This window comes from Schistocerca cancellata, chromosome 3 (assembly GCF_023864275.1).
Source record: "Schistocerca cancellata isolate TAMUIC-IGC-003103 chromosome 3, iqSchCanc2.1, whole genome shotgun sequence".
Classification (NCBI taxonomy): Eukaryota; Metazoa; Arthropoda; class Insecta; order Orthoptera; family Acrididae; genus Schistocerca; species Schistocerca cancellata.
In genome coordinates this window covers 518,319,167-518,463,345 of record NC_064628.1, presented here as the reverse complement: position 1 = coordinate 518,463,345, position 144,179 = coordinate 518,319,167, and the positions used below count along the sequence as shown (strand labels likewise).

Here is a 144,179-nt window from a genome sequence, read left to right as displayed (position 1 = left end):
TTGCAATTATTTCTTTAAAATTTCCTCACATAACTTCTCAGTCATGTAAATGCAAAATGAGATGAATAATTGCTTCTTTCACTTCAATAATGAATGAAGAGAAAAATGCTGACTAACTCCTCCAAAGATCGCGGTGCAGTTTTCCACCAAACTTTGCATATAGGTTTTCTGGCCATTTACAAGGAGAATATTTTTTATAAATGCCCATCTCCTTGCTTAAAGAAAAAACTTTTTTTTCAATGCATGGAGCAAACACACGGCACACAAAATAAAATGTTAGGTCAGTGAATTAATGAGTTGTGTTTATAGGATAGGTCTGGTTACTGTTTCATTTATTGTCTTTTAGAACCAGAATGCCCAATATCAGTAAAACAATGAAAAATCCCGGATGGAATAATGACAATATTATGAAAAGGATAGATTGCTTACTCACCATATAGTGGAGATGCTGAGTCGCAGATAAGCACAACAAAAAGACTGTTAATCAAGTAAGCTTTTGGCCAAAAAGGCCTTGATTGGAATTTGACCAAAACACACGGGGGGGAGTGATTTTTTAATGAAGGGCTTTTTGGTTGAAATCTTACTTATCTGTTTGCCATGCCTATGTGCAACTAAGCATCTCCTCTATATGGTGAGTAGCAATCTATCCTCAAGGTCAAGGAAAATGTACCTGTAGCAGGTAGATCAAGAAACAGTTTAGCTACACTACTGGCCATTAAAATTGCTACACCAAGAAGAAATGCAGATGATAAACGGGTATTCATTGGACAAATATATTATACTAGAACTGACATGTGACTACATTTTCACGCAATGTGGGTGCATAGATCCTGAGAAATCAGTACCCATTTTCTGTATCCAGAAAGGCCCGTACAGGACCTGCAACATGTGGTCGTTCATTATCCTGCTGAAATGTAGGGTTTTGCAGGGATTGAATGAAGGGTAGAGCAACGGGTCGTAACACATCTGAAATGTAACGTCCACTGTTCAAAGTGCTGTCAATGCGAACAAGAGGTGACCGAGATGTGTAACCAATGGCACCCCATACCATCACGCCGGGTGATATGCCAGTATGGCGATGATGAATACACGCTTCCAATGTGTGTTCACTGTGATGTCGCCAAACACAGATGCGACCGTCCGCCGCTCGTGGTCTCGCGGTAGCGTTCTCGCTTCCCGAGCACGGGGTCCCGGGTTCGATTCCCGGCGGGGTCAGGGATTTTCACCTGCCTCGAGATGACTGGGTGTTTGTGTTGTCCTCATCATTTCATCATCATCCAGGAAAGTGTCGAAATTGGACTGAGCAAATATTGGGAAATTGTACGGGCGCTGATAACCACGCAGTTGAGCGCCCCACAAAACCAAACATCATCATCATCACAGATGCGACCATCATGAAGCTGTAAACAGAACCTGGATTCATCCAAAAAAATGACGTTTTGCCATTTGTGCACCCAGGTTCATCATTGAGTACACCATCGCAGGCACTCCTGTCTGTGATGCAGCGTCGAGGGTAACCGCAGCCATGGTCTCCGAGCTGATAGTCCATGCTGCTGCAAACGTCATCGAACTGTTCTTGCAGATGGTTGTTGTCTTGCAAACATCCCCATCTGTTGACTCAGGGATCGAGATGTGGCTGCACAATCCGTTACAGCCATGCGGACAATATGCCTGTCATCTCGACAGTTAAGTGATACGAGGCCATTGGGATCCAGCACAGCGTTCTGTATTACCCTCCTGAACCCACAGATTCCGTATTCTGCTAACAGTCATTGGATCTCGACCAACGAGAGCACCAATGTCATGATACGATAAACCACAATCGCGATAGGCTACAATCTGACCTTTATCAAAGTCGGAAATGTGATGGTACGCATTTCTCCCCCTTACACGAGGCATCACAGCAATGTTTCACCAGGCAACGCTGGTCAACTGCTGTTTGTGTGTGAGAAATCGGTTGGAAACTTTCCTCATGTCAGCAAGTTGTAGGTGTCGCCACCGGCGCCAACCTTGCTCTGTAAAGCTAATCACTTGCATATCGCAGCATCTTCTTCCTGTCAGTTAAATTTTGTGTCTGTAGCACACCATCTTCATGGTGTAGCAATTTTAATGGCCAGTAGTGTACTTCGTGATGTTAAGTTGTACCATCATTTCCCACAAGAATCAGCAGACTTAGTTTAGAGGACTTAAACCACTTTGTATTTAATGGAACTCTTTACTTCCAGATCTCAACAATAATCTGAAAAGAATTTAGCATGCTATTTGTGGGAACTCCAACAGATTAGTCTGCAACCCAATACTTGAGCACCATATTAGAAAGTAATCAGACCTGGACAGGAATCAGCATAGACTGAGCAAGTTGTTTCTTAACATGTATTGGTGTTCACTCCCTTTGTTGTTTCCATTTTTATTGTCTTTGTATGAATTATTTGATGATGAAGGCTGAGGAATAGCTTTTACCATCTGTTTTTAAAAGTACACAACAGTGTTTCACGAGTATGTACTCGCTCCCCCTCCCCAACTGATTCCAATGTACATTCCCTGAATTTCTTAGCCATATTGGCTGAGATCTGCGAGTTCTAGTTGTAGATCTGTGAACCTTGTTGACTGCTCGCCCTAGTTCACACATAAGCTAAGAAAGCAGCAATGAAATTTTTATTGCAAACCTCTATGTGAAGTACATTAGTGCATGGTGATATGTCCTTATTTACAACAGTTTAATTGGATTTTCAGTATGAGGAGTGCTTATTTCTGTATCACCCACAATGAAATTGGTGTAGCTGTCAAACAGAATAGCATAAGTGAAGTTTTAAATAGAAAACACCCAATATTATGTCATCTGTTCACTCCCAATTTTCATTACTGTCTTCTGAGCAGTTCAGAACAGATTCCCCCTCCCCCATTCCTATTGTGAAATCCTTCTATTTTCAGTACTTTTTCCCTAAACATTTTTCAATTGTTTTCAGCTTTTATATTATCTTTTCTAAATCCTGCTGTACTTCCTGAACCCAAGCTGTTGTTGACTTATGATCCCACAAATTTTATATCTCTTTGGTTAATCTGCTGTTGTGCATTCGAAACAGATCTCCAAAAAATATCAGTCTTCTTTTTCTCTTCTTTCTGGGATGTTTTCTACACTTTGATAAATTTCATCATTACTTTGTTATCTTGACCCTTTCATAATTTTTAATGGGCCTAATATTTTCATAATGATTCATGTTTCTAGTACTTCTAATTTATCTAAATTATACTTTAATGCAAGACAGTTTTTGATAGGCCTAATATTCTCATAATTATTCATATTTCTAATTTATCTAAATTATACTTTAATACTAGATGTTCACTGGCATATAGACATTCTGGCTCCACTACAATTGCAATGCTTTTTTTTTAATATTTTTAATGGGCTTTTTTTGTTGTAAATTTTTTTTGTTATACCATTTGCCCTTCCCATTTTATGTATTTTCTCCTCTTCAGCAAAGTTTTCAAAACCATTTTCTTGGGCAATTTTTTAACCTTTATACTTTGACCAATATCTGTTTTCAGAAATTATGATGCATGTTGGAAAGTGATCCATTTTGAACTGTGGTTTAGGAAACTACAGCTGTGTGCAACAATAAAGGCTATATTAAAGCAATTGCTTGTGTCAGTCACTTTTTATTTACTTTCACAATGTATTTCAAAGGCTTACATTCTCATCTTCAGGTGGAGTACTTCTGTTCGCAGGATGTTGCCAATTGTCTGTTTTTAGTTTCCATTTCACTATAAATAAGGTGTAATCAGCAGTTGTAATGTAATATGGCACCTGGATAACAAACTTTAAACAATAATAAAGCTATTTACAAAATGTTCCTGAAGAAAGAACCCTGAGGTTCATCACAAATATATATTTTCATCTTTATCTTTAGATGTCGTACACACATGAACCATTAACATAAACAGTCAAGAGATTTTACAGATGTAGAAATAGACAATGCCTCAAAATTCAAAGAGCTCTCATTACTAGCTTACACTGCAGGTCAAATATACAGCTAACAAATGTGTAAGGGTTTAAACCTCTACAGCCTTTTTGCTTACAAATATTACTATTGAAAACATGAAAATAAAAAACTTATAAACCTAATTTTCAGCATATTTATTTGTCATGTTTCAGATTGGTTATTTGGGAACTGTTTTATGATTTAGGTCACTGCACTGTCTACTATGCTTGAGAAGCTTCTAAAGAAGATCACTAGACTCTCTCAGCTTTGTCATTGGATTCTGTCTGTGTTTTCAGCTGTGAATAAAAATCTAGAATTTTTCATAGAGATTCAGTTTGTGGCCTGTTTTTGATGAGTGAAGAATTATTAGATTATTATGTATGTTGTCAGAAGCAGGTCCAGTGTCATTGATGTGAGATTTCTTGGGGGTGTTGTAGCTAAATGACTTATTTGTTCTTTGTATCTAGTTTGGAAGCTTTCTCTGGTCTTACCCAAATACTGCACTGGGCATTCATTGGACTTAATCCTGTAAACGCCTGAGTTAGAGACTTTTTTTGTGTGTGTATTATGTAATTTATTGCTGGTGGAGAAATAAATCTTATATGGTCTCAGTACATTAGCAATTTTCTGTGAAATGGCACCGAAATAGAGAAGGTCACAAGTAAAACTTCACAAGGAGGACTGTCAAGTTGACCTATTGTTAACTCTATAAGCAGCCTGGATTCGCTTCATTGACTTGCTTGAAATGGCACTAAATTACAACTGTTTCACTTTCAGTCATAAAGTATTTGAAACACCACATGATCTACCAATGGGCTCGGCATGTTTGGAACCATAGTGAACATCTTCCAAAAACATGTTAAATCAAAAATTATTTAATAGCAGCATACCATGTCTACAAGATATTAAGTTTTACAAAAGATATGTAAATGACATTACAAATAACAGAGAAAGGGGGTGGAACAAGAAGTTCACTTATTCAAGCATTCAATAGCATGCACAAGAAAATTCAGTTCGCATGTGAAAATGTAAGTTAGAATTCAATAACTGTTTTGGACCTCACCATCACCAGAAGAAAAAATGACATGCCCTTAGCATTTACAGAAAACTACATGTCTACAGATCAAAGCTTCATCATACTACCCTCATATACACAAATTAGCATCATATAGGTCCATGTTACACATGACACATAAAATGACATTAAGCAACGAATAGTTAAATGAATAGCACTTGCAGATGATTTCTAATCTGTACTCATAGACAAAATGTCTAAGAAAGTTAGGTTAAGAATAAATAGAAACAAAAATAAGAATAATAATCAGGCTGAAACTCGGACAGTATGCTTCTCCTACCTTGATGTCATTTCACAGAAAACTGTTAACATATTGAAATCATACAATGTAAGAGTTGCTTACTCATTCAGTAATAAATCATATAATAGACTGCCACACAATATAAAACCCAACAAAGGCAAATTCTCCAACTTAGGCATTTACAAGATAAAGTGCAACAAATGCCCGTACAATATTTGGGTTACACTCGACAAAACTTCTGAACTAGATTTGAGGAACATACAAATGTGTTTACATACACCACCCGCAATAAATCTGCCACAACTACTCACACTGATGACACAGGACATGCTTTTGACAACACAGATAATAATTTAAATGTAATGTAATTCACTAATCCATCTGAAGATGAGGGTGTAAGCCCTCTAAATGCATTGTGGGAGTAAATGAAAAGTGACTGACATATGTTATTGGTATAATTTCTTAAATTTTTAACATTTGTAAAAAATTTGGTTTTGTCGGCATAAATTCTTAAGCCTGTCCTACTAGCTACTTTTTCTAAATGATTAATTTGCCACATTTTCAGAAAGTATAGCACAGTCATCTACACATGTGAGACAGTTTATTCAAATATTTTTTGTTTCCTCTTCCAGGCCTTACTAGTGAAATATTATACTCATTCAGTTCAAATTCTCATTGTTTTTTTCTAGACAAAATTAAAAAGAATTGGGGACAGGCTGTCACCTTGCTGTACGCTTGTGCTTATTTTGAAGTGCTGAGATATTTCTCCCATAAACTTCATTTCAGATACTGTGTCTGTAAGTGTTCCATGAATTAAATTTGCCAATTTAGACACTACACTAAATTCTCAGTTCATTTTATGTTAGGCCTTTTCGAAATTGGCAGATTTGACTACAATATTTTAAGAATTCACTAATCTGTGGCAAATGATGGATTTCAGAATAAATATTTGTTCAGAACATGACGTGCTTTTCCTAAAACCACTTTGTGAGTCACCTAAATTACTGCTCAGTGTTGTTTGTACCCTGTTTAGTAAAATCTTGGAAAATATTTCATGTGCAAATTGGGTGTCACAGTCTTTACTCAAACCTGCAGGATCATCACTGTGAGTTTGAAACTAGCGTCCATTGAAAAACATTACTGCTTGCTTGGCCAGTATTACCCATTCAAACAGCATGTGAGAAATGGCTGGAAAGCAGTTAAGTCTTATGTAATTGCTAGGATCTAATAACTATTTGGATAACACCCTCTGCATAAAACACTCATACTCAGGTAAAGTTTCCTTTTTTACATCTGGTGCACTGAATAAACAGCCAACAACAGCGTGTTCAAACCTATGGATGTATGGATGAACCTAAACCCTCCCTCCTTCCCCCAGTGCATACAACTGGGATGGACAATGTGGGCGCACTGAATTGTTTGAGAAGTGATGAAGGAAAATCTAAATACCACCTCGAGAGAAACGACCATCCGAAAGACCAATTGGACGATTGTTACTTAAGGAACTGTGAATTCTCCCTTACACATTTAGGTGTGTCTCCTAAGAGTCATGTGGACATTTCGTCTGGTATTTTGGCATATAACTGCAGTTTTGTTTTTTCAGTGAGTAACTGGAGCCACACCAAATAATTCATGCTTATCCCATTCATTGTGACACCTAATGTTAATGGCAAATGTATTGTCTGTTTCTTGTTAACAAACAAAATGTAGTTAAGATGGAATTCTGTTTGTCCCTTTGGTAGAATAATCCCAGATTAATCAAGCGATATTTGGTTAAATGATATTTTTTAACAGGAACAGCAAAAAATGAAGAATAACCAGTAAAACAGCAATGCACTGTTGAATGGCAGTGTGAGAGTTTCATAAAACTTATCCTATAATTCCTAGTTCTCCTCCAATTTGCACACGTGAGAACTCTTTTCTTATGCAGAAGAGTAACTCTAAGAAAGACAAAAGTGCATTACAAACAGTACTGCAAAATGCTCCAGACTCATTAAAAAGGCAGAAACCATGGAAGTGCGCAAAACTCTTAACAGCAAAATAAAGGCAATTTCAAGTATTGTTAAGCTTGAGACTAACTCAATAATGCAAATGATATTCAGTTTCATGTCAGTGGCTGCAAAACAGAAGATGATTGACTCACATCATTGGCCCAAAATCATTCCTAACAAAAACATTTCATCAAAAGCAGATCAGTTAGATATATTGATACACATGTTGCATACTTCACCATCAGACTTCTGTTTGCTAACTCAACTGCTAAAATATCACAAAAATCATTAGGGCCCTACAAAACAGTAAATCATATGTCTACAATTGTGTTCCAACCAAAGTACTGAAATCTTGAGTTGACTAGATAGTGCCCTTGAGTTATCTTTGTATTAGTCGTTGAGTCAAGACTGCAATATGCTGCAGTAATACCATTAATTAGAGTGAATACTAAGTAGAATCAAACAATGGAAAATCCAGGATGGAATGTAACAATATTATGAAAAGGAAAGTTGCTACTCGTCATATAGCAGAGATGCTGAGTCGCAGACAGGCACAACAAAAAAACTGTCGGAAAGTGACCTTTCAGTCAACACAGCCTTTGTCGAAAACAACCTCACCTCCCCCCCCCCCCCCCCCCCCCCCCCTCACAGACACACAGGCATGAACACAAATGCAACTCAAACACACATGACCACAGTTTCTGGCAGTTGAAGCCGGACTGCGAGTAGCAGTGCATGATGGGAGAGGCAACTGGTTGGTGGGGGTAAGGAGGAGGCTGGGGCAGTCAGGGGGAGGGATAGCAGGATAGAGATAAGGGACAGTAAGTGCTACTTGTAGGAGAGTCGGAAGGTTAAACAGTGGCTGGGGGAGGAGGTGGGGCTCGCAGTAAAGGAGAGAAGTAAAAAGACTGAGGATGCATGGAATAGAGAGCTGTGTAGTGCTGGAATGAGAACAGGGAGAGGGCTAGATGGTAAGGACAATGATTAACTTGGGTTGAGGGCAGGAGGGTTATGGGGACATAGGGTATATTGCAGGAAGAGTTCCCACCTGCGCAGTTCAGAAAAGCTGGTGTTGGTAGGAAGAATGAAGATGGCCCAGGCTGTGAAGTAGTCTCTGAAATGAAGAACATCGTGTTGGGCCGGCATGCTCAGCAACTCTGTGGTCCACCTCTTTCTTGGCCACAGTTTATTGGTGGCCATTCATGAAAAGAGACAGCTTGTTGGTTGCCATGTCCACATGGAATGCACCACAGTGGTTGCTGCTTAGTTTGTAGATCACATGACTGGTTTCACAGGTAACCCCGCCTTTGATAGGATACATTATGTTTGTGACTGGACTGGAGTAGGTTGTAGTGGGAGGATGTATGGAACCTGTCTTGCATCAAGATATATTACAGGGATATGAGCCATGGGGCAAGGAGTTGGGAGCAGGGTTTGTGTAAAGATACGCCAGCATATTGTGTATGTTCGGTGGACGGTGGAATACCACTGAGGGAAGGGTGGAACTGATAGTGCATAGGACATTTCTCCATTCCATACCGAGAAGCCCCTTCCATACAGCCTAACCACCCATGGCCATTGCATCTTATATGTACCGAGGGTCTCACTGAGGCCTTCACAGAGTGTAATTACCCTCTCAATCTTGAACGACAACAGATCTCCAGTGCCTTATCTTTCCAGTCATGCAGCATCTCCCAGAGTCTCACTATCTGGCCACAGAGGAGCATTCCTATCATGACTTAGTACCACCCAGGATCGGAGCAACTGAATTACATTCTCTGCCATGGTTTTGACTAACTCTTATGATGCCCTGAAATGAGAAATGTCCTACCCGCTACACTTCCCACCCCTCCCATAATGGTATTTCGCCGCCCACCAAACATACACAATATCCTCATCCATCCTTACACAAACCCAGCTCCCAACTCCTTGCCTTGTTGCTCATATCCCTGTAATAGGCCTAGATGCAAGACCTTTCCCATACTTCCTCCCACCACAACCTACTCCAGTCTGGTTGCAAACATCACCTATCCCATAAACGGCAGGGCTACATGTGAAACCAGTTATGTGATCTACAAGCTAAGCTGCAACCACTGTACTGCATTCTACATGGGAATGACAACCATTGAGCTGTCTGTCCACATGAATGCCCACGGACGAACAGTGGCCAAGGAACAGCTGGACCACCCTGTTGCTGAGCACGCCGCCCAACATGACATTCTTTATTTTGATGGCTGCTTCACTGCCTGTGCCATCTGGATCCTTCCCACCAACACCAGCTTTTCTGAATCAAAGTCTTGGTCCGGCACACAGTTTTAATCTGCCAGGAAGTTTCATATCAGTGCACACTCCGCTGCAGAGTGAAAATCTCATTCTGGAAACATCCCCCAGGCTGTGGCTAAGCCATGTCTCCGCAATATCCTTTCTTTCAGGAGTGCTAGTTCTGCAAGGTTCACAGGAGAGCTTCTGTTAAGTTTGGAAGGTAGGAGATGAGGTACTGGCAGAAATGAAGCTGTGAGGACGGTCATGAGTTGTGCTTGGGTAGCTCAGTTGGTAGAACACTTGCCCGCGAAAGGCAAAGGTCCCGAGTTCGAGTCTCGGTCTAGCACACAGTTTTAATCTGCCAGGAAGTTTCATATCAGCACACACTCTGCTGCAGAGTGAAAATCTCATTCTGGAGAGTGTGCTCCGTTTCACAACTTGCTGACAGCTTAAAAACTATGTGGCAAACCAGGACACACACTCAGAATCGTGCAATATTTTGGTTGTAACATTGTCAGAAAATTGAAAGAGAACATTACACCATACTGACTGTCATGGGATGGGTCGAAACATCCATTTATTTTGTTTCCATTACTGCACAGTTGGAGCTATAAAGCAATTTTCAAATGTCTTCATAAGTACAACCCACCAAACTGACATACTTAGATTAGAGCCCAAGATCTCATCAAATCCCACAATTCTGCAAACACAGGAAGTTGCCTACATTACTGGAATTCACTATTAAAGTTATTCTATCAACATATTTAGAACAGTAACAGTCTTGTGTGCGACTTGGGGCTGACTGAGCTGTCCAGACATGGCTCTAGGTTTAATGCTGCTAGTATTTATTTCTTACTTTCCAAATGTCACATAATCTGTCCTGCATACTTCAAGTAAACAGTACTCATGAAAGAAAGGGTAAAGTGGCGAACTGGCTTATCCAGGTTTGTTTCCACACTAAATCTTTCACTCTGTCATGGATGTCCTTTCGTCCATGAGTGCTAAACTTACAGGGTATGCATAGGATCTTCTGGAAGTTTGGAAAGTAGGAGAGAGATACAGGTAGAACTGAAGATACATGGCAGGGTCGCGATTCATGCCTGGAGAGCTCAGTTAATATGAGCATTACCTATAAAAGATGAGTTTGTGGAAATGAGTCAAGAGCAGGTAAATAGCATTACTAAGTATGGGACCCCATTGTGCTCAGTAGTTGGTTCGATGCTGGTGTTGATACCTATGAAATGATTTTGTAAGACATTGCTTGTTCATAGTATGGCATAATGATAAGGCCAAAAAAATACCCATACGAGATACAGGCAGGAGAATAATGGAACAAGCTTGCAACTGGTTCACAGACAACAATTTAATTTATGAGCTTACAAAAATTCATATTGCAAAGGCGCAGCAGGTTACTGAGGCCCTCAGATAAAATGTACTCATCCTCAATAAATTTCCCTTTCAATAACAAAATGTCATGTTATTCAGTTCCAAACAAATAAAAATGAATTGCAGGTATCAGACATATAGCTCAATGATCACATATTAAATGAAGGTTGGTGTGGGGAATTTCTACGTATCCAGATATATAACGCTCAATTAGTTGGCATCAAGAAGTTGATAAATTAACAAACAAGCTCAATATGTATGGTTTGCTCTTAAAAAACACTCTCACTGCATTTATCTGCATACAAAGAGGAAAGTAGTTCAGTGTTACTGTTTCATTGATGATGAGGTCATTAGAGATGGAACACAAGCTCTCAACTGGAATGAAAGGTAGGAAGTTGGCCATGTCCTTTCAAAGGAAACATCCCAGCATTTGCCTAGTGTGATGTGGAAACATAAATACGGATGGTTGGTGGGGATTCGAATTGCCATAGTCCCAAATATCAGACTAGTGCCCCAGCAATGTGACTGCTACTATATATATCACATTTTTGCTGTACTAAACATAGCACACTTTCACTCAATACTGCTCTAAGGGTAATCTTTTGGAGCAGTGCAGCTAATGTCAACAAAATATTACTACTAAAATGGCAAGCAGTAAGTTTTAGTACCTTGGAGTTTTTATTCAAATGTAAATATATTTACTCATAAGGGTGAATGAACGGTGAAATTCACTCAGTGAAGGGTTTCATGATCGGATGCCATGGTTGCTATGAAATTCACTACTATAATACAGCATGTTTCGCGTACAACACCTGGAGGATGCCCACAGCTTAAATGGCAGGTATATTGGCTTTTGCACACTGTATCTGCCGCAAGACGGCTTTGTATGCTTCCCCTGAGCCGTGATGCAATCTGACCAAATTAAGCTTATCTTTATTTATAGCAATTGCTGAACACGATGTCCCTATATGGAAAGAGCAGCTGACACCTACAGAACACATTACCAAACAGTCAACAAATTTTGGCTGCCAAAATTTGGGAAATGAATAGCTGAACCCTTATTCTAACTCTTCAAGTGTATGATAATTGTTTGTGTATAGCTTATCTTTTAACATGCCCCAAATTGCAATGTGTGGTCCTGCAGTCTCCTGCATGAAATAACTGTAGGTCTTTTTGTTCGACACTAGTTCTCTAAAACAAGGGTCCAGCATACTGTTCACGTATGCGTCAGAAGTTATTGTTTCGTGGAAAGAGACTGGTCCAATAATTTGTCTTGCACTAACTGCACACCAAACTTCTGTCTTCACATCATGCAGAGGCTGTTGGTGTAACTGATGATGATTTTTTGAACTCCAGTGTCGTTCATTCTGTGATGTACAGAATGGCAGCCAGTCAAGGAATATTTTAGGGAGTCCGCTAAAAAAAAAAAAAAAAAAATTCCAAACGGCCAGTGGAATCTTTACAAATTTTCTCCCAGAGTAATTCACGCCATGTCTACGTGACACAAGTTGCTTGTCTTTCAAAACCAAGGCAGTTTCTCCAGTTAAAGCTGCTGACAGGAGACAACCTGAGACCTCTGCTGAAACTGCTAGTGAATTCACGCCATTGATTTTATCCAATAGGGTGCACAGTATACCAATTACATGTGTGGACACTGGAGGGTTCTGTGGAGCAGAACACAGTTGCTTCTCTCTCTTGTAATCCTGACCTCGAGCAGAGGTTTCCATAAGTGGTAGTTCCTCGATTGGTTAACTCAATGCACGAAGCTACGAGATGGCTTCTGGCTATTAATCCCCAGAGGGCAGTGAAGTTTTGTTGATGATGAAAGAGAATTGATTTGTTTTACCCCTGTAAATTGATTTGTGAGCAGGCACGAGGTCCTGTGTGTGTTGTTTGAAGTGATGCTAAGTGGTCTGTTTTATGCCATCACCCCGAGGTCAGAGAAAAACCGTTAGCCATGATTTACTTTACCATGCAGCGAGTTTCCAGTTGAGACAATGTTTTTAGTTGTCTAAATTGCAAATTATGTTCCCAGTGAACACTTACTATAACCAGAGACTGCATGACGCAAACACGCGGACTGGCACAGCTGTCGCCTTGCGATAAGCCAGTCATGCCCCAAATGTTACCACTTCTCTCCCTATTCTTCGTCTTGCCTGTATAATTAAATATAATTTTAATTTGATTTATAAGCCATTTATTGTATACGTTTTGAGTGACCATGTATGGACTGTATTAAGCGTTTAAAGGTACCTCTCCCAACTACTGTATAAGCATTTGTTACTTGATGATATTAAGCTGTTTGTATTATTCAGCTTTGTTGCAGAATTTTTGTGTTGTACTGTATTTCACTTTTAGATCTCCCTTATTGACAATGATTTTGTTTTGCCTTTCGAAAGAACGCATCAAGTCTACCCTACTAAAGTTTTTCTACAACGCTACTTTTTACCAGCCTATGTCGTTGAACGTTTTGTTTTGTTGTCAAACCTAGCATTGTCCATTCTACTTGCCTTTTCTTGTTCTTGTGATACTTTGAATTCTCATCTAACTTTTGCAACTAATACTACACTGTTCCACTGCTTTGCAGATGAGCCAATTCTACTGTTGTTTTAGAAGCATTTATTTCCTGTTTTCTTTCAAGCTGCCTAAGATTAAAACTGATTGTGAGTTTCTCACTGTCATGCCCACTGACCACACTATAATTCCGAATGGAGTTTGGAAGCAAGCGACCTCCAGCTGATGGAATGTGAAGCGGAAACACACCACAATAACGAAGTGCGCCGTTAAAGGGGTGTCTTCCCATGCACCGCCATTTAGTTTGGTGGCGCTTTGCACTTCCGAGCCTCCTCCAAAGTATAGTACCACCATACCACCCTCCGTAAACCCTTAAAATGCCCACTACAATATGCATTTTCATGGAAATTCTTTCTAAATGAAGCACCCGAGTTATCTACTCAACAGAGAAGAATTGAATGCGTCCCTGAAGTTGAGAAGTGCGCTACCCTCTCACTTTAGAGCGGGAAGCGAGATAGAGAGTTTACCCAGACAAACACAAGTTTCGTTATTATTCATCCTACTTCTTACGAAGTAATTTATTAATGAAGTGAAGATGTTATGAGCGAGCATGGAAATCGACACTGTTACCATGGGGGTACAGTGCCCCACCGTGCATTTAGGAAATGAGAGGCACCCATTTGTTTATTCAAACAAACACACCCATGATGTTACAAGATGGAAGCTCCCACTGAATAAGCACCAGTTTGTTGATGATTAGCACCCATGACATGACGTTCACCGCTCAAGCGCAGTAACGCACTACCTTCTTGAGAATTTAGTTAGCAAGAGACTTCCACCCAAACAAATAAAAGTTTTCATTGTACAATGTTGCAGTAGTTCACGCCCCTTTTTCCATAGCTCACCCTGTTACTTCAGCGTTTTATGAATTTTGTGTTTGCTGTAAATTGTCACAGAGATGCACTCTGTAGTCTAATATCTGTTTAACAATTTATGCAAGTATTGTACTAATTATCTTAACCGAGCATTCTTAAATGTTGTTTGCTGTGCCAAGTGCTGGAAGTAACACTGCCACTTCCCCTTCACCTCTCCTGCTCTTCCTCATCCCTTGCATTTACCTCCCCATTCTTTCCCCTCTCGCAAGAAGTGCGTTATTCCACAGATAATACCCCCTCCATCACCCACTAGAGAGAAGCACCATTAAAGTTTGTCGACGTCACACTTCCCTGCTGGACAAGCCACATGCTCTTCTCCCATCAGTCAAAACTTTGTTTACAAGCACTGCGTGCTCTTCTGTCCCACAGAACCACATTCTAGCTGTGAATCTTTTCGTATTTGTGAACTGATTATAAACTCACTACATTCTTTCCCTTCTTTTATATGAAGTTTTATGAATAGGATGAGAATATTATTGGCTGTTCTGTCACTGTGGACACACATTTTAAATATCTTTTGTTGAGTTTTGCTTGCGTGTTCTCCATGCCTGTAACTTTGTTTCACAAGCTTATTTTATGTCATATGACAGTCCCCTGATTTCATCCTCAATTTCAGTGTTTTGTCAGTATATGTTGTAGCCCGTGGAACTTTATATAACCATTACCTGTAACTAATACACGGAGGATCTACTAAGATTTTATATTTGTTATCATTCTTCTTTAAATGTACTTAACCCAGTTGTAGCCCAAGCTAGTTGTTAATGTTCTGCAGTAAGTCAATTTATTCTATTTTTTACCCAAATATTTTGATTACCATAGAATTAAATATTTTGTTATAATAGTAGATTTTTTCTCTCAAACTAACAGAAACCATGATAGTTCATTCTTATTTTGTGAAGCTCATTTGTCTTAAGACTTGATTATATGGACAGTGATGATTTCGATCATTACAGAAGACATGTATTTCTGCACAAAATATGAACAGTTAATATTTTACTATTTTCATAACTCATGAAAATTGATAAACTTGACTATATGCAAGTCCCCTCCCAGTTACAGAAAATGAAAACAATTGCAACACGTCCCTCCCATAGTATTAAGGCCTTTACTATGGCAAACCGTCTTTCCGGGGAGTGATCGACGCCCTTTTGTAAACAACGTTTGTCACCACTTCTCTTGAAGGGGGAAGAAATGTACAGGATGGCAGCCAGTCAAGGAATATTTTAGGGAATTAGTTTAAAAAAAAATATTTCAAAGGCCCAGAGGAATCTTTACAAGTTTTCTCCCAGAGTAATTCACGCCGTGTCTACGTGACACAAGTCACTTGTCTTTCAAAACCGAGGCAGTTCTGTTCAGTTAAAGCTGCTGACAGGAGACGCCCTGAGGTCTCTGCTGAAACTGCTAGCGAATTCACACCATTGATTTTATCCAATAGCATGCGCAGGATACCGATCACATGTGTGGACGCTGGAGTGTTCTGCAGAGTGGAACACAGTTGCTTTTCCCTCTTGTGATCTAGACCTTGAGCAGAACAGACGTCTTTTTGGAAGGCAGAGCCTCTGGTTCTGCTTTTCACGACGGGCCACAAACGTAAGTTAATATGAACCGCTTCCCATTCCGTTGCCCATTTCAATTAATTGTTTGACCTCCTAGACTGGCCTAGACCTGGTAACTTCCGACCCGAGGCACACCCCTTGTACATCATACATTGAAACACATCCTCATTATTGTACCTAATTTCCTGTTTTGATATTTAATGGCAACCCTGGATGCCCGCTCTCTAACCCTGACTGCTCAACCTCCTGCACCCTGTCATCACGAGGCACATGTAACAACCGCCTCCCCCCTTTCCCAAACGCTGTATACATTTACAATTGGTGTCAGAAGTGCCCGTATACTCTACATTTGGTACCAGAAGATGGATAAACTTAACAGTGAGTTTATGAACCCTGAGACAAATGCAGCCATATTGTTCTCCATCATGCACAGACTAACAGCCGATTGCAATACTGATGTCGAGCAACAGTATCTGAGTTAGTCAGCTGGTAAACTACTGTTATTTTCTATGGCTCCAACTTGAGTTTGTGCACAGCTCCATAAGCAGATGATACTAACACCAGTCTGAAGTGCTAAATGGCACAATAATTTTCTCAGACTCCTAACTCATGTAATTTATTTTCAGTTAGAGTACTGGGTTCTCTATACCTTCATTTGTCTAACATGGATGCAGTCCCTTGAAATTTCTTGAATATTCTCTGTACTGTTGAACCACTGAGGGAGTGCACACTATGAAATTTTCGTATGAATGCAAGCCAACATTGCACGTATGATTTTGTTTTCACATAGTTAAACACAAGAAACACTCGTTGATCCTTTGTGGTGGTGGTCGACAACGAGGTCATTAGAGACGGAGCGCAAGCTCGGGTTAGGGAAGGATTGGGAAGGAAATCGGCTGTGCCCTTTCAAAGGAACCATCCCGGCATTTGCCTGAAACGATTTAGGGAAATCACGGCTGGAGACGGGATTGAACCGCCGTCCTCCCGAATGCGAGTCCAGTGTGCTAACCACTGCGCCACCTCGCTCGGTGATCCTTTGTGTATACTGTAGCAAATGGCAACTTGACAAAAAGCTCAATAGGAAACACCCATACACTCAATTGCACAGAATAGGAGGCACACGCATCATGTTACTGTCTGAGGACTGGGCCCAGCGACATACGGAAATCTGTCGTGTGAACTGAGGGTTTCTCCAGGTGTTGTAAGTGAAATATCTTGTAATATAAATCAAGATAAATTCCATATAGACTTTGCACACCAGCCCAGGAATCAGAATGGAGTTTTATATTCTAGTACAAAATTCTTAACCAAGTTGCTGGCAAACATCAGGCAGGAAAATGGAAATCCACAGATATATATTTTTTTTTTAAAAAAAAAGAGTACTTTATTAGTCATTACTCCCTTAGTTAGAATGTTTGGAGCTGGATATGTAAATCCCAATTAACGAGCTCCTTGCAGGCCACAATGGCCCAAGGGATGTCTAACAGTAACCGTGTCATCCTCTGCCTTGGGGTATGTGAATGCGGTATTGAGGGGTATGTAGTCAGCACACAGCTCTCACAGCCGTTTTGCAGACTTTCCAGACTGTGGAGCCACTACTAACCGGTCAAGTAGCTCCTCAGTTGGCTTCACAAGGCTGAGTGCACCATGTACCAGTCCTCTTACCAAGGAAAAATCCTTGACAGTATCGGGAATCGAACCTGGCTCCTCCATATGGCAGCCATCTACACTGCCCACTCAGCTAAGGAGACGGACAAATCCTGGTTAACACTGATACTCATATTAAATGTATATAGCATGACCCAAGAGAAATGGTTGACATTTAGGGATTTGAGAGGAATGATCATTCAAAGCAAAAAAGTCTAATAAATGCAGACTCTAAAATGCATACCTTAAGAGCTATGAGCACTTGTTCCATAGAAGAGATGTTTTTCACAGCAGCGAAGATGAAAAAGTGCTCATATTTCTTAAGGTATGCAATTGATAGCCCATCTACATCTAGACCTACATTTATATTCTGCAAATCACCATGAGGTGCATGGTGAAAGTTATTTCCCATTGTACCAGTTACTGGAGTTTCTTCCCATTCTGTTCATGTATGGAGTGTGGGAAGAATGATTGACTGAATGCCTCTCTCTGTATGTGCAGTAATTATTCTAATCTTATCCTCACGATCTGTATGTGAGCGATACGCAGGGGTTTTTTAGTATTTTCCTAGAGTCATCATTTAAAGCCGGTTCTTGAAACTCTGTTAATAGACTTTCTTGGGATAGTTTATGTCTCTCTTCAAATATTTTCCAGTTCAGTTCCTTCAGTATCTCTGTGGCATTCTTCCACAGATCAAACAAACCTGTGGCCATTCGTGCTGCCCGTCTCCATATATCTTCAGTATTCCCTGTTATTCCTGTTTGGTATGGGTCCCACATGCTTGAGCAATATTCTAGAACTGGTTGCATGAGTGATTTGTAAGCTATCTCCTTTTGTAGACTGATTGCACTTCCCCAGTATTCTGCCAGTACACCTAAGTCTACCACCTGCTTTACCCACAACTGAGCCTATGTGATCATTCTATTTCTTATACCTAAAAAGTATTATACCCAGGTATTTGTACGAGTTGGTCATTTCCTGCGACAACTCATTGTTATTATAGTCATAGGATACTATGTTCTTTTTTTGTGAAGTGCACAGTTTTACAGTTCTGAACATTTAAAGAAAGTTGCCAATCTTTCCACAACTCTGAAATCTTATCAAGATCTGACTGAATATTTATGCAGCTTCTTTCAAACAGTACTTCCTCATAGATAACTGAATCATTTGCAGAAAGTCTGAGGTTACTTTTACTATTGTCTGTAGTCATTAATATACAGCATGAACAACAAGGGCCCAACACACTTCCTGTGGGCACACTGAAGTTACCCCAACATCTGACGATGACTCTATCCTTGATAATATGCTGTGTTCTCCCTACCAAAAAGTCCTCAATTTGATACATTTGATACCCCTTATGATACTAAATGTAGGTGGTGTATTGAGTCCAAGAAATACTGCACCTACCTGATTGCTTTGATGAAAGTTTTCAGTATGTCATGTGAGAAAAGTGCGAGTTGGAATGTAACAATACTATAAAAAAGGATAGCTGCTACTCACCATATGGCAGAGATGCTGAGTCACAAGCAGGCACAAGAAAAGGACTGTCAGAAAGTGAGCTTTCGGTAAACAAAGCCTTCTTCAGAAATAGCCAACTTACACACACACACACACACACACACGCACACACACACACGTGACCACAGTCTGCTGAGGTGAGGCTGCGAGCAGCAGTGCACAATTGCATGATGGGAGAAGCAAGTGGATGGTGGGAGTAAGGAGGAGGTTGGGAGGTTGGGGTGGGAAGGGTGAGGTCAAAGGGCTGCTTGTGGGAGCATACAGTAACAAGGTGGAGAGAGGGTAGGGCAACTAGGTGCAATCGGGAGCTGTGATGGGGAGAGGGGGGGGGGGGGGGTTGAGGAGAGAAATAAAAAGACAGTGGGTGCATTAGTGGAATAGAGGGCTGTGTAGTGCTGGAATGTGAACAGGGAATGGGCTAGATGGCTAGGACAATGGCTAACGAAGGTTGAGGCCAGGAGCATTACAGAAACGTAGTATATATTGCAGGGAGTGTTCCTACCTGCACAGTTTAGAAAAGCTGGTGTTGATGGGAAGGATCAAGATGGCACAGGCTGTGAAGCAGCCATTGAAATGAAGAACATTGTCTTGGGCAGCATGCTCAGCAACGAGGTGGTCCGGCTGTTTCTTGGCCACAGTTTGACGGTGGCCGTTCATGTGGAGAGACAGCTAGTTGGTCGTCACGTCCATGTTGAATGTAGCATTGTGGCTGCACCTTAGCTTGTAGACCACTTGACTGGTTTCACAGATAGTCCTTCCTTTAATGAGATGGGTGATGCTTGTAACTGGACTGGAGTAGGCAGTGTGGTAGGAAGTATGGGACAGGTCTTGCATCTACGTCTATTACAGGGATATCAGCCATGAGGCAATGGTTTGGAGGCAGGAATATGTAGGGATGGATGAGGGTTCAGTGTAGGTTTGGTGGGCAGCTGAATACCACTGTGGGAGGGTGGGAAGGACAGAGGGTAGGACATTCCTCATTTCATGCCGCAACACAAGGTAGTCAAAACCCTGGCAGAGAATGTGATACAGTTGCTCCAATGCTGGATGCTACTGAGTCACGAGGGGAATGCTCCTCTGTGTCTGGATGGTGGGACTTTGGGAGATGGTATGTGACTGGAGAGATAAGGCACTGAAGGTCTGTTTTTGCTCATTGTTGGGAGGGTAATTATGGTCTATGGTGAAGTCCTCAGTGAGAGTATCGATATATTTTGAGAGAGACCACTCTTTGCTACAGATGTGACTGCCATGATTGGCTAGACTGCGTAAAAGGGACTTCTTGGTATGGACTGGGTGGCAGTTGTCAAAGTGGAGATATTGCTGGTGGTTAGTAGGGTTGATATGGACAGAAGCACTGATGTAGCCATCATTGAGGTGGAGGCCAAAATCAAGGAAGGTGGCTCATTAGGTTGAGGAGGGCCAGGTGAAGCAAATGGGGGAGATGATGTTGAGGTTCTAGAGGAATGTGGATAGGGTGTCTTCACCCTCGATCCAGATTTCAAAGATGTTATCAATGAATTTGAACCAGATGATGGGTTTGAGATTCTGTGTCTTTAGGATGGATTCCTCCAGATGATCCACAAATAGGTTGGCATAGGATGGCACCATGCGGATGCCCATAGCTGTGCGCCAGATTTGTTTTTAGGTAAACCTTCAAAGAAGTAGTAATTGTGGGTGAGGATACAGTTGGTCATGGCAATTAGGAAGGAGGTTGAAGGCTCTGAAACCATTCGCCATTGGGAAAGGAAGTGTTCAATAGCGGTAAGGCCAGGGGCATTAGAGGTGTTAGTGTAAAGGGACGTGGGAATTCTCCCTGCAATATAGCCTACATTTCCATAACCCTCCTGGCCTCAACCTTCATTAGACACTGTCCTACACATACAGCCCTTTCCCTGTTCCCATTCCAGCACTACACAGCCCTCTATTCCACCAACTCACACACAGTCTTTTCATTTTTGTACTTTTCCGCTATCCCCCTCCCCCCCTCCCACCCCCACTTTGCCCTCCATCTAACCTCCTGACTACACCTGCCTTACCCTCACTCCACCTCATCCCTGCTAACAAGCAGCCAGCACTTTACCATTCTCCACCCTCATCCTGCTATCCGTTTCTCTTTCCACCCCAGCCTCGTCCTTACCCCCACCACATGGCTGCTTCTCCTATCATGCATTGCTGCTTGCAGCTTGGCCTCAGCAGCCAGAGACTGTCTGTGAGTTGTGTATGTGTGTGTGTGTGTGTGTGTGTGTGTGTGTGTGTGTGTATTTCTGATGAAGGGCTTGTTGGCTGGAAGCTCACTTTTTGACAGTCTTTTTGTTGTGCCTGTCTACGACTCAGCATCTTCGCTGTATTGTGAGTAGCAACTATCCTTTTCATAAGATTGTTACATCGTGGATTTTGCATTGTTTGATTTTGCCTGGCAGCTTTTCTTCCATTCTGTAAACCAGTGCAGTTTTCCATTATTATTATTTTCCTATGCATTACTATACTCAGCATCTGCACTTCTTTCCTGTATTTCTCTTGTCACCTTACCAACCGCATGGCATGCTCTACTTACAAGCCACACTGTACCAACCATCTCGGCTGCACACAACAGATAGTTACAAGACTGCACTTATTGTGGATGCAGCATCTCATGTCCCATGTTACTCCCACTGATATCATTACTCCTAAACCTTCAAATTGATTACTCTCCCTATGTCACTCATGTATTTTTGTGTGTTATTTCCTGTACCTTCCTGTGGATCACAAACTTGTATCTCATCCTACCAACTGCTCCTCACCCCCATCCTTTCTCCTCTCTATTCCAGTTTGCACCTACCGCTTCACCAAATCTAGTCACATCTGCCATCCCCCTTCGTCACACTTATCCACACACAGACCTGCAACCCACATTACAATCTTTTTATTTATTTTTTCTTTGATCTCATTGGTCTTCACACGAATTTCAGTTGGTTTTTGCCTTTCACTGTTGGCTTATGCCCTCAGATTTCATCTTGTCTCCCCTTACTTCATCTGGTTCATCCTTTCCCATGTGTTTGTGAGTATTTTTGTGAACTTTTCCTGATGTATTTCTATGTTATACACATATTTTTATGCATTTTTATCCTCCACCATGGACCCTTACTCATTACATCTACGTCGATTCAGAAAAGTTTCCTTAGCCCTAGCCAGAATCCAGTCCCACATACTGTTCCTGCATCATGGCTTGGCTCATGGAATCCCCACCCCCAAATGACCTTACCATCAAATTACCCATCTCTGGCTGCTACCCTTCCTTCTACAATGATCTCCATCTGTTCCAATTCCACCAATCCTTAACTCTCACCTACATAGTCCTGCAAAATCATATCAATCAGGCACAAACCTCCTTGCAATACCTCCTTCTCCATCTGTACAATTCTCCTGCTATGCAATGCCAAATTCCTGGATCCCATATCACACAGTGAAACTCTTGCCCTGCAGAAACTAGAGCAACATGCACACCGCCACCTCAAAAAATTCTCCACCCTGTTCATTTCCCTCTCGCACCTTGGACTACCACTTTTCACCACCTCTACAACCACCTCCAAACCTTCTCCACATCCCTTCATAGCTGTCAAACTCTGCATCACAGACCTATCCCACCCTCAAAAACTCCCTCCCACTACTGTACAAAATCCAGAACCTAAACAGACCTGGAACGCAGTCATGAATCTTTCCTCAAAAAGCCTTAGTTCTGAAGAAATATCAGACCTTTCTGCAGGGCCTCACCTTTTGCCCCACTCCCAAATTTAATCATTCAGGACTTGTTAAAGACCTCCTTTCCTTCTCCCGGTCCCTACAGTGGAAACACTTTTTCGCCACCAACCCTACCAATCAGATTCAATAAAGACCAATGATGATCCTTGTCTGACTAAATTCACTCCTCAATCCAACAGCAATCCACACCCACTACCCCCAAATCATCCCCAGTAAACTCTCCAGAATTTCATAACTTTGAACCTTGCCTCACCATTATTCCCTGAATCCCTCAACTCACAACCACAGAAAGAACCAGAAGCCTCCACCTAAAAACAGATGCTAACCTTATAATCCTACCTGCTGACAAAGGCTCCACCACAGTGGTTTTGAACCAAGAGGATTATCTGATGGAAGGACTCTGCCAGCTGTCAGATTAATTGACCTACAAATCCTGCCACAATGATCCCATTCCATAAATCTAGCAGGACCTCCAGTCTCTCCTCAGATTGTTAGGCCCATCCCAGAAACTCTTGCCAGAGTCCATCTCTCTCCTCACCCCTAACACTCCCTAAAATCCATAAAACCAACCACTCAGAACGCCCTGCTGTGGCTGGTTACTGTGCCTCCATTGAGAAAATCTCTGTTCTCGTAGACCAACACCTTCAGCCTTATACCCACAACCTATCCTCCTATACAGAGATTTCCTCCACTGACTCTCCACAGTTCCTGTTTCTCTACCACATGGTACCCAGCTCGTCACTGTTGATGCCACCTCCCTTTACACTAACATCCCTAATGCCCAAGACCTTACTGCTATTGAACACTATCTTTCCTAATACCCGATGGATTACAAATATACAACCTCCTTCCTAGTCACCATGACCCACTATATGCTCACCCACAATTACTTCCCCCTCGAAGGCATTACTTACAAACAAATCTGGGGTATGGCTATGGGCATCCAAATGGCACCACCCTGTGCCAACCTATTCATGGGCCATCTAAAGGGATCCTTCCTAAAGAACCAGAATTCCAAATCCCTCACGTGGTTCAGATTCATTGGTAACATCTTCATGATCTGGATCAAGGGCGAAGACCTCAACACCTCCCACTTCGCTCCATCTGGTCCTACCCAACTCAACAAGCCACTTTCCTTTATGGTGACCTCCACCTCAAAGATGGCTGCAGTACCTCCACTTCAATGGCTGCCACCCATTCCATACCAAGAGGTCCCATCCATACAGCCTAACATGGCCATCACATCTGTAGTGACAAGCAGTCCTTCTCGAAATATACTGAAGGTCTCACTGAGGCCTTCAAACACTGTAATTACCCTCCCAAACTTGTACAAAGACAGATCTCTCGTCACCCACCACCTCCCAAAGTCCCACTTTCTGGCCACAGAGGAGCATTCCCCTCATAACTCGGTACCTCTCAGGGCTGTAGCAACTGAATTAAATTCTCTGCCAGTTTTTTAACTACCTGTCGTTGTGTCTTGAAATGAGAAATTTCCTGCCCACTATCCTCCCCACCCCTCCCACAGTGGTATTCTGCTGTCCATCAAACGTACGCAATATACTCATCCATCCCTACACAACCCCTGCTGCCAACACCTTGCCTCATGGCTCATACCCCTGTAACAGACCTAGGTGCAAGACCTGTCCCATACATCCTCCAACCACCACTTACTTCAGTCCGGGCACAACCACCACCTATCGCATCAAAGGCAGGGCTACCTGTGAAACCAATCATGTGATCTACAAGGGTACAACCACTGTGCTGCTTCCTACATAGGAATGACAACCAACAAGCTGTCTGTCCTCAAGAGTGGCCACCGGCAAGCTGTGGCCAAGAAACAGCTGTACCTCTCTATTGCCGAGCATGCTGCCCAACACGAAATGAAATGAATTTTATTCGACCCTGTAGGATTACTTGGTGTACACTGAATGTACATGTAATACAAGACATGTCAAAAATACAAGAACCTTCATTATCACATATTTCCTAACTATTCTAACATCGTTGATTATAGTTAACAATATTTACAAATTTAATGTCAGCAGTACTTATCAACACTGTAAAATTTCTTTTCCACTAGATAGTCTTTTAGATTCTTTGAAAACATACTGTCATGTACGTTGTCACACACTTTTTTAGGCAATCTTCTTAGTGATTTGATACCCAGGTAATGGGGTCCTTGTTTCAAGCATTGTCGGTCGGTGGAGTATGCTTCATATGTCATTCTACCTCTGTGTGGTTATGGGTGTATATACTAGCATTTGTAATCCACTCTGCACTATCTTTTGTGACATACAGTATAGTTTTATATATGTAGAAGGATGCAAGGTCTTTTGAAGCAGTTATTGCATGTTTCAGAAATCTTTCTTCTTAACGTGATTCTGACTGCATTTTTTTGTAATGTGAACACCCTTTTTATTTCTTGAATGTTTGAGTTTCTCCATACTACCCCTCTATGCTGCAGGTATGGTTTGAAGAGTCCATGGTATACTGTGCATAGAAGCTGTTTGTGTGCATACTGTGCTAGCTGCCTCTTTATAAATATGATGGAGCTGAGTTTCTTACAGACAGAATTAATATGTTGTTCCCATTTCAGCTTGTTATCCACAGTAATAACTAAGATTCTAGTGGATTCTGCTTCTTCTAGTCTCATTTTATCCACCTCTAAACCCATTTGCACAGCCTTCTCTTTATTTTTGACCACTTTCTTAGGTTTATAACAAGTCCATTTTCCAGGAGCCATTGAGCTGTGGTGTTTGTAGATACGTATGCTCTTCTCTCAAGCTGTGCCACAGTTTCGCCATTGTTCAGTACTGTCAAGTCATCTGCATATAAATTTTCTTCTCGTTCTCTTCAAAACGTAAGTCATTAACAAACAAAATAAACAGCAATGGTCAAATTACTGATTCCTGTGGCACTCCATATTTGGTGGTTTGGTTTCTGACTGATCTGCATCCCCTATTGATACACACTACTCCCGGCCACATAGGTATGATTTTATCCACTTCCCTGCTTGCCCTCGAATACCATAGTTTTCCAATTTTCTTAGCAGTGTTTCATGGTCAATAGTGTCGAATGCTTTGACGAGATCCAGAAACATTGCAGATACAAGTTTTTCATCTAAGGACTGTATAATGTATTCTGTCAGACTGGCAAATGCTGATTCTGTACATCTAATCTTTCAGAAACTGTGCATTGATGGTATGAGACTTGTATTTGTCCAGATAATCAACTAGTCTATTATACATAAGCATTTCCAGGATTTTTGAGAAGCCTAGTAGCAGCGAAACTGGCCTGTAGTTGTTGGGGTCGTCCTTATCCCCTTTCTTGTATTCTGGTACCACCCTTCATATCTTCAGTTTTTCTGGAAAAATTCCATCGCTGAGAGAGCTGTTTGATATGTCCAGCAATGGTGAAATTATTTGCTCATTTACTTGCTTTATTACATGATACAATATTTCATCATCACCAGCTGATTTCTTGGACTACAGTTTCTGTTTAGTTTTTCTCAGTTTGTCTTCTGTGACTAGTTTCAAGATCATGGATCTGCTTGATTTTTGTGATGACTTAATACCCATCTTTTGTGGACTATTTCTTTCCAGTTTTAAGTTCTCTACCACATTTATATAGTTGTCATTGAGTATGTTAGCTATTTCTCTACCATCTGTAACCACTGTGTTGTTTATTTTCATTGGCCTGGTATCTGTTTCTTTGTTTGATTCAGCTTTTTTCTGTCTTGCACCATTAATTGCATTTTAAGCAGCCTTTTTCTTCTTGGGGTCGTATTAATTGCTCTGCATTAATTGCTCTGGATTTTGCATTAATTGCTCTGGATTTTGCCTTTTGTATTATTTTTCTGTATTTCTTTTGTAGCATTTTATAATTTTCAGCTTCACCCCTACATCTCACATCCTGCAGTTTCCTTCACAGTTCTATTATTTCACTGGTAATCCACTTTATATGATCATGAATCGTTTCTTGTCTCTTTACTTTGGGGAATGTTACATTAAAATGATATTTAATTGCTGTAATGAATCATATTTTTCACTTACATTCTGCATCTGTAGGGTTTCATTCCAAGTTTCCCTGCTTAATATAGTTCTAAAGATGTTAATATTTTGTTTACTGTTTTTCTTTTTCAGATAGTATGTCCTTACTTCTGCAGAAGCACATCAGCTGACCATGATGATCAGATATTTCTGTTTGGACTACATGTAACTCATAGTTAGACCTACTATTTGTAATGATGATGTCAATATCTGTCTGACACTGGGAAGTCACTCTTGTTTGTGCAGATGATGTTGCCTCCATACTGCATTGTATTAAAAATTCTTCAAAATCTTGTCTTGGTTTTGATTCTTTTCCCATGTCAGGATTGAATTCTACACATATAACAATGTTTTTCTTCATATTCATTCTTAGTGTTGTTGTGGTCTTCAGTCCTGAGACTGGTTTGATGCAACTCTCCATGCTACTCTATCCTGTGCAAGCTGCTTCATCCTCGAGTAATTACTGCAACCTACATCCTTCTGAATCTGCGTAGTGTATTCATCTCTTGGTTTCCTTTATGATTTTTACCCTCCACACTTCCCTCACTTGATGCCTCAGAATGTGTCATACCAACTGATCCCTTCTTTTAGTCAAGTTGTGCCACAAACTCATCTTCTCCCAAATTCTAATCAGTACCTCCTGATTACATACGTGACCTACTCCTCTAATCTTCAGCATTCTTCTGTAGCACCACATTTTGAAAACTTCTATTCTCTTCTTGTCTAAACTATTTATTGTCCATGTTTCACTTCCATACATGGCTACACTCCATACAAATACTTTTGGAAATAACATCCTGACACTTAAATCTATACTCAATGTTAACAAATTTCTCTTCTTTAGAAACACTTTCTTTGCCATATCCAGTCTACATTTTATATCCTTTCTACTTCAACCATCATCAGTGATTTTGCTCCCCAAATAGCAAAAATCATTGGCTACTTCAAGTGTCTCATTTCCTAATCTAATCCCCTCAGCAACACCTGATTTAATTAGACTACATTCCATTACCCTCATTTTGCTGTTGTTGATGTTCATCTTATATCCTTCTTTCAAGACCCTGTCCATTATGTTCAACTGCTCTTCCATGTCCTTTGTTGTCTGAGACAGAATTACAATGTCATCGGCAAACCTCAAAGTTTTTATTTCTTCTCCATGGATTTTAATTCCTACTCCAAATTTTTCTGTTGTTTCCTTTACTGCCTGCTCAATATACAGATTGAATAACATCAGGGATAGGCTACAAGCCTGTCTTACTCCCTTCTTAACCACAGCTTCCCTTTCATGCCCCTCAACTCTTATAACTGCAGTCTGGTTTCTGTACAAATTATAAATAGCCTTTCACTCCCTGTATTTTACCCCCTGCCACCTTGAGAATTTGAAAGAGAGTATTCCAGTCAACATTGTCAAAAGCTTTCTGTAAGGCTACAAATGCTAGGACATAGGTTTGCCTTTCCTTAATCTGTCTTCTAAGGTAAGTCGTAGGATCAGTATCGCCTCAAGTGTTCCAACATTTCTACGGAATCCAAACTGATCTTCCCTGAGGTCAGCTTCTACCAGTATTTCCATTCTTCTGTAAAGGATTCGTGTTAGTATTTTGCAGCCATGACTTATTAAACTGACAGTTTGGGAATTTTCACACCTGTTGACATCTGCTTGTTTTGGGGTTGGGATAATTATATTCTTCTTGAAGTCTGAGAGTATTTCTTCTGTTTCTCACATCTTGCTCATCAGATGGTAGAGTTTTGGCATGGCTGGTTCTTCCAAGGCTATCAGTAGTCCTAATGGAATGTTGTCTACTCCAGGCCCCTTTTTTCGACTTAGGTCTTTCAGTGCTCTGTCAAATTAGTCATGCAGTATCGTATCTCCCACTTCATCTTAATCCATGTCCTCTTCAATTTCCATAATATTGCCTTCAAGTACATAGCCTTTGTATAGACTCTCCATATACTCCCTCCACCTTTCTGCTTTCCCCTCTTTGCTTAGGATTGGTTTTCCATCTGAGCTCTTGATATTCATACAGGTGGTTCTCTTTTCTCCAAAGGTCTCTCTAATTTTCCTGTAGGCAGTATCTATCTTACCCATATTGATATATGCCTCTACAGCCTTACAGTTGTGCTCTAGCCATTCTTGCTTAGCCATTTTGCACTTCCTGTCGATCTCATTTTTGAGATGTTTGTATTCCTTTTTGCCTACTTCATTTACTGCATTTTTATATTTTCTCCTTTCATCAATTGAATTCTATCTCTCTTCTGTTACCCAAGGGTTTCCACTAGCCCTCATCTTTTTATCTACTTGATCCTCTGCTGCCTTCCCTATTTCATCCCTCAAAGCTACCCATTCTTCTTCAACTGTATTTCTTTCCCCTGTACTTATCAGTTGTTCCCTAATGCTCTCTCTGAAACTCTCAACAACCTCCAGTTCTTTGTTTGTTCTGGTCCCATCTCCTTAAATTCATACCTTTTTGCAGTTTCTTCAGTTTTAATTTACAGTTCAGAACCAATAAATTGTGGTATGAGTCCACATCTACCCCTGGAAATGTTTTACAATTTAAAACCTGGTTCCCATATCTCTGTCTTACCATTATATAATCTATCTGAAATCTTCCAGTATCTCCAGGCCTCTTTCACATATACAGCCTTCTTTCACGATTCTTAAACCAAATGTTAGCTATGACTAAGTTATGCTCTGTGCAAAATTCTAACAGGCAGCATCCTCTTTTATTCCTTACCCCTAGTCCATATTCATCTACTACTTTTCCTTCTCTTCTTTTCCTACTATTGAATTCCAGTCCCCCATGACTATTAATTTTTCATCTCCCTTAACTATATGAATAATTTCTTTTATTGCATCATACATTTCTTCAATCTATCCATCATCTGCAGAGCTAGTTGGCATATGAACTTGTACTACTGTAGTAGGGGTGGGCTTTGTGTCTATCTTTGCTACAATAATGCATTCACTATGCTGTTTGTAGTAGCTTACCCGTTCTCCTATTTTTTTATTCATTATTAAACCTACTCCTGCATCACCCCTACTTCATTTTGTTTCTATAACCCTGTATTCACGTGACTAGAAGTATTGTTCCTCCTGCCCTATAACTACACTAATTCCCACTATATCTAACTTTAACCTATCCATTTCCCTTTTTAAATTTTTTAACCTACCTGCCCGATTAAGGGATCTGACATTCCACACTTCGATCTGTAGGATATGTTTTCTTTCTCTTGATAACGATTTCCTCGTGAGTAGTCCCTGCCCAGAGATCCGAATGGAGGACGGTTTTAACTCCAGAATATTTTACCCAAGAGGACGCATCATTACTTAACCATACAGTAAAGCTGCGTGCCCTCGGGGAAAATTACAGCTGTAGTTTCCCCTTGCTTTCAGCTGTTCGCAGTACCAGCACAGCAAGGCCATTTTGGTTAATGTTACAAGACCAGATCAGTCAATCATCCAGACTGTTGCCCTTGCAACTACTGAAAAGGCTGTTGCTGCTCTTCAGATACCACATGTTTGTCTGGCCTCTCAACAGATACCCGTGTGTTGTAGTTGCATCTATGGTATGGCTATCTGTATTGCTAAGGCACGTAAGCTTCCCCACCAATGGCAAGATCCATATGGTTCATGAGTACGTTTGCCAGTTTTTCAGACAGATGCTAATCTTGCCACTTGGTCATATGTACACACAAAACAATCTAAAGTCATCAGTCACTACACCAGTAATTCCAAAGTCTTTTTCTCTAGCTATAGGTAATCTCACACCTGCTGGTCTCAGCAGCCAGAGACTGAGATCGTGTGTGTGTGTGTGTGTGTGTGTGTGTGTGTGTGTGTGTTTGGTCTATTTCTGATTAAAGTCTTGTTGGCTGAAAGTTCACTTTCTACCAGTCTTTTTGTTGTGCCTGTGTGTGACTCAGCAACTCCCCTATATGGTATGTAGCAACTATCCTTTTCATAATATTGTTACATTAATTCTGGATTTTCCATCGTTTGAAAAGTCCGCGTTGGGTTTCACATGATCGATGTTTTCGGAACCCATGCTGGTTGGCATTGAAGAGATCATTCTGTTCAAGATACCTCACTATGTTTGAGCTCAGAATATATTCAAAGATTCTACAACAAATTGATGTCAAGGATATTGGACAGTAGTTTTGTGGATCACTTCTACTACCCTTCTTGTAGACAGGTGTGACCTGTGCTTTTTCCAAGAACTGGGAATGATTTTTCGTTCGAGGGATCTATGATAGATTAAAATTAGAAGCGCAGCTAACTCAGCTGCAAATTCCGTAAAGAATCTGATAGGGATTCCATTGGGCCCTGGAGCTTTGTTCAGTTTTAACAATTTGAGTTGTTTCTCAACACCAGTGCTACTAATACTTATTTCATTTGTGTTTTCAGAGGCATGAGGATTACATTGGGGCAATTCCCCTGGGATTTCCTTTGTAAAGGAACATTTCAAAAAGGCATTAAGAATTCCAGCTTTTGCTTTTGCTACCCTCAATCTCAGTTTCTGCCTCATTAAAGGGACTGGACACAAACTCTGGTGCCACTAACAGCCTTTACATACCACCAGAATTTCTTCGGATTTTGTGAAAGATCATTTGACATTAGCCTGCTACGGTATTCACTGAAGGCGTCAAGCATTGCTCTCTTGACAGCCAAATGCGTTTCATTCAGAATCTCTCTATCTATAGCCCTACGCTTTGTTTTACACCTATTGTGCAGCAATCTCTGTTTCTTTAGAAGTTTCCTGACAGTGACTGTATACCATGGAGGTTTTCTCGCATTATGAACTGTTCTAGAGTATGATTGGGGAACTTACGTTCAAAGGACAGGTTGTTATGACCTGGCACCTGGGAATGAGCATATCGGAAATGCCAGAGCTGGCTGGTTGTTCACATGCTGCTGCTGCTGCTGCTGCTGTTGTGAGCACCTATACATCAGCAGATAAGAATTTATATCACGTAAGATGCTGTTTGCATTCATAAAAGTTCGATGTATTCACAGTCTAACTGGAATTTATTGCCACAGAGTGGGTCCTTGGCCACTAGTACACAATTATTATTGCCGTTATAACTAACAACATTTAAGTCTCTATAGAAAATCAATTTAAAACTGTCACTACAATATTTCACTAAGATGGCAGCTAACGTAAGGCAATTACTTGTCGATTCTGCTTCAGGCTGTTTTTTACTCGTAATAAATAATGTATATTAAATCTTTTCTCACCTTCACTATATGCATTAACATTTGAAAATATTTCTCAATGTTACAAGATACATTAATATTCACCATTTACCAATAGACTGTGCTGTAGATCAATAGCGCTAATAGCTGCGCTCTTTGGTAGCTGAGCAGAAAACTTAACATGTACACTATGTGATCCAAAGTATCTGGATACCTGGCTGAAAATGACTTACTAGTTTGTGGCGCCCTCCATCGGTAATGCTGGAATTCAGTACGGTGTTGGCCTACCCTTAACCTTGATGACAGCTTCCACCCTCGCAGGCAGGTGCTGGAAGGTTTCTTGGGGAATGGCATACCATTCTTCATGGAGTGCAGCTCTCAGAAGAGGTATCGATGTCGGTCGGTGAGGTCTGGCATGAAGATGGCGTTCCAAAACATCCCAAAGGTGTTCTGTAGGATTCAGGTCAGGACTCTGTGCAGGCCAGTCCATTACATGGATGTTATTGTCATGTAACCACTCCACCACAGGCTGTGCATTATGAACTGGTGCTCAGTCTTGTTGAAAGATGCAATCGCCATCCCAAAATTGCTCTTCAACAGTGGGAAGCAAGAAAGTGCTTAAAACATCAATGTAGGCCTGTGCTGTGATAGTGCCATGCAATACAACAAGGGGTGCAAGCCCCCTCCATGAAAATCATGACCACACCATAACACCACCACCTCCAAATTTTACTGTTGGCACTACACACACTAACAGATGACGTTCACCGGGCATTCGCCATACCCACACCCTGCCATCGGATTGCCACATTGTGTACCGTGATCCATCACTCCACACAACGTTTTTCCACTGTTTAATTGTCCAATGTTTACTCTCCTTACACCAAGTGAGGCGTCGTTTGGCATTTACCAGTGTGATGTGTGGCTTATGAGCAGCCACTCAACCATGAAATCCGTTAGCTCCCACCTAACTGTCATAGTACTTTCAGCGGATCCTGATGCAGTTTGGAATTCCTGTGTGATGGTCTGGATAGATGTCTGCCTATTACACATTACGACACTCTTCAACTGTCGGCGGCCTGTCAGTCAACAGAAGGTCAGCCTGTATGCTTTTGTGTTGTATATGTCCCTTCACCTTTCCACTTCACTATCACATAGGAAACAGTGGACCTGGGGATGTTTAGGAGTGTGGAAATTCGCATACAAACATATGACACAAGTGACACCCAATCACCTGACCACATTCGAAGTCCGTGAGTTCCGCGGCATGCCCCATTCTGCTCTCTCACGATGTCTGACTACTGAGGTCGCTGATAAGGAGTACCTGGCAGTAGGTGGCAGCACAATGCACCTATTATGAAAAACATATAATTTGGGGGTGTCCAGATGCTCTTGATCACATAGTGTACATAAACAAGAATTACAATGAAATAAAACTCCAAACAAAGAAGATGCATTTCATAACATATAAACTCTAGTTTCAAATATCGGTTAGCAACCTAACAATATTTTAGTACACTTTTTTACAGACATCTGTGTTATGAGGCATCAGTCACATCCTAGGAGTACAGTAGTTCGAACAACAAGAAGGATTTTTCTGCAAAATCATAGATAACAAAAGATTAACATTTTCATTATCTTTTTACACGGGTATTGTCTGAGATACAATTTTTTACAAAATATTAAATTATGTCATTGACAATAATTATTTATTATTTTATTAATGAAGAAGTCCTTTTTGTTAGTATTACGAGAATAGGATCAAAGTTCAGTCACAATGCACTTATAATGCTGTTGTGAATATTATTTTGAATAAAATATAGGCGCAGATATTACAATATCGATGCTTCATCATAGAATGCAGTGGTTGAAGGCCTCGCCAGTCTATAAAGCAGGATATGCGGTGATCTGTGGCAGATCTGATGACAAAGTACAATGCTGGTGCAGGCACAAGTGCTTCGGAGCACACCATTCAGCGCATGTTATTTAATGTGGGGCTCTATGACATTTAGACTCCTAATAGTTGACATGTGGACTCCTAAGAGTTTCCATGTTGATAACAACAACATTATGAATTACAATTGCAATGGGCACAGGATCATCAACATGCATCGACTGTGGATCTATATAAATGTGTTTTCTGGTCAGATGAATCTTGTTTCTTATTTCCCCGGGTTGATAGTCGTATGCAGGAATGCTATTATCTAGGTGAACGACTGCTCAAGACATGCATTCAGCAATGGATGCAGGCTGCAGGGGCAGTACGGGGATGTTCGCCAGGGCTTCCAGGGATCTGTGGTGGTAACTGAAGGCACCATGACAGCTGTGTACTTTGTGAACATTACTACGGACCACCTGCCATTCAGGCTTGATGTCTTCCTCAACAGCAGCAGCATCTTCCAGCACAATAACTGACTGTGATACAAGGCCGTGAGTGTGCTACCGTGGTTTCAGAAGCATATAGTGAACTACGTCGATGTATCAACCACCAAATTTGCCTGATTTGAATCCAACAGAACACACTTGGGATGCTATCAGACACCAGCTTCAAGCTCACTAGCTGCCAATCTGTAATTTACTAGAATTGTGTGACCTTTGCATAGACATTTGGTGCAACACCATGCAGAATCATTACTGTATTCTATTCCAGTGCTGGACCAACACACTATTAATATTTTGGCTCATCAGTGTAAACAGCGTAGTGATGCTAGCCAGCGCAAGTGGCCACTGGAGCGATTGCACTGCTTGCAGTTATCAGCTAGTGCAGTATTTCATCATTGTTGCCACTCTTGGTATGGCCATTTGGTCAGCAATCAGCACTATTGATGCAATTCAGGATGTTTCTGCAGTCCTGAAACAGGGGAGCAGCTGACAAATCTGTCATACTATGTGATCACTTGTCGTATGGACCAGGAGTTGAACTAAGACCCTTCTACCCACTGATTCGCTTAGCATCTACCATCACCAGGCACCACCAGCCAGATGTTGGGATAGGGTTCACTCCCCAGACACTATCACTTCTATCACCAATTGGTTCTGGGGCAGATCATCACCCCACACTGTTTGTGACACAGCCATGCCAGTTTACAACACCAGCAACTGAAACAGCTTTGCCACTAGCCAGGAGTGTTTACCACACAATGTCGCTCCACTTCTGGGCCACGCTGTGTTGTATCAACTGCAGACAAGGATACGATGACATAATGCCGCTGAGGACTGAGGACCATTAGTTCGACACCCACTCCTGCCTGCTAAATGTGGACACTTGGCCTCTGTTGCAGGCTGAACCTAAGAAATAAATCAACTGTTTCCAACCTGAGCATAGTGAATTTATCCCTTGCTTACCATTACTGTAACCCCGCCCTGTAATATTTGATGTCACAAGAGCTAGTGGAGGTTACATTTGATATCATGTATCGACAACATCAAGAGTGCAAAGCAACAACCGCAGATCCATCGCCACACCGCCACCAGTTGTAGCAGTTCAACGACAGTGTTCAGCTGAAGTGTGCAATTAAGTGCTGATTAGAAAATTTGTATGGGCTCATAGGATTATTATTATTTTTTTCTCTCTCTCTCTTCCCTCTCTTCAATTGGTGGTACTCCAAAGATTATGTTTTCTTTGGCTGCTGGTAATAATAGATTCTGAGCAAGAATGCATCAAATACTGACGATAAGAAGGTAACTAAGCAGGAGGTGATCCAGCATGTACTCAATCATGTTGCTCAAATGTAAGCAGACATTTTAGAATTAAATAAGGGACTAAGAAGATTACGGGAGGTGAGAAGGAAACAATGTCCTTCTAGTGTGTCTGCACACATATTAGATCCTATCAATCCTTTTCGGAATAAGTCAGGGAAAGACATTTTTGCATTTGCGGATAACCTAAATATGGCTGCAAAGGTAGGACGTTGGAAGGATGAGAAATTGTTGAATATGGCTCAATTATGGTTATGTGTCAAGAAAACTTGTGGGATGTTTGCTCCTTCCAAGATTTGTAGGAATGGTTACAGGAGCACAATTAGAGAAAAAAATAGATCTACACATGATCAAGAACAGCTAAATAGTACCTCTCAGAGATTCGAGTCTATAGAATATTTTGTAGGCAGGATTATGAAACTAAATATCAATACCTAAGAGATTAGGGACAATGACAGCACTAATTAAACCATTCTACATAAAGCAGAACAAAAGGTGCTAGAAGCAGCTGTGTGCTTGTTGCATGTAGAAGTTTCCTGTAAAATATGAGCAGAATTTCCAAAATCATAAAACAAGTTGTGACTGCTGTAATGGCTCTGGTAGAAATAGAAGCAATGACCAGACCTAAAGAGAGGATGATGTTATTTAATTCAGAAGTTACATGCTATCAGTGTATGTAGTCAGCAACTGCAGGAAACCACAAAGCCAGAATCGTAACAGGCTGGACATTCGAGCAAGAATGCCAGCAGAGGTTTTCACATGCACAGAGTAAATGGACATACGGGTGAATCCACATTCTAGCATCAAACAGAAGTGGGAAAATTGTAGCCACTGTGTGGCATTCCCAGTATATGTATGCACAGGAAACTTGTGTGGAATCAGTGTATGACTGGCTTTCTAGGAAGAAGACCATGTAAGTTTTTGCTAAATACAGGTTTCTGCGGCACATAGTAAAGACATCTGTAACAAGTCAAGACGTACTTGGAGTAAGAAATTTGGACCCACCTCATTGCTGACTGAGTGATGTAGAAGGGAATATTGTGAACTTTCTCGTTTTGGCATTAGTGAACTTCCAAGTGGGATGGAGAGAGTCCCAGGCACGCGTGAAAGTACTTAAAGTTGACAGCATCTGTGATTTCATACTTTGACTGGATTATCCGAGTAATCACCATGCTAAAAGCGATCTGGAGCAACACTTAGTCAGGCTGGACGGTAAACCGTTCTGTTTACGTACTACTGCCGAGAATACTGAACTGGGTGTGTTCTAGGACAGAGGAAGCCACTTTAACTGCATGCATGGTCCCTTAGAATCAACTCATGAGTTAAATTCCTACAAAGTAAATGAAAACTAGAGTAAGTAGACATTTGAATGGATTTGCCAGTCAATACTTTGTGTGTAGTGGAACCTTTAACAGAGAATGAGGAAATGAGCAAAGCACAAAGTTTTGTATTGTATGTGCAATAGGTTGACAGAAGCCGGGTAGTGACCATCAGAATGGATGGTTTTGGTTCAGTAGAGGCAGAGATATCACGAAAAGCACTGGTAGCTAACCCAGATGTATTGCAGGAAAAGATTTGGATAGTGGTTTACTTATAGAGTACTCTCAGCCAGGACATTTATAGCGAAGTGTTAGGGAGGCATTTGCACCCAAGAGAAGCACAACTGGTTGTAAGGTATATCGGTTTTGTTGTCACTATCAATGTTTAAATCAGCACACAATCACAAATGTGTACCAAATGCTAAATATTAGGAAACTGGACAACCTGGGGGAATGCTGATATTTTATGACTATGGATTCGTGAAATGGGTAACATCACTTAGAATTAGAAATGGAGGATCAACTCAATAGCTTATTTACAATTCCTTATGCTCATTACCGGTACCAATGAATGCCATACAGATTGAAGAATGCTCCCATGACATTCCAATGCCTGTTAGACGCAGTGCTATGAAGCCTGAAACCAAGATAGTGTATGATATACTTCTGAGATATTGTAGTGTTTCCCAGGACATCCAAGAGGACATAGTATGGCTATAGGATATGTTCAGTCAACTGCTTGCAACACAGGTAATGCTGAGTCTGGAGAAATGCCATTTCGTCATAAAGGAAGTTTGCTATTTAGACTATGTTATTGTCCAGGATGGTGTGTGAACAGACCCCGGCTCATACAAACTATGCGGAACTTTTCTACTCTTGATATAAAAAAGGAGCCGCAGCACTTCTTAGGTTTGGCTAACTATTACTGAAAATTCATGCCAAAATATGCATCAATGAGGCCTTTCACACATCTTCTGAAGAATGGGTAATGTTTTAGTCGACACCACATTGCGAAGCAGCTTTTGTGTGATTCAAGGACATATTTACCACTGTTCTCATTTTTGCTTTTTGGATTAATAGATGCAATTCATATTGTCTTGTGATGCTAACAACCACGTCTTACAGTGAGTTTTAAGTCAAGAAGTTGACAGTGCAGAGCACCTGATACCCTATGTTTCCAGGCAACTGAACAATGTGGAGAATTACTCCTTTACAGAAAAAAAAAAAGAAATGCTAAGCCTTAAAATGGCTCATGACACAGAAAAATCTCACTGACCCCATGGGAATTATGTCTTATGAATTTCATTTTGAAGTTACACACTGCCCTGGCAGAACTAAAGGTAACACCAATGGCCTCAGTCAGAAACTGTGCACAACAGACCATGTTTGTTTTTCTGCAGATGAACAGCACAGGGCACTAATCCAGACTGTTAGCGGTTCACAATGCATATGCAGCTCTGTACTGACGAAGGAATACTGTATGAAATGACCAAGAGTGGACAATGTAAGTTTACACAATGAGGTACTGAGGCATGGTGCACAATTCTATGTTTGGAGGTCATGGAGACAATAAATTACAGAATAATGTGTTGCACAGAGCCGGGACAAGCATCTGGTAAGTGGAGCAATATGTGAAGAACTGTGTATGACACACACAAAGAGCAGATCTCAGTTATCAAGGGGTTCCACTGCAGAGATTACCGGAGGTCAGCCTACCATTTCAGTTGATTGGTATGGCTATTCCTGGACATTTCACACAAACAGCAGTGGGAAATCAGTACTTTTTACCATCACTCATTACTTGTCATACTAGACATTGATAACTGCTACATCAAATCAGCAAGCAGAGACAGTGGCTCAGGCAATGGTTAACCATTGGATCTTTAAGTCTGGCATAGCAGAAACCATATTAACAGATCATGGAACTAATTTTGTCTGAACTGATGAGCAAGTATGTCAGCTCCTCCAAATTCAGGAAGTACGGACAAGCACAATGCATCTGCAAGCAAATAGAAGAACAGATAGGGTATACAAGGCCATACATAAGATGTTGATCTACTAGCTGAATAGTCACCGTAGCCATTCGGATGCTACACAAGTGCTTGAGAGTACAGAAATGTCACCCTGTGATGGTGTCTGTGGGTGGAAAATGTCAATTGTCTCAACTGCCTGTAGTTTTGTGAAAAGGTTAACTGATGTGTGGCATCAAGTATGGAAGGCAAATACTTAAGTCCTAGAACAGCAAGAAAGCGCATGAAAATGGAAAACCAAGCTGCACACTGGACAAAATGAGCGATGCTATCTAGTCCTTTTCATACCAGTAAAGCAAAGAAATTCATTAAGTTGTATCAATGGCCGTATCAGGTGACTGAGGTAACATTTCTGGTCAATGTCAAGTCATAGCTCCTGACACGGAGGAGATTAAAGTAAAGTTAAGACCCAGCACCAATATACCTACACACGAGCCTCGATGTCTGTTGAAGTCACAAGGTAACCATTGTAGATGTGGGGAAGACACTGACTGTTGGCTATTGCATGAACCACAACCATGAACAACACCTATTTGCTGCTTTACCTACCCAGCCTTCCTTTCAAGGTACTGCCCAGTGAAAATCTAACAGCAAACACCACCTTGGGCTCAACATTTCTCACTTTCTAGGACTACATGATAGCAACTTAGAATAATCGAATCTCAATGGAACAGCTTCTTGGACATGTAAGACAATATTGCAAAGTGTACCAGCATTGACTGCTTACATTTGGAGCTTTCTACTTCTGCCACTTTGTTTGTCTCGATCCTGATATGTACTGTCTACTGCTATCACAAGAGTAGTAATCCAACCCTGTCCTCATCTTTCTTTGACCTACATGTCTATAGTAACAACGTTAGCCCTGGAAGAAAATGAAAGGACTATCAGTGAATATTCAATAATTTGATCAATGTTATAGTATATAATTCATCAGTACTTGCAAGCTGATGTGACTTGCTTACCTGTACATACTACAATGTGAAGCACTCAGTGTAAATAGGGAGTTAAAGACTTGATAAATAGTGAAAGTGTGTCCAGTATGAACTACGTGTGAAGAAAACAGTCATCATCCAGACAGTTCCAGATTCAACTGCAGCTTGGAATTTGGGCACCTCAATTCTTCAAAAAGGGAAGGAGGCTGGTAGGAGCAAGCAACCACTGCCATCACCACACTTCTTGCAGTAATCAGCTGGCGTAGCATTTCACCATCGCAGCCATCCTTGGTACAATGGAACAACAATTTAGACGGGAGTACAATCAAAATCCAGGATCCTTACGCAGTGTCACAACATGGGAACTATGCAACACCTGGGGCATGTAAATTTCAAAAAGCCTGACACTGGTTCCTATAAAAACTGGCCATTTGATTGGCAAGAAGCCTAAAATCAGCAACATACAAGAAGCAGATTACTGCTGTGCGTCCCAGAGAAGCATCACTTTACTGCTATCTGCTGGTCCAACCATCATTGTCCATCTTCCTACACTCTGATCACACCATAGCCATGCTGATCTGCAGCACAAGTAACTAATACAGCTCCACTGTGGCCACAAATGTATATCATGCAATGTCACTCTGTTCCCAGACTGTGGTGGTCACAAGCCTGTCTGCCGGATGTCTTCATTGGATCTCCATTATACTCTGAACCTAAGAAATAAATCAAACATTTCCAATCTGAGTGAACTTTGATTTGTTCCTGTTCCCACAAGAGAACCGGCAAGACTGGAGTGAAGGGGTCATATTGACTGCCCTGAGGAATCTACTCCTGACCACCTCACCCTCCTATGGGGTCTATGTCACACAGGTTGACACCTTTACAATAGTAATGAACGTAATACAGTATTGTTACAAAAATTAAAACTCTTTATTGATACACAAAATAGAACATAATACAAAATATCTATAACAAATTTGACAACCACACAGACGTTGCAGCCCTATGGATAATTGAATGTCTTCTGGCAAGGACATCAATATTTCTTGAGTAACCGCCTCCAATAACAGTGGCACATGGTATTCCCTTTTTTATAACTGTATCCATTACGTAGAAGTCTCTTTCATATAATCCTGTTGAAGTGAAATAGGCAAGAAATGTATCAAAATAGTCACTTGTTTTTAACAAATGAAATGTAAAGACAGTTATGTAATATAATCTCTCTCTCTCTCTCTCTCTCTCTCTCTCTCTCTCTCTCTCACACACATACACACACACACACACACACACACATTTTGGCAGGTGGACTAGGGTGCAGTTGGGTTTGTTTCAGGTGGGATGGGTAGAGGGAGAGAGATGTGGGAGGCAGAAAGAGAGGTTCACGATGAATAACAAGCAGCTTGGAAAGAGGCAGTGGATTTGCTTGTTAGGAATGTGGAAGCCAGGGGTATAACTTGCAAAGGGTACGGTGGCCGATGTGCAGTGACCAGTTTTCATCCAAAGGGCTGGGAGAGTTCATTCATTTATTCGGATGGAAAGGCCGATAAGTGTTTTCTACCTTTCAGCCAGACAGCGATGACAGAATCGAGGTGCGCCCTGCAATCTTTCTCAAACAGTTTTAAGGAACTACTTTGTAGAAAAACTTCATTTTTGCTTTACTTACAGCTCTACATGTCAGGTTCATGATGATGTGCCCATAATTTCATTAATGGCCATAGTTATTGTGATATTTATGTGAAAATAAGACTACGCAAAGTATGGAAAAGTGTGCAATGAAAAATAGAAGTCACTATGATTCTGCATATGAAATTTTAGCTAACATATTGAATTTTTCTTTATACTGATGACTGATAGATACCTCTATCAGTCATCAGTCTCATGAAAACTGATGTGATGTAGCACACTCATTTGCCATCACACCGTACCAGCAACAAAACCAGAGTGAAATATCCACAACATTCTTCATATTTCATAAATAGTTTCAGATATCGAAATGAGATTTTGGCAAATTATAGCACGAAAAGAGGAGAGTATTTTACCATATCGTTATTATGTAAAACTTCATTACCTACCGTGATATTCCAATAACTACAGACGTTTTTGGTGAAATAATGTAATTTTTAAGGGCCATCAATAGCTGGTGAAACGACAAATGCTATGGGTTTTAGAACAACATACATGAAGACTTTACTCATTTTTTTGTATCGAGGGTGTGCTTTCTCATAAGCTACTGACTGACTTTTCCTCAGTATTTCACTTAATAAAATCAATAAATCCCTGTTTCAGAATTCCCTCGCAATTGTGTCTGCACAACATGTCCATGATGTGAGACAGTGTAAACCCCTCTTTTTTTGGCAATAGAAGCAAATTTTGACATTACAACCAGAGAAATGAAAGTTACAAATGGCTAACAAGCCAGACAAAAATAAATCACTACACTTTCAGCAAAATTATTTTTAGATACTAATGAAAGCAGAGGTGACAGTAGATCTTTTTGGATGGTCACCAAGCAAGTGTGGGTGTGGCGAGGCCCCACTAAATATTTACAAAAAATGTGAGAGTAGGCTTCAATTTACAATGGCACTTCCCCTCCAGTGCTTGGCATTTCCCCTACAGCACTCTGAGTGACCCCCAACCACTGCCGCTCTCCCCATGCTTTCCCAGCCAACAGCGTGTATAGTGGCCACGGCATTTTGCACACACTATAGCAGGGGCCTGGGCTAGGCTTGTGATACATGGGTACCAGAACTGGTGAGGTGTGGCACACAACGGAAGGTGACATTGAGGTGCGGATTGTGAGTGGGTGACAGGATGAAGGAAGGGGAAACTGTCAGGTGTGGGGACAGTGGGTTAGCAAAGACTGAGACCAGGAGAGTTACAGGAGCAAAGGATATATTGCAGGTGTAACTCCCATCTACTTAATTCATGTAGGTGGTGATAGAGGGATGGATCCAGATAGCCTGGGTTGTGAAACAGTCATTGAATTCTAGCATGTTGTGCTCAGCTGCATGTTGTGCCACTGGATGATCAACTTTGTTCTTGGTCACAGTCTGGTGGTGGCAATTCATTCTGATAGACAGCTGGTCAGTTATCATACCAACATAAAAAGCTGTGCAATTATTGCAGCAAAGTTGGTAGATGACATGGCTGCTATCACAGGTGACCCTGGCTCTGATGGGACAGGATAAGCCTGCAGCAGGACTGGAGTATGAAGTGCTGGGTGGGTGAATTGTATGGGTCTTGCGTCTGGATCTTTTACATGGATATGACACCTATGGCAAGGGGTTCGGAGTAGGAGAGGCATAGGGATGGACCAGGATGCTATGTAGGTTGGTTGGAAGACAGAATACCACTTTAGGAGAGGTGGGAAGAATCCTGGGTAGGATTTCCATTTCTGGGGATGATGACATATGATCAAAGCCTTGGTGAAGGATATACACTCCTGGAAATGGAAAAAAAGAACACACTGACACCGGTGTGTCAGACCCACCATACTTGCTCCGGACACTGCGAGAGTGCTGTACAAGCAATGATCACACGCACGGCACAGCGGACACACCAGGAACCGAGGTGTTGGCCGTCGAATGGCGCTAGCTGCGCAGCATTTGTGCACCGCCGCCGTCAGTGTCAGCCAGTTTGCCGTGGCATACGGAGCTCCATCGCAGTCTTTAACACTGGTAGCATGCCGCGACAGCGTGGACGTGAACCGTATGTGCAGTTGACGGACTTTGAGCGAGGGCGTATAGTGGGCATGCGGGAGGCCGGGTGGACGTACCGCCGAATTGCTCAACACGTGGGGCGTGAGGTCTCCACAGTACATCGATATTGTCGCCAGTGGTCGGCGGAAGGCGCACGTGCCCGTCGACCTGGGACCGGACCGCAGCAACGCACGGATGCACGCCAAGACCGTAGGATCCTACGCAGTGCCGTAGGGGACCGCACCGCCACTTCCCAGCAAATTAGGGACACTGTTGCTCCTGGGGTATCGGCGAGGACCATTCGCAACCGTCTCCATGAAGCTGGGCTACGGTCCTGCACACCGTTAGGCCGTCTACCGCTCACGCCCCAACATCGTGCAGCCCGCCTCCAGTGGTGTCGCGACAGGCGTGAATGGAGGGACGAATGGAGACGTGTTGTCTTCAGCGATGAGAGTCGCTTCTGCCTTGGTGCCAATGATGGTCGTATGCGTGTTTGGCGCCGTGCAGGTGAGCGCCACAATCAGGACTGCATACGACCGAGGCACACAGGGCCAACACCCGGCATCATGGTGTGGGGAGCGATCTCCTACACTGGCCGTACACCACTGGTGATCGTCGAGGGAACACTGAATAGTGCACGGTACAGCCAAACCGTCATCGAACCCATCGTTCTACCATTCCTAGACCGGCAAGGGAACTTGCTGTTCCAACAGGACAATGCACGTCCGCATGTACCCCGTGCCACCCAACGTGCTCTAGAAGGTGTAAGTCAACTACCCTGGCCAGCAAGATCTCTGGATCTGTCCCCCATTGAGCATGTTTGGGACTGGATGAAGCGTCGTCTCACGCGGTCTGCACGTCCAGCACGAACGCTGGTCCAACTGAGGCGCCAGGTGGAAATGGCATGGCAAGCCGTTCCACAGGACTACATCCAGCATCTCTACGATCGTCTCCATGGGAGAATAGCAGCCTGCATTGCTGCGAAAGGTGGATATACACTGTACTAGTGCCGACATTGTGCATGCTCTGTTGCCTGTGTCTATGTGCCTGTGGTTCTGTCAGTGTGATCATGTGATGTATCTGACCCCAGGAATGTGTCAATAAAGTTTCCCCTTCCTGGGACAATGAATTCACGGTGTTCTTATTTCAATTTCCAGGAGTGTAGTTTAGCTGTTCCAACACTTCTGCAGTCACTGAACGCTTTTCATGTTGGTATGACAACCAACCAGCTACCCATCAGAATGAATGCTCACCGTCAAACTGTCGCTGAGAACTAAGTTGAGTATCCAGTTGCACAACATGCAGCTGAGCACAACATGCTCGAGTTCAATGGCTGCTTCACAACCTGAGCCATCTGGATCCTTCCCTCCAGCATCAGCGTTTCTGAACTATGGGTGTTATCTTTACCAAACGTCCTTCACTCTCAAGACCCTACATTCCCACATCCTCAACTCATCAGTTTCCCCTGCTCTGTCCCTTCACTACCTCCCATCCACACATCGACATCGCCTTCATTGTGCGTCGCACCTCATTGGCTCTAGTACCTGTGTATCACATGCCTTGCACATGCACCTGCCACCCCTCCCTCCCACATTCATAGCCAGCAAACCTGCTGCCTCCCTCCGAGTTGAAAGGTACCATCACCAACCCCTATTCCAGCCTCCAGATTCTCCCTCTATCACTTAATGACTATTTGAACCTGATACTGGATGCTTACCATCTGAAACTGGTCACCAATGAATTGTAATGTGGAAGTGAAACTGTATACTATGACTAAATTCTTTCATAAATTCTATGTCTCAAAGGGCAACAGCTACAGAGTTGGAGGAGTAGATATAACTAGTAATGTTTTTTCCCCTTCTAGCTGTCTTGCTTTGCAATTACTATCCGGAAAAGTGATTTATTTCATAATAAAACTCCATACAATGGTGAGATTTCTTCATTATTATGTATCTGCTTAATATATATGTTTTAGGCTCTAATTTTGTCTGCGTCTCTTTTTCTGTCTTTTCAAGTGAAAGCTTCACCTTTTTATGGTATAACAACTTTCACTGAATGTATTAAATAACACTTTAAGTGTACATTCTTATATTGTGAATAATGTCCTCACTGCAATATTGACCACTAGTTACCCCCACTTTGTTGTGTAGATGCATATAAATAAAAATTTTGTTTGAGATCTATCACAGACATAAACAGCACAGTTATTTACATTCAATGCAAAATACTGATTAAAAAAACACTATATTTCTAATGGTGGCATTAGAGAAAGACAAAGTATTACTTATAAATTCTGATTGTCATTGTGTGATGACAGTAGGCATCTGAAAACATTGATCTATGTATTATAAAACTATATTTTCCAATTGTGACTGTGTCCTACTTAATTTATGAAGGATCAGTGAGAACTTGCATTCGAAACTGTGTGTAATGTATGCAACTGGGAAAAAATTATATACAACCTTATACTTGGACTATAAATAATTCTTTTTGGAAAATATGTTTCCAAGTGGTTTGCCAGAATGACTAAGTTTTCTGAACAATAATTCACATGTAAAATTGTTGACTGAACCCAGACATAATGCCGTTGCTTATACACCTGACAAAGATGGCAAAGGAAGTCAGTGTGCTAGAAAATAGAACTGTCACTCTGGCTGGGACACCTGGAAAAATATCTTCTATCATACTAAGAAGACCTCAGATTTCAGAAATGTTTTTTGAACAAAATAATTAAGAAAAAATACATCTTGGCATTTTTAGTGATCATTTATCAAAACTACCAAATAAATTAGTAATATTTCTGTTAACTAACTCTTTAAGTTTCCTTTTTATATCTCCAACAATAACCAAACTTGCTTAAAATCTGAAATCTGTCACATAATCTTAGTTTCCAACCTTTGTCTGTGAGCTGCAGCTTTCCCAATTCATCATCCTTGTGGGGATCTACTCCTGCATCATACAGAACCAGGTCTGGTTTAAATGTACTCAGCAGGTAAGGAAGGCTTTCCTGTATGGAAAACTCAAAATTTAATTACATTGTATGGAACATGTAAAATAAAACTTAGATCTAAGTTATTTTTGAACAACTGCTTATGTGTTAGAGGGCATATCTGAAACTTTTAAACAGACTCACATGCAGTCAAGAGTGTTGGAACTTATGTACTTTTGACTTTTTAAGTTTTTTTTACTGGGTCATGACATTTTGAAAATTTGAATCTTGTTTACACTCAACCTCCAAAATACAGTACATAAAACTAGCACTGGAAGGCCATGATGGAATAACTACAATACGAAAAGGATAGACTGCCATTCATCACATAAAGGAGGTGTTGAGTCATAGATACACCCAATGAAAAGACAGCTAAACTTTTAGCTTTCAGATAAAAAAAAGGTCCTGCTTCAGAAGCAGAAAACACACAGGCAATCTCACAATCAAGGCATGCACACACATGGCTACTGTCTATGGCTGCTCGGGCTTGACAGCAGAATGTGCCTGTTTCTGATGTAAGCAGCAATACAGGGTGGGTGTGCTGCTGTGGGAGCGAGCAGGGATGTGATGAAGGCAGGACAGGGCTGCTAGGTGCAGAGTCAGGAAGCTCTGCTGGGGAAGGTGAGAGGGGAGGAAGGGAGGAGGAGGAGGAGAGACATATAGAAGAGGAGAAGACTGGTAGGTGCTTTGGTGGAACAGAAAGCATGTGTCGTGCTAGAGTGGGAGCAGAGAAGGCTGGAGAACAGGGGCTAGTGAAGGTTGAGGCCAGGAAATGTTACAAGAATGAAGGACATGTTGTAAGAAGAGTTCCCACCTGCACAGTCCAGAAAAGCTGGTGTTGGTAGGAAGGGTCCAGATGATGCAGGCTGTGAAGCAGTCGTTGAAGTGAAGCACATATTGTTGGCCATCATATTCAGCAACTAGGTGTCCATCTGTCTCTTGGCCACAGTTTGGCGGTGGCCACATGTGGACAGACAGTTTGTTAGTTGTCATGCCCACATAGTGGTTGCAGCTTAGTTTGTAGTTCACATGGCTGCTTTCACAGGTAACCCTGACCTTTATGGGCTAGGAGATCCCTGTGACACAACTGGAGTAGGTGGTAGTGGGAGGATGTACGGGACAGATGTTGCATCTACATCCATTGTTGGGAAATGAGCCATAAGGTGAGGGATTGGGAGCTTGGGTGGCATAGGGATGGACAAGAATATCGTGTAGGATGGAATAGCATGGTGGGAGGGGTCAGGAGCATATTGGTCAGGATACTACTTATTTTCAGGCCACAATGAGAGGTAGTTGAAACCCTGTGGAGAATGTGACTCATTCGCTTCAGTCCTTTGTAGTACTGAGTCACGAGGAGTGGTCCTTTGTGGCCAGACAGTGGTGATGGAGATGATAGGTGACTGGAGAGCAAGGCATGGGTGATCTGTTCATGAACAAGGTTGGGAGGGTAATTTCATTATGTGAAGGTCTCAGTGAGATGTTTGGCATATTTGGGGAAGGACTACTCATCACTACAGAAGTGACAAGCACAAGTGGTTACCCTGTACGAAAGGGACATCTTAGTATGAAATGCAGATTTTTTGGTGGTTGGTAGGTTTAATGTGGACAGAGGTACTGAGGTAGCTGTCCCCGAGATGGAGGTTAACATTGAGACGGCTTACTGGGTTGAGGAGCACCTAGTGAAGTGAATGGGGGAGAAGGTGTTGAGGTTTTGGAGGAATAAGTCTAGGGTGTCCTCATCCTCAGTCCAGATAATAAGGACGTCATCAGTGAATATGAACCAGCTTACGAGTTTGGGATTTTGGGTGGATAAGAAGGACTGCTCTAGATGGCCCATGATTAGGTTGGCACCCATATGGGTGCCCATTGATGTATGATGTACATGTTTTTAGGCAATGCCTTTAAAGGTGACATTATAGTGGGACAGGATTGACCTGCATCCCACAATTATTGTGGATAGTGGATAATGTTTTTATTTTGTCTGTCTCAGTTCTGTGAATATATACTTTGTGCTGAGTGGTTATCAGCTTCATGGTGACATGCCAATTCTCAAACCACACACGTTCTTATTAACCGTAACTAGTCATACAACATTATACCAAAAGATACGAATAGTTTCTGCACAGAAAGTCAAACTGTGGGCAAGAAGTACTCTCACCGATATTGGTTTATGTGTGTACTGTTGTATCTGTCAGACACTTCAGTTTCATTGTCTCAGTCAGGTGCAACAATAGACACAGGCTAAGATCAATGAGAGTACTTTTTGAAACTTCCTGGCAGATTAAAACTGTGTGCCCGACCGAGACTCGAACTCGGGACCTTTGCCTTTCGCGGGCAAGTGCTCTACCAACTGAGCTACCCAAGCACGACTCACGTCCGGTACTCACAGCTTTACTTCTGCCAGTACCTCGTCTCCTACCTTCCAAACTTTGCAGAAGCTCTCCTGCGAACCTTGCAGAACCAGCACTCCTGAAAGAAAGGATATTGCGGAGACATGGCTTAGCCACAGCCTGGGGGATGTTTCCAGAATGAGATTTTCACTCTGCAGCGGAGTGTGCGCTGATGTGAAACTTCCTGGCAGATTAAAACTGTGTGCCCGACCGAGACTCGAACTCGGGACCTTTGCCTTTCGCGGGCAAGTGCTCTACCAACTGAGCTACCGAAGCACAATTCACGTCCGGTACTCACAGCTTTACTTCTGCCAGTACCTCGTCTCCTACCTTCCAAACTTTACAGAAGCTCTCCTGCGAACCTTGCAGAACCAGCACTCCTGAAAGAAAGGATATTGCGGAGACATGGCTTAGCCACAGCCTGGGGGATGTTTCCAGAATGAGATTTTCACTCTGCAGCGGAGTGTGCGCTGCAGAGTGAAAATCTCATTCTGGAGAGTAGTTTTTGTCTACATTTGACTTTCTGTATAGAAGCTATTTGTGTCTTTTTACACCATACTGTATGACTAGTTATGGTTAATAAGAAGATGTGTGGTTTGAGAAAGGGAGGTATCAGCCCAAAACCTGTAAGCAGGACAGCAAAAATTGTATATTGATGCAACTGAGATACAAGAATAAAAATTTATCCAATTTTCTCAGAACTGAACAGCTGCAGACCCACCACCCCATAGCAGCATGCCTCATATAAGCATTATTACTGTATTTTTACTTATTTTTCTTTTTGGTCTCACTGTGTTTTCACATTGATTTTAGTTTGTTTTTGTCCTTCACTATTGGTCCTCCTCTGCCAGGTCTCATCTTTTTTCCCCATACTTAATCCATTTAGTCTTTTTGTGATTTTTGTGTGTCTTTTTTTTTTAATCCTGCCATATGAATCCTTGTTATTCCATCTGTGCCAACACAGAAAAGTTTCCCTATCCCTAGTCAGAGCCCAGTTCCACATATGTTCCTGGAATCCCCCCGGCCTGACAATCAAATTACCAACTTCCAGCTCCAACCCCTCCTCCCAAAATAAGCTCTATCAAATTCTGTCAGTCCATAGCCCTCACCAACCTAGTCCTGTAAAACCATATAAACCAGGCCCAAAGCTTCTTGTAATACTTCCTCTATGTCCATAAAATTCTCCTGCTCTGCTATTCCAAATTCCTATGTTCCATCTCCCAGATTGGAACTCCTTCATTATAGAAATTAGAGCAGCATGCACAATGCCACCTGAAAAATCTCTTCAACCTGTTCACCACCTTCTTCCACTTTGGACTACCACTATCCACCACTTGTAGAAAAGTCTCCGTCAAATCTGCCCCCAAATCTCCTCGTAACTGACAAACCCTGCTTCACAGGCCTACTGCATTTACTATACCATACAGAATGCAGAACCTACGCATGGCCAAAACACTGCCATGAACCTGCCCTCCAAAAGCTCAGTACAACAAAAGTATCAGTCCTTCACAAAGGCCTTATCCACTGTCTTCCTTCCTAATTGGACTTGCTAAAGGCCTTCTCTCCTTCTCCTGGTCCCTACAGTCGAAAAACTTTTTTCTCGTGATGGCTGGGTGTTGTGTGCTGTCCTTAGGTTAGTTAGGTTTAAGTAGTTCTAAGTTCTAGGGGACTGATGCCCATAGATGTTAAGTCCCATAGTGCTCAGAGCCATTTGAAACATTTTGAACCAAAAACTTTTTCACCACCAACCCTACCAATTAAACACAATCCAAAGTCAATACTGTACCCTGCCTGACTCAGTTCACTCCTCCATCCAAATGTGATCCACTCCTTCTTAACTTTCCAGAATTTGCTAAACTTGAATCTTGTCTCATCATCATTCCACAAATCACACATCATGAAAACCAACCCTACATTCATAGTAAGAACCACATTCTACTACCTGTAAACTGATCCTGACCTACCTGCTGACAAAGGCTTACGAACCGCAGAGATTACCTGGCGGAAGGCCTCCACCAGCTGTCAGATATGTCTACCTACAAACCTTGCCACAGCGATCCTATCCCAGACATCCAATAGGATCTCCAGTACCTCCTCAAATCCTTAGGTCCACCCCAGAACATCTCCCCTACTCATCATTGTCTGTGCCACCTTCCTCTAGACTGACATTCCCAACACCCATGGCTTTGCCACTACTGAATGCTACCTTTCCTAATGCCCAACTGACCTCAAACCTACAATCTCCTTCCTTGTCACCATGACCAACTATATCATCACCCACAATTATCTTTCCTTTGAAGACATCACATACAAACAAATACGTGGTACAGCAATGGGCACCTGTATGACACCATTCTGTGCCAACCCATTCATGGGCCATTTAGAGAAGTGCTTCCTAATCATCCAGAATCCCAAGACCCCTCACCTAGTTTGATTTATTGATGACATCCTCACGATCTGGACTGAGGGTGAGGACTCCCTATGCACATTCCTCCAGAACCTCAACACTTTTTCTCCCATTTGCTTCAACTTTTCATCTTCAATCCAATAAGCCACCTTCCTCAATGCTGACCTTCATCTCAAGGATGGCTATGTCAGTGCCTCCATCCACATCAAACTCATCAACCATCAGAAATATCTCCACTTCAACTACCACCACTCATTCACTACCAAGATGCCACTTCTATAGGGCCTAGACACCCGTGGTTGTCACATCTGCAGTGATGAGCAGTTCCTCTCCAAATACGCCAAAGGTCTCACGGAGGCCTTCACAAACCAAAGCTACCCACCCATCCTTGTACAGAAACAGATCTGCCATGAAACTTCCTAGCAGATTAAAACTGTGTGCTGGACCGAGATTCGAACTCGGGACCTTTGCCTTTCGCGGGCAAGTGCTCTACCAACTGAGCTACCCAAGCACAACTCATGCTCCGTCCTCACAGCTTTACTTCTGCCAGTACCTTGCCTCCTACCTTCCAAACTTTACAGAAGCTCTCCTGCAAACCTTGCAGAACTAGCACTCCTGAAAGAAAGGATATTGCGGAGACATGGCTTAGCCACAGCCTGGGGGATGTTTCCAGAATGAGATTTTCACTCTGCAGCGGAGTGTGTGCTGATATGAAACTTCCTGGCAGATTAAAACTGTATGCCGGAGCGAGACTCGAACTCTGTGAGGACGGGGCGTGAGTCGTGCTTGGGTAGCTCAGTTGGTAGAGCACTTGCCTGTAAGAAGCAAAGGTCCCAAGTTCGAGTCTCGGTCCGGTACATAGTTTTAATCTCCCAGGAAGTTTCATATCAGTGCACACTCTGCTGCAGAGTGAAAATCTCATTCTGGAAACATCCCCCAGTCTGTGGCTAAGCCATGTCTCCGCAATATCCTTTCTTTCAGGAGTGCTAGTTCTGCAAGGTTCGCAGGAGAGCTTCTGTAAAGTTTGGAAGGTAGGAGGCGAGGTACTGGCAGAAGTAAAGCTGTGAAGATGGGGCGTGAGTCGTGCTTGGGTAGCTCAGTTGGTAGAGCACTTGCCCACGAAAGGCAAAGGTTCCGAGTTCGAGTCTCGGTCTGGCACACTGTTTTAATGTGCCAGGAAGTTTCATATCAGCGCACACTCCGCTGCAGAGTGAAAATCTCATTCTAGATCTGCCATGTATTGTCACTTGCCACCTACCACCTCCCACACAACCACCATCTGGCCAAGGAGCAGCAATCCTCCGATACTTTAGTACCATGGCCAAAAAGAAACACTCCTCTTTTTGCTCATTATCACTCAGGACTGGAACAACTGAATCACATTCTCTGGCAGGGTTCAGTCTGCCACCTGCCATACCCTGAAATGAAGAATATCCTACCCACTATCCCCCCTCACCCCTTCCACAGTGGTACTCAGCTGCCCAATGAATCTCCCAATATCCTAGTCCATCACTATGCCACCCATGCTCCCAACTACTTGCCTCATGGTTTATATCCATGCAATAGACACAGATGCAACATCTCAAGATCTGTCTTATACATCCTCCCATGACCACCTGCTCCAGTCTAGTCTCAGACATCTCCTATCCAATCAAAGGCAGGGCTATCTGTGAAAGCAGTCACATGCTCTACAAACTAAGCTGCAACCACTGTGCTGCTTTCTATGTTAACACGACAACTAACAACAACATGAAAGGCCACTGCCAAACAGTTACCACTGAACCATCGACTTGCTGAACAAGCTGCCTAACATGATGTATTTCACTTCACTGGTTGCAATTATGCTATCAGGATATATTTTACCAATGCCAGCTTTTGTGCACTGTGCAGGTAGGAACTCTCTCTACATCATATCCTTCACTCTCTTACTGCAAACACTTTCTGTCCCACCAATGCACCTACTAGCCTTTTCCCATTCTCTACATCTCCCTCTCCTATTCCCCTCCCCCCTGCACAGCCCTCCAACTTCGTACCTAGCAGTCATATCCTGACCTTATCATGTCCCTCTAAGCTCCCAACACAGCACATCATGTTCTCTGTTAATGCGCCCCCCCCCCCCCCCTCACCTCCATGCCTCCTCATTACCCCCACCACAGACTGCTGCTCATGCCTGACACAGGCACAGACTGCAGTTGGACCCGAGGAGTTGTAGACAGTATCCATATGAATGTGTCTGTTTCCTGCTCCTGATAGAGGACTTTTTTGTCTGAAAGTGAATGTTAGCAGTCTTTTCATTGTTTCTGTCTGTGACACAACGCCTCCTCTATGTGGTGAGTAGCAATCAATACTTTTCATATTGTTGTTATGCAAAAATTTGTTCACCAGCATTATTAAACAAGGAACACACCAGCATTATTAAACAAGGAACACAGTGACACGCATGAGATTCAGTTCTTGGACAATCACTGTGGCAAAAAATATGACACACTAAAAGATATAGTCAATGAACTCATTAAATGCTTCTTAACACATAATCATAGTTACTAACAATTAACAACTATGTGCAGACAATTAAGATATATCGGACAAAAAGTGCATACTTCACCAACAGACATCCTTTTCAAAATTACAGCTACAAAAGAGATAAAAAAATAATTAAATTGCTGAAAAACAGTATTGTTCTGGCTATGATGGCGTTTCTATTACACATTCAAATCTAGTGCTTCCTTGGAGGACACCTTGAGCTACATTTGTAGTCAGACAATCCAAGACACTTCCTGAAAAAATTGCTTGGACAACATTGTTTTTATTAATGTCCGTACCTTCATACACTGTAATACATTCCCTTCATTGTTATCTATTGATGTTGCATGACACTGCATCTCATGAAATGTTTAATTATGAGCTGCATGGAGCTGCTTTCAAGCTGCCCAAAAGTATTCTTTCACAGCTGTCCTCCACAGCATACACAGTTTATGTAGCACTATTCTGATCCAACTTCTTGTCTCTGAGGATGTATTTATGCTTGGTGAACATGTACATACCTCAGACAGTGCAGTACCAGTTCAACTACACCAAATATATCTCAGTAGGTAGTCAGCAGGGACAAAATATCTTGAAATGTACAATTTGATGATTAGTGTTGAGGGGTTTTTCTTGCCACTTTCTCTTTGTATATGACTTTTTTATGCTGAAACTTGCCTCCTAATTAGTATGTGATTTCCTCACATGTAGAGGGCAGCGTGGATACATGCATTTGCATACATAGATCTGCAGTGATTGTTATCTTTACAGATAAAGGTGAGCTTTGATACAGATATACGCAATAACAACTGCTTTGCAGTTTAAAATTAAAGGACAATATCAATCTTATTATAAGCTTTTCATCAAATTGTGTTATCAGCAGCCAGTGGAAGAGGTTGTCTGAAAGGGCACCATACATCTATTGAAATGTTAGCTGAAAACTTTGAAGTCTATGGGCCCAAGTAAAGCAGAAGTTTATTTCCGTACTTACCTTCTGGTATAACCACTTTAGTTGCACCCAAGGGGGCCTTCACCTAGTAACAAGTCGTTGCTGTGACCTAATTTTCATGCAGTGTGTGAGTCATGTTCTGGATGACAACCCTGGCCAATGCTTGCCTCGTGAGATTAAGTTCCTGCTACCATCAATTAACACTTAGTAGTGACTGTTTGCTGATGCAATGTATGTGTCGAAGTAGACGTTAGACAGAGTGCTTTAATAAAGTGCACACAATAGACATAATTTCACGTGAGAATCCAAGTTGAAACTCTTAATTTGGAAGAAATTTGGTTATGTATTTGAGGGCAAGGAGAAAATGAAAGATACAGTGTTTTATCAAACAATGGAAAATTCAGGACAGAAAGTAACAATATTATGAAAAGGAAAGTTGCTACTCACCAGGTCTTGGTCAACAACAACAACAACAACAACACACACACACACACACACACACACACACACACACACACACACACACACACGTGCGCGCGCTGGAACTCACACACACACACAAGCGCACGCGCGCACAAGTCACACACATGACTACAGGCTCAGGCAACTGTAGCCATACAGTGAGCAACAGCACGAGTGCATAGTGGGAGTGGCGACTGGGTGGGGGTAAGGAGGAGGCTGTGATGGGAAGGTGGGGGGGTGGGGGTGTAGTAGGGTAGGAGTGGCGGAAAGTGCAGTGCTGCTGGGGAACACACAGGGACAAGTTGGAGAGGGTAAGGCAGCTATGAGCAATCGGGAGGTTAGATGGTGGGCAGAGGAGGGGAGAGGGGTAGCGGAAAAGGAAAGAACTAAAAAGACTAAGTGTGATGACAGAATGAGGGCTGTATAGTGCTGGAATGGGAAAGGGCGGCTGGATGGGCGACGACAATGACTACCAAAGGAGGGTTACGGGAACGTAGGATATACTACAGAGAAAGTTCCCACCAGCATAATTCAGAAAAGTTAATACTGGTGGGTAGGTTCCATATGGTACACACTGTGAAGCAGTCACTGGCAGCGTGTTCAGCGACAGGGTGGTCCAGTTGTTTCTTGGCCACAGTTTGTCGGTGGTCATTCATGTGGACAGACAACTTGTTGCTTGTCGTGTCCACATAGAACGGACCACAGTGGTTGCAGCTTAGCCCATGCATCATATGGCTGGTTTCACAGGTAGCCCTGCTTTTGTTGCGATAGGTGATGTTTGTGACCGGACTGGCGTAGGTGGTGGTGGGAGGCAGTATGGGACAGGTCTTGCATCTAGGTCTATTATAGGGGTATGAGCCATGAGGTACAGGTTGGGAGCAGGGGTTGTGTCGAGATGGACGAGTATATTGTGTAGGTTCGGTGGACAGAGAAGTACAACTGTGGGAGTTGTTGGAAGGATAATGGGCAGGACATTTCTCATTTCAGGGCACGATGAGAGGTAGTCAAAACTCTGGCGATGAATGCAATTCAGTTGCTTCAGTCCTGAGTGGTACTGAGTTATGTGGGGAATGCTGCTTTCTGGCCAGACGGTGGGACTTTGGGAGGTGGTGGGAGACTGGAAAGATAAGGCAGAGGAGATTTGTTTTTGTGCAAAAGTTGGGAGGATAATTATGGTCTGCGAAGGCTTCAGTGAGACCCTCAGTATATTTCGAGAGGGTCCGCTCGTCACTGCAGATGAGATGTCCATGGGTGGCTAGGCTGTATGGAAGGGACTTCTTGGTATGGAATGGGTGGCTCCTGTTGAAGTGGAGGTATTGCTGGTGGTTAGTAGGTTTGATACTGATGTAGCCACCTTTGAGGTGGAGGTCAAAATCTAGGAAGGTGGCTTCTTGGGTTGAGTAGGACCACGTGAAGCAAATGGGGGAGAAATTGTTGAGGATTTAGAGGGATGTGGACAGTGTGTCCTCGCCCTCGATCCAGATCGCAAAGATGTCACAATGAATCTGAACCAGGTAAGGGGTTTAGAACTGTGAGTGTATAGGAAAGGTTCCTCCAGATGGCCCAAGAATAGGTTGGCACAGAATGGTGCCATGTGGGTGCCTGTAGCCGTACCTTGGATTTGTTTGTAGGTAATACCTTGAAAGGAGAAGTAATTATGGGTGAAGAGACATTACCTACAAGCAAATCTGTGGTATGGCGGCTATGGGCACCCTTGTGGCACCATACTATGTCAACCTAATCATGGGCCATCTAGAGGAATCCTTCCTATACACCCAGAATCCTAAATCCTTCACCTGGTTCAGATTCACTGATAACATCTTTGCAATCTGGATCAAGGGGGAGGACACACTATCCACATTCCTCCAAAACCTCAACAACTTCTCCCCCATTTGCTTCACCTGGTCCTACTCAACCCAACAAGCCATTTTCCTTGATGTTGACCTCCACCTCAAAGATGGCTACATCAGAACCTCCTTCAGTATCAGACCTACTAACCCCAGCAAAACCTCCACTTCGACAGCTTCCACCCATTCCATACCAAGAAGCCGCTCTTCCATACAGAGTCTAGCCACATGGTCGTAGCATCCGCAGTAAAGAGTGGTCCTTCTCGAAATATAATGAGGGTCTCACTGAGCCTTCACAGACTGTAATTATTCTCCCAACCTTGTACAAAAACAAATTTCCTGTGCCTTATCTTTCCAATCTCCTACCACGTCCCCAAGACCTATTGTCCGGCCACAAAGGAGCATTCCCCTCGTAGTTCAGTACTACCCAGGACTGGAGCAAACGAATTACATTCTCCACCAGGGTTTTGACTACTACTTTTGGTGCCCTGAAATGAGAAACATTTTGCCCACTATCCTTCCCATCTCTCCCAAGGTCGTATTCTGCCGGCCACCGAACCTACACATCATACTCATCCATCCCTACACAACCCCTGCTCCCAACACCTAACCTTATGGCTCATACCCCTGTAATAGACCCAGATGCAAGACCTGTCCCATGCATCCTTCCACCACTATCTACTCCAGTCCGGTCACAATCATCACCTACCCCATCAAAGACAGGACTACCTGTGAAACGTGATCTACAGGCTAAGCTGCAACCACTGTGGTGCATTCTGTGTGGGCATGATAACCAACAAGTTGTCTGTCCACATGAATGACCACTGACAAACTATGGCCAAAAAACAACTGGACCACCCTGTTGCTGAACACACTGCCATACATGTCAACCTTCATTTCAATGACTGCTTCGCAGCCTGTACCATATGGATCCTTCCCACCAATACTAGCTTTTCTGAATGGCGCAGGTGGGAACTTTCCCTGCAATATATCCTACGTTCCCATAACCCTCCTGGCCTCAACCTTCACCCATCCAACTGCCCTTCACCATTCCAGCACTATACAGCCCACATTCCACCATCGCACCTGGTCTTTTTTACTTCTCTCATTTTCCGCTACCCCCTCTCCCCACCCCTTCCCTGTCTCCATTTAACCTCCTGAATGCACATAGCTGCCCTACCCTCTCCACCTCGTCCCTGCGTGCTCCCCAGGAGCACTGCACTGTCCGCCACCCCTACCCTACAATCCCTCCCCCTCCCCAAACCAGCCTCTTCCTTACCCCATCCAGTCACCAGTTCCATCATCCACTGGTGCTGCTGCTCGGAGTGTAGCCACAGTTGCCTGAGACTGCAGTCGTGTGTGATTTGTGTTTGTGTGAGTGTTTGTCTGTCGACTATCTTTGACAAAGGCCTTACAGGCCAAATGCTTTATTTGTGACAATCTTTCTGTGGCGCCTATCTGCGACTCAGCATCTCTGCTATATGGTAACAAATTTCCTTTTCATAATGTTGATATAGTGGTTTATTTTGGATGTGAAAAAGTGTATTCTTATAGTGCATACAAAACAGGGACTTCTGATTTGTGTGTGAGGCTGAAAAAAATAGTACAACATAACTTTTTTAAATACTCAGAGAAACTAAGAAGTTCATGTAGTCCTGCCCAATTTGAAGGTAGCTATGACAAAAAAAACTCATTAGTCTTGTCACAAAGACATTTTACTTTTCGAAATTGCTTATGGAAATGCATCTCTCGAGATGGCACAGTTCCTTATAGATGTGAGGGCCCAGTACAGCCCCTATCCAATCAATATATCGAGAAATTTAAAGAAAACCGTCAATTGTCTGCACAACGCTGTTTCTAGGTGAAGAATGTTTTCCAATACATAGGAGCAGCATGTTCCACTTCATGGAGCATTGTTGATCTCTTTGAACAATCAAACTATCCATGGATGCAGATATGGGATTTGTGGATGCGGACAAGAAGGGACCTGTCAATGCAGTGTGGATGCATTTGCATCTGCGCAGACCTCTACTCACATGCCGGTGTCCTTGACTTCAAAAACTTTGCGGCCCATGCTAGAAGGTATGTCCAAATGAGAAAATTTGCTGTTCATAATTTTTTCCACAAGTTCGAAAGAAGAGTGCAGCAGTGATATATGACAAATACTGACAGCATCTAAAACTGATGGAAATTTATTAGATGTTCGCTGATACACTCAAATCTACATCAGCTAGTGTCAGTCTGGCCAATAAAAACATGTTACATTCATAGTGGTGACTGTTCTGCAGTGGAGAAAACAGGAGGGGAGAAGCCTGTTCAAACATAGATATACCCTTGGATAACACGAGATATTGAATATAGTCAATGAAAGACGAAAATATACAAACACAGGAAGTGAAGCAAGCAGAAGGGAATACAGAGATTGACAGAAAGTGCCAAGCAACAAAGCAGGAATAGCTAGAGAGGAAATACAAAACTAGAAGCATATATAAATATGCATCTGCAAATAATAATATAGACTGAAGTGGGAAAAGATAAACACGAAACAGTAAGAAGAATCTGACAGAACACTGAAAGACCTAAGTTGAAACAATGCACACAGTAGATAATGTTCCTTAGGAGAACATGCCACGACAAAATTATTCCACCTAGTGTGCAAGATATACATGGCAGACTTAATACCCATAGATGTCAATAAGAACCTAAGAAATAAACAATGGAAAATCCAGGATGGTGTAATGGCAATATTATGAAAAGGAGGGATTGCTACTTATCATATACCAGAGACATCGAGTTGCAGACAGGCACAACAAAAAGACTACTAAACATGTAAGCTTTCAGCCAGAAGGCCTTCTTCAGAAATACACAACATACATACATACATACATTAACACAAATGCAGCTCACACATCCATGACCACTACCTCTGGCTGTCGGGGCCAAACTCAATAAAGGAGACAGTTGGTACAGTGTGGCTCATAAGTAAGGACATGCAGTGTGGTTTGGATGGTGATTTGTAGAACACAGGAAAGAAGAGAAAGAAAGAAAGAAAGAAAGAAAGAAAGAAGAGAAGAAATGAAAACATTTAATTTTCGTCAATGACGTAATTATATCAGATAAGGAACAGAACTTGAAAGATCAGCTGAATGGAATGGACAGCATCTTGGAAAGAGGTTACAATATGGATATCAACAAAAGTTAACTAAGGATTGTGGAATGTAGCCATATTACATCAGTCAACGCCAAGTAACTTAGCTAACAAAATGAGACACTAAAAGTGGTAGATAAGTTTTGTTATTTGGGCACAAAATAACTTCCTAAGGCTGAAGTAGAGAGGTTATAAAACACAAGCTGGCAATGACTAGTGAAGTACTTCTGAAAAGTGTGGATTTGTTAACACTGATGTAAATTAATGGTTCTGTAGGTGTATGCCTGGAGTGTATCCTTAGATGGAAGTGACATGTGGAAAGATTATTAGTTTGTTTACCCACTTTTGAAATGTGATAATACAGAATAATGCTGAAAATTAGATAGGTAGATCAGGTAATGAAATTGGGGACAAAAGAAATTTATGGCACAACATGACTAAAGAAAAGGCTAGCTGATGGAACATGTCTTTATTTGAGGCATCATGGAGTAATAAATTTGGTAACAGGAGGAAGTGTCTGTGGGAGTAGTAAAAATTGTAGAGAGAGATTTATGTGCAGATAAAGCAAACTGGTTCAAATGTATGTAGGTTGCAGCAGTTATGCAGAGATGATAAGATTTGCACAATTTGGACTACCGGCATAGGCAACTGTGTAGACTAGACCCAAGATTGAAGGCTACCACACAACACAAAGATACTGTTGACAATGTCACTCAACTGTTCAATACTGCCAGACTTATGGAGATGCATGTAATAAAAATATAAAAGAAACGGCAAGAGTAATTACTTTTAATAATTTATTGATATATGTTGCTGTTGTGGTCTTCAGTCCACATACTCGTTTGATGCAGCTCTCCACCCTATTCTATACTGTGCAAGCCTCTTCATCTCCAGGTAACTACTGCAACCTACATCCCTCTGAATCTGCTTACTGTATTCATCTCTTGGTCTCCCACTACAATTTTTAGCCCCACGCTTCCCAACAGTACTAAACTGGTGATCACTCGTTGCCTCAGACTGTGTCCTACCAATTGATCCCTTCTTTTAGTCACGTTGTGCCACAAATTTCTCTTCTTTCCAATTCTATTCAGTACCTTCTCATTAGTTACATGATCTAGCCATCTAATCTTCAGCATTCTTCTGTAGCACCACATTTCAAAAGCTTCTGTTCTCTTCTTGTCTGTTTCACTTCCAATCATGGCTACACTCCATAAAAATACTTTCAGAAACGACACTTAACATTGTGTAATGTGATGTACCATTAAGATAAATAACACAAATCACAGCATCATAGAATTTTGCAAAAATATCTGCAGTTATATGTTTTCGACCATGTCTTATACATGTTAAGGTATTGGTGGCAAAACAGAGTGATACAAAGAGCTGTCCATGTAAGTTGTGCAATGTCCACAGCCATGTGAACACAGGGCATATAATGCTGCACCAAGATCCAAGAGAATGCCATCATCATTGGTATTAGCTGTGGTGTTGTAGTAGTAGTATTAATACAAATAGTTGCTTTCTTAGTAGACAGAATATTTCGAGACTGCTATTGTTAGTTCCATAAATAGTTCTACTGGTGTAACTGAACTTAGGTAATGTAGACATATAGTTTTTTTCGGTAACTGTAAAATTTTACTGTAAGTGAGAAGTGTGGGCTCTGTCGAACGTTTGTGAGTAGTGGATTACGGCATGGGATTTGTTCAAAGAATTTTCCTTGGGGGCATTCTAGAGAGTTCCTCTCCTGGGAATGCAGAATCTGTAGTAGAAATAAGTTGATAGAGGAGCAAGAGTGTAAGATCTGCAGTTACAACGCACAAAGGAGGAACTAGATAGGTTGAAGAGGGTAAAGGATGGTGGGGAACGGGAACAAGCAGTTGGCAAGAAGGCAGCAAGGAAGAGGAGATATTCAGACAGTTATACTTTGCACATATGCAATAGATTTGACCAACTGTCAGAGTTGAGTGGAGAGGAGCCTCATGTAGCTGTAGATGTAGGGAACATGCAGCAGTCCTCAGCAGTTAGGAGGCCTAGGTTAGTTGCAAAGTCAAACAGAAAGAAGAATGTTCTGCTGCTGGATAGTTCGCACAGTAGAGGTGTGGGCCAGCAGTTGCAGGAAGTGTTGGGGAGTGAGGGCCAGGTCACCAGCTTTGTGAAGCCTAGTGCAAGGTTGGCTCAGGTGACTGACAGCATAGGGGAGTTATGCAGAAATTTTACAAAGGAGGATCAGGTAGTGATAGTGCGTGGAGCAGGGAACACTCTTGATAGGGACAGGGAATATGATGTAGGTGGTGACCTGGTAAAGATAGCTACTCAAACTGATGGCAATAATGTGCATTTCGTGCAACTGTTTCAGCATCATGATCGGCCTCATCTTAATGTGGCTGTTAGGCGCATTAACATGGGCTGGATGATGGCAGAGGGCACATTTCAGTGCTGCCAGTTGGGTCTATCAGCAGATCAGGTTTCACTAGGTATGGCGGGCACCTCAATAGGTATGGGAAGGGGAGGCTGGCAAAGCTTATAGGTGACAGTGTAGTGGGTGGTGGTGGGATCAGTCAGAGAAAAATTCCTGTAGTAGTTGGTGTTAGAGGTGCGCCTTTTTTAGACTGAAATCAGCTTATAGGTACACCTGCTTAAAGGAAGTCCCTCTAACTAAGGGCTTACCTTCAGAGGATGTCATGTTTTCAAGTAGAGAAGGAATTAGCATATTTTATCAAAATATAAGAGGTCTTAGAGATAAAGTTGGTGAACTGCTTACAGATGTTGATTCTGAAATTACTAGTATGTCGGAGCACCACTTAAATAATTTGACAATTATTCAGAGGATTCCTTTACCAGGATACAGATTAGCTGGCTGTTTTTCATGGAGTTCATTGCGGGGTGGGGGAGTGGCTATGTACATAAAAAACAGTATTCCATTTGAGTCCATAAGCCTATCACAGCACTACACTGAACAGATATTATATCAAAATGTTAAAAGTAGTCACATTCAAGCTGCAGTATCCCATTACAAACAGTACTGAAAGTACTGTAGACTTAGAGAAAGCTTTTGACAATGTTGATTGGAATACTCTCTTTCAAATACTGAAGGTGGCAGAGGTAAAATATAGGGAGTGAAAGGCTATTTACAATTTGTACAGAAAGCAGATGGCAGTTATAAGAGTCGAGGGACATGAAAGGGAAACAATGGTTGGGAAGGGAGTAAGACAAGGTTGTAGCCTCTCCCCAATGTTATTCAATCTGTATATTGAGCAAGCAGTAAAGGAAACAAAAGAAAAATTCGGAGTAGGTATTAAAATCCATGGAGATGAAATAAAAACTTTGAGGTTCGCCGATGACATTGTAATTCTGTCAGAGACAGCAACGGACTTGGAAGAGCAGTTGAACGGAATGGACAGTGTCTTGAAAGGAGGGTATAAGACGAACATCAACAAAAGCAAAACGAGGATAATGGAATGTAGTCGAATTAAGTCGGGTGATGCTGAGGGAATTAGATTAGGAAATGAGACACTTAAAGTAGTAAAGGAGTTTTGCTATTTGGGGAGCAAAATAACTAATGATGGTCGAAGTAGATAGGATATAAAATGTAGACTGGCAATGGCAAGGAAAGCGTTTCTGAAGAAGAAAAATTTGTTAACATCGAGTGTAGATTTAAGTGTCAGGAAGTCGTTTCTGAAAGTATTTGTAAGGAGTAGCACACAATTGGTTCACCTCTTACTTTAGTCACAGACAGCAAAAGGTCATTATTTACAATGTTGAGAATGGCTGTGATGTGGGGTCTGAGTGGGGTACGGTCAAGTGGGGGATGCCCCAGAGATCAGTGTTGGGGCCACTCCTGTTCCTTATTTATATAAATGATATACCCTTTAGTATTACGGGTAACTCTAAAATATTTCTGTTGGCTGATGACACTAGCTTCGTAGTACAGGACGTTGTGTGCAACATTGGCTCGGTTTCAAATAGTGCAGTTCATGACCTAACTTCATGGCTTGTAGAAAATAAACTAAGGCTACATTACAGTAAGACTGATTAGTGAACCTGAACAGTTCAAATTTCTAGGTGTTCACATAGAGAGTAAACTGTTGTGGAAAGTTCACGTTCAGGATATTGTTCAAAGACTTAATACTGCCATTTTTACTATTCGATCGGTATCTGAAGTGAGTGATCATTCAACACGAAAATTAGTCTACTTTGCTTATTTTCATCTGCTTATGTTGTATGGCATTATATTCTGCGATAACTCTTCCCATTCTAAAAGGATATTTTTGGCTCAGAAATGGGCAGTTAGGGCAATAAGTGGTGTAAGTCAACAAACCTCTTGTCGACCCCTGTTTACTTGTCTGGCTATTTTGACATTGGCCTCTCAATATATATATTCCTTACTGACATTTCTTGTTAACAGTATTAGCTTATTCCCAAGAATAAGCAGCTTTCATTCAGTTAATACTCAGCAGAAATCAAACCTGCATTTGGATCGGACTTCCTTAACTCTTGTGCAGACACGTGTACAGTAAAGTGATGCATCCATTTTCCATAAGCTACCAATTGAATTCAAAAATCTTAGCAGTAATCCACGCGCTTTCAAATCGAAACTGAAGAGTTTCCTAATGGGTCACTCCTTCTATTCTGTCGAGGAGTTCCTTGAAAAAGTAAGTTGATTCTTGTTGTATTGTTGATTGCATTTACTTAAACTTATGGACTGACTTTTTTTGGGTTCATAAACATTTTATTTTTATCTGTCATTACTTTTATGTTGTAATTTCATGTACTGACACGTTCCATGACCTTGGAGATTTGCTCTTCAATTTGGTCCTAAGGACCTTGACGTGGAAATAAAAATAAAAATGATATCATGAATATATATTAATATGAATTCTGCCTTTCTGTTCATTGGTGAGCAGTCATGCACCGAATCTTGGCACCAACGTGTTGATACAGGGAACTGACTGATATGTCCAACATGTGGCAAGACACACACAGTGTGTAGTATGCCATGCTAACATGATAATAACAGGCAAAATGCATTACATTGTCACATTTTGCTGCAGTCATATCCCTCATCTGTGAGTGTGTAGTCTGATATGGCGTCAGCTTACACAATTTCAATATCACATCAACAATACAGTCTCATAATTTACTGAGGAAAGATCTTGGTGATGCATTATATGCCCTGTGTTCAAATGCTGTGGATACTGTACAAATTATATGGACAGCAAACATGATGCCAAAGACACAAAGCAACTGTAATGACTAACTTTTTGTATCACCTTGTTTAATCACTAATACGTATGTCACATGGTGAAAAACATATAACTGCAGATATTTTTGCAAAATTCAGTGGGGTTGTGATTTGTGTTATTTATCATCTTGGTACATTGCATTACACAATGTAAAATAATGGAAAATCTGGTATCAAAAACAACAATACGAAATAGGATAGATTGCGCTATTCACTTTGCTATATACTACCACTCAGTAATTTCAGTACGCCCAATAAAAGACATCTAGTTCTCTGTAGACAAGGTCTAATACCGTGGGTACGGTTGATGAAGCACAGGAGTAGTACAATAGTTGTAAATATGTCATGATTTTTGTTTTTGGTCACTGAGATACAATAGTATCCAGCAAACAATATGTATATAAATATTATGTACTTATCTGATATGTTTGTTTACCTATTTGCTGATGGATGCCACTTTTGGTGGACCTGTGTTGTTCCCTGTAGTGATGTGATGTCCACAGCGAATGGCAAGCACTGCTACGATACACGACATGTGGTTCCTGCATGTCAGTTCCTTCACGACATTGAAGCGTGCACATCATTAGTATGGCTCGAGTGAAGATGGCCATAGAAAAATGTGCTGCAATTGTAGCACTTAACCAAGTAGGTTTATCTATTTGCCAAATTGTGAAACAGTGTAGTGTGTCTATAAGGGCAGTGCAATACGCCCTTCACCACCAGAAGACAACAGGTAGCAATAAGGACATACCACGGCCAGGATGACATTGTAAAACAACTAAAATTTGATCATAAATACATCAGGATTACCAGTAAGAGAAATAGATTCAAAACAGCACCCCAAATTCATGCAGAATTGGTAGAAATGAACATAACAATATCTGTTGCAACAGTGAAAAGGAGACTGACTGAAGCCGGCTTGAAATGGTGTGTCACAGCAAGAAAAGCCCTTCTAAGGCCAATAAATAAACAGAAGAGACTTGAATGGGCTAGAAAACATCATAAGCAGATATTGGAAGAGTAGACAAAGGTGTTGTTCACCAATTAATTGAAATTCGAGATTTTTGGAAGTAGGAGGAGAATATTTGTTTGCCGATTTGTAGGGGAAAGGATAGCCCAGCAGTAAGTTCTATCTACAGTTAAACACAATGGAGGTTCTATTATGGTTTGGGGATGTTTAGCCAGAGATAAAGTTGGCCACATTGTGAAAATAGAAGGATGTATGGATCAGAAGCAGTACCATCACATACTTCATTATTATGCAACACGAAGCAGATTGCGCTTAATAGGGAAAGGGTTCACCTTGCAACAAGATAATGACCCAAAACATCGGTCGGCATACTGTACGAACTACAAGGAAAAACAGAAAGTACTGAGTGATACATCCCAAAGCTCCGATTGTAATCCCATTGAAATGGTTTGGGATGAAGTGGATGGACGTGTCAGGGAAGTTAACATATCCAGCAAGGAACAGTTGGAATAATGTTAATGATATGTGGAATCATAAAGCTTAACGATACCTGCAAAAATTGATTGCACATGACTTGAGTTTGTGAGGCAGTCATTAAATCCAAAGGAGGATATTTTGATGAAAGTAAAATATAATGATTGCGATTGTATTATATATGTGGAAGTTAATATAATTATATTTTGTGAGAAATAACATTTAATTTGTGCTGTAAATCTGAAATACCAAGGTGCATTGAAATTAATGAGCGGTAGTGTATGTTCACTGGCAGAAGGGTATACTGAAAGATTACCAGCTACTGGACTAAGTTCTTTATCAGATGTTCACAAAACACACACACACACACACACACACACACACACACACACACACACAGAGAGAGAGAGAGAGAGAGAGAGAGAGAGAGAGAGAGAGAGAGAGAGAGAGAGAGAGAGAGTCACATTCTACAGTCTAGAAGAAAACTAACCTCGCTATCAAGACAATTCCAGTAGGAAATGAGTTCTCAGCTTTGCTTATATGTGTCAATTCTCTGCAGGAGGAATGCAGTACTCGACACAGATCTGGATAACACTGAATAATAGTGATATGGATGAGGAGACGGTTAGTAACATGTGGTATGGAATCCTAGTTCAAGTATGGTTCTAGCAAAGACAGCAGCACTGATAAAGATGCGGACAGCTTGACACACTATGTCGTGAGCACACGGTCTGCAGTTTGATTATTGGTAGAGCCCATAATCCTAGAGGATGATCATGGAGACCAGTCACTGTGCAGTCAGCAAGGATGACTCTATTTGTCCTGCAGGACTCACAGTTTTGTGAAAGAGCTACAGAGGAGCTTGAAGATGACAGTTACAACTGATGTGGTTTGGTTTTGTGATATGGCCAGTGATGTGCTCAGTGTTCTATGATGGCTTATTAGATTTTTATTGTATGATCTGCTGTTTGAGTTTGTGGTTCTCTTGTCACTAATAAATTCTTTTACTGCTGCTCATTGCCATCTCTCCTGAGGAGAAGCATATTATCACATACATAGTGTTCCACAGGATGTATTCAACAACATTTCACATTGTTTCTTAGGGAGCAATCTGTTACATGTACATAAATTATTTTGATGTTCTGTACGCATTAACTGAACTGGAATATTAAGATCTACCTTTCATCAACGTGGAGAAAAAAATGATCAACTGGAATTACAATGTTTTATAAAAAAATTTCACCATATTTTTCAAGCAATTACTATTTCAATATACACTGGTAATTCAGAGGCAATTCGGTAGGGTGAATGAGATATTTGGTACAATATGATACTTTACACAAAGCTGCATCATAAATTCAGCATCACTGGTGCCTGTATCAAGTTCGATGTCTAGATCACTCTTCTGCTTCCGAAATGGAAAATTCTTCTTGCAATGCATTGAAAATGTAAACACATCCTTTGAATTCCTAAAGATAAAAGCTGTGCCATCTCCCTGAAACAATTAGCAGAATAATGAATGTCTGCCTCACATAATTAAACAGTGTGAATATATTAAACATAAAATTTAAAAAAAACTTAATTTATTCAAACAAGTCTTCTCTGTGTAATATTGCCAATGGACATGGCTAATCTTTCCTCTTTCCATCTAATTTTTGATATCGACCCACACTTATTCTAACAATGAAAATGCTAATAATTAACTGTCAAATACACCAAATGATTGACTGTTTCAAAAATTGGCACAGAAATGTACATTTGAAATACTAAGCATCCAAAACACAATTAACAAAGCTTCAGGCTCATTGTACTCTCAATAAGTAAATTAACAAACATTACTTTTACTTTGCGGATGTGCAATAAGAGCCTGATTAATTGTAGTTGCAACTCATTACACTCTGTTTTGCTGCTGGCAACATTACATGCATGCATGTAGTTACTTGCATATCACCTTTGTGACAGGTGATGGACAACACCTAAGAACTGACTAGAGCAACAGTACCAGCTGCAAATCCATGATGTTATTTGATCTCTAAAAGTGCAATAAATGTAACCTCCTGAAACTTCATGATCATTTAGTGCAGTAAATCTAAGGGGAAGGTGTAAAGAGTTAGTAATGTGTAACATAATGATGTGTAGAAGGCCGAATAGGCAAGAACTGACTGTTGGTTAAGTTTACAATGGTGTGGGTATGACAGTACTGCAGAGAATGAAATTATTATTGAGTGGCCAATAGTGAAGGAGAGTGATCATAACTTTGCTCAGTCAAGACAAATAAATAGCTTTACTATTCTAGCATGACATTTCCTCCACCAATTTCTGAAACGTGTAAAACTCGCGAAACATGTTGTGCTCTGGCCTTGTAGCTAGTAAATGCAAAGATTTTCTTGAATGTGCTATCACTGCCAGAGGTTAAAGAACAATCTACTGCTTGGAAGCTAACTATGAGAGACCCATGAATAGTTGCAAAAAAAGAGCTTTTACAATGCACATTGTCGCTCCACTGTTGTGTTTTCATCTGTGACCCTTGAGGGTGACAAGTGTTACCAGTAATAGTAAAGCTGATTAAGCTGATGAGAAAAGATGTCAAGTATTTACAGCCAGACAGGAGCTAGAAGATAAAATTTTCAGCACTGGACAGGCCCTGTGAGAAGTGAAAGTACAGAGGAAGGTGGTATTGGCAATTATTGAGTATTGAATCAAAATTGTACACTAGTGGGTTCAAGCTGTTATTGTAAATTACACCTATATGCTTCAATAACAACTCACAGAAACAAAATAGTGTGATCAAGACAGCATCATATTACAAGCAATGCAGACTTCATTCCCATGATCATCACTGTGAGTGTATTAGCACTACTCATAACCTTTTGTTAGTAGCCTTTTTGGAAGTTGCCAGAAGTGAGTGATTTGCCTGTTACTAACTTGATTTGTTTCACATACCTGAAGGCCCTCCTTCAAGATGGGATTTGTGGAACGCAGTGTGTGTGTGTGTGTGTGTGTGTGTGTGTGTGTGTGTGTGTGTGTGTGTGTGAATGAAACAAACATTCCCATTTTACTCAAAAAAGTATATGATATGATTAGTGTTTTCAAATGGTTCCATGACAATGCTATTGATGTCAAGAACATGTCACATTGTAAGGAATAACAGATGAACTTGGAGAGTATTTCCATATTCTGTAGTGAACATTAACAAATTCAAGAAACAATATGATGAAAAGGATAGATTGCTACTCACCACATAGAGGAGATGTTGAGTCGGAGACAGGCACTACAAAAAGACTGCTTAAACATGTGAGCTTTGGGTCGAAAGGTCTTCTTCTAACACAGAAAGCACACACACTCCTGCAAGCACAAGCACACACACACACACACACACACACACACACACACACACACAAAACCACTGTCAATGAGGCAGACTCTCATTAGAAGAATGCCCTTTGGCCAAAAAGCCACATGTTTAGTAGTCTTTTTTGTGCCTCTCTTTGATTCAAGGTCTCCTCTATATGGTGAGTAGCAATCTTTCCTTTTCATTATTTTGTCATTAATCCATCATGGATTTTCCATTGTTTAAATTCAAAATACATCAATAAGGGAAAAATTGATAGTATCATATTAAAGTTTTAATAACAAACTTGGATGCATGACCCACTGGTTTAATACAAAGAGGTTACACTACTGAAGACATGAAATTGAAAGAAGGCATACAAATTTGGCAGCAGGAAGGTCAAATGGAAGACATACATTTGCTTTGATAGTTCTGGGAAAAGTGTGGAATCTTTTAAGGAACCAACACACCACACACTAGAGTGGCCTATTCTAAAGTAGATTCCCAGTTGTCAGATGTCTACTATGCACTAGTTTGAAGGAAAATGTCAGTGGAGTTTGGATATTCATTGGCAGGATTATAACAGGTCTGTATATTAATAGGAGAAGGTATTAAAGGTGATCAACAAACATATACTGTCTGTGTCATTTTCAAATGAACTGTCCCAGTATTTGCCTTAATTGATTTATGAAGATAACAGACAATGTCAACATGAAGGGCCATGTGGGGATTTACATGTTGCTACTCTTGAATGTGAGTGCAGTGCCTTCAGCATTGTGCCCCATTACTTTATGAATTCAAATGTGCACTGCTGCAAGGAACACAACACAATTCTCATGAAACCTTGCAGGGACAATTCCAGAATCCGTATTCAAGGTGGTATGCCAATGTATATATCGTAAAGGGGACATGGTATGAGAGATTAGAAGGCATGTAGAGAAGAGACAAGGTCAATCATTTTTCACTTTACTCTATTCATATATGGGATAGGACAGTGTGTGGCCAATGGTGGTATAAAGCATCCTCCACCAAGCACTGTGCAGTGGCATTCACAGTACATATTTGAAAACAGATGTAGCAGTAGGTTCCCATTAATAACAGTTTTGTGCAATATCAACAAAGTTGTAGATAAACTTTATGCGTTTCAGTATTACAATAAAATACAATGCCGATATGGAAAAATATTATTCATTACTGGAAAGCCACAAATATGTATACAACAAGACGAACATAGTTTCTTGCTGATAAATTCTGTTGCACATATATGGAGGCTAATGTTATGCTACAGCAATAAGAATCATTTTGAAACTCAAATTGTACTAACTCGACTAACATTAGAATTTATCACAGGACAAGGGCACTTTCACAGTCAAGTTCCAGGAACATACATCTAGTTATGAACACTACTGTTTAATCCTCCCGGACTGACGAATTAACATCTTCTGTATTTACTGATGAGCTGTTGAAATATTTTGTGCCAGTATACATTTCTCCACTGTTAAATTCATGCACAGATGCATAGTTTACACACTGTCCTTCAATGCTATACAGCCTCTACCCTCTCAGAAGCATTTTTTATTCTGTCGCTGTAGATATCTGTAAATCTTTTCTCACATTTCTTTGCAACATGGCCAAGACTCTTGTCTAGCAGATGGAATTTAACTCAACTTCAGGATTTTTTTCCCATAGGCATTACAGGTACTAAATTCTCTATACCTTCATAGTTTATAAATGAACAAGCATGCCACAACTAATTTTATTATCATTTCTATGAGAATTAAATGACAGGAAGATGCCATTTCTACATAAAAGTTTTTCTTGGTTAGTTCAAGTATTTGTTTTGTATTTTATTATTTGTTTCAGGTACTCCAGTGGCAAGGGACAGTTGGACTTCATCAGAAGATATCCCTACATCACAGCATGTGCAGCATGGAACTATCACCACTGCATGAACTACTGAGGAGGACCAGAAAACATATTACAACTAGGGATTTCCAAGGAAGTGAAAAGCAACAATGTAGAAAATTGAAATCGATGAAAAATTAGCACAGTGGGTTGGAGTCTAGTAGCCACTCGAGGTACATGCATGTAATCAGTCATGTAATAAAACTTCGTTGCTAACTGAAGCAAGTGATAGTTATTTGAATAAAAACTATTAAAAGACAATTACCTATGATTTTATGAGAAGCCTATACCAAGAATTTGTGTTTTTGCCACCCAAATCATTTCACAGTCCATTAATTTAATAAATTATTCAGTTAGGTTCTGATCAGAACTTGGAGGCAACCAGTCAACCTAATTTTCATCCATTTCATGAAAACAGTTATAGTATCTGCTTTACGTAAGGGAACAGTGTTGCACTAAAAATGAAAATAGGCAATTAAAAATTTATTCCTGCTACACATAATCAATATTCCCTGATAGTCAGCATTGCTTCACAATTATTCTATAATGAAATATTAGAGTACAGTTCAGTTTTATAAACAGTCACAAACCAAGTGACACAAAAAGAAGACATACTTTTTCCTTTCCACAGTTACTTTACTGATTTACAAAATTTAAAAATATACATTGTACAACAATTAATAAATACAGTTTTGAGATTGCAATTTAGTATCACGAGATTACATTATGTATGAGATGTTATTTTTGTTGGGCATCTGTTTAGAGAGCCAGAATGCACTTGCTCATATTTCTTCATGAATGGCATTTTAAAGACAGACAGAGGCAGCTACTGCAAGCAACTTCTGCAAAGAATATACAGGGTGATTCAAAAAGAATACCACAACTTTAGGAATTTAAAACTCTACAACGACAAAAGGCAGAGCTAAGCACTATCTGTCGGCGATTTAAGGGAGCTATAAAGTTTCATTTAGTTGTACATTTGTTCGCTTGAGGCGCTGTTGACTAGGCGTCAGCGTCAGCAGAAGTGAATCGACGACAGTTGTTCAGCGTGCATTTCGAACGAAGTATGGTGTTAAACCTCCTGATAGGTGGTGTATTAAACGTTGGTATAAACAGTTTACAGAGAATGGGTGTTTGTGCAAAGGGAAAAGTTCTGGACGGCCGAGAACGAGTGATGAAAATGTAGCACGCATCCAGCAAGCATTTGTTCGCAGCCCAGGAAAATCGACTCGCAGAGCTAGCAGAGAGCTGCAAATTCCACAATCAACTGTATGGAGAGTCCTACGAAAAAGGTTAGTTATGAAACCTTATCGTCTGAAATTGGTTCAAGCACTGTCTGCAGCTGATAAGATTAAAAGAATCGATTTCTGTGATTTTATCCTTGCTCAAATGGAAACAGATGAATCTTTCGTTTCAAAGATTGTGTTTAGTGATGAAGCAACTTTCCACACTAACTGGAAAGTCAACCGTCACAATGTCTGTATATGGGGCACTGAGAATCCACGGGAAACAACTCAGTATGAACGTGACTCGCCTAAGGTGAACGTTTTCTGTGCCATTTCAGCCAATAAAGTTTTTGGTCCCTTTTTCTTCGAAGGTGCTACTGTAACTGGACTACAGTATCTGGAGATGTTAGAGAATTGGCTGTTCCCGCAGCTCGAACAAGAAGCACAACAATTCATATTTCAGCAGGATGGAGCGCCACCACATTGTCACTTATCTGTCCGTAACTACCTGAACGTCAACTACCCGAGGCGATGGATCGGTCGCCAGGCAGCCCGTGACAGAGCACTTCATCACTGGCCTCCAAGAAGCCCTGATCTTACCCCCTGCGATTTTTTCTTATGGGGGTATGTTAAGGATATGGTGTTTCGGCCACCTCTCACAGCCATCATTGATGTTTTGAAACGAGAAATAACAGCAGCTATCCAAACTGTTAAGCCTGATATGCTACAGAGAGTGTGGAACGAGTTGGAGTATCGGGTTGATATTGCTCGAGTGTCTGGAGGGGGCCATATTGAACATCTCTGAACTTGTTTTTGAGTGAAAAAAAAAACCTTTTTAAATACTCTTTGTAATGATGTATAACAGAAGGTTATATTATGTTTCTTTCATTAAATACACATTTTTAAAGTTGTGGTATTCTTTTTGAATCACCCTGTATTTATTAGGAGAAAATCTGTTACTTTTAAAATAGCCACTGCTCTTCCTCTTAACACTGCTTAGCTGCCATTTTTATATATTAATTCATCCTGAGCATTTATGTTAATTGTGTGATTTCATGGAAACTATTAGCTACCTAGACACAGGAAAAGTTAATAACGTGTAAAACATGAACACTAGTGATTAGCTGGAATTTAAATCCCTGCATCAATATATTCTGACAAATTATACACTATGTGATCAAAAGTATCCAGACACCTGGCTGAAAATGACTTACAAGTTCATGGCACCATCCATCGGTAATACTGGAATTTAATATGGTGTTGACCCACTCTTAGCCTTGATGAGAGCTTCCACTCTTGCAGGCATATGTTCAATCACGTGCTGGAAAGTTTTTTATGGAATGGCAGCCCATTCTTCATGGAGTGCTGCAATGAAGAGAGGTATCAATGCCGGTTGGTGAAGCCTGGCATGAAGTCAGCATTCCAAAAATGTTCTATAGGATTCAGGTCAGGGCTCTGTGCAGGCCAGTTCATTACACGGATGTTATTGTCATGTAACCACTCCGCCAGAGGCCATGCATTATGAACAGATGCTCAATCATGTTTAAAGATGCAATTGCCATCCCTGAATTGCTTTTCAACAGTGGGAAGCAAGAAGGTGCTTAAAACATCAATGTAGGCTTGTGCTGCGATAGTGCCCCTCCTTGAAAAAAACATGACCATACCATAACATCACCGCCTCCGAATTTTACCATTGGCACACTGGCAGATGACTTTCACCGGGCATTCGCCATACCCACACCCTGCCAATGGATCGCCACTTTGTGTACCATGATTCGTTACTCCAAACAACTTTTTTCCACTGTCCAATGTTTACTCTCCTCACACCAAGCAAGGCATCATTTGGCATTTACCTGCATGATGTGTGGCTTATGAGCAGCCGCTCGACCATGAAGTCAGCTGTCATAGTACTTGCAGTGGATCCTGATGCAGTTTGGAATTCCTGTGTGATGGTCTGGATAGACGTCTGCCTATTACACATTACGACCCTCTTCAACTGTTGGCGGTCTCCATCAGTCAACAGACGAGGTCGACCTGTACGCCTTTGTGCTGTACGTGTCCCTTCACATTTCCACTTTACTCTCACATCATAAACAGCGGACCTAGGGATATTTATGAGCATGGAAATCTCGTGTACAGGCGTATGACACAAGTGACACCCAATCACATTCAAAGTCCGTGAGTTCCACGGAGCACCCCATTCTGCTCTCTCACGATGTCTACTGACTGCTGAGGTCACTGATATGGAGCACCTGGCAGCACAATGCACTTAATATGAAAAACATATGTTTTTGGAGTTGTGCAAATACTTCTGATCACAGAGTGTATAACAATGGAATAATAAGGTACTCTTTAATGCCTTTTCCTTTACTCTGAATATCTGTGGATTTCCAGTTTCTGATGATGCCCACTGTTGTCTTTCCATACACCACTGCACCAGAACATAAGAAGTCTATGTGAAACTTATTTTTTCTTTGAAGCATTGTGGTTGTTGGGTGTTCATCCTAAATTCATATTTATTACAATCCACAAGTATGAAAGAAGAGAAAGTAATGCCCGACACTGCAAAGAGAATAATAACAAAGGAAAACAGCTCTGGGTTATGGGATGGAAGAAAAGCTGTTAGGCAAAATGGAACGACGGAAAATTCAGAATGAAATAACAACAATATTATCAATGGAATAGATTGCTACTTACCCTATCGAAGAGAGATGAAGTCACAAACAGGAACAATAAAAAAAATTGCTGTACATTTTATCTTTTCATCAAAAGGTCTCTGTCTGAAGTAGAAAACACACACAGATGGCTCTGAGCACTATGGGACTTAACTTCTGAGGTCATCAGTCCCCTAGAACTTAGAACTACTTAAACCTAACCAACCTAAGGACATCACACACATCCACGCCCGAGGCACGATTCGAACCTGCGACCGTAGCGGTCGCACTGTTCCAGACTGTAGCACCTAGAACAGCTCGGCCAACCTTGCCGGCACACACACTTGTATCTGCTCCTGATGAGAGCAGCAATCAGGGCTGAGGGTATGGAGAAGGCTCTGGGCAAGGACGGTGGTGAATAGCAGGATAGGGTGGGGGAAAATGTAGTGCTGTGTGTGGGAGCATGCTGGGTTGTGATGGCGATAGGGTAGGGCTGCTAGGTGCAGTCGGGAGGTTTGCTGGGTGGGGGGTGGGGGATGGTGAGTGGAACAGGAGAGAAGCAAAGAAGGTGAAAAGTCCTAATAGATGCATTGGTGGAATGGAAGGGTGTGTTGTACTGGAGTGGGAGCATGGAAGGGGTAAGTACATGGAGGACAGTGTCTAGTTAAAGCTGAGGGCAAGGTGGTTACAAGAATGTAAGATACTGCACTGAGAGTCCCACCTGCACAGTTCAGTAACCTAGTGTTGGTAGGAAGGATCCAGATGGCACAGGCTGTGAGGCAGCCATTAAAATGAATAATGTTCTCTTGGGCAACGTGCTCAGCAATTGGGCGTTCCAGCTGTTCCTTAGCCACTGTTTGTCAGTGGCCATTCATGAGTCACAGCTTGTGTGACATCATGCCGACATAGAAAAGAGCATAGTGGTTGCAGCTTAATTTGTATATCACTTTGCTTTTACAGGTAGCCCTGCTTTTGATGGGATAAGAGATGCCTGTGACCAGACTGGAGTAGGTGGTGATGGGAAAATACAGGGTGTATATAAAGTATGGGAACACTTTCAATTATTTATTGCACAAGAGGTGGCTGTTGAAGTGGGGGTATAGCTGTTGGTTGGTAGGTTTAATATGGATGGAGGTGCTGATGTAGCCATCCATGAAGTTGCTGCCAACAATGAGGAAGGTGGTTTATTGGGATGAGGAGTACCAGGTGAAGTGAATGGGGAGAAGATGTTAAGGTTTTGGAGCAATGTGGATAGGGTGTCCTCACCCTCAGTCCAGATTACGTGCCTTGTTTTTCCAGTCACTTACCACCTCCCACCTTCCGGCCACAAAGGAGCACTCCCCTCTCAGTGCCACCAAGAACTGTAACTACTGAATCACTTTCTCCAACAGGGTTTCAGTTATCTGTCATCATGCCCTGAAATGAAGACTGTCATTCCTACTATCCCTCCCATTTCTTCCACAGTGGTATTCTGCCACCCACCAAACCTACACAATACCCTTGTCCATCCCTACTCCACTCCTGCCTCCAACCCCTTGTCACATATCCCTACAATAGACCTTGATACAAGACCTGTCCAACACATCCATCAACATCTAATCCAGTTTGGTCTCAGGCATCTGCTATCTCATCAAAGGCAACACTACGTGTGAAAGCTATGTGCTGTACAAACTAAGCTGCAACGACTGTGTCATTTTCTATGTGGGCATGATGACAAGCAAGTTGTCCGTCTGCATGAAGGGCCATCAACAAAATGTGGCTAAGAGACAGCTTGACCACCCAATTGCTGAACACGCTGCCTCACGAAAAGTGCATCACTTCAACGACTGCCTCACAGCCTGCGCCATGTGGATCCTTCCTGTCAATACCAGGAGTTCTGAATTGCACATGTGGGACTCTCCCTGTAATATATCACATACTTCCATAACTCCCCTGACTTCAACTTTCATTAGTCCCTGTCCTCCACCTACCTATCCCCTTACCTGCTCTGACTCCAGCACAACACAGTCTTTCATTCCACCAATGAATCCACTAGTCCTCTTTCCCTTCTCACTTCTCTGCTTTTCCTCTCCCTTCCCTCCCTCCCCGCACCCCCAAATCAAACTTCCCAACTGTACTTAGTATCCTTACCCAGTCCCCAACACCTCCCTGCTTGGTCCCATTGGCGGCACACCTTCCCCCACCCCAACCCACTCACTACATGTCTTCCTCTCTGCCCCATGCCTTCTACTTACACCCCCCCCCCCCCACCACCACCACCACCACCACCACCACCACCTCCACCCCCACCCCCAATGGATTGCTGCTCCCATCATGTGCAGTTACAACTCAATCTGGCCTCCGGTCGCAGCAGCCAGAGACAGTAGTAGTAGTAGTAGTAGTAGTAGTAGTGTGTGTGTGTGTGTGTGTGTGTGTGTGTGTGTGTGTGTGTGTGTGTGTGTGTGTGTGTTTTCTACTTCAGAAGAAGGCAGTTTGGCCAAAAGCTAAAATGTATAGTAGTCTTTTCATTGTGTCTGTTCGTGACTCGATGTGTCCTCTATATGGCAAGTAGCAATCTGTCCTTTTGAAAATACTGTTGTTATTCCATCCTAGACTTTCCATTATTGGATGCCTATGAATTTCACACAGTTTCAAAAATTGTGTACCCTTTGATATCTACTTCTGGTATCATAAGTCCTTGCAAAAAAACAAGAACAGCTCCACCATGCACGGGTGATAAGACACTCGATGCCTGGAGTGACAGAGGCCATGTGGATGTGTTTCAGCTCTACATGTATGAATGTGTTCCTACATTTCACAAAGGGACTTTGCTGAACAGCCTAATAATATCCAATAGTTTTCTTTTAAATGTGCCTGTCTACCACTCAACACCTGTTCCACGTGACGAATAGCAATCTAGTCTAATTCACATTATTATTACTGTATCTTGGATTATCCGCTTGTTGATAATTCAATTTTTTATGCACATGAAAATGATATGTAACCATAACAATGAAATCATTGAATCTAAATTTATCATTCATCATGTTCTGTATAACCTTCAGGAAGGAGAGCAACTTCCAGGTCGGTTAGTCACATTCCATGGATCTAATTGCAAGGTAAATCACAACGATGTGGAATGATCATTTTACATTCATAGAACAAATTATTTTGTAAATATTCCTACATGCTGATCATGTACAAGTTTATTATTATTGTTATTATTATTATTATTATTATTATTATTATTATTATTATTATTAGCATTAGATATACAGATATGAGTTTTTAATTCCTATCCACTACCTTTTACACGTTAGAATGACAGAAATTCTTCCACGGAATACAAGGAGTTGTCAAGGAAAACTTTTTTCAGTTTGTTTTTTAATTTTACTTTGCTGTCTGTCAGACATTCTATACCACTGTGTAGGTTATCAAAAACTTTTGCTGCAGCGTTGTGTACTTCCTTCTGTGTGAAAGAGAACCTCCATGTCATTTTTCCTTCTGATATTGTGCTTATTATGTACATCATTGTTCCTTTTGATCTACAGTGGATTATTTATAACAAACTTCATGTGGGAATAAATATACTATCAAGCAGCAGTCGAAAAATGCTTAACTCCTTAAAGATAATGTAACTGGATGGATAAAAAATCTATTCACCAAGTGATAACAGAAGAAAATGTATATAAAGGTTAAGTGAATGTGCAAACTTCCACAGCCAGTGGCTCTTTCTTCTGACGGAATGGTTGAAGGGGAGGGAAAGAAAGAAAAGGACTGGTGAGGTTTAGGAAATGGGGAGAGTTAGGAAAAGTCGCTCAGAACCCTGGGTCAGTGGAGACTTACCGGTCGAGATGAGAAGGAAAGATAAAGAATCAGTCTTTCTTTCTCATTCCTGCTAGTAAGTCTCCCCTGATTTGGACCTGGATGACTTTCCTGAACTCTTTCCATTTCCTAAACCTCGCTAGTCTTTTTCCCTCATCCCTCTTCCTTCCCCTAAACCCTTCTGTCAGAAGGAGCCACTGGCACCAAAAGCTTGCACATTTATTTAACCTTTATACACGTTTTCTCCTGCCACTACTTGGTAAGTGGATTTTTTATCCATCCTATTACATTATGTTTAATGAGTTAGGCACTTTACTACTGCTTCACAGTATATTTATTCTCACATGAAGTTTGTTATAAATAATCCAAAGCACTTCAAAAGGAACAATGATGTACTGTTTATCCATGCAAATACTACTCGGCAGCAAAAACATGATGCTCCACTTTCCAATGCACTATGATTCTGAACTACTGACAGACACTGGTGAGTAAACAGGCCTCAACTCTCTCCCTGAATACTACCCACATAAAAAATAATCATTCTGTATCTGCATGCTGTAGTTAACCAACCTGATGTACATCGAGGTCTACTATTAGCACTCTGGCTATCCTCTGCTGATCCAGAAACCATTTTGCAGTGACAGCCAAATCATTTATCAGGCAGAAGCCAGTGCCTCTGTCAGGAAAAGCATGATGAGTACCTCCCGCTGTGCTACAAGCAAGACCACGCTCAAGAGCCAGAGCTGCAGCCAGAAGTGTGCCACCTGTAAAACTCTGCATTGTAAGTGATATTTTTTCACCATCTCTCTGTAAGTTAGAAGCAGACATGACTATTGCATCAAAATACCAGCATCTGTAAAAATATTTGGGTGTTACTACAAAGCAAGCTAAGAAAAATACCAGAAGATATCTCTAAAAAGATAACAATATAGCATAAGCCATGTTCACACAAACAAAACATATCTGAAGACAGATTAAGATTGTGTAAATATATTCTAAAAATATCCACATAAATGATTAGTATGTAGCCATATATTAACTGAGATGTAGGATATTGCCAATGTGATCAGCTGAACATGAAAATAAGTAGGCCAACATAGCTAACTGCAACAACATAAATGAGGAGTGGAGGCAGATGGGCATCTAACACCTTAATGACTAAGCTAGCCAGCTTAAGACTAAGAACGTGCATTTCTCTTACATGGCATGCACAAAAACATCACAGTCTTCATTCATTTCCTATTATGTGAACCTCAAATCACATTCACATTCTGGATTATCTTTTAAATAGATGAGTATACTTTATATCAAGCAAAGTACGAGTATTGTAGAATACAAGGACGAAAAATAACATACGAAAAAGCCAATATCTTACTTCCAGAAACAAGTGCTTTTTCTTTAAAAGCTAATTAGAAAAATGGAGAAACAAAATACAAAAATGTTATATAAGTTTGGCATTGTGTCAATTGCTGAGGGCCACTGTGCTCTTAAGTGAACAAGTGCACTAGCATATCAGCTCAAAATGATGTATGTTTTACATTTGTGGTACTTTATGTTTGACATGCTGGTCTTCCTTACTACCTTTTATTATAATCTGTTGAAACTGGTAATTAATAGAAAGATTTACAAGTGATCTTGGCATATATGATATTTCAACAAAATAAAATATAAAAAGAAAGAAAGCAAAAGGTACAAAGAAAGAAAGCAAAAGATATCTGCTGAATCTGTAGATGAAACAGGAGGATACTTTTTCTTTCTTTCTTTTCTTTTTTTTGTTTTTAAAGAGAGAGAGAGAGAGAGAGAGAGAGAGAGAGAGAGAGAGAGAGAGAGAGAGGGAGGTCACCTTTGTTGCACAGTTAATACTGCCTTGTTTACCAAACACATGAAACTCTACACTGAAAAAGACTCCTCAAACTACATGTGATGTTGCCATTCACCAATGAATACAATTACGGTATGGTTAAGGTGCACAACACTGTTTACTGAAATAATCACACACATGACCACTGTAATGACACATTTGCACACTTCACTTTTTTAACCCTTTGACTGCTGGAGGCGCGCCACCTGCTTGGTGCGCTGAGGTGCCGCGGCCTGCAGCATAATCCATCTACCTGCGCTGCATGCCTGTCCCTCAGAGCTGGAACAGCCCGCGGTGCTGAATATTTCTCGGCTGAATATGACTTGCACAGAGCCATCATGAACTTTTGGTGACTTTTGAACTGTAGTATCTTGGGCAACAGTTTTTGTAAAGAAATAAAATTTGTCCATCTTGTACAACTTTACGCGTTCTCTTAAGAATAATAACGAAAATAATTTTACGAGCCATAATGAGCCAGAAAATTGTAGGTAAATCGGCCAAAAAAATAGGTGCCCGAAAAAATTTCAAAGTTTGGCTTCTTGCATCTCCTGAACTAGTGCTATGAGAAAGATGAAACTTGGCGTGTAGTAACCTAACAACACAAGGTTCTTCAATATAAAGTTTCATTTCGATAGCACTTTTCAGTACTGAACGAATTACGCCAAAATTGAAGATTTAATAAGAACATCACAAATGTGTTATTTTCGTTCTGATTTTGCTAAAAAACTATGCTCTGTACAACATACCAAGCTGTACAACTGGAATGAAAGTTTGGCACGAAAATCAGGCCCAGAAACAATGTAAACTTCGGGTTAGCATATCTAGTAGTGTGAACGCAAGATGAAAATGAAATTTAGAGTGCAATAGATTGACTGCACAACGATACGGAATACAAATTTTTATTCCCCTACTATTTTCCAATAATCTACAAATTAGTCAAAAAGATGTTGATTTTTACGAAAAGATGAAAACAGGGTATATTCGATACTTCTTTTTCAAATACTGTTTTCTATTAATTTGAAGCCAGTCTCATTCGAACAACAAATTTTAAGCCCCCCACCCTCCCCAGAACAATGAGTTTCATTTTCAATATTGGCTAACAACAGAGGCAAAGTAGCAAGAAAAATCACATTGAGAAAAGAGTTTTAACTTTGGCATGTTGTTTCTCATTGATCAAAGGCATTTAAATCAGTTATGGAAAACATGTTTTGTACAAGTAGACCGAATGTGATCTGCATTTGTACTACTAAGGGTAAAAGAATATACCTGTCCATGTAACATGTTAACAGTTTAAATGTATCATACACAGACTAATATACGGGTTTTGTTATACTGGCGCAATGCACAGGTCCGTTCATTTGCCAGTAAACTGCTACATATGAAGAAGTCAGGCTTTGTTTGAATAATTTTACACCTGTTGCATCTATTTCCCATCCTTCTTTTCGATCCAGGCTTTGGAGCAGCACTGGCGAAGTTGAAAATAGATTTGTATTTTTTCTTTTTTTTTCATTTTTGCCTTTTTTTTAGTAATTCATTCAGAATTGTCAATAAGTTTTCTCAGACTTAGTTTCCAATAATTAGTAATGCTTCTTTGTATGATAAGTCTCAAAGCAGGGTACAACACATAATGGAATGATGCAACTTTTGCATTGGTACCTAGTTTCTCGGCGCACTTTCCGTTTCCTGCAAAACCACACATCTGTGCATTAGCGTACTTTTCTGTGAACGTTCACTCACGATAACAGCCGGAAAATGTCTCCCTGTGAATCACACAGAATTCTCATCATAGTGCCTTCCCCTACCAGCTTTTCTCTGTTCTGTAGCATATTTTTCTACACTCTCCCTTACGAGAGAAAGGTGAAACTCTGCGAGTGCCATTTTTCGCCCTGTTACCGACCGATGGAGAGCATGACCATTTAGGATGCACAAATCCAGAATGTGAAAAAAATATTTCTTATAACAGTTCACAGTCTTACGCACTGATCCCACTATGCTCAGTAACGCGTCACAACGGTCAACTGCACCTTACTTGAATTGTAATCTACAATACATTGTGGTTTCTTTATTTTTTTGCCAGTATTTCTGTCAGTCTTCTCTGTTTCAACCATTTGTGTTGTGTGACTTGTGGTCAACATGTACACCTCTCTCTTATCGCACCACTTGATAGCAAGGACATTGTTCAGTGGACCTAAACTCAGTTACTCCTAGTTTTAATTTCCTCTGCAGTTTTGGCATGTTGTGCCTATTCTTACGAACACTGCCACATGCGGCTGTTCCATGGTTGTGAAGCCAGAAAAACAGGTCCGGGTTGGAGTATCAATTATCGACATACAGAATATGCCCCTGTTCCAAATATGGTCCCATAAGAGTTACCACTATGTCACTCCTTTTCCCCAGATTGTGGAACCCAATATCTGTTGATGCGCCTGTATATACAATAAAATTAAAGTATACCCACTCTGACAGTCACACAGTACAAATGTCTTTATTCTGAACCTACTTCGCTTGGTTGGAATAAATTGCTTAAAAGATAATCGTCCTTTGAACGGCAAGAGACTTTCATCTATACAAAGCTTGTGATGTAGGCGAAATGAATTACGAAACGTCTTATGAACTTTGTCAACAATTGTCTTAATTTTAAATAGACTGTCGCCTCCAGTACTGGCAGAGTTATCACTGAAGTGTAACATTCTCAGAAGTAGACAAAAACGGTCTCGGGACACAATTTCGCTGAAAATTGGTGTGTTCAAAAGTGTATCTCTGGACCAATAGTGACTTAATTTTAATTTCTTAACTTGCACCATTAGAAGGCAAACAGCAACAAAACAATACATTTCCTCAAATCCAGTGTCTTTCCACTCTGACAGTCGAGAATGCACAGATTCTGTAGTATTTTCTCTGGTGTAAACGTAAAAACGACTTGTTTCGTCTGCAATAAATTTCAACAGTTCTTGAGACATAAATATCACAAAAAGTGAAAGAATGCTTGGGTCAGTAACTAATTGACATTTGTGTCCTGAACTCGAGTCATTGAAGTAATGGTTTAATGGCTGGAAATCGGCTTCTTTCCAGTCAAATGTGTCACTTAAGTGCGCTCTTTTCCAAACCATTTCACTGTCACTTCCTGATTCCTTGGATTCAGAGGAACTGGTGATTGTAATTCTTGCTCTCCCCTAATGTTAAGGGCTGAGGACTACAGCTTCGAGATTCTTTTGAAGACTCATCACTGTTAGCAAAGTCAGATAATTCACACTCACTGTCACTCTTAGTGAGCATATCTAGGATTTCTTTATCTGTGCAACCATGGCGACGTGACATTTCTCACGTAGAAAACAAGAAAACTGAAAAATACAAGAATCTAAGTTGAATTCTGCAAACAGGGAACACAGCAACAAACATATATGCACTTTTGAACTATACAGTCAGACCACTGAACAGCTACTGGAAGAGCAGGGCGGATAGACAGCTCTGCATGTATACACGTCTGAAGCGCTCAGGTAGCTGTGACTCAGCACACCTAAACTCGTCCCTAGCGGTGGGAACGCCAGTGGTGCGGGATGCGTAAACACGTCCTTAGTGCTGTAGGGAAGACCCAAGGCCGCGTGTATACATGTCGGGTGCGCCAGGGGAACAGCGAGGCATGACGAGTTTACACGTCCTCAGCAATCAAAGGGTTAAACGTTAGGCTGTAGGCAACTTAGTTTCTATAACTCTGAACAATAAAGGTGTGATGTCCTCACATGTGTCCCAAAAAGATGCATTAAATTTCAGTTGTATGGTATGTTGTTGTAGTGGTCTTCAGTCCAGAGACTGGTTTGATGCAGCTCTCCATGCTACTCCATCCTGTGCAAGCTTCTTCATCTCCCAGTACCTACTGCAACCTACATCCTTCTGAATTTGTTTAGTGTATTCATCTTTTGGTCTCCCTCTACAATTTTAACCCTCCACGCTGCCTTCCAATACTAAATTGGTGATCCCTTGATGCCTCAGAATATGCCCTACCAACCGATCCCTTCTTCTAGTCAAGTTGTGCCACAAATTTCTCTTCTCTCCAATTCTATTCAATACTTCCTCATTAGTTATGTGATCTACCCATCTAACCTTCAGCATTCTTCTGTAGCACCACATTTCGAAAGCTTCTATTCTCTTCTTATCCAAACTATTTATCGTCCATGTTTCACTTCCATACGTGGCTACACTCCACACAAATACTTTCAGAAACGACATCCTGACATTTAAATCTATACTCAATGTTAACAAATTTCTCTTCTTCAGAAATGCTTTCCTTTCCGTTGCCAGTCTACATTTTATATCATCTCTACTTCGACCATCATCAGTTATTTTGCTCCCCAAATAGCAAAACTCCTTTACTACTTTACGCGTCTCATTTCCTAATCTAATTCCTGCAGCATCACCCGACTTAATTCGACTACATTCCATTATTCTCGCTTTGCTTTTTTTATGTTCATCTTATATCCTCCTTTCAAGACACTATCCATTCCATTCAGCTGCTCTTTCAGGTCCTTTGCTGTCTCTGACAGAATTACAATGTCATCGACGAACCTCAAAGTTTTTATTTTAATACCTACTCTGAATTTTTCTTTTTTGATGTTCATCTTATATCCTCCTTTCAAGACACTATCCATTCCATTCAGCTGCTCTTTCAGGTCCTTTGCTGTCTCTGACAGAATTACAATGTCATCGACGAACCTCAAAGTTTTTATTTTAATACCTACTCTGAATTTTACTGCTTGCTCAATATACAGATTGAATAACACCGGGGATAGGTTACAACCCTGTCTCACTCCCTTCCGAACCACTGTTCCCTTTCATGCCACTCGACTCTTATAACTGCTATCTGGCTTCTGTACAAATTGTAAATAGCCTTTCGCTCCCTGTATTTTACCCCTGCCACCTTCAGAATTTGAAAGAGAGTACTCCAATTAACATTGTCAAAAGCTTTCTCCAAGTCTACAAATGCTAGAAATGTAGGTTTGCCTTTCCTTAATGTATTTTCTAAGATAAGTCATAGGGTCAAGTATTGCCTCACGTGTTCCAACATTTCTATGGAATCCAAACTGATCTTCCCCGAGGTCGGCTTCTACCAGTTTTTCCATTCGTCTGTAAAGATTCTGTGTTAGTATTTTGCAGCTGTGGCTTATTAAACTGATAGTTCGATAATTTTCACATCTGTCAACACCTGTTTGCTTTGGGATTGGAATTATTATATTCTTCTTGAAGTCTGAGGGTATTTTTCCTTTCTCGTACGTCTTGCTCACCAGATGGTACAGTTTTGTTAGGCCTGGCTCTCCCAAGGCTGTCAGTAGTTCTAATGGAATGTTGTCTACTCCTGGGGCCTTGTTTCAACTTAGGTCTTTCAGTGCTCTGTCAAACTCTTCACGCAGTATCATATCTCGTATTTCATCTTCATCTACATTCTCTTCCATTTCCATAATATTGTTCTCAAGAACATTGCCCTTGTATAGAGCCTCGATATACTCCTTCCACCTTTCTATTTTCCCTTCTTTGCTTAGAACTGGGTTTACATCTGAGCTCTTGATATTCATGCAAGTGGTTCTCTTTCCTCCAAAGGTCTCTTTGATTTTCCTGTAGGCAGTATCTATCTTGCCCCTAGTGATATGTGCCTCTACATCCTTACATTTGTCCTCTAGCCATCCCTGTTAGCCATTTTGCACTTCCTGTCGATCTCATTTTTGAGATGTTTGTATTCCTTTTTGCCTGCTTCATTTACTGCATTTTTATACTTTCTCCTTTCATCAATTAAATTCAATACCTCTTCTGTTACCCAAGGATTTCTATTAGCCCTGGTCTTTTTACCTACTTGATCCTCTGCTACCTTCACTATTTCATCTCTCAAAGCTACCCATTCTTCTTCTACTGTATTTCTTTCCCCCATTCTTGTCAATCGTTCCCTAATGCTCTCCCTGAAGCTCTCTACAACCTCTGGTTCTTTCAGTTTATCCAGGTCCCATCTCCTTACATTTTTGCAGGTTCTTCAATTTTAATCAACAGTTCATAACCAATAGATTGTGGTCAGAGTCCACATCTGCCCCTGGAAATGTCTTACAATTTAAAACCTGGTTCCTAAATCTCTGTCTTACTATTATATAATCTATCTGATACCTTCTAGTATCTCCAGGGTTCTTCCATGTATAGAACCTTCTTTCATGATTCTTGAACCAAGTGTTTGCTATGATTAAGTTATGCTCTGTGCAAAATTCTACCAGACGGCTTCCTCTTTCATTTCTTCCCCCCAATCCATATTCACCTACTACGTTTCGTTCTCTCCCTTTTCCTACCATTGAATTCCAGTCACCCATGACTATTAAATTTTCGTCTCCCTTCACTATCTGAATAATTTCTTCTATCTCATCATACATTTCATCAATCTCTTCGTCATCTGCAGAGCTTGTTGGCATATAAACTTGTACTACTGTGGTAGGCGTGGGCTTCATATCTATCTTGACCACAATAATGCACTCACTATGCTGTTTATAGTAGCTTACCCGCATTCCTATCTTCCTATTGGTTGGTTGGTTTGTTGGGGTTAAAGGGACCAAATTGCTATGGTCATTGGTCCCTTTTTCCAAAAAAAAAAAAAAAAACTAAAATCACCCACAGAGAATAAAAAAAAAAAAACCAGGAAAGACGGCAGACGACACAGGACAAGAAAGACTCAGACAGAGATCAGGCAAAACAAATTAAAACCACACAGAGTGTGATGGTGGTTGGCCGACCATAGAGAAAAAAAAGGAAAAGCCAACCACCGAGAAACATATTAAAAACTCAGTCGAAAATCGTAGGCCGAAGGCCAGAATCACACTAAAAAAAAAAAAAAAAAACATAACAAAAACATAAATGATAAAAAGAACTGCCCAAATAAAACGCAAAACTAAGTCCACCATGGCAGAGTCATCAGTTAAAAGGGCAGGGAGTGTATCAGGCAGCGCAAACGTCTGCCTGAGCACACTTAAAAGTGGACAGTCCAACAAAATGTGGACCACCGTCAAAGCCGACCCACATCGACAGAGAGGTGGGTCCTCATGCTGCTGTAAATGGCTGTGTGTCAAGCGGGAGTGGCCAATACGGAGTCGGCAAAGGACTACGAATTCCCTGCAAGTGGCTTACAGGGATGACTGCCACACAGTCGTCGTCTCCTTGACGGCACAGAGTTTGATAGGGGTGGTCAGACCGCACCATTCAGCGTCCCATAGCATGAAATCTTTGCGGCGTAAGACTGCTCGCAAATCAGTCTCCGGGAGGCCAATGTCCAGGGTTGGTTCACTGGTGGCCTGTTTGGCCAGGCGGTCAACATGTTCATTGCCCGGGATACCAACATGACCAGGGGTCCACACAAAGACCACAGAGCGGCCGCAACGGGCAAGAGTATGCAGGGACTCCTGGATAGCCATCACCAGACGAGAGCGAGGGAAACACTGATCGATAGCTCGTAAACTGCTCAGGGAGTCGCTACAGATAACGAAGGACTCACCTGAGCAGGAGTGGATGTACTCTAGGGCACGAAAGATGGCAACCAGCTTAGCAGTAAAAACTCTGCAGCCAGCCAGCAAAGATTGTTGTTCGTAATGGTCCCCTAAAGTTAGAGCATAACCTACCCGACCAGCAACCATCGAACCGTCAGTGTATACAACGCCAGAGACCTGATATGTGGCTAGGATGGAATAAAAGTGGCGGCAGAAGCCCTCCGGAGGGACTGAGTCCTTCAGGCCCTGTGCCAAGTCGAGCCGAATGCAAGAGCATGGAACACACCACAGGGGTGTACGCAAAGGGGCCCGGAAAGGAGGTGGAACAGGGAAAACCCCAAACCCGGAGAGAAGCTCTTTGACGCGGACTGCAATCATACAACCTGACCGGGACCAACATTCTGGCAGATGGACGACCGATTGCAGGAACAGAAGACGATAATTTGGATGCCCGGGCAAGCTAAAAACATGGGCAGCATAAGCGGCCAGTAAACGGTGGCGCCGTAACTGCAGTGGAGGGACACCGCCTTCACAAGTAAGCTGTTCACAGGGCTGGTCCAGAAAGCCCCAGTGACAAGTCGTATCCCGCTGTGAAGGATTGGGTCCAGCACCCGCAACACTGAAGGGGATGCTGAACCATAAGCCAGGCTCCCATTATCCAGACGAGACTGGATTAACGCCTGGTAGAGCCAGAAGAGGGTAGATCGGTCGGTGCCCCAGCTGGTGTGGCTCAAGCATCGCAGAGCATTTAGATGCCGCCAACACATCTGTTTAAGCTGCCGAATATGAGGGAGCCAAGTCAACCGGGCATCAAAAACCACACCCAAAAACCTATGTGACTCCACCACCACAGCAAGAAGTTTGCCGTCAAGATAAAGCCGCGGCTCCAGGCGAACAGTGCGTTGCCGGCAGAAATGCATAACGCAGGTCTTGGCTGCCAAAAACTGGAAGCCATGCGCTACAGCCCAAGACTGCGCCTTGCGGATAGCGCCCTGCAGCTGACGTTCAGCAGCTGCAATGCCAATAGAGCTATAGTAAAGGCAGAAGTCTATCTTCCTATTCATTATTAAACCTACTCCTGCATTACCCCTATTTGATTTTGTATTTATAACCCTGTATTCACCTGACCAGAAGTCTTGTTCCTCCTGCCACAGAACTTCACTAATTCCCACTATATCTAACTTTAACCTATGCATTTACCTTTTTAAATTTTCTAACCTGCCCAATTAAGGGATCTGACATTCCATGCTCCGATCCGTAGAATGCCAGTTTTCTTTCTCCTGATAACACCATCCTCCTGAGTAGTGCTCGCCTGGAGATCTGAATGGGGGACTATTTTACCTCCGGAATATTTTACCCAAGAGGACGCCATCATCATTTAACCATACAGTAAAGCTGCATGCCCTCGGGAAAAATTACGGCTGCAGTTTCCCCTTGCTGTCAGCCGTTCGCAGTACCAGCACAGCAAGGCTGTTTTGGTTAGTGTTACAAGGCCAGATCAGTCAATCGTCCAGACTGTTGCCCCTGCAACTACTGAAAAGGCCGCTGACCCTCTTCAGGAACCACACATTTGTCTGGCCTCTCAACAGATACCCCTCCGTTGTGGTTGCACCTACGGTACGGCTATCTGTAAAAAACACACACACACACACACACACACACACACACACACACACACACACACACTCTCTCTCTCTCTCTCTCTCTCTCTCTCTCTTGTTGTCACTGCACAGTATGAGATCCTTACTAGACAAAACTGACAGAGGACATTGTGAAAGTTCAAAGAACAGCAGCTCATTTTGGATTATCAGGAAACAGGCAAGAGAGTGTCAGGAATATGACACGCAAGTTAGGGTGGCAACCATTGAAGTGTATGCATTTTTTTATTGTGGGAAGGTTTTTTTCATGAAATTTCTATTATCAACTTTCTCCTCCAAATGCCAGAACATCTTGCTGACTCTCACCTAGGTAGGCAGAAATGACCATTATGATAAAATAGAGCTTGAATGGAAATTTTGGGTGTTTATTTTTCCCGGTGTGTTATTCGAGAGTGGAACAGTACAGAAAGAGTTTGAAAGTGATTCTATAAACTCTTTACCAACACTAAATTGTGAATTGTAGGGTAATCATGTCAATGCAACAAAAAGTCTAATGGATGATTGAAAATGCCTTACCGGTTTCATATCTCACTCGGCTTGCCAGCCCTGGACTCCAAATGAAACCAGTGACTCTTTGTTCTTCTTCAGTAGTTCTTCCATTAAAGAATTTGTCCACATAATCTGCTGTGTGAACACAACATGCTATATTGCTTGATACTTGCTTCGGATTTATTACCTGTAACCAAATCAAAATGTATAATGCTTGATTGTAAATGATTACAATCTTATTTTGGACAATAAACATTTTCTACAATTCTCCTTCTCAACTGTAGTATGTATGACTGCCTATCTGATTGTAGGTAATAGTATACTCGCCTGCTTCTTCAAAGAAATTATACCGTCATTCAAGAGTATTTCAAAAACTTTATGAAACTTTGGCATAGGAAATCTGTGACCTTTTGGTAAATCACACACATATCCATGGTGATGCACAACTGGAAGTCCCACAACTTCTTTAGGGATTTCTGCTAATTCTGTAACATGTGTTGTCTGCAAGAAACAAACCTCAAGTTACTGTCATGTCACAGACAATTGCATTAAAGGCAAAAAGCAAAACAAATAAAATGTTTGTTTCAATTCCCAACAAATGTGAATGAAATTGCAAAAATTACAAGTACGCATACACTGAAAAAAGTATGGAAGGCAGAGACAGCATTTCAGTGAGAGTAATTAAACAGTGTTTTCAGTACCTAGTAGGGTCATTGACAAACCAAACAATGGAAGGAGGAAATTTATTCAATATCTGACAAAGAATAAAGCAATTTTCTCACACAGGGATGGTAACAAGTTATGTCTAACATATTTAGTCAAATATATTAGAAATTGTCCTAAAAGGAAAAATAATACTGTTCTCAGATGATCATAATATCTTACATGGTGCAGCAAATGGTTTCAGACAAAGCAGGTCAACCAAGACAGCAGTTTCAAGCATTGTAATGCAGTAAATGACGAAAGAAAGTTTGTGGGTTGTCCCTAGACCTTTCTAAGGTTACTGACTGTGCAAGTAATGCCATCCTGTTGCAAAACCTCCATTCCTATGATTTAAGAAGAAAAACAGCTGGTATTGATCACCATTTGTGAAATACAGAATATGTACAGTAAGTAGGAATAAAACACAAAGCTAACAATAAAATTAAAAATGTCTGCTCTGTTTTTCAGCAGGTGGTAGATGTAGTAATAGTTCTATTCTCTGTAGATCTCTATTACAAGAATACTAAACACGTCTTGATATTGCAATTTAAAAACAACAAAAATAAAGTAATTCATATATAAAGACTTAGAGGTCTAGAATGACAAGGATGGGGCAAGTAGTCATCAGCCACGGCCTTATATTAGGAATGATCCCATCACTTGCCTGAAATAATTTAGAGGAACCACAGAAAACCTAAATCAGGATGGTTGGATGAAGACTGGAGCCGCCCTCCTCCCAAATATATGGCCACTCTGTTTAAAACAATGCTACCTCATTCAGTTTACAGGTCATTTCATCCTAAGTGATCACATTTTTCAAGTTTCCCACTCTTCCATTTCCTAGTTTGTTCAAATTTATCGTGGGTACAGATATACCATAGAAATGAACTCGTGCAAAATTTGATCTCATAATACCCAATAAATTGGAAACTCTGGCCCTATGTTTAAGAAGCTCTCCAACAAGAGTGCGGTGAAAGCGAGCAAACCCCAATGTTTGAACCTTTTTTAATACAAAGGAATGACAACTAGGAACCTCTTGTTTTCAGATCCTATACAACTTTTGGTCCTCAATCAGAAAAAAAAAAACCTGCAGAGAAAAACATTAAAATTTTTTCGGCCTTCCTTGGGAGTCAGATATCTCTGGAAGCAAAAAGGCAAAAGAACTAGAACTTGGCATATATATTAACAGTACCTGGGGACAGGACTCTATCAGTACATCGTTACACCTAAACACTTACTGTGGATCATACATGGTGCAAAATATAAAACTTCAGAAAGTGAGCCAAGTTCAGGTGCAAATATTGCAAAGGGGTCACTTCAGAAGTTCTTCTTTCCAGCACCACTGGAAAGAGCACACTTTTCTTCACTGGAAACATCTTGTTGTATCTTAGAGTCAATTCCGAAAAGGGACGAAAAGTAAGACTGAACTTCAACACAAATCGTGCGCAACATTATACCATTATACCAACACAAGATGGTACAGCTTGCTAAATGCACAGTGCCACAGCAAGCAACAGTGGTGATTGGCAAACTGATTCCCAGAAACAGAAGATGAAAAAAAAGCTGCACATAGAACAATTTGCACATTGTCATACTTTAGCTGGAACTCATGAAATCACCATCCCCCCCCCCCCCCCCCCCCCCCCCACAGATTTGAAGAACAATTAAATTAGCTGGGTTTCAAGCAATACAATTGATTTATCAATCAACTGACACCAATGTGGCTTTCACATCAGTTTTAAGCCTTATTCTTGGCCAGTACATCGCCTGCATCTACGACAATTGCTGGTGGATTGGTAACGTGTGAATTTGATATTGAAGAACATAAATTGGTCAAATTCCTGCACCCTTTTGGTCCAGCTCATTCATTCTATTGGCGTGAAATGAGAAGATAAATGTCGGATCCCTGAAAAGCACATTGTCACGACTATTGCAGCATCTTATGCAACTAGAACTAGAATCTACCACTTGTGATTCTAGCATACCTTGAAGTTAAGGGTTCAGCAACCTGTACTGTGTTGCAATTGCAACATTTTACACATGGCTTTTGTCAACCTCATATTTTGTCCCTTTGCTGAACCGACTTTTGGATCCAACAGAGTGTTGCTAGTGCAGAAAATTAAGCTCTCTGCAATGGTGTCAGAAAGAACAATTTGTGAAATGACTTTTTAGCAATATTTACACCTGAACTTGGCCCCTTTACTGTAATTTTCAATTCGATGCCATGTTTGTAATTGAGTACAGTCGAAAATAATTGGCTAAGAAGGAAGATATGCTAATAGAATCATGTTTCAGACATTGTCAGTAAATGTCGACTGAAGCGTTCGATGCCACCAGTCGGCTTTGACCCGTGAGATAAGGCTGTTGTGGAGTGAGACGTCATGACGGTGCGGAGTTTGGTTTGTGAGTGTGGCATGTTTGTAGGTGTTGTCGTGTTGCGGTTCGTGGTGCCCTCTGGTGGTATGTTTAGAGGTTTTGTGTTGTGTGGTGTATTGGGTTCAGTTTGGTGTTACTGATTCTTGTGGCTGGTTCTCCTTTTGGCTGTGTTTGGAGCGGAATTGGTTTCAGTGAGTTAACGATTTAGTGTTTTTGGGTGAAAGTTATTGTAGTGCTGTTCGCTGTAGGTCGTGTGTTAATTTGAGTAAATTAATTTGTTGTTGTTCTTGTTTCATGTGGATATGACCGATAAAATAAATAGTGTGCGACTCCATGCTATGATGGGCATGACTCAGTTGGAGCTGATCAAATTTCTACAGCTGTTTTAGTTGATTGTGGAGGTGGTTACGTGCGCTGTCCGTCGGAATGAAATGACATTGGCAAAAGTTCTGGCGCCTCGGACCAGGGACGGTTATATGTGGCGGTGCCGTAGGAATAAGCTATGGCGCTCCATACGTTGCGGTTCCTGGTTCAAGAAGTCTAGGTTGGGCATGCGCGAGATTGTGTTGTTGATGTATTACTTTTGTTATAGATCCTCTCAAAGTTTTTGTGTGCATGAGACTGGCGTGAGTGAGAGGAATGTGCTTGACTGGTTTTCATTTTGCCTTGAAGTATGTTCTGAGTTTATTAAGTACAGGGCTAAGTTGGATGGTCCTGGGATTGGGGCTGTGGTGGATGTGGACGTGTCGCAGTTTGGGAAAAGGAAGTATGGGAGGGGTAAGTCTGGGGTTGGTCTCTGGGTGTCAGGGGCTGTAGTACCGGCGGGGGCGGGGGGTTCGGAATGTGTTTTTAGAGTTGTGGAGGGGTGGTCTAAGGCGTAATTAGTGGGGTTATTTGAGGAATTTATAAAACCAGGTTCCATTGTAGTTTCCAATGCTTTTTCTTCTTAAGTTGTGGAGCATCTATTTTGTTGCAGTTTTTGTTGATTTGTAGTGTGTGATTGAGATTTTTTTATTTTGCGTTAGGTTTTTGTTTATGGGTATTTTATTTTGGGGTGAGGGGGGAGGTTGGGTCTTTCTTTTGGTTGTGTATTTTTTCGTTGGTTTGTGGTTGTGTGTATGTATGGGGGGATGTGTGTGTTTGGGTCTGGGTGTGTGCCTGTGTGTGATTGTGGTGGCCGACCTAGGTTGTGATGCCGGAACTTTGGTGTGGTAAGTTTTTATTTTTCTTGTTCTTAGTGTATTTGTTATGTATTGGGGTGAAGGTAAGTGCTCCACTACAATGTGTGGATGTGGTTGTGGCTGTTCCAGTATCGGGAGTTGCTGTTGAGCTATATAGGTCAAGGGAAGTGTTCGATTCCAGAGGATATTGTGTTTAGTGGAATTTGGGAGTTTCGTGTTGTCGGTTTTTTTTCGTCATTTTGTGTGGCTTGGTAGGGTGGTGTGTGTCTAAATTTGTTTATAGCCTATTTACTTTGTCCCCACTCACAAACCCCCAATTTCCCACCATTGTCTCGTTGGTGTCATTAGGTTTTTTGTGGAAAGAGTGTGCGTTGGTTTTTCAATTAATTTTCGGATTTGTTGTCATGTTTACGTAATGACGTCATAGGCGCCATATTGGAGTCTTGGTGTATGGTCGTTTCCGCCATATTTGTAACGTTATGGGTCAAAGCAAATGGGTGGAATCTGACGATTCTGTATTTCCATAATTCATTTTTCCTTCCTGACATATCTGACTGCAAAGAGGGTGAAACAATCTGTCCATTTTTCTCTGCAGGTTTTTTGATTCACTTTAATGCATTATACTGAGCTCACAAAATGCTTTACATCCTGTCACACAGTATTTTTCTGATTCATAGCCAAAGGTTATCCAAGGCCTGAAAGTAAGAATTTCCTACTTGCTTTTGTCTTGTATTAACAGAGCTTCAAACACTGAGCTTTGTTCCTTTTAAGCCCATCCAAACAGAAGGCCAGTGTTTCTTATATACTTAAGCTCATGATTTTAAATTTTACAGATTCATTTCGAGGATAGGTCTACCGCAGCAAATTTTAGGAAAATTGAAGCTCAAGGATTGGAAGGCCTACGATCACTTGAGATGGAATTATCCTTACCCCAACTGTACAAAACTATGACACATATTGTTATTTAATAATGATAAAATGCAGGTATTACACTTTACATTCATTTCTCAAACTTTCCTTCTCTGTGTGTATTTGACTGACATGTCTGTTTCACAACTTGCAGCAAAAAATGGGTGAAATGGAGAAAAGTATTACCCTGAAAATTGAAAATCCTAATAAATGATTCCCTGTCAATAATCTATCTACAAATGGAAACAAATAAAATGCTGATAGAATGGCTGAAACACACAGTCTCAGACTTTTGCTAGGGAATTCACATCTTCAGAATAGCATTATATGTGGGAGTGGTAGCTGAAAGATATTACACAGAAAAAAATAGAAAAAACTTTGTCAAAAATAAGTCCAAATATATTCAAAATAGGTAAGGTGTTTATTACAGCAGACAGACACATTCTTAAAAATGTGCCATGAACTCATATATTTACACTTAGCTTACAGTATACTCATCTGGCAATGTAGATAAAGACCTATTCTTTCCAACACTCTTCTTCCCTTACATGCAAATCACAATATCTTTTGGATACAGTCACCATTCTGTCATAAAATGTAAGAAATAAGGGTGACATTAACGGGTGAATTTTCGATCTCCAGAAGAGTGTGTATTGATCTGAAACTTACTTGTATATTAAAACTGTGTCAGATCAGGACTCGAACCCTGGACTTTTGCCTTTTGCAGATAAGTGCTCTACCGACGAGGCTGATCTACCTTCAGATTTGGAAGGTAAGAGATACGGTACTGGCAGAAATAAAGCTGTGAGGGTAGTCATGAGTCATGCTCGGGTTGGTAGAGCAGATGCTCGCCAAACAGATAGGTCTCAGATTCGCGTCCCGATCTGGCGCACAGTTTTAATCATCCAGAAAGTTTCAGTGTTAATAAACTGATGGACTGTATACAGGGTGAACATTAATAAAACCAACAAACTGCAGGGATGGATTCCTGACTGGAAGTGGAAGCTCCTATGAATATGTGTCAGGAAATACCATCATTGCCACAGTAGAAGCCACTGACAAATTAATGTTCCTCTGACCTTGTGCCCTGTGTTTCTTGTGTGTTGCAGGCTGTGTGACTGACAGCATACTGTAAGCAGTAGAATGGTCCACTATTTATGTTGGAACAAGCTAAGCTGAGATGGTGTTTGTGTACAGCCAAGCAGATGGAATGGTCGTCTTGGTGTACTTTTATAGGTTTATACAACAGTATTTATGGTATTGTTCAGATGAAGCTGTAGTTCATATATTTAACCCATATAATTGTAAAATGGTTTAGGGACAAATAAACCTGTGTCACTTTGATTAGACACTGAAACTGGCATAATGTAATTTTTATTTATTTTTTATTTGGTATGCGTGTTCCATAGATCCGTACATGCGAGTGATTCGCCTGGATGTGAAACGTGTCAATACAATTGTACAAATACAATTAATGCTGCAGAATAGTAATATAATTCAATGATATAGATATTATAAGTATCACTTTTTCTCATTTGCAAGCTGTCATTAAACTAGTACAGCAATTCTCAATATAACATTATAACTATAACATTAACACTATAGCATTAACATAATATTGTATCATCCATCTAATAACTAAGACACTAAATACATCTATTATTAAGGGAGGGCATTACTTTTGGAAAAGAATTCATCTAACGAGTACAGTGGATGGTCGAGCAGGTATTTTTTTAACATACCTTTGAACAGCGTTTCATTTTCTATTGTACATTTAATATAATTAGGCAATGCATTAAAAGTCTTTATAGCAGCATACTTTACTCCCTTCTGTACAAGTGTTAAATTTTTTTACCATAAGCATTCTCAATTCCAGAAAATATTACTGATTTCTTACAGTCCTGTCTGTTGCGATACAGTTTAGTTCAAATTAAACTGGGGCATATCTTCCTGATAATGGGCAATTCCCTTAATTATTCTGGATGGATATAAAAGACGTTGATGTAGACACCGAACTGTGGATTGGAGGTCGAGATTGGTTACTGGAAAAATATTTAGTTGATTGTGTTTTCGTCTTTAAACTACCTTGCGGCAAATAATATTAATTAATAGTTTATTTCTGACAACTGGATTAATATTTTCTTCGCTTTATATACTGCAAATTATCTGCAGTAATCAATCCTGAGCTTTAAGCAATACTTATTTTTGAGGATAATTGGTTTAGCCACACAAATCTCATGAAATAAATTTCAGCATCTGCTTAACTTTCTTTACCAAGTCTACGGAAATAGTGGTCGTTGACTTCTAAGAAAGCTTTCTTTTGCATTAATTTTAGACATGAAAACAATTGTCCAGATATAGTGATAATTACTCAATACGTCACGGTAGTGTTCACGATAGTGGCACCAAACTGCTAAGTAATAGCTGTAGTTACATAACCTACGCGAAACAAAAAAACAAAGGAACATTGGCAGACGACAGCACTGTTGCTTTACATTGCGCTGTGAATTACCTGATCTCATCAAAGTTAAATTTCGAATTATGCGCGCAGCAAATTCAGAACACGTACTAAATGCTTTTTCCTGTACGAAAAGATGCAGGATGGTCCACAAATACAACATTTTAATCTTAGTCGGGCCGAGCTGTTTACACTACAGACAGCAAACATTTTCAAAGTACTTTGATCGTATCCCTAACCAGTAACCAGTGCTTCCAGACCTAAACCACAATCTATGAGTCTAACGTAACAGTCGCGACACTTCGCCTCGATTTTGTTGTCTACCGCGCCAGCAACGCCGCAAGCGGCCAGTAACTTAAACTGTGAGTTCGGCGCGATCGTGAAAGCGAATAGTGTTTTTTTTTAATTTTGGTTTCTACAATGGTTTTTACAAACGGGAGCGTCTGTAGCGCAATAACTTGCAGCAACAACAGGAAGAAGATACCATAGCTCTCTCTTTTGGTTTCCTAAGGATCCTCAGAATTCTGTCAGGACTTGTAATGATCCAAAGAAACAACAACACTACAAACTTTACTGTAGCAGTCTCAAGAAGGTTATAAATAAATCTAAAAGAATGTGCATAAAATCAGAAATTTAAAGCTCAGAAAATAAAATTAAAACTATATGGAATGTAATAAAGAGGGAAACTGGCAGGACAACACGGAACATGTCTCAGGCAGAGAATAAAACAGGGGACAGTACCCTAAAGAAACCTGAGTTGGTTGCAGAAATATTTAATAACCACTTTTTGAGAGCAGCAGAGAAGACAGGCTGTAATGGTTCTATGGAAGAATCATTGTCCCTCCTACAGAAAGCTATTAGCAACAGAATCCCACAGTTATCTTTACCTCCAATTACTGTAAGCAAAGTCATAAGAGTAATTTTGTTGTTGTGGTCTTCAGTCCTGAGACTGGTTTGATGCAGCTCTCCATGCTACTCTACCCTGTGCAAGCTTCTTCATCTCCCAGTACCTACTGCAGCCTACATCCTTCTGAATCTGCTTAGTGTATTCATCTCTTGGTCGCCCTGTACGATTTTTACCCTCCACGCTGCCCTCCAATACTAAATTGGTGAGCCCTTGATGCCTCAACACATGTCCTACCAACCGATCCCTTCTTCTAGTCAAGTTGTGCCACAAACTTCTCTTCTCCCCAATCCTATTCAATACTTCCTCATTAGTTATGTGATCTACCCATCTAATCTAAATTTACCTGTACGATTTTTACCCTCCACGCTGCCCTCCAATACTAAATTGGTGAGCCCTTGATGCCTCAACACATGTCCTACCAACCGATCCCTTCTTCTAGTCAAGTTGTGCCACAAACTTCTCTTCTCCCCAATCCTATTCAATACTTCCTCATTAGTTATGTGATCTACCCATCTAATCTTCAGCATTCTTCTGTAGCACCACATTTCAAAAGCTTGTATTCTCTTCTTGTCCAAACTATTTATCGTCCATGTTTCACTTCCATACATAGCTACACTCCATACAAATACTTTCAGAAATGACTTCCTGACACTTAAATCTATACTCGATGTTAACAAATTTCTCTTCTCCAGAAACGCTTTCCTTGCCATTGCCAGTCTACATTTTATATCCTCTCCACTTCGACCATCATAAGTTATTTTGCTCCCCTGATCATTAAAAAATAAAAATTCTGCCGGTGTGGACAATATTTCTAGTAAAATACTGAAACACTTATAAATTTGTGAGTCCCGTCTTATGCAACATATACAATACATCCCTACAAGAAGGGATTGTCCCTGACAGACTAAAATTGGCTGTAGTGATTCCTCTCTTTAAAAAAGGTGATAAAAGCATTGTTACAAACTATCGCCCAATATCCCTGTTAACTACCTTCTCGAAAATTCTTGAAAAACTCATGCACAGGAGGATTGTAGACCATCTCAACTTCCACAGTATCTTAAGCAAAAATCAGTTTGGTTTCCGTGCCGGTCTTTGTACTGAACAGGCAATATTCTCTTTCAGCAACCAAGCCATTAACAAAAAAATGGCCACAGTGGGTATTTTTTGTGATGTTACGAAAGCCTTTGACTGTGTAAACCACTAAATTCTTTTGAAAAAGGCAGAATACTATGGTTTAGGTGGTACTGTTGGCTTGTGGCTACAATCATATCTACAGGATCGGAAGCAGACTGTAATGCTAAATGGCTCTTCTAGAAAACCTGCCTCGTCTGAATGGGGCACGATATCGTGTGGTGTGCCTCAAGGCTCCATTTTGGGCCCACTGCTTTTCCTCATCTTTATTAATGATCTCTCTCTTTGTTCTGAGACAAACAATAAATTTACCTTGTTTGCTGATGATACCACAATTCTAACTAACGATTTGATAGATCAGGATCTTGAACAAACTATAAATACTGTTTTTAATGATATCGTAAATTGGTTCTCCTCAAATGGTCTCTCACTCAATGCAAATAAAACTCATTATACGAGGTTCCATACATCACAAAGTAATCTCAATGAAATTAACATAAAATGTAGAGATCTTCAATACAGAAAGTTGAAGATACAGAGATCATGGGTGCTTACATAGACAGCAAATGTAATTGGTCAGTTCACATTCCTCATCTATGTAAAAATCTTAGCTCGGCAACATTTGCATTACGGGTAATTTCTTAAGAGGCTGAAGTTGACACAATTAACGTTGCCTACTTTGGCTACTTCCACTCATTGATGTCATATGCTATCATATTCTGGGGGAACCAACCACTTGCAAAAATAGTTTTCACCATCCAAAAAAAAAAAAAAAAAGACACTCTTGCAGGCACTTGTTTCGGAAGATAGGTATCTTAACAACTGCCTCACAGTATATTTTTTCCTTGCTGACCTTTGCGTGCAAAAATAATTCTATCTACCAAGACAACAGTAAATTCCATAGCTATAACACCAGAAACAAAAACAATCAACATTTCGAAATGCAACGTCTCACTCTGGTACAAAAAGGAGTTTACTACTCCAGCGTTAAGCTGTTCAATGCTCTACCACTACATATCAAATGTGTTCATACAGAACTACCAAAATTTAAACAAGTTCTCAAAGATTACCTGACAGAGAAATCTTTTTATACTGTGGATGAATATTTGAAATAAAATGTATACCATCACTAAACTTATTGTGTTGAGAAGTAGTTCAATTGATTTTATTGTGCATTTGAGCATGAGCACACTTTTTGTAACAACAAATTGGCTGTACCTGTATTTAAACTTGTAGAACTAATTTCTGATTTAACTTTGTGCTCTAATTTTTAACCTTTATTTGAAACTCTTTTTTCTGTTAAATGGTTGTTATGTTACCTAGCTGACATTGTATCTATTACCGTATTTATAGTAAGTCTTACTTAAACTATGTACAATTTGGCATTGAATTGCCCTTGTATTTATTGTAAGTTTAAATTGAAACTTGTACAATTTGACACGTTCCATATCCTTGTGATTGACTCACTAACTGGAACTACGGAACATGAAATAAATAAATAAATAAATACCATCTTGTTACTAAACTGTATCGTCAGGATTCACTTGCAAACTACATGTGTATTAATGATTAATGTTTAATTTTAGGAGCATAAAATGGCTAGTTAATAGCAGATGAGAAGATCTTATGAAAAAAGATCCAGTTTACCTGTATAATAATATTAGGTTTTGTTCATTACATTTCGAACAAAACCAGATCATGAACACAGACAGTAATAAACTCGTGTGGATTGCAGTACCTACACTTTTTTACACCCCAAATAAGCCACATCAAGTGACCCTGAAGAGGAAACTGCCACAAAGATTCGACAATCCATCTAAAGTTGTAAAACAGTCCTATGACACAGAAGCAGCCAGTTCAGCTCTTCACGTATCAATGCCAGATTCGTGAGAATCGTCAATACAGACCTGCTTTGATGATGAAGTGGTTAGATTGAGTGCAGTTATTCGTGTCTTACAAAATCGTAAAGTTTGGTATGTATTCCATTCACGTCCGTTGTTAGTCACATAATTTTCCTTGCTTCCTTCGTGTAATGACATCATTTTGTTAGCACTTTGTTCACTGACAGATTGTTTGAAAATTATTCGAATATTTGGTAATGTAATGTAATCAGCTCATTATAATATTTTCAATGTATTTCACCCACTATTTGGCAGTTGCTTGTCCCACTTAGAATAATATAAAGATGATCGTACTTGTGGCAACAGGCGACAATGACAAAAACAGTAGGACTCCCAGAACGATAAATGAGCTGTCGATCGCTTTTGCATGTAGAGGTACATGTCTGTGTTTCTTACGTGTGAGTCTGTGTGGTTATATTCTTTTAATATCAACGAGGTAAGCTGCAATTCTATTCAGCGTCACAAGTGTTTCTTCACGAATGTGTTGTAGCTTGCCTCTCGATTCATGGTTTTTGTCCATACTTACACTTATTTTAGAATCACTTTCAGAAACATACATGTCTTCTGATACTACACAAACCCTTGGAGGCAGGAAAATAACTCAAATATTTCGTAAATTACATAGGAAATGGATGCAAAACAAATATTATGCTTACGACGCGTCTGATGTTCACCTTACTCACCGCTTGGAGCGCTAGTGTCGCTCCATCTGTGAAACAGTAACAACTTTTACAGCAATGAGTGTCGCGATTGTTATGTCTGTGTCTCCACAGACATAGATAACTTGCACTTGAACCCTCCCTCCCCGTGTAATGGTCGCCTGGTCGTAGATATAGCTAATTGCTATAATCACACTATTTCACTCCCATTTACGGAGCTTGTTAGCACTTGATGTTAGGTTGGCGCCATTAAAATGCATTGTGTTGTGGTAATCGCTGCTACTTGCTGGATCGCTGCTGTGTCTCGATGCTGATGCTGGCTCTAAATCTGGTTGTCTAGGGTTAAAAACACGAGGTCCCGTGTTTTTTATATGCTTTTGATGATAAAGAACGAGTGAAACCAACAAATATGTAAACTTCAAATATTTATTACTCTGGTGGCCATCTTAATTCCACTGTCCACCAAAGACCATGACACAACACAAAGTAGTATTTCCGTTACACGTTCTTTGCATTGTTTATCCACCTCAGACAATGACACACAAACACACTTTACCAAAGTGACATCCCGACTGCCTCCCGACCGTTCTTGCTGCTTGTATTTATAACATTGTCAAAGAACTACTAAAAAGAGATATAGTTTACAAGTCACATGTACATCTGTTATCATAATTTGTGCAGAAAAGTTATTAATTTGCATCGAGTGACATAATTTAACATGTTATTAAAATGACAGACAGATTTGTTGACTTGACAGAATAATTCTTTGTTACAAAAAGGCCGGTTTTTAGAAGTTTGTCAATTGACTTCTCTAATTTGCATAAATAAGTAAGTAACATGAATTATTAAGAATTACATTGGTTTTCGTCTAAAATAGGATTGATTACGTGAATACTGAGTGAAAACGCTCCTAGTGAACAAATAGGTTTCACTGGGTGATTTTTATTTAAGGAGATCCAAAATACCTAAGTTGGCCACTATTTTTCGTACTTCATATTAATTATTTAAGATGAACTTAGTGTTTTTACATGATGACATTTGCTGTTCAGTGATCAAGTGATATAAACTTTTGTGTGGGTCAGTTACTCAGTATAATTTAATGGTTTGACTGTTTATGCAGACATGTTATGCAATCATTGTTAACATACACAATAACTTTTCTATAATCATAAATACTCGTTAAACTGGTTGAATTTGGAGGGTATCACATACTTCGGTACAGTAAAGCCTTTAATATGTTCTGTTACACCCGCCACCCTGCAGCAATCGACCAGTCAATTGGTCTGTGGAAAAAGTAGGGTGAAACTGTTTCACAAAAACTGCGTTTCCATTAGCAACGAAAACGCACACATGCTTCCCTGTATCATCGCCCTCGGAGGCCAGTATAGCCTTCTTTATTTTGAAGCTAACACAAGCAAACGAGAGTTCTAGCTACTCTAAACGCTTTGCGCGCTTGGGCAAACGATATTCGCACCTATTCGTTTCGCATTCTCTCGTGTTCCTCTGGTTGTTGGCCTTTTTTCAACCATCAAAGGAAATCCGTCTACTCCCCACTTCAGCACTAGCAGTATAGAAAGCTAGCGTCACCAGTCTCGTCTACTTTTCTAGTTGTTGAGATGAGCTCTGTGAGCCATGTAGAGGTTGCTCTGAAGAGAACGTAATGTTGATGATAGAAGAATATGGATACCGGGATCCACAGTAAATATGCCAATGGAAAAGATGTGTATGATTGGTAGAAAAATGTTGAAGCAGTCGAAGACCCTACGGGCAACTGAGAAAGACGATTAAATTCATTTTATGCTTGCATCAGGCAGAAAATGAGCGAATAAAAACCAGCTTTGCAATTCTTGCTATTTAAAAAAAGCACAATAAATTTGCATGGAATTACAACATGTAAGAATATGTATGTCCTATGTTAATTATAATTAAAAATTCTGGTATACGAAAGACCTGATCATTCTTGTTGCTTCAGTTCTTGGTATCTATAATTGTACAGCTAATGTATTACCATTACGTTACAGATTTTTGGTGATAAATAAAAATGGTTTACATAGGATCATAGTATCTGTCCTGTAACAAATGACATAGATTTTATTTAGTAGCTTATGTGAAGGTCATATATACACAGGCCAATTCATGCTGGCCTTCACATTACGTCATGTCTTGTCACTTCATAGCACCATTACGTCAGAGTATATTCACACAGTCCATCACATCACATCGATTCGTTTAGCCCAATACCGAAAAATGAAAATGAGGTTAAGCGTTAACATCTATGAGACAAAAAAGTCAGAATACGGTCTCAGAATTGAGGAACTAATTTATTAAAGACCACAGGAAACTCTGTAACGTTTGTTTTTGATCAATTTTGTCTGGTAAAGCTCTAAGAAGTCAAATATTTCCAAATAATGACAATTATTTGCGAAAATGTATAGAAACACATCAAACGATATTTACAAGGGAATAAAGGGAGCCTGTTTGCCTCATACAGAATTACTTTTTCTTACATAGCCAGTAACATCGTAACAACTATATTTTTTTTCTTCATTAGAGCTGACTTTTTCACTTAATAAGTTATTTAATGAAAACTGCTTCATCCACATATTTTCTTATTTATACACAGTGTGGGTATCAGCTCTGTTCTGTTGTTGTAAAACCTAAATAATTTTTCGATCTCAGATATCTGACGTTGCTTGTGGGGGAACATTCCTTGGAAAAAATATCCAAATTGTCATGGAACATGTGTAATTTGCCAGGAAGACAAAGCACAATAAAAAAAAAAGAGTAAAAGGACGAAAAAGCACAAAATCCATTACTATAACATGTGTGAGCGCAGCGAAAATAGGTTAACTTCCGATGTTAGCAAATGACGACTCCGTCAAAGCTCACTTCCTAAAAAACCTTGACGTGATGTGACCTGACATGTTGTGACTCGACGGTCCGCATTATAGAATGTTTTGATGTGACATTACAGCCAGTGTGAACCGGTCTTATTTGTTTGTTTGTTTATTTTTAACACATTCGATTACAATATTTGTAGTACTACATGTACGTATTTTATGTGTGTGTGGAGTGTAGTTATCGTTTTTCATGGATCTCTTGGAGAAGAATCTCTGGGATGTGCAAAGAGTCAAAGGTTTTTTCTTTTTAACTTAGATTTATGGATATTGTACAATTCTAATGCAGAAATTCTTCCACTTCATATGTGGCATACAGCAAACCAGTACTTAACAGTATTGGTTAAAAACAGTCTTGGTTGCAATTTTAGTTTTTTTTAATTTTTCAACGACTCATTTTGCCTTATTTTGGCATCTTCAGGTTATCTACATAGAAAACAGAACAAATACATCTATTTAAGAATCGCGATCGCGTTGTGCAGATTTGGATAACCTATAAGCATGTATAAACAGATCACCTATTGAAAGAGCAAATACCTTAATTTCGTATTTCTTAGAAGAATCCTTTAGTCAGTGTAGCCAAAGGACATCGTCAAATATATCAGGCCAACAGCGCCTTCGTTAAACTCAGTAAAAACTAGAAATATAAAACAGTAAAATCATTACCTTTTCTAGATGGACACGAGAGGCACCAATATCTGCATAATGCATTCCCGTTCACAGGAGCGAGTAACAGAGTACGAGTAAGATGGGGGCACAGGTATTAAGCATAATGCGCTACAGCGTCATGTGCCAGTACTGAAGCCTAATACAGAATCACCTAAAGAGGTGGCGCTGCGACACAGCAGTGATAAAAATGAGAGATCGTAAACTGGATATACAGAACCACTAAAACTTTATAAATTTAATGCACGTAAGACATTGATAAGATGGAATTACTAGGTGCAACATCTATGCATAGCTTATCCTAAAATTTTTATGAAGTTAAATATAAATGAAGGCGGTAAATTTAAAATGAGAAAACAAGGTGTATAATGCAACACACATATTTTTCGTATCATATACCACTAGAACAAGAACATTAAAAACACTGGAGTGTAATTTCAGATAAAGAGGCCGCCCATGTAACACTCAATAGCGCGTCATTCGGAGTTAGAACTTCTAGCAAGACAACTTCTTTTTTTATATAAAATGCAAGTGAAATTATTAGGCTTAAAATTACACACCAGCATGGAAGACGGACATTATGTGGGTAAACTCCCACCCTTTTTTTTTCTAATGCAGACAGAGTTATGAGCTATAATCCTTGTGAAGATATGCATTGACGGAATAGAAGGAGTTGGCCAACAGATTGTTTTTGGTTCTGATATAATAATCACGTTTTGTACTTTTTTGTGTAAAATGATACATGTTGGAAATGACAAAGGACATCAATGAGTAATTGTACAGAGAAACAGTAGTTAGAATACAAAGTTTCTTCAAGAGGTCTCTGCATGATGATGACTGATACCAGATATAATTTTAATGATCCGTTTCTGAATTTTGAAAATGTTCTCCTTGTGAGAGGAGTTCCCCAAAAGATGATTCCATAACTCATTACTGAATGGAAGTAGGCCGAATAAACTAACTTCTTCATTTTTAAATCACCTTTTTCTGCTATCATGCGTATTGCAAAAGACGAGCTTCTTCTGTGAGTTGCAGTGTCCCTCCTTAAAGTATTTGCTATCAACCTAGCCAGTATACCCTTCCCTATTCTACTGAGATGCAGGCCATGAGAAGTAAAGCCCCACCTGCCAATAGTATTAACCAGAACCAAACTAATCCCCGACCCAGCACCAGCCTGAAGCAGTCGATCCAACTCCATATTGACCCTCTTCACAGAGTTGTTCAACTGGGGTCGATCGTACCGCTTGAAAAGAGGCACAAACTCATCAGCAGTATGGTTCATTGCTGATGCTGCTTTTACCAGGTCACTCTCAATACTGTAGCCCTGGTCCCTATCGATACTGTTCCTTGCTTCACCCACTATTTCAACATAATCCTCCTTGGTGAAACCTTTACAAAAAAGATCCTATACTATCACTTGGCTGAGAGATGCACTAGGCTTGAAAAAGTTTGTGATCTGGTAGCTGTCATCTAATTTTCCCTGCAGAAGTTGTCCCACACCTCTTCCATGACTGCTACCTAACAGCAGAATTTTCTTCCTACTTCCTACTTTTTCTGAAGCAACAGGCTTCCTAACTGAATTCTGCTGTGCTTCAGCTACACCTACATGAGGCTCTTCATTACTTAACTGTGGAAGCAGGGCAAACCTATTTTTTGTGCCAGCAATGAAACTGTCAGATACTGTTCTGTGGCCCCTGTTCCCTGCTGCCACTTCCCACTTCTCTTCACCCTTCTCCCTCCCCCTTAACCTAATTTCTTCCTCCCTAGCTTTATCTAATTAAGCCTAAAGAGCTCTAATTTTCCCCTCCTGTTCTGCTATTTTCATATCCCGTGAACATACTCTACAATAACTAGGAAGAGCCTCATTTTGTTCCCCAATTTCCATGCCTCTACATTACCCCCAGTGAAACGATCTGTCACAACAGCTGCATAGCACCACAGAACTAACTTTCCTACAGCAGCTAAAACACTTCACAATCATGATTGGCCTACTTTTTAAGCTTTCGCTAAATAAAGATAATGTCCTATTTATAATGCTCTATAGAACTCTAATATAAATATAATATTAATGTAATTACCTAATTACACTTCAAATCACTTTACTTCCGCGCACAAAATTTAGGCCTGAAAACTACTGTTAAGCGGTAAAGGTTTAACGCTATTTTCTTTAAAAATGCGGCACAGAACTTAAAATCTTAACTTCCCCAAACAGTTATTACAATACTGAACGCAATTAAACCTAATAAAATCTAGACCCAGCAGTTTTCACTTACTAAAACATAAAAAAATAAGTGCACTCGAAATATCAACACAACCGATTGGTGCAAAGAGCTTGAACAGGTATGGTTGGGTTGTATGATGGTAATGGTGAGAGAAAGGAGAGTGTGAAACCCAGTGCCATCAAATGACTACTCCTTGAGAATAACAACAAGGAGGCCGACAAGCTTAACATTCCATCCAACAGACATAATCAACAATGTCACATGCTGTCACTTTATGAGACACTATGGAGAGATTTGGTATTTAAACCAGGACTTTGGCGCAATGTCCCCTGATCAGGAACTTTATGCCACCTCCTCTCCTCCCTTGTTGGCCAAATAATGACAGTGAAAATCCGCTTTGTTTCGCATTTTTTACTCACATTTTTATTGATATACTCTTATCAATATGTACTTTAATATATTCCTTTAAGTGCTTTGAATATTCCATTGCAAACATCAAACGCTATCTGATATAAAAGAGATATTGAAATCAGTCAATCAATCAATAAATCTCTTTATTCACACATTAGCAGTAAACATTGTATGGATGCAGTCAATTCATAGCCAGTCCTAGTCATGATAAAACTTTTTATATTTATGCTATTTACAAACTTACATACAAGTCAGTGCCGGCCGCGGTGGTCTAGCGGTTCTGGCGCTGCAGTCCGGAACCGCGGGACTGCTACGGTCGCAGGTTCGAATCCTGCCTCGGGCATGGGTGTGTGTGCTGTCCTTAGGTTAGTTAGGTTTAAGTAGTTCTAAGTTCTAGGGGACTTATGACCTAAGATGTTGAGTCCCATAGTGCTCAGAGCCATTTGAACCATTTTTGAACATACAAGTCAGTAATCTTCCTTTGTTTTATGCAAATAATTTTACTTTTTCATGTTCAGATATTCTTCAGTGGTATAGAAACAATGCGTAATCAAAAATCGTCTTAGCTCTTTTTGATTTTATGAAATTCTTTAATTTTCTCTATTAATCTAGGCAATGCCCTAAAAAGTTGATAATGTACACACTTTTGTTAAAGAGCTTTTTTGTGGGTGTCTATAAATCATCTCTGTTTCTTGTTTTATAGTTAAGAACCTGATTGTTCAGCACTGAAAATTCCTGGTTAGTTTTCAGGAAGCACACACTATTTTAAATTTTTCAAAATATTTCCTTGCAAGGCTGTGTATAGGGAACGCTTTTCATCATTCTGATGGTCCTTTTTCGAAGGTTGAAAATTTGTATTGCTGTACCTGTATTTCCCCAGAAGATCATACAATATCTAAGCAAGCTGTTCGTATAAGAATAATGGGAACATAACAATGATTCAATGCTGCAATGGTTCTTAAGCATTCTTGGCACATAACAATAATTACTCAGTTTTTTAATTCAAAACTTCAGGATTATTTTCCCATTTCAATCATTCATCCATTCATAGGTCTAGAAATCAGGTGTATGGAGGCTGTGCAAAAGTGTAGTTCTATAAGTCACCTCTTATACTTTTTCTGACATTACTTTTGATGTTACTGAAATTCATCCATGATGTTGTTTTCCTTATTTACTGCTAAAGTGTTATTGCTATGACATTTTCTAATGCAAAAAATCACTGAGGTATATGAGGTATATGTCAGTTACTAATCACCAGAGGATAAAGACTAGCCTTCCTTTAGGTTATGCCAGTCATTAGTTATTGGTGTTCTGCTTTTAATTTTCCTCCTTAATTGTAATGAAAAGCCAGCAAAAAGCCGCAACTGATATATATGCAAAGTTTTGAACTAATGCTAGGGAAACCTGGTGCTACAGTTCCGTGTTAAGTGCACTAGCTCCACACATTTCACATTCATGTACAAACTGGGACAGCATTTTTAAGCTGTGTTCATAATCTCGTGAATTTTTTTCCAATGCATGGCGGTGTGGTACAGCAACAATTGATAAGAGTTTTGAAGAAATGAACAGTCTGGGCTGCAAAACCAGTTTTATAGTTTTATATTTTGTCAATAACGCTTTTTGCCTTGTTCAAGGCCTCTTCAGATTGGCTGGCGTAACAGGTGTTAAGCACATATGCCACCATCCATTGCCTACTCAAACATCTGCATGGATCGCGGCATAGATTTGTAACACCTGTTATGCTACCCAATCTGAATATGCCTTAATCAAGGGAAAACGCGTTACTGGCGAAATATAAAACAATAAAATCTGTTTTGCAGCCAAGACTGTTTATCTCTTTAAAAAATTATCTTGCATTCTCTTACAGTCCCTACAGATATGATGCGAATGTAAGTGAACACTGGTGAACTGTCTACAAATCTGCATTCTCTCGTGTTTGCTTACGTTTACCCTGGTGTAAAGGGGGCTTACATGTTTCCACATGCCCAATGTGCACTGTATACCAGCTGGAATAAAAGTAGTGTTGAAAGTAGATGAAACTTCGGAAATGGGTAAAGGGAAATACTTTCTAATTCCTTTTGAGCAAGGACAATATTTCTTGTCATACACAGAAGTCAGGTACATATGTGCAAGACGACATGACAGTGTGTCTCAAGTTACAATTAACAATAATATACCTGGCAACAGGAGATCTCCTTACTGTCACTGAAGCATGCCTACTGCAGTCCTAAAAACGTTCTCTAAGTATTATGTGAAATCGTAGCTGCTATTAACAATCCCCTGGAAGTGCATCACAAAATCAAGCTTTTATCTCAACAGCTCTGTTTTGAACTAGTCAAAGTTCTGGTAAGTCACAAGTGCTTTAAATATAATGTTTGCTTCACTTACTTTTGTAACCAGAGTTTCTATTACAGTTTAGAACAGTCATTTTTCAATGACTGTCCCAATAAAAACAGTACCGTATTTACATGAGATTTTAATTAATTCGAATGCATCTTTATAACTTCAAAGGCACAAATAAATTATCTATTTACATTCCACTATAATATTTACACTTGAAATATGGTGATCTTTCTATGAGCACACTTTAATACTTATCTTAAAATCTGTAGTTTGATGAGTGGACAGTGCAACTCCACAAAGAGATAGCTCTTCCATTTAAACATGCATGCGATTCTGTGTTAGCAAAACATGACATTTTTGTGGCATAGTAATTACTAAATAACTTAGTCAAGACACTAAAGATAGACATTAACCATTTGTTACAATATTCAAACTGTGTCAAAGACACATAGAAAGTGGAAGTCATGAAAGCTGATCCAATGCTGGCACACTGTGATTTATACCACATATATTACATAAACTGACATTAATGGAAATTGAGTACATATATTGGTGATTGTCTACATTTTATGAATTACTAAGTTTCTCAGATCTGAACAGTTTGTTGATGAACAAAGCTTGTTACTGATATGAATATTCACATAGTATAATAGTTTTGCCAGTTTACACAGACTGTCTCTTGTAAACATTCAATTCCAGTTGAGTAAACAATGCATTACATCAAAATGTTTATTACTTTTAAATTATATGGGTTCTACTTACCTAACATGTTTTTATTAACGTTATGGTGAATACTTTAAAAATAGCTACTGCTTTATTACCTGAAATTTCAGAAGTCATAATGTTTGTGTCTTGTTACATTCCACTTATATTTAAGATCTTCAACAAATAGTATGCAAGGTGGTCAGAGACAGTCTAAGAAGCTAGTATGGGCATTGCAGGGTAGGTTGTGCTGATAAAAAATTGTTAAAAAAAACTCGATATATTGTATCACTTCTGGTTCAAATAACATTGAAGTAAGCCAATCGGATTGGTGCACAAGCAAATTCAAGCAGCTAGCTAGATACTTGTACAGTCAGTGCCAGTTGTTCTCATAGCATAGATGATAGCACATGAGACGTATCAACCTATGGTTCAGGTTTGATCCTTACTACCACCCTATGTCCAGTTGTTATATCGCTCCCTTGTTCAGTTTTACGAAACCAAGCAAAAACACATTTGTAGCACCATTCCTGATGGGCTGCTTGAATTTACACATGCAATGAGCTGTTTGTCTAAATTCAATGCTAATTAAATCGGGAATGGCGAACATACAGAAATTTTTCCTTAACAATTATTTCTCAGCACAACCTACCCAGTAATGCCCATACAAGCATCTCAGACTGTTTCTGATCACACTGCATACTATTTGTTAAAGTTCTTAACTATAAATAGAATGTAACAGGACACTAACATTATGACTTCTCTAAATTTCAGTCATAAAGCAGTAGCTATTTCTGAAGTATTGACCATAATGTTAATGAAAACATGTGAGGAATATTGGAACTCATATATTTTAAAAGTAATGGACATTTGATGCAATGCATTATTTACACACCTGGAATTCTATGTTTGCAAGAGATTATCTTTGTAAACCAGCAAAACTATTATTCTATACAAATATTCATATCAATACCAAGCTTCATTCATCAACAACCTGTTCAAATCTGAGAACTTAGTAATTCATAAAATGTAGACAATCACCAATATATGTACTCAGTTTCCATTAATGTCAGAATGGCAGCCCATTCTTGATGGAGTGCTGCACTCGATGTCAGTCTGTGAGGCCTGGCGCGAAGTCGGTATTCTATATGATTCAGGTCAGGACTCTGTGCAGGTCAGTCCATTACAGGGATGTTATTCTCGTGTAACCACTCCGCCACAGGCCGTTAATTATGAACAGGTGTTCGATCATGTTGGAAGATACAGTCGTCATCCCTGAATTGATCTTCGACAGTGGGAAGCAATAAGGCGCTTAAAACATCAATGTAGGCCTGTGCTGTAATAGTGCCATGCAAAACAACAAGGGGTGCAAGACCCTCCGTGAAAAATACGACCATACCATAACGTCACCGCCTCCAAATTTTACTGTTGGCACTACACACGCTGGCAGATGACGTTCATCGGGCATTCGCCATACCCCCACACACCCACCCTGCCATCGGATCGCCACACTGGACCATGATTCGTCACTCCACACAACGTTTTTCCACTGTTCAATCGTCAAATGTTTACGCTCCTTACACTAAGCGACGCGTTGTTTGGCATTTACCGGAGTAATGTGTGGCTTGTGAGCAGATGCTCGACCATGAAATCCAAGTTTTCTCACCTCCTACCCAACTGTCACAGTACTTGCAATGGATCCTGGTACAGTTTGGAATTACTGTGTGATGGTCTGTATAGATGTCTGCCTATTTACACATTATGACCTCCTTTAACTGTTGGCAGTCTCTGTCAGTCAACAGACGAGGTTGGCCTGTAGGCTTTTGTGCTCTATGTGTCCCTTCACGTTTCCACTTCACTATCACATTGGAAACAGTGGAGCTAGGGATGTTTAGGAGTGTGGAAATCTCGCATACAGACGTATGACAGAAGTGACTCTCAACCACCTAACCATGTTCGAAGTCCATGAGTTCCGCAGAGCGCCCAATTCTGCTCTCTCACGATGTCTAATGACTACCGAGGTCACCGATATGGTGTACCTGACAGCAGGTGGCAGCACAATGCACTTAACATGGAAAACGTATGTTTTGGGGGGTGTCTGTATACTTTGATCACATCGTGTCTATACTACTTATGATGCTGTTGCTGCTCCAACCTCTCTGTCTCCAACTCATTCGTAATTTGGTAGATTAATTCTGAAACAACAAGAAAAAATTAACGCCTAAATATGAACACACAGGCTATGAATCGCTTCTTAGCTTCGAAATCTGAACACACAATGATTTGATACGATAAAACCTTTTTTTTTACAAAAATATACTTCGAAATCTGATTACACAGGGACTTGATACTGTGAAACTTGTTACGAAAATATACACTGCGAAATCCTATCTCATGCTATTAAATTAAATATGTGATTACCTGGTAATTCCCATTGCTTCTGGCGTTTACCGCCACTGGCTTGCTGCTGCTGCTTGATGCCACTGTTTGCGTCATTTTTTTCCAAATAAACTGGTAGCACACACAGAAACGAGAACAACACAACCAAGCTGACCCCACCACGGAAAATAGCAGGATGAAGCCGGCGGTGGAGGAGGTAGGCTTTATATACCTACACTCATTCAGCATTAGCCAATACGAACACATTATTCTGAGGAGGGGTAAAGACCTCCATGAATGTTTGGACAGGTTGGTTCATGCACAAATAGGAACTTGAAAGAGAGTGAAGGTGGTTTCCCCGGTATCACATATCAAAGGGTTGCCACCACCTGAAGCTTTTGTTCAGAAATTAGAGTGCACTGCACAAGGTGAGTGGCTGTGTGGCAGCCGACAGTTGTTGCAGGGCCTGAGTGAGTGGGAATATGCCAAGTGGCTGGCCTGGCGAAGTGGTTGGGGTGTGGGCATGCAATTCCTTGTTTTCAGTGTGAACGATTTTTAACAGTGTAATTATGTGCTGTGAGTTATGTTGATGGTTTTCCTTTAACAACTGGAATAAAAAAAGCGATCAATTTAATTGTTTCTTTCCGATATATTTTACAAGACCTGCATCTTCCTAAACAGCAGAGAATAATGGGCAAGAGAGATCCATCCCCTGAAAACTGAATTTTATGAAAAAAGGTATAACCTTTTCTGTGTAACTGAATCTTTCTTCTTCAGCACACACCCGCCAGTTTCCAGTTGTGGATGGGAGGCAAGGGCTGGGGGATTTCCCAGAGGGAGTGGGGCTAAATAATTTATTGATTTAATTAATTAGATATCAAATTGATTGAGTGGGAGAGGGCTATTCGAATATCTGAGGCCTGATAGTGTACTTGTATCAGTGGCAGACAGAGGGTAAGGTTGGAGGTTTCCAGAGGGTCAAGGAGGGGAAGAGGAGGGTGAGGGTGAGGGTGGGTCTCACAAATAATCCACCAAGGGGTCATAATCCATTTAGGAGAATAATACGCTAAGGGAAGAGGCAGGAAGTCATAAATCAAATAAGTTTGCCCCTGAATGTATGCCACTTGTGCTAACAAAATGCACTCGTACCAGCTTTATCTGACTACTCATATCTTGACAACACATTAATGAAATCAATTACTGAAACTCAAAATTCTAGCAATATGGATACAAGACAATTTAAAATGGAACTGCCATGTGAAAGGACTAGGAAAAACGCTTTCAAAAGCTTGTTATGCTCTTTGTGTATTAAGCCAAACGTCACTGGTCCTTCAGGCATATTATGCATAGTTCCATTCAGTACTCTTGTATAAGCTAATCTTGTGGGGAAACTCAACCATCACCATTAAAATTTTTAAGATGCAGAAAAGGATATTCAGGGTCATCTGCAATCTAAAGAAGCTTGGAACATGTAGACCACATTTCATAGAGCAGAAAATAATGAGCTTTCAAACCTTTACAAATGTAAGTGTATGCCATTCGTAAATGAGTATCTTTTAACCATTAATGGACATATACGACAAAATAAGCATATCCATAACCACAACACAATACCAGTAGTATCCACATGTCTCAGTGTGCAACAGTATTGTACCAGGAAAGTGTTTCACAGCTAACAGTTAAATTATTCATCCGCATATCCAGTAACGTAAAACTGCAGTGACATTACAATACGTTTAAATATAACATCAAGTCATTTGTGATGGAACAGTGTTTTACTCAGTAAAAGAATTTTTAAATTATAAAAAAAAACAGACTTGCACATTGGCTACATAATTGTGAGTAAATTCGGATTGTGTTGCTTTTTTATTTTTATTTTATGATATTTTTTCGATTGTTATTTGTAAGCTGAATTGTGTCTTGTTCTCTCTCTCTGTCTACTTCCTTCTCAAATTTGACTTGTCCTATATTGAGTATACTATTTAATTATTTAATGAATCAAAATGGACCAAGATAAATGAAAAGTATAAAATTTGTAACTTCGAAATCATTCCACTAATAACAGACACATTTGGCACAACTTTGCTAATTATGGGTTAATTAATATGTCAAGGGTATAAATTATAGTTGATCCATATTGCACTGAAGAGACCTATCACATAATAGACCTCAGTAACATAATTCTCGTGTTCAAACGGATTAGAAAAGGCAAAATACTAAGTTATTAAAACCTTAGAATACACAGTTACATTTCTCACATTCACTTACATATAAAAACCTGGAAGAAATTCAAAAATTGGCCAGGTGCGATTAGGAGCTGTGAACTGAGGATACTGTCCAAACTTAATTATGTATACAAACAGTTCGCCCTTTCTGGGAACCGAGGATCTCGACGACTTTTGTTTGTTATCGACAAGATATTGGTCCCAGGGACTCAAAGACCTCCGAGAATATTTTAATTTCAAGTGTGAGGTCGGATGACAAATGACAAAAAACATTCTTTACGTGTAATATTATCACATATTAACAATTTAAAGATTTTTTTCCCTTTACCTGTACAATGAAACCTTTCTTGTAGCCAAATTTCATGATTCTAGACCAACGGGATACATCTTATATGTTTGGATGAGTGAGTTTGTGAGTATCAACTGATGTGACATAAATGGCCATATCTTCTGAGTACACTGAATTTGAAGCTACTCTTTATTATTCCCCCATGTAACTATAGATCTCAGTACCTGACGAAAATTTCAGTTTGATTCGTCCGCCCTTTCCTGAGAAAATCGGATCGTAAGAAGACGGATGGACAGATAGATTCTTTGGAACCTGTTTGCCGCCGAGCACGCAACTGAAGCGAGTTTCCCCACGCCGCCAGAAAAGACACCGAAGAAAGTGCTGTGACCCTTTCCTTGTCCGTTCGGGTGAGAGACTCCGCCACGAGCGAGAACCGCCCTCCTCCCCCCCACACAGACCCCCTTAATTAAGAGGTAGTAGCCCCCTCCCTCCCACACCCCTCTACGCATAACAAAAGAGAAAAATTTTTTTGTGTGATGTATTTACAAATTAATAATTTTCGAGTTTTTTTCGTTTGGTTGTAGTGCGGAACCTCACTTATTCCCAAAATTCACGATTCTAGGTCAACGGGCAGAATCCTGTAGGTTTTCATGAGTCAGTTTGCGATTATCATAATATGTGACATAAATGGCCGTATCTTTTGACTGCGTTGACTTACAAGCACCAGCTTCTTTACGTCGCCAAGGGACCACAGACCTTAATGTGTGGCATAAATTTCAACTTTGTACGTCTACTTGTAAGTGAGAAAAAACGGTTTTAAAGAGTCGGACAGGCATCTGTTTGTCTGTCTAGGCAAACAGAAGGACTATGGCGACTCCCTCCGTTCGCCTCCACTTGTGGCAGAGGATGACGGGCAGCGTCGGCCGAAAACCAGCGATCAGCGAAGCGCTTGCCGGCAACGGTAGCACCACAAGCCCCGGACTCCTCGCTGCTCACTTCCGCTGGGGGCTGAGCTAAGACTGCCAGGCTTTCCTAACGCCACGCACCGTCGCTCGAGCAGTCTCTTCTTCGGCCTCGACGAAGAGACAACCCCCGGCCGCGATCTCGGCAGCTGGCCTCGTGCAACGCCACGTGAATCGCGTCGTCATCTGCCGCAGTTCAGGGGAGTATGCGTGGACAGCAGGATTTTGCATGCACATCCAGCGTCAGAGTTCTGTCGAGGTTCCGTTTACGAGAGGAGTGCTATCGCGTCTTCCGCGCCGCATTCCCCAGCCGCGTTTCCTTGAGGGTTTACCGTAACTGTGGCTGTACTAAGCCTGATGCCGGACGCCTGCTACGTCCCCCTAGTATCAGCTCCTGGAACAAGGAGCGCAATGTGGTGCAAATAGTGCGGTGAAGTGCAGTGTGCGCCGGGAGTACCAGTCGGGTTTATTACCGTTCCATAGCCGGCCGCTTTGGAACCTGCTTACCGCTGAGTGCACAACTGAAGCAAGTTCCCCCACGCCGCCAGATGACACCGAAGAAAGTACTGTGACCCCTTCCTTGTCCGCCCGGTTGAGAGGCCCCACCGCGAGCGAGAACCCCCCACCCCCCCCCCCGCGCACCCCCTTGATTAAGAGATAGTAGCACCCCCGCCCCCCTCTATGCATGCCCTCCTTCCCCATGCACCACTGCTTCCCTCCTGCAGCCCTCTATGCACGCCATCTCTTGCACGCTGATGTTGGCCTGACCCATTAGTGCCCACCACTCCCGACAGAGTGTCGTCACCACACCCGTACCGCTGGAGCAGCGACACAATTTCGCATGCTCCAAACGCCCCACACAGGAGCTGCCCGTGCCCCTATTCTCACCAGAAACCACAGCTTGAGCACGAGGACAGCAGTGATGAGTGTATGCACCCCAGCAAGCAACGGGAAATACCCTGCAGATTTTGATGAGTGATTTTGCGAGTATCAAAATACGTGACTATATTGACTTACAACCTTCATTTCATTACGTCACCAAGGGACCGCACACCTTAATTTGTGGCATAAATTTCAAATTGATACTTCTACCTGTTCCTGAGAAAAAAACAGTCGGAAGGACAAAGACAGACAGATGGACTGCAGTGACTCCCATTCACCTCCACTTGTAGCAGCAGACGATAGGCAGCTCTGACCGAAAACCAGCGATCAGCGAAGCGCCTGGCGGCCGAGGTACCACCGCATCCCCAAAGCACCCTCGCTGGTCATTTCTGCAGGAGGTGGAGCTTACACTGCCATGCTTTCTGGACGCCATGCACGCTGGACCGTCGCTCGAGCAGTCCGTTCTCCCACTTAGACGAGGTATACCTCCCCGCCGCACTCTCGGTAGCTCTTCTCGCGCAACGCCACATGGCTTCCGTCGTCATCTGCCGCACTTCGGCGAAGTATGTGTGGACAGCAGGATTTTGCACCAGCGTCCAATGTCAGAGTTTCGTCGAGGTTCCGTAAACGAGAGGAGTGCTGCCGCGTCTACCATGCTGCCTTCCCGAGCGGTGTATACTGAAACAGTTTTCCTTGACTGCGGCTGTACCAAGCCTGATGCCGGACGCCTCCTTCATCCTCTCGTATCAGCACCTGGAATACTGTGTGCAGTGTGATGTAAATTATGCGGTGAAGTGCATCCTGCACTGGGAGTACCAGGCGTCTTTATTACCATTCCACCGCCGGCCGATTTGGGACCCCTTTACCGTCAAGCGTGCCACTGAAGCGGGTTTCCCCGCTCCACCAGATGACGCCGAACAAAGTACTGTGAACCATTCATTGTCCGCACCGCACCATTCACAGACTCCGCCACGAGTGAGAGACCTCCCCCCCCCCCCCCTTCCCCCCACCCAATTGATTAAGAGGTAGTAACCCATTAAACTTTATTGTAGCTGTTAGCTTTTAGGGATAACATCACCGGACCAGCTCGCATGCGTCTATCAGCACGTCCCGTTATTTATTGTTATCTTTATTAATTAGCGCTCCTCTACAGGCATGTAGGCCTCTTAGGAGCTTCGAAGGAAACCTAAATCGTTCATTCAGGACAACAACGTGAACCTATAAGGTTTCCGTCATTACCGATTGAGGTACAGAACCCTAAAACCTTAGTTGTTTGAGATTTAACTGTAACGTTTTTTAGTAGATCTATACATTTCAGTTGATTGAGATAAAAAAATAGAGTAAGAAATGAAGTTATACATCAATATTACAGAAATGCCGTAAACATACCTACAGTCTAGGAGTTTCCTAGACACCTGAGTCAGCTGAAGGTTCTTGTCAGAATGAGGCAACGAATGACGGTGAGGAATCTAAGCTTCCATCACCGTATAAGATCATTTATAACGTAATAGTTCTCCCTGAGTTACGTTGGTGATAACGTACGACGCAGCAGTCAAGTTGCGTGACACCACAAGGAGGTGTTTCGCGTAGAGGGGGTGAGATGCGGGAAATCGGCCTTTCGCAGTGCAATTGACACAGTGCCTGATCACGACAACTGTACTAAATAAGGGAGTGGGCGAAGTTACTAACAGTATGGTCAACACAGATAAAAAGGTGTAGCTGAGTTCTGAGGCCGATGGGAACAACGATACAATACGTACTCGTGAGATCACTAGGCAAAATATATATCAACCTATAAAGGATCACACTGCTCGCTGTGGAGTTCTATAAATGGTGTGGCGGTCATGTGACCTTCCAGCGCTGACACAAGTCATGACAGTTAAGTGGCGTGCATTTGCCAGCTAGTTGTAAGAGTTGGATTGGGTTGTTTGAGGGAAGAGATCAAACAGCGAGGTCATCGGTCTCATCGGATTAGGGAAGGATGGGGAAGGAAGTCGGCCGTGCCCTTTCAAAGGAACGACGGCCGGTGCGGCCGACCGGTTCTAGGCGCTACAGTCTGGAACCGCGCTACCGCTACGGTCTCAGGTTCGAATCCTGCCCCGGGCATGGATGTGTGTGATGTCTTTAGGTTAGTTAGGTTTAAGTAGTGCTAAGTTATAGGGGACTGATGACCTCAGATGTTAAGTCCCATAGTGCTCAGAGCCATTTTTGAACTTTCAAGGGAACCATCTCGGCATTTTCCTGGAGCGATTTAGGGAAATCACGGAAAACGTAAATCAAGATGGCCGGACGCGGGGTTGAACTGTCGTCCTCCCGAATGCGAGTCCAGTGTGCTAAGCACTGCGCCACCTCGCTCGGTCACTTGTAAGAAATGAGCGCACATTGGGTCAGAGTGGAGACACGTCAAAATTGCAGAAAGGAGCTATCATGTCTGGTCGGACCCAGGATCACACAGTGAAGGAAATCGCCAGATTTGTTGATATAGGATCGCTGACTCTCCGAGGTGCCTGCCAGGAATGTGTCTGCGGCCATATAACACGGCGTAAGATCATTGGTCGTAAAAAGTGACTAACCGATAGTGACAGGATACGAGTGTCTCCAATTATCAAAGATTATCCGTTCCAATCTTACAGCAATTGCCGTCGTCAGTGGATGTAGGTCCATTTTAACTATTCAGTTAGCAAATATTTATAAATGAATTGCGAACAATGGATATTTGGAGTCGAATACCTCTCGAAAGGCCATTTCTCACGAAACCAGCACGTCGTCAGTAGGCCAAGCTACAGAGCAACTGGACGGTAGCTGGCTGGGAGTGCGTAGTGTGACCCGGCGAGTCGTCATTTTGCCACTTGTGAAATGACGCAAGGTGCCGAGTGTACCGGCCCTGCGTCTAACTATTAATATGCGGAGAATGTAGTTAGGGTGGAGGCAGTTCTGTCATTCTGATTTAATCCATAACGGATATGATGTCGTGGTGGTAAAAAGCAATGTTAAAATGTCATATCAACCACGTACATACAGTGTAAAAACACTATATGAAAGTGATTTCCGACTTTTGCTGCATTAGGGCACTGAAACAACTCAGTGGCGACAAATGATAATTTTTGCAGGACCGGGACTCAAACCTGGATTTCCCACTTCACATGGCCGGTCGCCTTAACCACTCCAGCTATCCGAGCACGTCTCCCGTCTGACCCAAATTTCCAAATGCCGCACATTATAGAGTAGCAGTGTCCTCTGTCCATTATGTGTCGATATGCTCAGATAGCTGAAGTGATTAAGGTGACCGCATAAAGCGAAAAAACAGCTTTCGAATCCTGGTCCGGCAAGAATTTGTTCGAATCCCGGTCCGGCACGAATTTTCATACATGTTTATATAATACGACTGCGATTCGCCGGCCGGTGTGGCCGTGCGGTTCTAAGCGCGTCAGTTTGGAACCGCGTGACCGCTACGGTCGCAGGTTCGAATCCTGCCTCGGGCATGGATGTGTGTGATGTCCTTAGGTTAGTTAGGTTTAAGTAGTTCTAAGTTCTAGGGGACTGATGACCTCAGTAGTTAAGTCCCATAGTGCTCAGAGCCATTTGAACCATTTGACTGCGATTCCACACAGTGGTGACTGGTTCAAATGGCTCTGAGCACTATGGGACTTAACTACTGAGGTCATCAGTCCCCTAGAACTTAGAACTACTTAAACCTAACTAACCTAAGGACATCACACAACACCCAGCCATCACGAGGCAGAGAAAATCCCTGACCCCGCCGGGAATCGAACCCGGGTTGTTTTTTGGTTGGTTGTTTGGGGAAGGAGACCAGACAGCGTGGTCATCGGTCTCATCGAATTAGGGAAGGATGGGGAAGGAAGTCGGCCGTGCCCTTTCAGAGGAACCATCCCGGCATTTGCCTGAAGTGATTTAGGGAAATCACGGAAAACCTAAATCAGGATGGCCGGACGCGGGATTGAACCGTCGTCCTCCCGAATGCGAGTCCAGTGTCTAACCACTGCGCCACCTCGCTCGGTCGAACCCGGGAACCCGGGCGTGGGAAGCGAGAACGCTACCGCACGACCACGAGATGCGGGCACAGTGGTGACTTCTTTCGAATATGCATGTCCGAAAGAACAGACACCATACTTATAAAAATAATAGAGGCTGCATGTTTCGGAGGTTAAGTTTTCTTATTCAGAATTACTGTACAAGAAACCTCTAAGAGCGACCAATATACAAAATAAACGAAAACAATTAAGATAAAAACAAAGAAGTTATGCAGGTGAACTCTGCATGAATGTATACATGAAATTAAAGAGATGCTGAAGAAACAAGGATGTAGTTAGGGTGGAGTGTAACCCATAAATTCATATTCCGCCACGAGCAGGAAGCTAGCGGTATACTATAAAGAAAGTTTCTTCCGTGTCTCTTTAATTTAATGTTTGCATTCATGAAGAGCTCATTCGCATTACTTCTGTGTTTGTCTGTGGGATGTGGCTTTCAGTAAGACACATGGGCTGTGACCTATTAAGCTGTTAATATGATGCTAATGCCTATGGACAACGTATGCCATTCCATTTTAATCTACGAGGGCGTGTTCAAAACTAATACCTCCAAGAGCCCGGCCGGCTAGCCGCGCGGTCTAACGCGCTGCTTCGCGAGCGGGAAGGCGTGCCGTTCCTCGACACGAATCCGCCCGGCGGATTAGTGTGGAGGTCCGGTGTGCCGTCCAGCCTGTGGATGGTTTTTAAGGTGGTTTTCCATCTGCCTCGGCGAGTGTGGGCTGGTTCCCCTTATTCCGCCTCAGTTACACTATGTCGGCGATTGCTGCGCAAACAGTGTCTCCACGTACACATACGCCATAATTACTCTACCACGCAAACATCCGGGTTACACTCGTCTGGTATGAGACGTTCCCGGGGGAGAGGGGGAGGGGATCCACTGGGGGCCGAACCGCACAATAACCCTGGGTTCGGTGTCGGGCGATGGTGAGGTGGGTGGACAGCTGTGGGGATCTGAACCACTGAGGGCTGCTTAGGGACGAAGCCTCTCCGTCGTTTCTAGGTCCATGGTTCAATACACACACACACAAACGCCTCCAAATTTTTATGTGAGAACTTTTAAAGATTTTTAATTAAAACAAATGTTTCTAGAATGAAATTTTCACTCTACAGCGGTATGTGCGCTGATATGAAACTTCCTGGCAGATTAAAACTGTGTGCCCGACAGAGACTCGAACTCGGGACCTTTGCCTTTTGCGGGGAAGCGCTCTACCGACTGAGCTACCCAAGCACGACTCACGCCCCCTCCTCACAGCTTTAATTCCGCCAGTACCTCGACTCCTACCTTCCAAACTTCACAGAAGCTCTCCTGCAAACCTTGCAGAATTAGCACTCCTGGAAGAAAGGATATTGCGGAGACATGGCTTAGCCACAGCCTGGGGGATGTTTCTAGAATGAAATTTTTCACTCTACAGCGGAGTGTGCGTTGATATGAAACTTCCTGGCAGATTAAAACTGTGTGCCGGACCGAGACTCGAGCTCGGGACCTTTGCCTTTCGCGATAGAGCGCTTGCCCGCGAAAGGCAAAGGTCCCGAGTTCGAGTCTCAGTCCGGCACACAGTTTTAATCTGCCAGGAAGTTTCAAAACAAATGTTATTAACACCCAACATCTTTATTCTTCCTGTCTACATATTTGCAACCCTCTGCCGCTACATGACTCCGAAATGTAGTGTGTAACATGAAGATGTGCAACGTAACTATGTCGATGCGTGAGTAACAGTGTGATGTAATAGAGTTTCAAATTCGAAGAGTTCGTCCCCATAGGGAGCACACTCTCCTTCAGTATGACAATGCCAGACAACAGACAAACTCAGCGACTTCTGCAACAATCCCGACTTCTTGGGTCCACTGTCATCGATCATCCTCCGTACGGTCCCGACTCCGTCCCATAGCATTTTCATCTCTGAGAGCTTAAACAACATCTTCGAGGCCTTCATTTCGATGGTGACGAAGCCTTACAAACAGAGATGAGATAGTGGCTCCGTCAACAACGTCAGAGAATCTACAGTGACGGTATCAACAAACTGGTTCCTCGTTGGAAGAAGTGTTCCCCGCCGCGCAGGGTGACTATGTTGAGAAATAAATATGTAGACGTGAAGAATAAAGACGTAGAATGTTAACAACGTTCGTTTTACCGAAAAAGCTTTAAGAGTTTTCACATAAAAAATTCGGAGATATTACTTTTCAGCACCCTCTCGTATTTTATCAGCTGTCGGTGATGGGTAGGTACATCTTAAGAAAACACGGCTGCAACGGAAGTAGCCACTTTATACTATTTTCCTTGCTCTTGTTTATATTTTATATTGATCGCTATTGGTGGTTTCTCGTACAATAATTCTGAAGCTGAAGGCTTGGTCTTGGAAACGCATAAATTGCAGTGTTTTTTTTTTTTCAGACGGCAAATTGGGGGTTGAGCCGACATTTTAACATTTGTTCTGTCATTTTGTGGGTATGTTTTCGTACCACAACTTCTGACCAGTTATTCGTATTGCACTGAACATCAGGCAGGATATTGCTTCACCATTCTCGATGACAAAGTGTTGCTCTTTCTTCTACATTTTCATGATAAGTATGCTGTGGATACGCTCATCTTTTAAGATGCCAACAGTCGTACTCACAGGGCTGCGCGTTCCTGGTTCGTCGAACATTCAGACATCATATCTTACCGCGGTCCCCAAGTGTGAGATCAAAATTTTGATACCATCTATCTACTCGGTGATGTAGGTTAGTGTCCCAGGTAACAGACCATACAGTCATTCATCAAGGTGGATGACTGTTTGCGAATAATCAACGGAAAAATAGTACGGAATTTCATCTAACATTCTGTAGCATTTAAAATGAGGGAGGTACACAGAACAGCATTGTAGCGTACAGAAGGTTGTGGGTTCGAACCGAGTCAGCTGTTTTGAAATTTTTTTTTCATATCTTTATCGAAATGACTTTGAATCATTATTTTTATTCAATTAATTGGTCTAGATGTTATTTTTTGCATTTCTAATCCTTTGTCACATCGTTTTAATCATTCTATTAACAGTTTCGTTTTGCACTTATTTTGTCTCGAAAAAAAAATTACTGTTAGATTGGTGAATAAGTTCTTAGTGTTTTTGTTCTGCATGTTGATATTCCGGTTGCTTTATCGAATTTTTTTTTATTTGTAGTTTACTGTTGCTATTTGAGTTTGCATATAGTCATTTTGTCATTTGGAGATAGTGGGTGGAGTTGTGGACGCTAGTAAATGGAGTGCCAAGTGAAGAATTCGGAACCTTTCATCTGTATTCTTCTGATTGCGTTGAATACAGCAGGGGAGGCAGCCAAAAGCATTTGTGCCGCATGTGGGGATAGTGCCATTGGACAGAGCACGGCAATAAAACGGTTTTCTCATTTCAAGGAGGATCATTATGGCGTTAATGACTCAGGAAGACCTTCGGGGTTTGATAAGGTCGTTTAACGAAGCAGGTGGCTATATGTGCATCTCTGATTGCTCGTTATCAATTGACTCGTGAACAGCACTGAACATTTCTATCATGTATCGTTGCTGGTGACTTGGGGCCTTTAAGCTAACGTAAGGAAAAGAAAGGAGTGATTGAGTCGAAACAAAGCAGAAACCCCCCGTACAATGACCTGTGCACATCCACAAAACTTAATGTTATTCAAGTGGTGGAGAAGCGACGATGTGGTGTACTACGAATTGCTTCCCCGAGGAGCAACCATCAATGCTGACGTTATTCTCAACAACTGGCACGTCTTGCAGAGGCAATCCAAGAACAACGACCAAGAAGACTGCGTGAAGTGATGCTGTTCCACGATAGCGCCTGACCGCATTCTGCTAGACTGATAAAAAACACTATAAAGGAGTTGGGTTGGAAAGCCGTTCCGCAGCCATCTTATTCACCTCATCTTGCGCCCTCAGATTGTCGCCTTTCCTGCTCTCTATAGGAAAAACTTCAAGGAACTTCCTTTCCGGATGAAAATGCGCCCCAAACATGGCTCGACGAGATCTTCGCCTGAAAAGCCTCGTGATTTCTACAGTCGCGGAATCGAAAAGTTACCCCAGCGTTGGCAGGCCGTTATGTGTATCTGTTGTGTTTATTAAACTTACGGAAAAACACTACGAACTTATGCACCATCCTAAAAGAATCTCTGCGCATGTGATTTTAATTATTATTATTTATCTATTATAATATTTAAAAGTTTGAAAATGCCGATCTACTGGTTAAAAAACAAAATACGAAGTAATCTATTTAGATTGGCTGTGCAGTGATACCAAAAATACATTTTCCGCTACATAATGCACAGTTTTAAGGGTGATAATTGCTATACAAACATTAACCGCTATACAAACACATAAAACATGAATTCTTGTCGCACTGTGTACAAAATAACAGATGAAGATTTAAACGAAAGGAGCAATTATAAATAAAACGAAATTCAACCATCATGAGGAACGGAAATAATGAATTCAGAAACATGGACAAAAATATAATATGATAAAGCGGAAGAAATTAAATCATAGTTAATACATAAAAATAACTAAAGTCACCTGCACAAAAATTCCAAATGAAAAACGAACGACTGAAAGACGAAATAATAGAAACTGAACTAGTTAATATGACGATTAAAATTACTTGATAAAGGATAAGAAATAAAAAAACACACAATTAAACCAATTATCTGAGAAACAATAATGATCAAAATTTATATCAATAAATATTTGAGAGTAAATTTTCGACCTACTTGGCGAGATTCGAACACACTTGCACCTTAACTACTACGCCACAATAGTGCTATAGGAATTTCCATCATTTTAAGACTCTAAAATATCATGCGAAATTCGGAATCTTTTTATGTCGATCACTCAGGAACGAGTGACCACCAGGGTGAATTGTTGCAGGGTGTGATACCTGGGACCATAACCTAAATCACCGTACAACTTGTTTCAAAAAGTCGATCTGACCCTTGGGGATGTTTTCTTGTCAGTGCAATGTCTGTGTGCCGCGCGGGATTAGCCGATCGGTCTGAGGCGCTGCAAAAAAATGGCTCTGAGCACTATGGGACTCAACATCTTAGGTCATCAGTCCCCTAGACTTAGAACTACTTAAACCTAAGGACATCACACACATCCATGCCTGAGGCAGGATCCGAACCTGCGACCGTAGCAGTAGCCCGGTTCCGGACTGCAGTGCCTAGAACCGCTTAGCCACCGCGGCCGGCTGAGGCGCTGCAGAGGTTCGAGTCCTCCCTCGGGCATGGGTGTGTGTGTTTGCCCTTAGGATAATTTGGATTAAGTCGTGTGTAAGCTTAGGGACTGATGACCGTAGCACTTAAGTCCCATAAGATTTCACACACATTTTTTTGCATTGTCTGTTACTATTCGGAATAGCGCGTACAACGTAACAATCAACAATCTCGCAATTTAGTTGATCTGTGGGATCTAATCATAAATTAGGAGCTGCTTCTAGACATGGCATACCTGAAGAAACTTGTGAATTCTCTTCCTCGCCGAATTGAAACTATTATGTAGGCTTGAGGTGGAGTTACGCGGTATTAGAGAGATGTCTCCGGGGGCGAGTAATTTTTTATCTGTTGTGTTATTATCGAAACGAAATAACATCTGCCAGTCTGTAATACCCATTAAACAATTTACAGAGCAATTTAAATAATCAGAGAGCATATCCAGGTCTCCTAAAACAATTTTGTCTAATGCTAGCTGCCCGAGGTCCTCTCGAGAATTCGTAGCTCTCTTTGTTGCAATATAGAACACATGCCAACCAAAACTAGAGTCGAACGGAGGTAACCATTAATGTTATAGCATCGGCTATTCTGGCTTTCCCCGGATCATTAAAGATGACAGCAATGCTCATTCCGGTGGAGCACGATTTCTCTCTCAGCGTTTCATCTTTGACGAGCGTGTAATACCTTTGGAGAGCCATCTGGACGCTTCGAGGCTAGAGCTGCCTTCGCACGGTAATTTCTGAGATAATAAAGGGAATAATTTACACGTCCTTTACGCGCCGGCGCGGCGGCGTCTGGCTGCAGCAGCGCCGCAAGTGCAATTACTTAAATACGGTATGAGGCGTCGAGCAGGCAAGAGGTGCGCCGGACCAGCTGACGGCTACGCGATGGCTGGTCGGTGGCCGGCAGTCGGACTCGCCCTCTCTGCGCTCCACGCCTGCTCGGCGCTGCTCGACGGCGGCGCCGTGCTGATGGCCTCAGACTACTTCGGCGAGAGGAACACGCGCGTGTGCGCCATTTACGCCTGCAGTACTTACGGTCAGTAAGATTTTGCATGTCACGCAGTTTGCTTTACAGGGCTTCTCGTGTTTTGTTATTTTAAGATATCGTTTGCTACAACGTAATGTTTTTGTCAGCCGAAGTCTTAACCCTAGTGGTGTACACTTCTGAAATTGTCACACGAACTGTACACCAGTGTCACAGTGACCCTCAATTATTTCCTGGACAAACTGCTTGTGTGTGGAATATTTTATAATGAAATTCAGGTCATTTGCTAAAAGTATTTTATTTCATCTCTGTCTTCTTATCTTTCGACGGTAATTAGTATTAATGCATGCAAAATTCGAGGAAAAGAAAAAGCTGCCTTGGAAGCTTTTCGATGATGTAACTTGAAAGTTTTTTTAAAGGAACACACCGCCAATTGACTGTTTTATTGTTTATTTAAGTACAACTTATGTTTCGGACTTTTATGAAGTATTTTATTTTATGTCTTTAATATATATTGCAGGACACTTAACATGTTGTCAAGCTCAAAGTTGGCCGTAAATTAGGAAAAAACTTGGCCCCCCACGAAATGCCAGAGGTAAAATCACCATCTTGTAACAGATTAGTAAATAATTGTGGTAGCACGTCGTATTTAGAAAAAGCAGGCTATCATTACGTTTTAAGGACATGTTCTCATCTTTTATTTACGAACGTAAGCGTGCTTTTACTAAATATGATGTGCTCCCACAATTATTTACTGGTCTGTTCAAATGGTTGAAATGGCTCTGAGCACTATGGGGCTTAACATCTGAGGTCATCAGTCCCCTAGAACTTAGAACTACTTAAACCTAACTAACCTAAGGACATCACACACATCCATGCCCGAGGCAGGATTCGAACCTGCGACCATAGCGGTCGCGCGGTTCCAGACTGTAGCGCCTAGAACCGCTCGGCCACTCCGGCCGGCTACTCATCTGTTACAAATGCTGATTTTACGTGTGGCATTTCTTGGGGAGCCAATATTTTCTTAATTTATGGCCATCCTTGAGCTTAACAATATAAGTGTTCTGTAATCTATGTCAAACAGATAAAATCAAATACTTGAAATTGTCATACATTGCCGAAACCTGGGTTGTACTTAAATGAACAATAAAAAAATCAAATGGCGGTGTGTACCTTTAAAAAATACTCTATGACTGTTGCTCAGCAACAACGAGAACTGCTTACTAGCTTGAAAGTGATCCGGATGTAAAGATTTTATTTGCAGTTTTATTACATGAAGATGCTATTCGTTTAGCGAAATGCACATACTACAGAAATATTTTGATATGTTCTCAATTGTTCATAAATTCATTCATTGATTAACTCATACGCTTGGAATATGGACTACAAAGTTAATCGACAAGTGGCCGGCCTTTTCCATTAGGAACATATGTGTTCCAACAACGCCCGTTCTTACCGTGGACGACAGTATTTTCTTCATAGCTGTCTGAAGATTCGACAAACAGATCAGGTTCTGGCACTGCTGCAGGACCAACAGCTTCATAATCAATTTCACAAAGAAAGTCACGTGGCCTTCACGACTGAGTTCTTCTAACAATGGAAATGAGCCGGGAAGACCCTTGCGGGGCAGGTCCGGCCGTCTTGCTGCAGGTCTTATTACATTCGAAGCCACATTGGGCGACCTGCGCGCAGGATGGGGATGAAATGACGAAGACAACACAACACCCAGTCCCTGAGCAGAGAAAATCTCCGACCGGTAATCGAACCCGGGCCCGTAGGACGGCAATCCGTCACGCTGACCACTCAGCTATCGGGGCGGACTCTTCTAACAACGCTTCCCACGTAGCATCTTCCGTTAGTAAAACGTCGTTTCTACGTGCCATTTTCACCTAAATGTCGACCATACTAAGCAACAGAACAGTTACACAATGTGTACGCTAGGCTCACAATGATCCTTCAAAAATATATTTGTCTAATTAATTAGAGAACAATGTCTCTCAACTTCTGATACCCATCCCCTACTAGGTCTCACTCGATGCTGAATTTACATTGGTGCCAGCAGACAGTGTACGTACGATGGCCTTTGCACAGTAACAAACAAAAAACTCCAGGGTTAGACTAGCGCTGGAAAGTAGCATACAATTAGTCTCAGTATTTGTCTCTAATGCATGTTTGTTTTCGTTTTTTTAATTTGTGGTTACTCCTTTAAATCTGCTGATTAGATTTTTATTGTTCATCTTATAACACGACCTATGGGTGCGCGCTACGTTGGACGATACTATTGCCCCTCAAAAAAATGTGTGAATTCCTAAGGGACCAAACTGCTCAGGTAATCGGTCCCTAGACTTACACACTACTTAAACTAACTTATGCTAAGAACAACACACTCACCCATGCCCGAGGGAGGACTCGAACCTCCGGCAGGAGGGGCCACGCATTCTGTGACATGGCGCCAAGACCGCACGGCCACTCGGCGCGGCTATTGCCCCCCACAACTCAAGCCGGCCCAAGTGGCCGAGCGGTTCTAGGCGCTACAGTCTGGAACCGCGTGACCGCTACGGTCGCAGGTTCGAATACTGCCTCGGGCATGGATGTGTGTGATGTCCTTAGGTTAGTTAGGTTTAAGTAGTTCTAAGTTCTAGGGGGCCGATGACCTCAGAAGTTAAGTCGCATAGTGCTCAGAGCCAATGAACCCTCACAACTCCATAAATTAAGAGGCAGGTAATCCAACGACTGACAATTTATGGAAGCGGGGGATAATGTTGGGTCCGATTAAGAACAGTTATTGTTAGCAGACAACGAACAGTACGATTTATTGTCGAAAGCTCCACACAGAGCAAGCACATTTAAATATGTACAATTACTCGTAATTAATATTCCGCATACCGATCTGTCCGCACTGAAACTCTCAAGTTAACAAACAGAGGGCGAATAATCGTATTCAGAAAGGATTAACAACTTCAACCGAACAGTACCGACCCGCGCTTAGTCTCGACCAGACTATTCTGCTCGAACGCGCAGATCGTACACTCTGGACTCGACTCTCTCCAGTCGACTGCCACACTAAGGACTAGCGCCTGTAACAACCATCACGACATTATTCAAAACATTGTCACCGGGCAGGGATTGCTTTGAAATTCTAACTCGGTAAAATCAAAGGCAGCTGCAACATAGTCACCGCGGTAAGCAGTTCGATAAATTTACCCTCAAACATTGCAAATAATAGCAAGTATCTTGACATGTGACCATATAGGATCCTCACAATCTTATGCAAACGTAGGCTTAAAACATTTATATATCTACCGATTTAACCTACAAAAATTAGAGCTCTCAGTGTCTATCTTACGTATAACCAGGCATTCTACATTTTTATATTCTATTTATTATGGCAAGCATGTTATAAGTTACGTTTAATACAGAATTCAATATTTAGAAAATACTATGACATAAATAATGCTAAAAACACAGCTTAGATTCATCCATGACGAGTATAACAATAAGACAAATTGCACACATGTAGACTTCAATTATGAGTGCTAGCAATAATAGACATGAAAGGAGCAATGGAAGAAACAGAGAAATAGGAAAGTGACAAAACCGAAATAATGAAGATAGGAAGAAAGTACGTTACTTGATTGATTCAGAAATGAAAATAGAAGGTAGAGCAATTGGGAGAATTGACAGAGGTCAACTGGCCATCTATTTCAATTTTTGGATAAAGATTATGAGGCTGACAGAAGGAGTTGCTTCAGTTTTTTCGTAAATGCAACGGAGCACTAAGAAGTGTGTGCAATGTGGGGCAGCTTGTTTCAGAGGCGGGCAGCAGCAACAAAGAAGTTTGCAAAAGTATTTGTTTTTATACTAGGGCACCGCTTGAACAGTAGATAAGTGAGACCTCGTGTTTAGATTATGATATGACAGGTACTTAACCTCTGATCCGAGGTATTGGGACGCATATGCACTAAGGAGCTGATGAAGTAGATATATGTGTGGTAGTCACGTAATATCGTAACATGTCTGGCCGCAATCATCCTAAGTGGGCTTATGAAGCACTGACAGGGTCAAATACAATGTCCAGTCCTATTAATGTGACCCCTGTCAAACGCCTGTATAGCCACCTTTTTCAGTGCACACCACTGCGAGACATACAGTAAGAGATGCAGTGAGGTTCTGGAAGATACCGACAGTGATGTGCTTCCTTGCCAACTCCAATGCCGGCACCAGCTGCGGCAGGTTTCTCGGATGAGGATCCATGGCACGAACAGCCCGATCGAAGTCATCCCACAGGTCCTCGATTGGATTTAATCCGGGGAGTATAGTGACCAGGGAATTATGGTAAACTCATCATAGTTGTCCTTGAACAACACATGTACTCTGCGAGCTGTGTGACACGTTGCGTTAGCCTGCTGGTAGATGATGTTGTGTCGTGGAAAAACAAACTCCATGTAGGGGTGGGCCTGATCCCCAAGGACGTGTCGATCCATTGTGCATACCAGAATGACGAGATCACCCAGGGAATGCCACAAAAACATTCCCCAAAACCATGACCTCCTCCGGCCTGGACCTTTCCGATGACCGTTGCAGGGTATTTACTTCGAAACGTTTCACGCCAGTGGCGCATGAATCGTGATCCATCTGAGAAAGCTACCTGCCGCCACTCATTGGACGTGCCTGCTGCGTTGGTCCATACGTACGCTGAACGGTTGTTGGAGACACTGCGGGTAGCCTCTTGATTCATCTGGACGGTCAGCGTCTCTATAGTTGCACGTCTATTCGCTTGTAAAAATATCCGCAGCTATCCCTGTCATCCATGACCCCTAGTCCATCACAATTACCTCGGCGCTGGATAGTGCTATTTTGCCACCCACAGTATACACACGGCGGCATGCGAACAGTTTACAAATTTAGCAAGTTCGGAAATGCTTCCTCCCTTGTCCCGAAAGCCAATGATCATGCCCTATCGAATATCAGATAAATCGCTCCGTGTCTGCATTACGACAACGACTGCACTGTTATCCGCATCCCCCAACACGCTTTGTATACCCTCCTCCGCTAGCGCTAGCACCTGCCGTCTGTGAGTGGTTTTTGCATGTTGACGTCGAACACAGGCGGTGGTCACATTCATGTGACTGGATCGTGCAGATGGGTGTTGAAGATGTGGCGCACACAGTCATCCTCTGTTAGTTCTAACGGTGTAAGAAAATGGCTGTGAGTACTATGGGACTTAACTTCTGAGGTCATCAGTCCCCTAGAACTTAAAACTACTTAAATCTAACTAACCTAAGGACATCACACACATCCATGCCCGAGGCAGGATTCGAACCTGCGACCGTAGCGATCGCGCGGTTCCAGACTGTAGCGCCTAGAACCACTCGGCCAACGGTCTAAGACTTTTCACTATTCGTATCGTGTTGGATTACATCGCAATACTGAATTTTTGGTAGAATGAGTGATTACACAAGTATGGTATGAAACTTCTGGAGGGCAGAGAAGCAAGTGTAAGTCTTTTCGCATGTGGTGACAGTATTTTCCACCCAGCTGAGGAGTCCGACAAAAATTACACCAAATCCCTTCACTGTTTACTAATATGATATGGTAATATAATAGTAGATTTATGACGTCACTAATAATGGATATTTTTATTGACATCCCCTCTTTTGTGCCGGCCGTAGTGGCCGTGCGGTTCTAGGCGCTACAGTCAGGAGCCGAGCTGCCGCTACGGTCGCAGGTTAGAATCCTGCCTCGGGCATGGATGTGTGTGATGTCCTTAGGTTAGTTAGGTTTAATTAGTTCTAAGTTCTAGGCGACTGATGACCTCAGAAGTTAAGTCGCATAGTGCTCAGAGCCATTTGAACCCTCTTTTGTTGTTTTATTTGTTTATTGCTCGTTTACGCTTCTTTTGTAATGTAGAACAAATAATTTCCAGTTGTTTACAAGTTAAACATTGCTATATTATTTTTTTGTATAACTGTGATTCACTGACTTGGGATGAGCTCGAGTAACAGGAACGCAAAACAAAAATTATAAGAAGAGGAAAAATTTTATTCATACCAGGAAAGCTGCGTCAAAAGATATTAAAAAATCAGAGTCCGACATCTACATCTACATCTACATCCATACTCCGCAAGCCACCTGACGGTGTGTGGCGAAAGGTACCTTGAGTACCTCTATCGGTTCTCCCTTCTATTCCAGTCTCGTATTGTTCGTGGAAAGGATTGTCGGTATGCCTCTGTGTGGGCTCTAATCTCTCTGATTTTGTCCTCATGGTCTCTTCGCGAGATATACGTAGGAGGGAGCAATATACGGCTTGACTCTTCGGTGAAGGTATGTTCTCGAAACTTTGACAAAAGCCCGTACCGAGCTACTGAGCGTCTCTCCTGCAGAGTCTTCCACTGGAGTTTATCTACCATCTCCGTAACGCTTTCGCGATTACTAAATGATCCTGTAACGAAGCGCGCTGCTCTCCGTCGGATCTTCTCTATATCTTCTATCAAGCGTATCTGGTACGGATCCCACACTGCTGAGCAGTATTCAAGCAGTGGGCGAACAAGCGTACTGTAACCTACTTCCTTTGTTTTCGGATTGCATTTCCTTAGGATTCTTCCAATGAATCTCAGTCTGGCATCTGCTTTACCGACGATCAACATTATATGATCATTCCATTTTAAATCACTCCTAATGCGTACTCCCAGATAATTTATGGTATTAACTGCTTCCAGTTGCTGACCTGCTATTTTGTAGCTAAATGATAGAGGATCTATCTTTCTATGTATTCGCAGCACATTACACTTGTCTACATTGAGATTCAATTGCCATTCCCTGCACCATGCGTCAATTCGCTGCAGATCCTCCTGCATTTCAGTACAATTTTCCATTGTTACAACCTCTCGATACACCACAGCATCATCTGCAAAAAGCCTCAGTGAACTTCCGATGTCATCCACCAGGTCATTTATGTATATTGTGAATAGCAACGGTCCTATGACACTCCCCTGCGGCACACCTGAAATCACTCTTACTTCGGAAGACTTCTCTCCATTGAGAATGACATGCTGCGTCCTGTTATCTAGGAACTCCTCAATCCAATCACACAATTGGTCTGATAGTCCATATGCTCTTACTTTGTTCATTAAACGACTGTGGGGAACTGTATCGAACGCCTTGCGGAAGTCAAGAAACACGCCATCTACCTGTGAACCCGTGTCTATGGCCCTCTGAGTCTCGTGGACGAATAGCGCGAGCTAGGTTTCACATGACCGTCTTTTTCGAAACCCATGCTGATTCCTACAGACTAGATCTCTAGTCTCCAGAAAAGTCATTATACTCGAACACAATACGTGTTCCAAAATTCTACAACTGATTGACGTTAGAGATATAGGTCTATAGTTCTGCACATCTGTTCGACGTCCCTTCTTGAAAACGGGGATGACCTGTGCCCTTTTCCAATCCTTTGGAACGCTACGCTCTTCTAGAGACCTACGGTACACCGCTGCAAGAAGGGGGGCAAGTTCCTTCGCGTACTCTGTGTAAAATTGAACTGGTATCCCATCAGGTCCAGAGGCCTTTCCACTTTTGAGCGATTTTAATTGTTTCTCTATCCCTCTGTCGTCTATTTCGATATCTACCATTTTGTCATCTGTGCGACAATCTAGAGAAGAAACTACAGTGCAGTCTTCCTCCGTGAAACAACTTTGGAAAAAGACATTTAGTATTTCGGCCTTTAGTCTGTCATCCTCTGTTTCAGTACCATTTTGGTCACAGAGTGTCTGGACATTTTGTTTTGATCCACCTACCGCTTTGACATAAGACCAAAATTTCTTAGGATTTTCTGCCAAGTCAGTACATAGAATTTTACTTTCGAATTCATTGAACGCCTCTCGCATAGCCCTCCTCACACTACATTTCGCTTCGCGTAATTTTTGTTTGTCTGCAAGACTTTGGCTATGTTTATGTTTGCTGTGAAGTTCCCTTTGCTTCCGCAGCAGTTTTCTAACTCGGTTGTTGTACCACGGTGGCTCTTTTCCATCTCTTACGATCTTGCTTGGCACATACTCATCTGACGCATTATGTACGACGGTTTTGAACTTTGTCCACTGTTCCTCAACACTATCTGTACTTGAGACAAAACTTTTGTGTTGAGCCAACAGGTACTCTGAAATCTGCTTTTTGTCACTTTTTCTAAACAGAAAAATCTTCCTACCCTTTTTAATATTCCTACACTCCTGGAAATTGAAATAAGAACACCGTGAATTCATTGTCCCAGGAAGGGGAAACTTTATTGACACATTCCTGGGGTCAGATACATCACATGATCACACTGACAGAACCACAGGCACATAGACACAGGCAACAGAGCATGCACAATGTCGGCACTAGTACAGTGTATATCCACCTTTCGCAGCAATGCAGGCTGCTATTCTCCCATGGAGACGATCGTAGAGATGCTGGATGTAGTCCTGTGGAACGGCTTGCCATGCCATTTCCACCTGGCGCCTCAGTTGGACCAGCGTTCGTGCTGGACGTGCAGACCGCGTGAGACGACGCTTCATCCAGTCCCAAACATGCTCAATGGGGGACAGATCCGGAGATCTTGCTGGCCAGGGTAGTTGACTTACACCTTCTAGAGCACGTTGGGTGGCACGGGATACATGCGGACGTGCATTGTCCTGTTGGAACAGCAAGTTCCCTTGCCGGTCTAGGAATGGTAGAACGATGGGTTCCATGACGGTTTGGATGTACCGTACACTATTCAGTGTCCCCTCGACGATCACCAGTGGTGTACGGCCAGTGTAGGAGATCGCTCCCCACACCATGATGCCGGGTGTTGGCCCTGTGTGCCTCGGTCGTATGCAGTCCTGATTGTGGCGCTCACCTGCACGGCGCCAAACACGCATACGACCATCATTGGCACCAAGGCAGAAGCGACTCTCATCGCTGAAGACGACACGTCTCCATTCGTAACCTCCATTCACGCCTGTCGCGACACCACTGGAGGCGGGCTGCACGATGTTGGGGCGTGAGCGGAAGACGGCCTAACGGTGTGCGGGACCGTAGCCCAGCTTCATGGAGACGGTTGCGAATGGTCCTCGCCGATACCCCAGGAGCAACAGTGTCCCTAATTTGCTGGGAAGTGGCGGTGCGGTCCCCTACGGCACTGCGTAGGATCCTACGGTCTTGGCGTGCATCCGTGCGTCGCTGCGGTCCGGTCCCAGGTCGACGGGCACGTGCACCTTCCGCCGACCACTGGCGACAACATCGATGTACTGTGGAGACCTCACGCCCCACGTGTTGAGCAATTCGGCGGTACGTCCACCCGGCCTCCCGCATGCCCACTATACGCCCTCGCTCAAAGTCCGTCAACTGCACATACGGTTCACGTCCACGCTGTCGCGGCATGCTACCAGTGTTAAAGACTGCGATGGAGCTCCGTATGCCACGGCAAACTGGCTGACACTGACGGCGGCGGTGCACAAATGCTGCGCAGCTAGCGCCATTCGACGGCCAACACCGCGGTTCCTGGTGTGTCCGCTGTGCCGTGCGTGTGATCATTGCTTGTACAGCCCTCTCGCAGTGTCCGGAGCAAGTATGGTGGGTGTTCTTTTTTCCATTTCCAGGAGTGTATTTACGGCTGAAATCATCGATGCCGTAACCGCTTTATGATCGCTGATTCCCTGTTCTGCGTTAACTTTTTCAAATAGTTCGGATCTGTTTGTCACCAGAAGGTCTAATATGTTATCGCCACGAGTCGGTTCTGTGTTTAACTGCTCAAGGAAGTTTTCAGATAAAGCACTTAAAAAAATTTCACTGGATTCTTTGTCCCTGCCACCCGTTATGAACGTCTGAGTCTGCCAGTCTATGTCCGGCAAATTAAAGTCTCCATCCAGAACTATAACATGGTGGGGAAATCTACTCGAAATATTTTCCAAATTATCCCTCAGGTGCTCAGCCACAACAGCTGCTGAGCCAGGGGGCCTATAGAGACATCCAATTAGCATGTCTGAGCCTGCTTTAACCGTGACCTTCACCCAAATCATTTCACATTTCGGATCTCCGTCAATTTCCTTCGATACTATTTCACTTCTTATTGCTATAAACACGCCTCCCCCTTCACTGTCCAGCCTGTCTCTGCGGTATACATTCCAATCTGAGTTTAGGATTTCATTACTGTTTACGTCTGGTTTCAGCCAACTTTCTGTCCCTAGTACTATATGGGCGTTGTGACCGTTTATTAATGAGAGCAGTTCTGGGACCTTTCTGTAGACGCTCCTGCAGTTTACTATTAGCACATTAATATTGTTATTCCCTGTTGCATTTTGCCTACTCCTACCTTGCCGCGTCTCAGGAGGCGTCTTGTCGGGCCTAGGGAGGGGATTCTCTAACCTAAAAAACCCCCATGTGCACTCCACACGTACTCCGCAACCCTTGTAGCCGCTTCCGGCGTGTAGTGCACGCCTGACCTATTCAGGGGGACCCTACATTTCTCCACCCGATAGCGGAGGTCGAGAAATTTGCACCCCAGATCTCCGCAGATCAACTAACGGCAGTTGAATCATATTTTAAGCGGAGATACACAAGGGATTTTCAAAAATAGTCTCAAGAAGTACACACCATCAAGTTTGCAGTTTATTGATCTGAGCCAACAGAAGACTGTAACTGGTGCAGAACACTTACGGACTACTTCAGATAACTTTAAATTTTGTTCCACTAAAAGAAGAATTTAATTTTGATAACATTATCCAGCTACAACCAGAGTCAAAGTCACCAACAGTAGAAGAAATCAGAAAATTCATAAAACAACCTAAAAAAAATGAAGTTTCAGAAGACAATAGGCGAGAGTCATTTTTAAAGGAAGAACCGTTTCAGGAGAAGACAATAAGCGAGAGTCATTTTTAAAGTAAGAACCGATCTATAATGGAGTAAGAGAAACGTCAATTGTATCAGAAACTACAATATGCCCATTTTTTTCACTTTTCAACATAGTCACCATGAACATTTAAACATTTGTCAAGTCGTGGCACGAGCTTTAGGATCCCAGCATCAAAGAACTCTGCCACCTGACCAGTTAGTAACAGTTTCTTTCAACGCGTCATCATTTTCCAAGTGCTTTCCATCAAGAAATTCCTTTACTTTTTTTGGAAAGCCATGAAAGTCTGATGGTGCGAAGTCAGAGCTGTATGTTGGATGATCCAGTAATTTCCGATGAAAATTGTCCAGCTGCATCTTTGTTCTTGCCGCAAGGTGAGGCCGAGCACTGTCATGAAGCAGAACGACGCCGCTAGAGAGCAGTCTCCATCGGCGATTTCGAATAGCGCGCCTAAGCTTTAATATTGTTTCACAGTACCAGTCAGCATTTATTGTCATTCCTCTTGGAAAAAAGTCTACGAAGAAAGCCTTTCCGGTGCCAAAATACCGTGGCCACAGTTTTCCATGTTGAAGATTCTTGATTGAATTTTCGTGGTTTCGTCGGGGAGTTTGAATGATGCCATACACTGCGTTGCCATTTATTCTCTGAAGTGCGCAATCCACATTTCATCACTGGTTACGATGTGACTCAAGAACTCGTCACCATCCTTGTGATAGCGCTCAAGAACGGAGAAAGAACGTGCCATTCGCTTTGTGTTCTTCTATCAACATTTCCGGCACCTATCTCGCACAGATTTTTTTGTAGTGAAGTTTGTCAGTAACAATGTGAAAAACTAGCAATCTTGTAAGTTGTGGAAATTTCTGATGCACCTCGTCAATGGAGAAGCGCCCGTTTCGGCGAATTGCCTCATCAAATTTTTGTATCAAGTCTTCATTCATGACAGCAGGCCGTCCAGATTGTCCTTCATCATGAGCATTTGTCCTTCTGAAAACTGCCTACACCATTTAAGCGCATTTACATCGTTCGTTACACCTGCACTATACACTTCAACAAACTGTCGGTGAATTTCAGCAAGAATAACTTGTTTTGCATCTAAGAACCGAAAACCGAGCGCACTTCACAATCGGCGGGATTACTGATTGACATGGCGACAAACGGAGCAGCGTAACCATACAATAATACCGACAGAGACCTCAAACGTAGTGGCGGCATATAGAGAGACTGGTCGACAGTGACGGACGTCGACTGACAGGATGCGCGGACACGATGCGCTATCTGTTTTTAATTTAATAATGACCCTCGTAGTTGCTGAATTATGGAGACACTCCAGTGACAACATTGATCTATGTATAACAGAAGTCATTAATGAAATATGGACAATAACGGCTTACCATAAAAAAATGGCTCTGAGCACTATGGGACTTTACTGCTGAGGTCATCAGTCCCCTAGAACTTAGAACTACTTCAACCTAACTAACCTAAGGACATCACACACATCCATGCCCGAGGCAGGATTCGAACCTGCGACCATAGCGGTCGCGCGGTTCCAGACTGTAGTGCCTAGAACCGCTCGGCAACACCGGCCGGCGCTTACCATCAAAACTGACCTCGATATTAATACATCCACTGCATAACTAAAGAAATAAAACAGATCCTAACAATTACAGAGGGATTTCGCTCTTGCCAGTAACGATAAGACCTTGTCCACGGCACCTTTGAAAAAAATCTGTGGGAATGTTTGACTCATAACTAGAAGAATATCAAGCAGGATTTGCGAAGAGAAGGGCTTGTGAAGAATAAATATTTGATTTAAAGAACGTCATAGTAACGAGGAAAACGAGAAACTTGAAAAATGTGATTACTTTTGTAGATTTTAAAAATGCCTGCGACTCAATCGATAGAAATGCACTAATCAGCATGATAAATAAGAACTCCCGATTCGGTAATAAAACAGGGAACTTTAACAAACGGTACATCTAATGTAAAATTTATGGGGAACTGTCAAAACCTTTTAGAATAAAGTCACATGCACGTTAAGGAGATGATTTTTTACTTCTACTGTTCAACTGTGCGTTAGAAAAGGTAGTAAGAGAATGAAGGAAGTACATCAATATCGGTACTAAAGGTATTCAACCAGGAAGAAATGAAAATAAAATTAACTTAGATTATATTGCCTTAAAAGACGGCATGTCATTATTTACTGAGTTGCTGGAAAGTGCAAATGAACAAATCAGAGAACTACAGCAACATGCAGCCAAAATAGGGTCAAAAAAATTATTTTAAAAAACACAGTGCATGACAAGTATCAGTGATGGCCTCCAAAATCTCAGAATTAATTAGCGTGCTGAACAGACTGATGGTTTTACATTTTTATTGTTAGTGTAGATTGCAATAATTGCAGTGTCATTTTTGTGTATGATTAATAATGTAGACCGTATGTACTTGTACATGGATGCTTACCTATTGTTTCATCAAATTGTTGTTATGTAAATGCAGTGCTGTAAGTTCCAGATCGTTGACCATAGCTTCCAGTACAATGTAACTGTCGTATGACATTGTTGGCTGGGATATCCCGCTGCGAGGGTTCAGCCACTTGTTAGAAAGGAAGGAGTTACTCGTCCGCTCTCATTGGCAACTTTCTTTGCATCGCCATCCACAGAATCACTTTATGAAACACTGCGTAGAAATTCAGAATTTAATCCAGGCGATTAGTGCGAGGTCTGACGATCAGGAGCTTTACGCCGCCACCGGTCTCAACTTTCCTGTTAAATACTGACGCTGAAAATTTCATCCACCATCTGGATTAATACCGGTTTACTTCCGAGTCGAGAGCCACCGCACAGGTGTGCGTTAGCGACATTGACTACGGAGTTACCACATAAATAAAATTATTTTTCTCTAATTTCGATTTCAAAATTGTGCACGCAAAAGTATCCCCTACGATGCGGGCTTATAAAATTTTCGTTGTAACACGGCACTGGGTTGCGAACGAAAAAAAAAAAAAATGGTTCAAATGGCTCTGAGCACTATGGGACTTAACTTCTGAGGTCATCAGTCCCCTAGAATTTAGAACTACTTAAACCTAACTAACCTAAGGACATCACACACATCCATGCCCGAAGCAGGATTCGAACCTGCAACCATAGCGGTCGCGCGGTTCCAGACTGTAGCGCCTAGAACCGCTTGGCCACTCCGGCCGGCGGTTGCGAACGGCCTACGGTCATTATTCCCAATTAGGATGGGTATACAATAGTAA

General features: G+C 41.5%; 1 protein-coding gene and 1 non-coding gene across 5 annotated transcripts; both read right to left on the bottom strand.

The window, feature by feature from the left end:
• Positions 1-40,968: 40,968 nt before the first annotated feature.
• LOC126175323 (uncharacterized protein SYNPCC7002_A1628-like) lies at positions 40,969-99,507 on the bottom strand. 4 transcript variants are annotated; one of them, XM_049922036.1, is made up of 7 exons: positions 99,330-99,507; positions 91,920-92,093; positions 91,620-91,779; positions 80,650-80,843; positions 68,499-68,654; positions 46,654-46,765; positions 40,969-41,193 (listed from the first exon to the last, which is right to left on the bottom strand). In XM_049922036.1, exons 1-7 carry the CDS (start codon positions 99,426-99,428, stop codon positions 41,027-41,029), a joined length of 1,062 nt encoding a protein of 353 aa, XP_049777993.1. In that variant the 5' UTR covers positions 99,429-99,507; the 3' UTR covers positions 40,969-41,026. The 4 variants fall into 4 exon arrangements, with proteins under 4 accessions (XP_049777993.1, XP_049777995.1, XP_049777996.1 ...); XM_049922038.1 differs by having other exon boundaries at positions 99,273-99,413; XM_049922039.1 differs by lacking the exon at positions 99,330-99,507 and adding an exon at positions 99,132-99,190.
• Trnas-cga (transfer RNA serine (anticodon CGA)) lies at positions 51,982-52,056 on the bottom strand. Its single transcript has one exon. It is a non-coding gene; the product is annotated as a tRNA-Ser (tRNA).
• Positions 99,508-144,179: the final 44,672 nt, after the last annotated feature.

Coding starts and splice junctions, on each gene's coding strand:
- LOC126175323 (XM_049922036.1), bottom strand. CDS start 99,428: ATGTTTGCTGTCTGTAGTGTAAACAGCTCGGCCCGACTAAGATTAAAA. Junction 80,844..91,619: donor CCGAGTGAGATATGAAACCG/GTAAGGCATTTT, acceptor AGAGTTTTACAG/GTGGCACACTTCTGGCTGCA. Junction 46,766..68,498: donor AATTTATGATGCAGCTTTGT/GTAAAGTATCAT, acceptor TTTTCCATACAG/GAAAGCCTTCCTTACCTGCT.